The sequence below is a fragment of the Cygnus olor genome, chromosome 1, assembly GCF_009769625.2.
Source record: "Cygnus olor isolate bCygOlo1 chromosome 1, bCygOlo1.pri.v2, whole genome shotgun sequence".
In the NCBI taxonomy this organism is placed as follows: Eukaryota; Metazoa; Chordata; class Aves; order Anseriformes; family Anatidae; genus Cygnus; species Cygnus olor.
The window spans coordinates 145,286,477-145,408,603 of record NC_049169.1 but is presented as its reverse complement, the minus strand read 5'-3'; the positions used below and the strand labels follow the sequence as shown (position 1 = coordinate 145,408,603).

General features: G+C 39.5%; 4 protein-coding genes across 8 annotated transcripts; 2 read left to right on the top strand and 2 right to left on the bottom strand.

Annotated features, from left to right (window-relative positions):
* Window positions 1–5,252: 5,252 nt before the first annotated feature.
* On the bottom strand, window positions 5,253–29,799 carry DCUN1D2 (defective in cullin neddylation 1 domain containing 2). The gene is made up of 7 exons (XM_040556619.1): window positions 29,675–29,799; window positions 27,532–27,748; window positions 24,580–24,748; window positions 21,989–22,119; window positions 9,348–9,430; window positions 6,724–6,820; window positions 5,253–5,775 (listed from the first exon to the last, which is right to left on the bottom strand). Exons 1-7 carry the CDS (start codon window positions 29,675–29,677, stop codon window positions 5,696–5,698), a joined length of 780 nt encoding a protein of 259 aa, XP_040412553.1. The 5' UTR covers window positions 29,678–29,799; the 3' UTR covers window positions 5,253–5,695.
* A 142-nt stretch (window positions 29,800–29,941) lies between these two features.
* Window positions 29,942–60,646, top strand: TMCO3 (transmembrane and coiled-coil domains 3). Of its 2 annotated transcripts, XM_040556507.1 has the most exons (14): window positions 29,942–30,090; window positions 30,349–30,469; window positions 31,581–32,123; window positions 35,977–36,156; window positions 39,071–39,262; window positions 40,097–40,225; window positions 42,034–42,126; window positions 43,316–43,502; window positions 44,428–44,545; window positions 45,130–45,325; window positions 51,604–51,754; window positions 57,016–57,095; window positions 57,676–57,825; window positions 59,451–60,646. In XM_040556507.1, exons 3-14 carry the CDS (start codon window positions 31,677–31,679, stop codon window positions 59,562–59,564), a joined length of 2,037 nt encoding a protein of 678 aa, XP_040412441.1. In that variant the 5' UTR covers window positions 29,942–30,090; window positions 30,349–30,469; window positions 31,581–31,676; the 3' UTR covers window positions 59,565–60,646. The 2 variants fall into 2 exon arrangements, with proteins under 2 accessions (XP_040412441.1, XP_040412372.1); XM_040556438.1 differs by lacking the exon at window positions 30,349–30,469.
* Window positions 60,647–67,164: 6,518 nt separating this feature from the next.
* On the top strand, window positions 67,165–108,326 carry TFDP1 (transcription factor Dp-1). Of its 4 annotated transcripts, none has more exons than XM_040556348.1 (12): window positions 67,165–67,311; window positions 68,649–68,733; window positions 81,433–81,499; window positions 91,844–91,950; window positions 96,288–96,409; window positions 97,667–97,832; window positions 98,030–98,173; window positions 101,690–101,758; window positions 102,810–102,961; window positions 103,634–103,800; window positions 104,369–104,450; window positions 107,004–108,326. In XM_040556348.1, exons 2-12 carry the CDS (start codon window positions 68,722–68,724, stop codon window positions 107,149–107,151), a joined length of 1,236 nt encoding a protein of 411 aa, XP_040412282.1. In that variant the 5' UTR covers window positions 67,165–67,311; window positions 68,649–68,721; the 3' UTR covers window positions 107,152–108,326. The 4 variants fall into 4 exon arrangements, with proteins under 4 accessions (XP_040412282.1, XP_040412141.1, XP_040412207.1 ...); XM_040556207.1 differs by having other exon boundaries at window positions 67,166–67,311; window positions 98,027–98,173; XM_040556273.1 differs by lacking the exon at window positions 67,165–67,311 and adding an exon at window positions 67,762–67,983.
* A 5,232-nt stretch (window positions 108,327–113,558) lies between these two features.
* On the bottom strand, window positions 113,559–121,042 carry ATP4B (ATPase H+/K+ transporting subunit beta). Its single transcript, XM_040556024.1, has 7 exons — window positions 119,345–121,042; window positions 117,732–117,860; window positions 116,693–116,806; window positions 115,935–116,134; window positions 114,536–114,589; window positions 113,898–113,990; window positions 113,559–113,726 (listed from the first exon to the last, which is right to left on the bottom strand). Exons 1-7 carry the CDS (start codon window positions 119,454–119,456, stop codon window positions 113,565–113,567), a joined length of 864 nt encoding a protein of 287 aa, XP_040411958.1. The 5' UTR covers window positions 119,457–121,042; the 3' UTR covers window positions 113,559–113,564.
* Window positions 121,043–122,127: the final 1,085 nt, after the last annotated feature.

Genomic DNA, 122,127 nt, shown 5'->3' with positions numbered 1-122,127 from the left:
AAAAAACCCCACACATCAGAAGTGTGGTAGCTTCCAATCTGACGTCTCATTTACAGGTCTGTGCATCCTGGTGTGGCCCCCCTTTGGTACTCCCACAGAATATTGTGATTTCTGGGAAGCTGAACTTGCAAACCGAGGATAGGAGAAACCACCTGCTGAGGCACTGCAAAGAGCTACAGGGGCCTTATCAGATGAAAGGTTCCTTTCTGGAAATGGGCAAAGCTATTTTTAGTTTTCCATTTATCTCTTCCTCTTATATGTAGCTGGCAGTTGTACTGCCCCTTTGCCTCCCATGGACTTTACCCTCTTGCATGCACACTCAACTGCTTCTAACACAGCCCAAATTAGGAATAAGGTCTTTGGCTATTAGAAATAAGGCTAGAATCAAAACCCAGAGAAAAATTCAGAGACGTTCTAGCTTTCCAACACCACTAAACAGAACACGCAACAAAGAATTAAGCATTTGTTTAATTTGTAAATTGCATATTATCTCCTTTTCATGTGTTAACTTCCAAACGCTGTGAACTTTCTCGACAGAGGTAAGTTAGGCACACTGATATCTACTCCCCCTGCCAAAAACAAACAAACAAAAATAAATAATACAATTATTTGTGAAATATTATACTTGCATGTAAGCAGCCAAAATACAGAAACTCCATTAAGATGGATAAGTATTCACTTATCCTACAGACTCACTGTAGGGGAAAAAAATAGTAGAGCTGGCAAAAAATGTTTGGTATGTTTTAAATTAGATAAAAATGCAGCTTTGGTGTCCTCTCACCAATATTCATAGGACTGCTTTCAGATGGGGAGAGTACAGAAAAAAAGGCACGGGAAGGCAGTGCAGAGCAAAGCCTTCACGTTGGTGGCAATGTGCGGTTGTTTCAGCTCAACTGCGCTGGAAATCATATGTGAAACATTAAAGCCTGCATTCAGCTTATGGGGAACTTGGCTCCAGCGGATACCTCCTCTACCCGCTGGGATGTGAATCAGTTCTTTCTACCTCTCAGGAGAGGGTTCTCGACCTACGCAGGCACCGCTGTCTTTTACGAAGCATTGGGCTGGTCAATGGAGCATGAGCTGAGGTGGCTGTCACCACAAGCCCTTCATCGTTTTAAGGCAAAGACTACACCACAGGTACTTGTCCCATGAGTCTGCCAGCCAAACAAACACAGCAGGGAAAAGCTCTGGATTCCAAGTTCACCCATCCCAGGGAAGCAGACCTGTGCCCTAAGTATGGCTGATACCAGACAGGGCTTCTCAGCAGTTCTGCCTCCTGCTCCTGCTCCTCGTTAGCCTCGAACCCATTCGCTAGCCCTTGTCAGACTTCCGTCAGAGCTGCAACTTTGCAACCACTGAAGTGAAGGGTTTCACTCTGGCACCAGGATCATTTCTTTAGGAATGATGCTAATTATAGAACACGTGCATTGAGATCCAGGAAAAAAAACAGACTGGCTTTCCTTAATTGCTTAATAGTTGGGGGTGACTCATTTTTATACCACTTCACACCACTGCCTGGAGAGAAAAATATTCCTTTAATGCTGCAGCACGGACTTCATTCTTCTTCACCCTCTTGACAGAAAGCCTGCCATCACACAATGTCTGAAATATGGGATTTTGTGCATGTGGGTGGAGAGGCGGCTGCAGTCACAGCCCCTTCTGCCAGCAGTTCATAAGAAAAAAGCCCTGTTTAAGAGGTGCCATTCCCACCTAATTCTACCCGGCACACTGTATATAATGCAAAGGTCAGAAAACATGCTTTGGTGAGTATTTTCTAAAAAAAAAAAAAAAAAAAAAAAAAAAAAAAAAAAAAAAGACCTCATGGTTGCAAAACACGACTCTTTTTCAGCAGGGCTGTGCCTCTCGATGTGCCAGGTGCTGGGCTGGCGTCAGCTGGCGGAAGCTACGGGTGCTGATGCTTGAAAGGTATCGAAGGCATCGTGCCACGGTTTGAGTATCTGCGTCAGCAGTTTTTGCTGTTACAGGAGAAGGAAGACAGACTCGTACGATACCAAAGCAGCCAGCGGCTGGTGAAACCTTCGGCTCACCTGTTTGCAGGACGGAGACCAGTAGTCCCTCTGCTCTGCTCACCCGCTGGGATACTCGTGCTCGGTAGGGAAGGCAACCACCAGGACAGCCACTCCAGCGTAGCGCAGTGTCACAGAGAGGGCTGTTTGCTTTGTCTTCCTTCAACCTTTCAGATGAGAATTAAGGGCAGTTGAACACATACATCTGAGGGTCTTCGCACAGACTTTCTGAACATGCTGCTTCTCCTACAGAGCTCAGTGTATAGGACTGCACAAGACTTTCCCTGCAGGTACAACTCTCATTGCCTGTACAAACTACTGACGCACACTGGAGCTGCTTAAAAGCTTAAAGGTGGCACAGATGAACAAAACAGACATTTGTTTTAAGTATAACTGCTGAAAATCATGAGTTGCATCCTTGCACTCTTCTGGTTGATGGAATAATAATGCACGAATCCAGTAAATTAACTGGAAACAAACAAACAAAATCCCCCCCCAGTCTTTGCAAGGCTTCCAAAGCAGAAAGCTGATAAAACCATACAGACATCTCACATGACTGACTTCAATCCTTTATGTTCCAAGTCCCTTTATTCCTTTTTCCATTGCCACAAAATTCACACACGTACAGCTTACTCAGCAGCAAATCCCTCAGGTGCATCGCATGAGTGGATGCCTGCGGGTCTGCTCTTCTTGGCATGACATACATGATAAATTACATTTAAATTTAGAATTGGCAAGTACAAATCCTATGGCTCAGTTTCAAATGCTCCAGGAAGAAAACCCAAAAAATTTGGCAACAGCTTTAAAAAATACATACAGTTTATCTAGGAACTAATACTGTATGCAGTGAACAACTTCAAGATTTCTGTACCATTTATGATTATAAATTAATCAGCCTAGGTGTTACCACTATAGGAGCTAAAAAGCAAAGTCAGAGTACCCTGTAAAGGGGAACAGCAGACAGTGGCAAATACTGGAAATCATAAGGAAAACATCATTCGAAAGCTGATCATTTGCATTTACTTTTATGATCGTTCAAGCTTGAAGCTGTCAATCCATATTTATGGGAATGTAAAATGCACAGGTGGTTTCAAGCGAGTAGGAGACTGGGAAGAGTGAAAGAAAAAAAAAATCTACTACACTGGCTGATAGGGAGCAACTCCTACCTGGAGAGTATTTTGCCCAGTCTTCCTCTGAGGGAAGGTGTTTTCCACAAAGGACCTCACAGGAATGAAGCTTAAGAGAGGCAAACAATTGTGCGTACGTAAGAACTAAATACTCTAAGCACCTGCTTCCTCAGATTAACAAACCAAAAAACCTCAAGCCACATACTTTATGCTCCACTTATCTCAAAAGATAAAAGCATCGTTAGGTTGATTTGAAGCTCTCAGCGCGTACAAATGTTTCGCAAGCTCCGGTACTATGAGACTATTTGGTTACATCATATACCAATGATTTAAACTATTTCTGCTCAGTTATATTATACCTATATAGTTTTAAAAGATAATTGTGTCAGTAGCAAGCATTTCACTGCTTTTGGCTAGACAGAGGCAGTTGATGCCATGGGGCGTTACACCCTTATTCTCCAAAGCCTACAGAACAGAAATGACTTGTTTTCAGTAGAACAAGTAGATAGATCAACTGCATTAAAAGAGCATACTACTGCTTTTATATCTCAGATGACTTCTGTAGAATCTGTGGAATACTGGAGTTACATAAGCAAATGCCATCCTAAAAAGGACATAGTCAGAAAGTAGTAATTGGGGTCAGCATTACACCCTAACTTCCTATACAAGAGAGAAGCACCTGAAGACTGAGACACTGACATCTAGCGGCTGTCGTGCAAGATCTGACATTTACAAACACTGCTTGGGGTAGAGACTAACAATAAAGCAGTAACTGGGCATTTCTAACTTGCTTGCTCTATTCCTATACGTAGAAAATTTGCTGATTTGTTCAAATTTGTCCTAACCCTGCTTTCTAAACATCATACACACCTGAAATTTTCTCAAGTAGAAGAACGTGAGCTTTGTGTGCAGCATGTACATTTGCTCTTGTAGGCTGCGCTGACATAAATGAAACCTGAATGCTTATATGAAAATCTTAGATTTTTTAAAAGAGTATTTTAAGTATATTTTAAGTATTTACACCCTCACAACTGTGAAACAAAATATGCCATCATGCAATACTTAAGTTACCTGATGTGAGCCAAATAGATACAAGTTATATAACTCAATGCACTACCTTCTCAAAAAATTCTTGCATCTAAGCAGCTCTGATTACAGCATATGTACTAATCATAGTTGTATTTACTATTTAGCTACTCTTTAACAAAGAGTTATTAGTTTATAGAGGCTATGACAAACTCATTTTGATGAGGTAGTGTTTAGAAGAGCCCTGTGTGAAAGGGTGTTGAATAGTTTCTGGTAAAAAAAAAAAAAAGTTATGCTTCAGCATTGGAAGACACTGTTGGGGAAAAAGGAGACTGACCTCTGTACTCTTCATAATAGATAGCTGGTGAGAGGGGAGAAAAATAACTGAACAAATTTGGATTTGGTGAAAACTGACTCAATTCCACTACTCTTGAGCAATATTGCATTAATTTACTCTTTTTTTTTTTCCCCTTAAGTATTACTGAATATACAAAATATCCAGAGGCTAACATTGTTAATGGGAAGTTTCCTTTACATGAAGTTTCCTTTCCTCTGTTTTCAAAGTGGAAGCCAACTGTTGAAGTCTTTGGGCTCATTCACGTTTACTTTCTGTGAGGCTTGTCAGGAACTGCACTCGTAACTTGTTGCATCTTGCTAGAACTGAAGGTGTCTTTCAGGCTAGAAATAAAAGTTATATTCTACCAATCCACTGTATAAAATAAAGGAAATACATAACTGAAGACTAACAGAATTGATAACCAAACGAATTATAAAAGTATCTTTGGTTGGTTAAGGTCTATTTTAAAATGATTAATAAAAAAAAGCTGGAGATGCAACATAGCACAGAGCAGCAACCCCTTCCTCAGCAATGCTATTGCAACATGTCCTTCAAGAATTCAGTAATGAGGAAGTTAATCTCATTGGGAGAAAAACAAAAGGCTGGGTATGCTCAATCTATCTATCTAAAGCTTAAAAACAAATTCAAAATTATGGCAACAAGTCAAAAAACTACATGAGGACAGATTCATAGAGCTGGCTTTTATAAAAATACAACGTACTACATAAGTTTTACTTAGGGATTTAATTTATATACCACAAATACTGCTTTTCATATAAGTACAGTATAATACAGTTTTATTTATTTAACTGCTGGTGTTCACTTTGGATCATGAACTCAATGGCATGCTGTGCTGTCAAAACTTTAATAAAATGGCCTCTAGTTAAACTTCTCCAAAGTATAAAATCATGCAAAATCTACATCCTATATGATACAACCAGTACAATAATTGAAGCCAATAGCCTACAAACAGCCTGGACTATCTTCTGGAGTTTGTTCATGAAATGTCCACGAGTCAGCCATCATTTTCTTCAGACAGAACGGAGGAATTTCTGCGTTGTCTCCGGAATCTCATCACGACCACCGAAACCAGCAACAATGTGCACAGTTATCAGCCAACAAGTCTTCGTTATCTAATGCAGTTCAGACTGTGCATTTAGTCCACATCAAGTCTCGGGTTAGGAAGTTTTACGCTTTCCTCCTGTGACTACAGGTCGTGCATATTCCACAAAATCATCTATAAGAACAGGCCACGCTCCTAAAGAGAAGTCAAGCAGTTCAGAAATTAATGTATCATTATTAGCAGTAAGTTGGTGCAGTCTCTAAATAAAAAGGATCAGAAGGTCACTGACTTTTCTGGCCTGGATTAGCTTTAGAATCATAAAATCATTAAGGTTGGAAGAGCCCTCTAAGATCACCTGGTCCAACCACCCCCCTACCACCAATGTCACCCACTGAACCATGTCCCTAAGCACCACGTCCAACCTCTCCTTGAACACCCCCAGGGACGGTGACTCCACCACCTCCCTGGGCAACCCGTCCCAGTGCCTGACTGCTCTTTCTGAGAAGAAATGGCTCCTCATTTCTGACCTGAAACATGCATGACATGAAAAACACTAGAAAAAAGCTCCTAAATAGTAAAAAGAAACATTGCATCTCTTCTTGCAGCAACAGTTTTTAGTACAAGCAAAACGTATTTAAAGCGTAATGCATGCTACAAAGTTTATAAACATTAGTTGATAGAAAAATCATGTCATTTCTATTAGTCATTCATAACCCAGTAAATATTTCTGTACACAGCCATTCCAAAGTAGGATTTGTAAGATTAGTGACGGTGTACGTTTCTTTTAGGTTAATTTAAAAAAAAAGCTTATGTAGGCATTCTTGCAAGTGGAAAAAAATGTTTAGCCTTGCATTTAGCAGCACTTTTGGTACAAAAACACAGTTCTACTGTGACTCTTGTAGCATAACAGGTTCAAATAGCATGGGCTGTATCACTGTGTGACAGTATCTTTAATTCCATCTACATGTTACGACAAACTTCTTATCATTAGTTTTGGCAACAAGTATGTTACCCTAAATTTGCAGCTAAACCTCTACATGTAAGAAATTGAAACACAAGGCTTCAGCATGTCCTGATGTTCATTTATAGTAGTATTTCAGTTCTGCTGTACCAACTTTTGAAGATAATTCAAGTACTGCTTACCTTCTTCATCGTAGTTGGACATATCATCTGCAATCATATTTCCAAAATCTAACAGAAGATTCCAAGTATCTTTTGGAATTGATCTTTTATGATGTTCCTGCAGAGGAAGAAAAATGGTACTGTTTAATACAAACTATTTTCAAATTCCATGGTAGTATGGCAGTACTTTATTTTGACATATACAGAAGCAGATATTTTACATTATTTATTTTTAAAAGTTGAATGCTTCCAAAGAAAACTATAAAATAAACTACTACTAAAGGATGCAAAAAAATGGAAGTTTCTGATATTTCGTTTGTTCTACTTTTTGCTTTTAGGGTATGTGTTCCTAACTCGCTACGGTAAAGAATAAAACAAATGTACTTTTATACTTCTACATGATGGATCTTAGTGTCCAACTGTTTCAACTCGAGCCCTTTTTACCCACCCTTACACAGTTTGTTTCAACCCGCTGGTTATATTTGCACCCGTTTTCCTCTTCTCACTCCCAGACTACCTTCTGGATCCAACATCTCAGCCTCTCAAACTATTCTCTCCTTCACCATTGTGTAACATCTGCATTTGCTCCACTTGTTTTCTCCAGTCTCCTTTTCCCCACTTCCTCCTATTCTCCCATATGACCTCCTACTCTGATTTCAGGTATGCTCCTTTTGCCTCATTCACACGGAACAGTTTCCAGCCCGGCCAGTTTGAACAGCACCCCAAAAGGTTTCAGTACTAGTTGGCATTCTTTCAGCTTTTATTCAGCCCTCCCATTGTCATTTCTCCCTCTCAACCCTGTTCATTGCTGTAAGTTCTTGCTCCTCTCCCCTGTACTGGCCCTAACTCGGTCAGCAGGGTCAAGGATCTGGTCATAGCCTGCCACCTTCTCTTCACTTCCATCCCTCCACACCACATGGTCCTGCAGAACAACCCAAACCAGCCCTGGCACTCATCTTACCCCTTGGGAAGCCAACTGATTAACCTGGAGGAAAACACTCAGCTTTTGCTGGATCTGTCTTCTGCCAGCTTACCAAGCAGAAACAGTTCATAAAAGACGGTCAATAAAGCACCGCAGCTGCCGTAAAGGAAATCAGCAGAAATATACATGGGGAAACACAACTTGAAGCAGTTTTGAGCTGTAGGACTAGGTCAGACTACCTAGAGCTCACCTCATCTGTTGATACTGCTATAGTACTTGAAGACAACAGAGGTGACTAATCAGGAATTCAGTGTCAGTCCTGATGCCTAGATCTGGTTTTCAGCAAGAAGTTGTAATTGCATGTAAAGAATTAGTGTGTTTCTTTTTGTTGTTGTTGTTTGGTGTGTGTGTGTGCGTGTGTTTAAGCATTAACACTCTGAAATATTGAGAGGAACAAACTGCATTTCTAAAAACCTGGAACTTGATCAAAATGAGGTTGACATCCACCACAACAACTAACGCACTCTTACTCAAGAGAAATACCACATTTTTTGCAGCCAAGATACAACAAGCAAATATTCTGGAAAAGGTTCCAGAAAAAGAAAAACAAGAACACACCCTAAAGAGTCCTAGCTTGCTGTTTTCTTAGGTTGAATTTTTTTCATGTAAACATTTTTTCTAATGTTTAGGTTCTAATGTTTAGGTTCAGGTTAAATACTTGTAGAAAAATAAGACACTATACCATATCTTCTAGACTACTGCTTGAAGCAGAGACCTGTAGAACAGTTTGTTGTAACAAACTTGATCACAGCCTAGTAGGATGTTGTATTTTGATGTTTTAAGTGTTAAGTGAATTAAGGCAGTTAAAATCTGAAATGTTTTCACAAATTCTCTTGACGAAACTGGTACACACAGTCAGTGAATAAAATAAATATACTGTCCAAAAACTTCAGAAAAAGAAAATATTCTAAAAGCATACACTTAAAAATATATAAATATAGAAAAGACTTATTCTCCTAAACTACAAAGTTAAATTGAAAACTAAAGATGAATTATACATTATATACATTTTTTTTTGGATAGCATATAGAAATGCAAATGTAGGAATATGGATGAATCAATTGGCTCTTTAATAAGAATATTTTGTGATTTCTAAAGTTTAATTTATGCATCTTTACTCCACTGCCCACAGAATTGCACTGGTAACACAAAACTATCAAGATAAGTTCACAACTATTATCTAAAAAATGAGTCAGAATAATTACTTGGACAAAAACTTTCACTAAAAAGTCATCTCGCAGGTTAAGTCAGTCATAACAGAATTGACTTTTTAAAAAGACACAATTTATGCATTAATACCACCAAAGGCAGAGCATGGTAAAATACATGGCTCACAACAATCACAGCTGTCTTGAGAATAAAGACAACATAGGTTCAATCTACAATTATGGCTTCAGTTCATGCAGAAGCTTTCTTAAAGTGGGTAAAGTGGGACTGTGCAAGCAGAACGCACTATTGTTTTGCTACATCTGTTTGCTTTCTCCTCAATTAGAAAACTATACAAAGATGATTTAATTTGGCTTGATTTAAGACTACCTTATATCAGTCTTCAAAAAAATTAAAGGGAAGTATTCATAGGTCCTGTCTTTTTCTTTATTGTAAGCACAGCATCATAGAAGTCAGACTACTGTGGACTAAGATGGGAAAGAAAGTACGTACTTACCAACAAGAATTTATTCCAAAGATCTAGAAACTTAAATCTTCCTGACAAGACTAAATTCCAATATGCAATTGCCATTTCTAGATCTGCAAGAGACAAAGCAAAACATTTAATATCACAGCATATTATATGCAATAAAACTGTTATGGTTAAACAATTAAGGCTACATCCAGTATATTAAGATACAAATTTATTACATTCTTTTGAAATTCTTACAGTCGTTACCAAGAACTGCTCTCTGTAGTAACCCAAGAGGCAGAAGACAAGCAGTAATGGTAAAAATTGCATATTGAACGTTACAGCCATAAAGATTAAAGTCTCTTTGTCACCACCCAACAGTGCAGGATTAAAGTCACTCAGTCTAGAAACAAAACACAATAGTCATCAATAACCCTGCCACAAACTTAAAGAACACACCCATAAAAAGAAGGCAAATATTAATAGAAACCCAAACATTCAAGTCTGCAGGTGCCAACTACTGTTTATTTACCACATTTTAGACACACCTGACTTGAAAGGGAATTTAAGGACAAGAGGGAATAAAAAAAGAATTGTCTGTGTGTAATTCTACAACACCCCTTACAGCAATATAATCTTCTCATAAGTGATTGTAGAAGAAAAACCCCTACACCCAGAACTGAAAATGTAAGACCAAGAAAGCAGATCTTATTCCACACCACGACGAGTGATCTAGGAACAAAGTTCAGCTCATGCATGCCAAGAGGAGGATGCAGCACTGCCACAAATTCAAGCAGAACAGTAACAACAGTATTAGATACAGCACTAGGGTAGAAATAAAATTTTCTTGAAGGTCTGTTTCATCTCAGCAATCCACAATAGCTAACCACTTCTGTCCCTGGTCCCACCCATAACACCACTAAATACAGTGGTGCATGCACACTGCTGTGCACCAGCAAAATAAAGGCACATCCTTTCTTAAACCACAAAAGGATTTAGTTTTTGCTTTCACTGTAGGTTAAGCACAAACCAAATATGAAACTTAACAGAAAGGGTTATCATAGAAGACGAGGAGGAAGGCTGACCTACCTACAAGAGAGGGGTGTGGTGCTTGGAACTGCGCATATCCTATTACAAACCTAAAGCCACTGCGCCACCTGAAATCATGTTTCTCAACACATCCAGTTCCCTAGAGTCTGTATGACGGAGGGCTGGGGCCCAAAGTTAAGCACAGCAGTTAAGATGATGCGGACAATTGCTGTACATCTAATACCCAGCTATATGGAGCCAGTGTTTCAGGTGTTTGTTCTCGTATGATCGGAGCACAAAATTTTATGTCCTAATAAACTTTCTTCAGGCCTACCAAAGTCAGATGTCTTTGCCAATGTGCTCACTTTCCACAGAAAATGCTATTTAATAGTCTTTACTTGCTGCTTAGGTATGCAAATTAATTATTCATATCTGTTATCCCAAATGAAAAGCAAAAGAAGTGGGAAGGGAGAAACTCGCATAATCTTAAGGGTTTCTAAACTTCACCGTGAAGCGACTGGCTTTGATCCCATTCACTCAGGTTTCATTATGAAGCCTCAACTTTTCCAAGCTGATCTTGTAAGCATTGGCAAGCATTAAGCAAAACTCACTTTGATGAAAAACAGTTTTACAGCACAAGAGTTTTTATATTTCAGATGAAATACTCCTTGGAAAATGGAAGAAGGTACAGGCAGGGAAGCGAAGATGGTTAGAGGTACTGCAAAAACGTTGAAAAGGAAAGAAGATGCAACACTTCTTTGGTTTATTTGGGTATTTGCAGCATCATATTTAGCAGTATGTTAAAATAAACCTGATTGCTGCAACATTATATTCAACACAATGTAAATAAAATACTATTTTAATTAATCTGACACCTGTGGAATACTTTACACCTGTGTGCCAACTGGTTCTCCTGCAGAGATGCAGGAGTTGGTTGTTGTGACTTACAGTAACAGCACATCCTTGTCGGGATGGGGACTTGTACCGCATGCACAGTAAGGTAAAGGCTGAGATTGAGGCAAACCCAACTAAATTCAAACTATGCCAGCTTTGAAAGGCTTTGAAAAAAGCATATCTGTCCTACTCCTCCTTTGTTGTTCAGCATAATTAACTGAAGGCCACACATAATTAAAAGAGAAGGAAGCCTTGATCCTAGATAAAATTAGCTCAGGGGAAGATACGAAAAATAAATTTAACAAAAGAAAAGTAGATCTTCCTTATCTGGTTCATAGCAATCACACAAACCCATGAACCGATACAAAGAAGAGATATTGGAACAAATGGACTAGATGGGACTATCACTCTTGGTAACGGTGCTAGTTTATGCAATCTTAACAGTATTTGGGGAAACCGGGCCTTTAGGTGTGCCATGCTGTCAAGGGATATGGCTACAAACGGTTTTGTTTGATGACATTTCTCTATCGAGATTGAAAACCTGAGTCCTGGAGGACAGAAAACTGGATTCTTCTGCTGTCGAGGGAGGGCTTAGTCTCACAGAGTTGCAGTTCTTCATTAGGCTGCTGATAGCAGTATCAATAAACTGTAATGCTGTGGAGTGCAGCTGCTACAATGAGCACAGCATTAAAAGACTAAAACAAAAACATCAAAAGAAAGAAAAAAGCCTTCACAGGATCACAGGATGGCTGAGGTTGGCAGATGCCTCTGGAGGCCACCTGGTCCAACGCCTGCTCCAGCAGGGCCACCCAGAGCCACTTGCCCAGGCCCATGTCTGGGTGGCTTTCAAATGCCTCCAGGGAGGGAGGGAGGCTGCCCAACACCTCTGGCCTCATGCGCTGAGTTCTGCATCCCTGCAGAAAGATGCTTTGGCAAGGCACAGATTTCTTATGCACTATTAGGAACATCCATCTCAATGCTGCACAGTTACAAAAGCATCAATTACAAATAAAATAATTATAAAAAGTATGCTGATTTTGTACCAAAAAATATGCTTCCCATGTTATATACTAACGATGCAAATTTTAGAAATGGAAAGGTAAAGACAGATGCACAAACCTCTGGAAACTAATGTCTAAGCAAGGACCAATTCGTGTACATGTTGCATGTCACGCAGACCTTTAGTACTAAAGAGTTTGCATACACTGAAACAAAGCTTCATTATCGAGATGTTTGGCTTTCTGGATACCTAGTCTAGGTACACAATACAGCATCTCTATAGCTTTCTGTAGTGAAACCCTGAGAACTAATTGAATCACCTACAAGTGATATCAGTTATTTAAAATTATCAAAGCTAAAATTATTAAAAATATCAAAAAAAATCAAAGTAAAACTAGAATTCAAGAAGAAGGAAAAGGATAGTAAGGTAATACTTTAATTATTTCAAACGTTATTTTGCTGTAATAGTGGTTATTACAGTAAACATGCTTTAGTACATTTTAGTGTTTTATCTTTAATTCGAAATGTTAGGAACTCCTTTTATTTATACTGTTTTTACACTATTTAAAAGATTTACATTTATTTTCACAGTCAGAAATAAACGATCTTGCAAGCAGCATGATCTATTCTGAAACAATAAAACACATCCTAAATTTGTTAAGAAGATGAAAACCTCAGCCTTTTCTACCCTCATTGAACAGAAAGCTTAAAAAGTGGAAATAAATTAGCACAATTAATACAGGAGAAATAGGCTACCAGCTAAATAGCTTGTATCTACCTTCAAGGTTAGATTGAATGCTTATTTTGTTAATAAAAATTTCAGAAATTAAAGATAGAAATTAAATGAAGTTACTTGTGCCTTTGCTATGATTTTGGACACGGGGAATGAAGTCACTGCACACAAGTAATCAAGGAAGCGAGAAAACTGATAAATCAACAGACAGCAAGGAACTGACTGGAGAGGAGGATTTACGAGGAACATGAAATTAAGTTCATTTAGACCTGCTGCGCCAAAACAGCTCTCTGGGACTGCAGCACTCACTTGTCATCCTCTGCCAAGCAGAGCTTTCCAGCTCTCTCAGATTGCCCTACCAACAGAGCTGTTTATGCAGTCATGTTTGATGCTGTCAGAATACTAAATCTAATTAATTTAAATTACTGACATAACTCCAGAGAAAAAAAAAAAACAGTATTACATTAGTCTCCCAAGTACATATTAAGATCTTTAAGTTATTTATAAGAATACTTCAGTATTTGTCACTGTTGCCCTTAAAATCCATAGTTAGCATGCTGACTAGGTTCTGCACATTATGATAGTAGAGTGTAGCATCTTTTAGAGCTTGGAAATAAATCATTTATCTTGATTTCCTCTCTTGAGATTAACTGATTGTACTGGTATTGCTGCCTTCTTCCTCTGCTGACGTTTAACCTTCTTATCAACACTGTAAAGCTTTGCTAAATTACACAAGTCATCCCTATGAAAGAGGTTGAGCAGCTTGTTAAAAGCCTCAGTGCTCACTCAGAGTACTCTCTCAAACTACAAGGGTAGGATTTTTTACACCAGGAAGTATCAGGCAGTGCTTCCCAGTCCACCTACAGCCACAAAACAAAAAATTAGCAAAGAATGTAACAAAGCTTGTAGTAGGAAAGAGTTACTTTTATTAGATCAGTTAATAAAGAATTAAAAAAAAAAATGAAATGAAAATGTCTTTGTTTGAGGCTCTCTCTCCTCAGTGCATTAACTGAACCTTACTTTACAGATTCGAAAACAAAAGTAGCCAGCAAACTATTGTACCCAAAACAGCATAAAAATTTAATCTGGACAGGTGCAAGACAAATCTCTTTTATCATTCAATTGACTTATAATAGTATATTTAACCTTTGTAAGAGACGGAACTTCAGATGTTTTCTTTAAAATCCTGTAATCTCCCCTACAGGATGGATCATTGGGTTGATATTCTTTGATCTCTTCCCTCTTGTTCATGCACTGTGGTCACAGGCAAATATCATACTTTTATAAAGCTAAACCAAACTGCATTGTATGAATAATTACTTGGTTTCAATAAAATTCATGGACACAGCGCAGAAACTGGTGCAGATGTGGGAACAGTGGAAACCGGTGTGAGTCTAAAGAATTGGACTATCACACTACCCTCACCAAAAGACATCAAAGGAATACTTGCAAGATTCAGTGAGTTACTTGACTCCTTGTTTCCTCATCTCTGAATGATTTTAAGAGTCTTCTTAGGCCTCCACATTACTAAGGATATGGACACAAAAATTAGTTTCTTTCCTAATCAGAACATTTTTTTTCTACATACAAATAAAATCTACAAAGCAAAATAGCAAGAAAATACTATTAGGACTCAACCTGCAAACCCTTCATCAATTTGTCAAATGTTTAAAGCAAAATATCCCTTATCTGCAATTAGTAGCCCCCCCTAGAAGGAATAGACAAGGGGAAAAATAGAGAAGGGGTACAAAGTGAACGCTGGAAGTGGCTCGACTCAGGATCCAACTGAGTTGTCTCTGTTCATCCCTGCAAAGCCGTAAGCAAGGAGCTTCCCAGTGCTCTACGTTAGCGGACACAATTCACAGTGTCAGAATTACATCTCTGTGGTGGACAGGGAAGCGTGGTGAATCACAGGATGCAGATTTCAGAAGAGCTCTGCAGGAATCAGTCAGGCTCTGACTGCTTATTAACTATCTCACTGATAGCAGGCTGATTTCATGCAGAACCTTTCATGCTCGTTATCTCGAGCATCAGCTGCACAAAAGCAAATAAACTGCTCCTGACTGTGAGCTTGGCTTAGAAGGAGGTAATCTAAATATCAGTTTGAGCGCAGGATAATAAACCTGATTAAAGATTTTAAGACTGTCTACATCTCTCCAAATCTCCCCATGCACAGTTCAAATAAGCTACAACAGATGACTTAAAGTGGACTGGGTATACATTTCCTAAGCAAGAGCCAAACATGACTAAGAGTTAACATGAGTAAAAGAGTTAAGGCATTACTAGAACTGGTAGTTATGCCACACCTTTGCTGCTGCTATTGGCATCTTTTTATCAGAGCGCCCTGTCTTATACTAAACTTATATTAAATTAGTGGCATTTTCAGAATGCAAAAAAAAAAAAAGGAATAAAAATAAAACAAGGACCAATAAAACTTAGACAGACCAAGGCTATTCAAACACCTGAAATACGGTATTCACAGACCTCTTCCAAAGTAAACATGAAATTCATTTAATTCCCTCAATTTCTTCATCTGCCCACTCCTGTAAGTACCCTACAAATGGATCAATCTTCATTGAAAGTGGAGGAAATCCTCTTAACTAGTAAGAAAAAAAATTATAACCTTGCCTGTTGTCTAAGTGTCTGTTCAAAGAATCTCAAACTTCAGATACCGCTACGATGAAAGCTAAAGATGATGTTGCTTCAATTAAAAAGAGCATGTTATACTCATCTGCTCATAGAAGATGCAACCTCCTTGAAGTCCACATACCGGATGCAAAGATAGTCATTCTTCGGGTCTTGAGGTAACATTTGATTCAAGTCTGAATGCCCTCCTCATGTATCATGTCTTGCTTGATCCCAGGAAACTGGCAGAGAGAAGGAAGCACAACCTTTTGAGCCAGTAAGTAGGCGAAGGGACCACAAAGGAGCGACGAAGGACCAAATCTGCTTTTTGTCTCCATGTTGAAAGGAAGTCGAAGACCATGAAGGAACGCATTAAGTTCCTCCACTGTGCTGAAACAAACTGTAGTAAAAGTCCTGAGCATGAGGAATCTCTTGAACACATCTTGTTGGGGCTCAAAGGGAGATCCATTAAGAGACTCACAATAAGTAACGGGTTTAAAAACAAAACAAAAAAAGTCAGAAAGATAGGGCTAAGGCCTTATTTTGAGCTTGAACAGTGTCCTTAAAAATCTCAACTGCTCTACACACAACATGACTGAAGATCCGTAATACTGTCTTTACTACAGTTACCAAGCAAGAGCCAGAATGCAAAATTTCACTCAGACTGCAGTAGAAAAAGCTGAACTTTGGGAGTAGAAGGTGAGATAAACCTCTCCAAATCTGCACCATGCAAAACTTAAGAGTTATTGTAACATATATACTAGCAAGACCATGAGAAAACAGATAAACAGGCAAAACTAGTTATTCATAATAATCCTGTGTGTGAGTTTCCTGGCAAATTGGACCTTAATAAACTGCACTTTTTATATTATCTCAAAGATATGAACAAAGCACTCGGATGCAGCTTAATATATCCAAATATTATGTCTGCCAGGTCCAATATTCAGCCATCGAGATGGCATTGCTGCACGAAACCTTGTTATCTTTCTTCCTGAGTTCTATCTACCACTCAGAGGGCAGTAGCCTTAACAGTCATAAACATCCATCTTTCTCTCAGACAACAATCAAATCTATTCAGGTGTATCAGAGACTTGACAGCTGGGTCCTAAGCAACATTAATCAGAACATGTTTTTCTGTTTAAAGGAAATCATGGTAGACCTCATGCAATATGCTTTTGTTTCCTGTATTTCACTACTTATACAAGCTATCACCTAGGGGTACTAGTACTACTTTTCACTTCTTTTTTAAAGAGTATATGCCTGACTGAAGCAAACTACTTGACAATATTAAGTGAATAAAAATAAATGGAATATTCAAGTTAGATGAGACTATGGAGAGAAAGAAAAATTCCCTAGTATCACCAGGTGAGCCGTGGAAAAGAGACTCCTATAAAAGGCAGTCCTGTTGCTAGGAATTAATATTGATGTACTGAACAATTTGCCTAGTTTGGGGCCTGACAGAATCGATGCAACTGAATGTACTGGAGAGGATTCTTCACATCTAATTATGTAAAGGCAGAATTTCTTGCACTACTTCTGAGTGGAACTATAGAAGAAGAAATTAAAGAAGCAGCTGAAGACAGGCTGTTCTAAAAATGAATAAAACAAACAATACTGCAACAAAAAAACAGAATCACTTTCCTACAGTGAAATCCATTGTACCACAAAGATGACCATGTCAGATATCAAAATTCTTCTTTTTCATCACCAAAATAACTTCTGGGTCTTTCCACTCCCACCCTTACAAATGTCAGCTGGTATAATGAAAGATACTATAGCTCTTGCTGATATCTCCTAAAAGAGAAATGTTTGGGACCTATGTATTTACTTTTTCTCCAAGATATGCTCAGGTAAAAAGCTTCACTGAAAACTGACAGCAACCCCAGAAAGAAATAGAAATTCAGTCTAAAAGCACTGATGGTTAAAGTGAAGCTAGATGTGATCAAATTCAGAGCACACTGAAGCAGCCTCAAACTGCTACCTACCATATCTGAGACTCCAAGGAGGTTCTAGGAGATCACACAAATTTATTTTCAGTAGTTCTCTGCCAAACTGGGAGAACATGACTTGTCCGTAGGAGTCAGTCCTGTATCTAACACTGTCCAACACTTCAGTAACTCAGATGATACAACAAAGGAAACCTTCGTTAAACCTGCAACTTATACAAAGCCTGGGAAAAGTGTAGCATGCTAGAAGACAGGATTAGAATTCAAAGTTATCTGTACAAATTGAAAAAAAGCTCTTGAAAGTAAATGGGGAAGATTTCACTAAGGAGGAATGCAAAGTAATACAGCTAGTAGGAATAATCAACTACAGAAACAGAAGACTGGAATCAACTGGGTGCATTGCAGTTCTGAAGAAACCCAGTAATGTAATAGATCACAAACTGCTGACATTATCAGTGTTGAAATATAAGCAAACTTAATACTGAGATGTAAAACAAGGAGCAAAGTACCTAAGGCAAATGAAAAGTCTAACTTATTTGGGTACTACAAGACAGGAGAAAGTTAGATCAATTAGATTGCAATGGAAAAAATACATGATCAGAGGGTTGAAAGATATAATTTATTCAAGTAGTTGGCTTTACTCAATCTAGAGACCAAGGGAAGACATTTACCTGCCAAATATGTAAGAAGTTGTTACTAACTGTGACATTTTTCTACATACTCACTCTGGATGTGTAAGTATTGAACTTCAGAACTCATGAACATAGATTTAATTTGTACACTAGAAAACAATATAAAATAGTAACCATAAGCGTGAGCAAGCATTGACACAGATGTACAAGACCTGTTGTCAGAAATTTAAGAACTTATTAAACGAAGGCAGCAGCTTCCAAACTTTTTCAGCCAGAGGACTACAGCTAACAGATCTAAAATCTTGCAGATAACTACTGAAACCAAGAAGGCAAGGTGGTATACATTGCTAGCACACCACTGAATGCTTGGGTAGAAGAACATCTGTGAGGAACTGTTTTGGTAGCACTTGATCCTATCTGGCACAAAGGAATGCACTAAGCAATTGTTTCTCTACCTTTTAAACTGAAAGGCTGCCAGGCATATTGAAAATGAACCCGTGATTCATTGTATTTCCTGATGTTCTTCGGTGGAGATGGGGAAAAAAATAAAGTATTAACTGCTGCTTATTGTTTCTTAAAACAAAAGCAATAGTTTTTTTTTTTTTTTTTTCCACATAGAAATTCGTCTGGCGAGCTCTCATCTCATTTTTTGTTTCTGTTAAAAAATGTGATAGCACTTAGCCCAGAGGATCCTACCATTTTAATTACATCATCTTTTACATGTTATGCTATTAATAATCTGCTACAAATATGAATTTTGTGTTTGTCAATGACACAATGTCAAACCTGTTTAGTTTTCAAATATGAGTGTTCATAGGTCATGTGTACTCCTGAGAATCAAATAATACTCTTGTAGCATACAGATCACTGTCCTAAGCAATGAGTGCAACAGCTATGAGACTCGGTGATTTAAGGTCCCAGTGTAGTTAAAGAAAAAGAAAGTGCTGGATACTTTAAGCCTCCAAAAAAATAAAATCACATTAAAATATTTTGTAACTGACAGGCAGGAAATAATTCCTTTTGTCATTTTAATTTCGTTATTCACTTTTATCTCTACTTTCTATAAGCTTACTGACCTCTTAGTCTTCAAGTCATAATTCAAATGTGAGTGTCTGTAGGCAAACACTATTACTGTAGCATGTCATCAGAAAAAAAAAATTAAGGCGGGCAGCTAGGACAGTTGCTTGGGAGCATCCTATATTTACACAGGATTGCACATCATCTAACACGCATGTGAGGAGGAAGAAGAGATCTAGATCTACACTGTAAAAGGACCTAGGCGAGGTTTATACCAGCTCATTTAGTGACAAATCAAGTTGTGCATTCTGTTTAACTGCCTGCACTGAATTCATAAAAGCATCGTGAGCCAAGGCTCCAAAGTCAGTAAGAGAGAAACACACTTTGTACGAGTGAGATATGTTCCTGCACCTCCTTGACAGCAGTCACTGGGACACAACTACCACACAACCCCATGCAGCTGTGGAGAGAGGAAGGGAAGATGAACAGATAGAAGAAAATACATTGAATATATAGAGAAGATGATGTAAAATAAGAAAGGACCTCATCCTGTATGAGGGGTAGCTGAAGAGACTACCATTCTCAACCCATAGAAATGCTCTTGTAAGATAACTGTCTGAAATTCTTTTACTTAGTTTCTTGTCTTTATTTTTTTTTGTGTTTGTTTTTGTTTTTCCCCCAAAGAACAGGAATAACCCTTAGAACAATCAGAGCAGAAAACAGTATGTAGTAAACACCAACCAGTATTTTTTTTTCTTCTTTCTCTCCGCTCCACTGAACACAATGGCGTTCCTTGAAAAGAGTCCAACTGCAAACCTATGCAGCGTTAATTTTTCTTTGGCTAAGCTATCACTGACCTCAAGCACTGAAAAAATACCGTATCAGTCAATATGCTTGCTCAGCACCCTTTTCTACTCAACCTATTGTGGCCCAAGTTCACACCAGAGAGAAGTATGTATCTCTGCTGAAATAGGTAGAACCTGATTAGATTTATTTAATATCTAGAATAACCTTAACAACCCCAAAAGTAGTCTGACCAAAATGTCCTCAAAATACTGTGAACTAAGCACTACTTGAAATTAAGGAACAGTAAGTATTGGCAGAATTATTAAAATTCCTCAAACCTGAAATCAGCAATGGTTCCAATCAACTCTTTCTATAGCATATTTTACACTTGGCTTTCTTTCTGCTCTGCTTAGTTCATCCCGCTAACACTTCAACTTTTAGTGCAAGAAGGCACTTTGGCATTTTATTGCTGAAAAGTACCATTCTTACAAAACAGTGAAGACAGACATAAATGAAAGGGCTTCTATACCAAATAAGCAGAAGTAATGGAACACAACTAAGTTTCCTTTTTCCTCCTCATGTCAAATAAACAGTACATTCAGTTCCATAATCTGGGTTGGGCTGCCTTCCCTCCCCCTCTCTCTTTGTACAGACTTAGGTGAAAAGCTTTTGAGTCCCATTTCCCAAGTACATGAGTTTCAAGTTGGAAGTGAGCCAATTAAAACAGGAAACCATTTGTAATATTTCTGTAGGTATCCCATAAATTCCAACCTCAGCTGTAACCAACCTACTTTTTTTCCCTGCAGTCTGATAGAGCTATGCTTTTTAATGCAGCAGCAAGAAAATGAACAACTAGTTGATGAACTTGAACTCCAACCACCTCCACAGAACCTCTACAGGTCTATTTCATTTGTGTCTAGAAAGGTGGCATGTGACGCAAGGAAGACATATGTAATAGAAGAAGAAATTGCTGCAAAAGATAAAGAAAATGGGACACTGACTAAAAACTGTCCACAGTTTAAAAAAAGACATTGGAAAACACAAGAGATTATTACTCCACGTAATTCCCAAGAAAGAATGAGGTACAGACACTACTGCTTGAGAAGGCCTAAATTAATATTCTGCTTCTCCTTCCCACTTCTTTGAACAATTTTTGAGAAAGAATATTTGTAAACATGCTTGCCAAGCAATGTAGACACGCAATTAAAGTGACTAGGCTTAAAACAAAAAAACAAACAACCCACATACTTCTTAACCATTGCACAAGCGTACAGTGATGATGACATGATGCTGTTCTACACACAAGACAGAGTCTTTTGGAAGTGGACATATATTTGAAATTTTATCTTACAATTTTTCCCATCTATTCCCAAACTACAGGTATTTTTCATTTGAATATAAAAATGGGATTTTTGATTTGAGAATAAAATATTGGAATTTAACTAACATGTCCTTTTCACTCCAGCAATACAAGACATGGACTGGGACAATCTCAAACTTTAGAGACAATAACAATGTAATACTTCATAAATCATATGCCTATTTCTGCTCACTAGCTTTGAACCAAATCCATATTATTTATTTTAGAAACTTTACATAAAAACTGTGGGCGAAAGCTAAAAATTCTTGAAAGGACAATATCTTTTGCCCAGAGTTTTCTCCCTCTTTTCAAGCTGATATGGAGATTTTGTTTCAGCTTTATTCTGAACAAAACAAACACAAGGAGCTCATTAGCTAAGTCTTTATTTAAAAAAAAAAAAAAAAATGATGTCAGGGGTCTAAGAACTGCAGGAGCTTCCTTTGACAAGAAGAGAGATAATGTCAAAGCTAGCAGAAAACCCTTTTAAATTACCTGTACCAAGGGGACATTAAAGAAGAGATTAATTGACAGAAGAGGGGAAAGAGGAAAAGTCAGGAAAAAATAATCAATAATGAATTTACTATGCACTTGCCAATGAGACAACTATGTTATTGGAAGCATTTGGAATTGAGTTCACTGTCTGTAGATTTTTTTTTTCTACTTACCTAAACCTTTTTGTCCAGGGTTTTTAGCAAAGTTGAAAGTAAATTGATAAAAATCTTTGAACTTCGTTGGATCCTTCAGTTCTTGTTCCAGTCGCGGCAATAGAGCTTTTAGTTTTTCTGTGGTGTCACACCTGTTGCAAGAGAGATTACATTATATATAATTAAGGGATTTTTTTAGTTTCAGAGCAAAATAAAACAGTAGTTAAGATAAAAACAGTGTCTCTTAAGATAGAATTTTAAAAAATATGACAATCCTTTACTAAACATTTTTAGGTAGAACAATACATACAAGCCTTTATAATCCTTCCCTTTCATAGCTGTTGTAATATAAGCTTTTTGTTTTAATCTAATTACACTTTATTTATTCCCTGTTCTACATAAATGAAGAACTGTGTGCTATGTTTACAGCTAATCTCAATGTTAGAGGATTTTCCAACAAAATGAACTATTTGCAAACATCTGCTTGTCACCACTGTACATCTACAGATAAAACCTGGGAAAAAAAATGAGCCTTTGACAACACTTTGAAGGCTGACAAACTGTTTAACAGCTTGGCACAGGTAAGCTAAGATGGAATCAAATTACTGAGATTCTAGCAGAAACACGTCCCTTACCACAACTGAAGTATTTCCTGTGAAAGTGTATGACCCGACAAGATGCAATTTTAAAAGAAAAAGGGTTTTCCCTACATCAAGGAATCAAATGCATATTCAAGATTTACAGGATATTACCAATACTCTGAACTGCACCTTGAAACTCAAAGAGACGGAAACCGGTTTCAAAAAATCTTGCCGATAAAATTTCTCAGTACCTAAATGATTGCATTTATTTTAAAGCTTCAATAACGATTTTATTAAAGAATGGATGGCTATAGAAAAATCCATACAATGCAGATGTCGTTCTAGATGCCTTGCATGTTACAGATTTAAAAAAAAACAAAACAAAAAAACCTCTGTCTCCGACAGTACCTGGTAGAGGAAAGATGAGGAATTTTGCCAAGTTTTCAACTGAGAGCTTCAGTTTCCTGGGGACATGATCTACCTAACAATAGAACACTTAACATGCCTTCCTTCTGCTTCCCATTCACACCCTGAAAGTGCTATGTGGACTAAGCCTCAAGGAATGTCTTTTCATTCAAATCTTAACCTGTGTTCAATGCTAACAGAACACAGACGTTGCACATCCTGTATGTAACAAAAAGCATTCCAAGTTATCAATAAGCAGCATACCAGTGGCAAGCAGGTATAACCAGATTATGCTTCCAAGAACTCTAAAATGCACAAAGAGGTAAAATTCACAGACCTCTGTGAGACGTACCTTGGAATGTCATGAGGATATATGATCAACATGACAATAAAGTTACAAAACAATATCCAAGCCAGAAACCACAGGAGGATTACCAAAATCTTTTTATTTTTATTTTTAAATCAGTTATATCAAATAATGCTGGCAGCCTTCAATATAACAGCATGACTGCTCGAGTGTTCTCTATGGCTAGACAGTCGTAATTATTCAGAACCTATCCAAAAGCCAGGTTGAAAGGAACAAAATAAAGCAGTGGAGTTCAGATGATGTTAAAAGATCTTTTTATCATTTTCTGAATATCCTTACCTAAAAAGTAAAGCTTAGACACAAGTCAATAACTGATGAGGTCAGTAACAACAGACTGCTAGGACCCCTGCTCAAGAAACTACTACATTTGCTATAAGTTGCCCTACTGTAGAAAGGTATTAATAAAGTGTCATTCTAAACCAAAGTTTATTTAACAACAAAAAGTATGCGCAATAAACTGTAATTCCCCGCTTACCTAATGCGATCTGTTAAAAAAATACATGTATATATAAGGGTCAAAATGATACACCTAAGTAATACTATACTTCTTCTACAGAATTATACATAAAATATTAATTTATGGTGATAAATGCTAAACTGGTGATTTTATTGCTAAACAGGAGCAACAAGTTTTAACCTCGGTCTACTCTCCAGAACAGTTCAATAATTCAGGAAGGAAAAAAAAAATCTTTTATCAGTTATGTCAGAGTCGGAGCAAGTAACTTTTTCTACCACTAATATTCTCATTTTTATTTCCATTCCTTAGAGATATTCTATACAAATTAAGTATCTAGCATAGAAGGCAATAAAAGAAAACTGCATTTTGTAAAACTGGTAAAAAGGAAGAGTTCCATTTGGTGGTGATAAGATAACGAACTAAAAGTTCTTTTCTGCTGTCCTATTTCTTCTCAATGCTGACAATTTTTTTGAAACTTCTCCAGTGATGTTCATCTGTTAACAGCACAGGGTCCAACAAAACCGTAACACAATCATACATGTATTTATGTAAGTTACATGAAAAGATCAGCATATCTTGCTGTACTGTTAGGAATTATTTTGCTTCTACCTTACCGAGGCTGTTAATGTTTTGCAGTAAAGCACCAGTTTACAGAAGACTGGACACTACAGGCCTTGAGCACCTGTTAAGCTTGGCACCATCATTACCAGCTTTTCAAAGCTTCACACTTGATTTAATTATAAATATTTTAATCAGAAATTGAGCACATTACATTTTGAACCATGAAGAAACTGATACTCACCCCAGCTCTGTCATGCCATCTACAAATTCCTTTTTACTAAATTCACACTGAGTAGCTGCCCTGAACTTCCATGCTACAACCAGAACACTGATACTGGCAGGATCCAGGCTTAAATCATCACAGAACTGCTGAATCCCATCAATGCCAATTTTATTTTCATCTTGTGGGTCTGCAATTCAAAACACAAAGAGAAGAATTATAATTATTCATAAGAATATTTACCAAAAGTCATCAGCACAGCTGTGATATGCTGCATATCACAGGTCTTCAGTTTTACACAAGCTTCACTTGAAATCTACTTATTCGGTAGGTAGATCAAGTATTCTGCAAACTTCCCTAAGAATTGGCTTGCAACTTTTTCCTGAATTTATCAGCTAACTTTAACAAAGCAGTTTTGTCTTCTCTCCACAATGCTCCATGCAAGATCCAAATTTACAGGAAGAAATGCCTGACTGAATCGACAAAGCAGCAAGGCTGATAAGTACATCCAACTGCACAATATATTTATTGGTTAGCATATAGCTAACTTAAAAAAAAACAAATTAAAACTTACCAAACAACGCCAGAGATTTTTTCCTGATAGTGGCAGATGAGAATTCACTACAAGTGTACACTGAAATATTGTTGGTTTTTAATTGTAAGCCTGGAAAATCACCACAGCATTGCTCAAACGATGCCTCAGCACACCAGTGGCTTTTGATAAACAATACAACTTAGAAAATGTTATGTTTCAGTAGTAGTAAGGACCTTTTTAAGATCAGCGCCACACTTCGTAACTACCTGAATGTCAGGGTTGGTAACAATGCTGTAACTGTAACAGAATTCTATCTCTTTAAAAAAAAACACTAAAAATTACACCTTTAGTTCTCAAGACTTTACTCGAGGTATCCCTCGAGTAAACGTAAAAAATTAAACCCTTAAACTGGTAAGATTTTCAACTACACTACTTTTTAAGTCCTTATTCTATGACTGATCAAAAATCCGGTTTAAGAAACATTTTTTTTGTTTTGTTAACATAAGATACCTTTCTCTTTTCCAGACACAGCTACAGTGGCAAACATACTAAAAAGGGAAAGTTAATTTAGCAAAGATTGATACCCATTACACAAAGAATTATTATGGACTTTTGAGCAGGAATAACAAGTAACAATTCTACTACGTGGCAGATCTAGTTCTGTGACAAGGTGCCTTTTTTGTATAATTTGGGAATAATTGAAGATATGAAGGCAAAAAGTGTGTGTTTTAAAATCAATGGAAACATTTTCATGGACTTCAACAAGGACATCCTTATCATGCTGCATGTCATCCAGGTGACTGGGAACAAAAATGAATTTGTTTTTTTGATAAAGCTGCTGGATAAACAGATACGACAACTACCACCAAGAAGGCACAGCAAACGGAAGACCTCTCATCTCAGATTTCAAATATAGTGCAATGTATGTAGTAATTCTATAAACCCTAGTGAACACAGGAATCCCATCTTGTTGAGAGGCCATGTGAAGTTTAAGCTACATCTAAGCACCTTTCCCTAGGTGCTTAATCAATTCTGCTTTCTCTCAAATCTTGCGAAAGTTTTGTTAAGTTTACAGTTTTACTGGGATTTGCAGTAGAACTGCAAAGGTGTGCTGCTAACCAAAACACGGACATATAACTGAACAGACTTTTCTTTCACAAAAATAAATAAGAAATGAATTCGTGAATTTATATATTCTTGGCAGCATTTGTGAATTGGTATTTTTTGACCCAACAATCTCTAAGACTGACATGCACAGATCAAGCAAAGGACTGAGAGAAAGAGATACAGACACATTAAAAACAAAGAGTGGTTCATTAATCCAACTTGTTCCACCTTCTCAGAGGAAATGCTACAGTTTTGCTGATTCTTTGTCTCTCCCACAATTCATTACCACCTTATAACAAAATATTGAAGAGCGTCTATATTTAAAATAGAGCGTGTGATTTGAAAAGTAGAAAAAAGTGGAAATACTACTGTAAGAACAGGACGAAGTATATATGAAGCACGCTGTATGCTACAATTAGAAAAGTATGTAAAATCATAGCTGATTAACTTTGAAGAGTCCATTTTTTAAAACACAAGGTTTACGGATCTCAGCAGCGGCTGGTAATGATGCTTCTAGCGCACTCTGCATTAACAAGTAAAGAATGCGTGCGTTCACATCAGATGTCCGCATTTCAGAAAGCCCTGTTACCTTGATCACGTACATTCTTATATACGTTCTTACATGACTATCTATTCCTTTTATTTTTCCTATCTTTTTAACAATGCTCCAAAATCAAATGAAACAACCCTGCCTTTAATCTGTTTCCCTGTGGTTTTCCCTCCAAGCCTCTCTGAACACAGGCATCATTTTTGCTGTCACAAGCAAGCATAGAGAATAAATTAAGGATGGAGTTTCAAGACTACTTTTTGAGTTTTCTCATTTTACTGCTTAGTCAGGCTTCTAGCCGTAATGTTACCTGATATGCTTTTGATTTCAATGTATAGAAATACTACCATCTTTGAACTAAATTAACTCCCCCAAATATTTGTACGGGAATCACGTGTATTATTATTTTGCCACACGAAGTGTATCACGGATATATTTAATAGCAGCTACCAGCAATAAAGCCAGTTCCATGATAAGCTCTACTCTCCTTTCTACCACATGTAGCTGAGATTTTCTTCACAAAAGGTTTAGTTTTCTGTTGTGAATTTATTTTAAACTCTACAGGAATATCTAAGGAAGCTGTGTATCAGAACACTAAGAACATTTAAGACCTTTCTCATTCTTACCTCACTACCACATAGAGAGTAAGAAGCACAAGTTAGCAATCTTTCCTTAAAACACCTTATGAATGGCAGAGGGAAGAATAGGAATATCACCCCAAAAGAAATTTTAAAAAACATACAAAACCCAACCCAGAGCAAGAAAAAAAAAAAACAAGCCTTACCTTTGTATCGATTATACAATTGTTCTAATTTCTTCTTGTCTACTGAATTTTTCATGGATTCTTTGTAGTACAAGTCTGGGTTCTGGAAGTAGTTGTCTGTTGCCACTTCTAGTTTCCACTCATTCTGCATTAAGCAGTATATAGCAGTCCTTTCCCCGGCCTGGGTAAAGGCCATAAACTGCCGGACCTTGTCCTTCTGTGACGATTTAAGCTTATGCTTTGGGATGCAAAAGAAGCAGGAAAGCCAATGAAGCTAATCCAGAAGTTTGTTTCAGCATTCTACTACTACTGCCTATATTTAAAAGGGTTTAGTTTTCTCGTTGATGATAACTTTCACTTCAGAATTACAGGAAGACAAAGCCTTGTTCTTCTGCAGTTAAAAAGACAGCATTTTCTTCTGAAAATCGAAACAACAGCATCTATATGTACATTTTTAGCAAAAAAATATTCCGATAGTAATAGAGTTATATGCTGCTCTACTGCTCACATACGCAAGAGTCTTTTCTGTTCTGCTCTGTAACATCAGCAAACACAAGTTTCATCATATAACAACACGGCTATATCCTGAAAATATGACTATTGGTCACATAAACAAGAAATCACACAGGCCTGATGCACAGATTCTCAGATCCTGTATAAGTCCTTTGGGAATGGAGAAAGTGAGAAATCTGCTTAAAGGTTTTCCTAACGCTAATGCAAAGTTTAATCATTTTAAGCGATCAACTGAAAGTCAGAAACATTTCTCACATTTTTATGTTAGGAACTATTAACTTGTGCCATCAGAAGATATAAGACCAAAAGAAAATGAAGCAGACACCCCAGGGGTTTGCTGAATGCTGCAATGAGTCTATAAAGTTTCTGTAAACATGATCTAAAACTTCAATTTTCTCTGGAAAAAGCTATTCGCACTATTAGCACATTAATCAGCAAAGCGGCCTGTTGTAGTGGCACCGAGGAACCACTAAGGGGTCCCCCTTAATGACAGCTAATTGCAGCAGCCACCTCTCCACAACACCCCCAAGTTTATGGGAATAAAAACAAGAGGTGGGAGAAGGGATTTTCTAGGGAGCAGACTTGCTGTCGACATCGGTCAACGCGATTCTGCTGGAAGAAGGAGCTAGCTTAAATCCGTCTCTGTTTTTTATCATGTTTTGACACCACCTGATTTTGTTAAGCCACGCTTAGCGTAGTTGTTGGACCGGGACATGTTATCTGAGAAATTTGTCTAAAGCTGCTTACTACTGCCTAAAGCACCGGGTGTAGCAGAGAACACCAGCTCAGGGGTGTCCTAAATATCAGTGGGATGGAGGCTGCTGCTGGCTGGGAGAGCAGCAAGCCGCGAGCGCGGGGCCATCCCTGGGTTTCCTCCTTATCTCTCGGACGCACACGGAGCCTACAGACGGGCTTGGGACAAGCAACGCATGGCACAAACAAGATAGGGACTGCGGTCTTTTCCTATTTTATACAAGCAGAAAAACGCAAAGCTTCTTTTCGCGTAAGAAGAGCCCCCCCCCCCCCCCCCCCGCAAACCAACAACAGCAGCGTGTTTTGGGATGAAACCCCTCAATAACCCCTCACTTCTGACGAAGGTCCAGACACCGGAGCCCCCCCTCACTAACCCCTCATCTACCCAAACCCCTGAGCCAGGGGGCACCCAGCAGGGGTCGGGGGGGGGGGACCCCAAAAGAGCCATGACCCCCACACCTGAGGGGCCGGGGGGGACGGACAGGGGGACGGACAGAGGGACAGACGGGGGGACGGACACGGAGGGGGGGGGTTGCGCGTCCGCCCGCAGCCCAAAAAAGGGCAAGGTACGCGGCTGCCGGCTCCGTGCCCGCCCCGGGTCACCTTCCCCGCTGCCTGCCGGCGGCACCGGGGGGACACCGGAGGGACACCGGGGAAGGTGGGGGGCGGGGGTGGGGGGGGGGGGGTGTCCCCGCATGCCCCCCGCCGTGCCCCGGAGCGGGGCTCGGGACGCGGTGCCAGGACGGGAGGAGGTACGGGGGGAACGGGGCGGGGAATTGGGGACCGCTGCGCTTAACGGGGCGGCCAGCCGGGGGCTGCCCGGGGTCCCCCCCGCCTCCGACCCGTCCCCGCTCCCCGCTTCTCGCCGTGCCCCCCCCCACCCCGCCCCGCCGCCTACCATGTTACCAGCTGCGCTTCGCCCAACTTCACCGCCCGCCGCCGCCTCCCGCGCAGGCGCCGAGCAGCGGCGCCGCCTACCGCCGGCCGGCCGGGCAGCGGGATCGCCCCGCCGCCTTCCTCCTCCTCCTCCTCCTCCTCCTCCTCCTCCTCCTCCTCCTCCTCCCGCGCCGCGGCTTAGGCCGCGGCCGGGCGGCGGACTACATCTCCCGGCGTGCTCCGCGCCGCGCCGCCCGCCGAAAGGAGCGGCCCCGCCGCCGCGCCGCTATAGATACCCCGGACTACATCTCCCATGAGGCAGCGCGCTTAAAGGAGCCGCAGCGGCCAAGCGAGGCTGGCGGTGCCCGGGGGCCTTGCCCCGCTGCCACCGCGCCGGGTGCGGAGCCCGGCTCCGGGAGGGCGGCTGGGCGCTGTGCGGTAAGCGGGTAGCGCCGGTCGGGGGGCGAGAGGAAGCACCTCCCTAAAACACCGCTCCGGCTTCCGCCGGGGGATGGGGATCGCTGCTTTCCAGCTCCTAAAAACGGCAAAAGCGCAGGGATTTTACCCAAGTTGTGAAATATTTCCACTTTATTTATCGCAGTCAGCGGCGTGGGCGCGCTCCTGCCCCTCGTTTATTCCCCCATTTCTTAATTTTAAATGTTGTAGTTCCTATATTCTTATACCTTTATTCTGCAGCCAACTGCTGGCACCGAAATCCACGGGCTCGGGTTTCATTCATTGCAAGGAAACCAACAAGCCCACCTCCACCCACCCCCACGGGTGGGGATCAGGGATTTTTGGCACCCCAAAAGCCCAGGTAGGGCACCCCAAAAGCCGTGCTTGACATCGTCCCGACAGCTTCGCACCCCTCCCTGCCACTGCTGCTGCCTTACGGGCACAGCGGGTCCTCTGCCAGGGGCCGCCTCCAGGCAGCTGCACCCATCTTGTGGTAACCCCAGGCTGGGGCTGAAGGGCGAGATTTGGGCTGACACACGCTCCTTCGGCGATATACCGAAATGTCGTGTGGGTTGTGTGTCTTTAGGATGCTGTGCTCCGGTATAAGTGGGCGTTTTATTGCGTGTAGCCTCGGGGGGGGTAGGTTTGTGTCAAGGAAATGGACCTGGTTTTGCACAGAGATTTTGAAGTAGCTTCTGGGTAAGGAACTCACGAACGATACCGATTTTGCTTTTAATACAAGTCTATTTTATAATATAAGCCTATTTTAAAATCACAAGGATCAATGATTAGCATTCAAACTAAGTGCCTCCGGGCCACGCAGCCTTTCACATCAAGGTCTCTGATCCAAACTGGTAGCGCGAAGTCCAGCAAGTTTTGCTCCTGTTTTTTCCCTGCAGATATGTTTCTCTCACAAGTATGATGTAATCTCTTTCAGTTAAGGTTCTTTTTGTTAAGTTTTGTATAAATCACAGAATCATCTAGGTTGCAAGAGACCTCCAAGATCACCTAGTCCAACCTCTGACCTAACACTAACAATTCTGAGACTGTATACATAACAAGTGAATATGATACAATTTCTCAGGATAGGTTTCAGAAACTACAAGGGGTTACCGATATAAAGGAAGAATGCCTTCTGGTGCTAGGTTGAAATACAACCTATGGCCTCACAGCATGATATTTTAATAGCTTTTCTCTCCTCTAAGAAGCAGCACAAATGACTGCCACGTGATATGACTAAGCCTTCCGGTTGATGTTCTTTAAACAAGGTCATCTCTAGAAAACAGAGGGAATAAAACCTGTCAATAACTTTGGGCTGTTGCTGGTTTTGATAACTATTGACCGAAAGAGACCATTCATGTTCTGTTAAAGACTGTAGCGTAGAATGCAGCCTTCAGTTTGTTTTATAATTTATTTGATCCAATGGCTCCACATTATCATGTTTGATACCTGATAGTACTACTGTCTTGCAGCACGGTGTATGCACTGGAGATGCAGAAACCATGTAGCAGAAAGCCTTGAGCGGCTGTGGATGATCAGCTTCTCCCAACAGCAGTAAAAAGTGAAGAATGAAGGTGACTGGATTTACTCCCCTATGGACGTTGATTTCGCTGCTTTGTGGCCACTTGGCGAATGCTGCAGAACATGAAGATGTAGTAAAGCATGCAATAAAGCTGCACCGTGGGAAAGGAGCTGTTATTACCCAGCGAAAGCAATGGGTGTTGGAGAGCTGCAGAAAACTGTCCGGCCTTCTTCGCCAGAAGAACGTTGTTCTCAACAAACTGAAAAATGCCATAAGAGCAGTTGAGAAGGATGCGGGGCTGTCAGATGAAGAGAAACTTTTTCAGGTGCATACCTTCGAAATTTTCCAAAAGGAGCTAAATGAGAGTGAAAACTCCGTCTTTCAAGCAATCCATGGCCTCCAGAGAGCTCTACAGGGGGATTATAAAGACGTTGTAAATATGAAAGAAAGCAGTAGGCAGAGACTGGAAGCCTTGAGAGAAGCTGCAATTAAGGTTAGTTCCTTCTCCCTTTTGTTCCTCCCCCCACTGTGTTTGTTACTAGCATGTTATTTTAATTTTATTATGATACTGTTTCAATCTGTTCTAATGAAAAAAGTGGATCTCCATAAAACTTGGAGTCTTAAAGTGGATTTTGAATAAAGTTGTGAGTATATGATTCTGGAATAAAGCTTAAAACTTAGTGGCAGCCAATAGACCAAAACAAAGCCAAGCATACTCACACGTCAAATATGTCAGACGAGAAGGAAGACAAGAAGTGAGTCAGTGCACTTAGCAGAGTTGCACTGTGTGCATGACTGGGATTATGAGAGTGGAAATAAGGCAACAAATTGGCAAAATACTAAATGTTTTTTTCCACTTCAGAAGAGAATTGCTCAACGAAAACCTGCAAATCAGGCAGAACAACTTCTTTACTTCCTGTACTCGTATAGATGTGTGTAAAATGGGTGTGCAGAGTATTGATGACTGGATTTTTTGATCTCGGTAGAGTATTCCCAGCCTGCGAAGTGCAGGTTTGAAAAATAACATCTCCAGGAAAGAGCTGGCTCAGGTAACTTTGCTGAGAAAACCACAGATGAGTAACAGGAGAGCACAAGTACTTTGGGGAAAGTTCGGGTTCCCATGTTGGTGCATAGCTGTTGGGGCTTGCACAGTCTGGCCCCAAACTTTGTAGTGCTCAGAGTGTCTACTGAAAGCCTACAAATGAGAGAAAATGTTGCTGAGCTCACTCAGTAGTTAAATTGTTCATTGCCTAGCCTCTACCCCTTAACCACTGAAGAAAATCATTGAGAATGTTCTTTGTTTTCTTCAGGAAGAGGCTTTCCTTGTGAAAGGGAGGAAAGGAAAAAAAGGTAATTGGTCTATAGTGAGCGGAGAGGGGAGAATCTAGAAAGTGCGTCTGCATGAGAGACGGGCAGACCTTAGCAGGTGATGATGGCAAGAGACTGCTGTGTGCCAGAAACGTGTGCAGCGAATGGTTGGGAAGAAAGGCTGATGGCAGTAGAAGGTAGGATGCAGGCTTGGGAGACTGGAGTGGTCCGTGCAGTGAAAAGAAAGGCTGGATTATCACAGCTTAGCTTCTGCAGGGGTGGGTTGTGTAGGCTATGAAGGTGCGTGATTGTCTAAACAGTATTTGTTGTTCTAACCTTATAAGTTGCTTTATACTGTGAAATAAAGGAGGAGATGATGGGAAAATGAGTGCCAAAGATGAATATTACATGGAATAAATTTCCTTGGACTTGTTCTCGCTTCAAAAGACATGCACTAGGTCTGGTTTTGTTCCAGTTTGGTTTTATTGTCATGATTATTTTCTTGGTGCACTCGTAAGACATCCTTTCCATTTTCTAAATAATGGTTTAATGGAAAATAAAAAATACTGTAGAGGATGCTGGACTTACTCATTCACTTTATTTCTGTTGAGTTCAAGTATTTGAAAGTCTTCAGTATCAGAATGTGTGTGTGTGTGATGCATTTCAAGCTGGTTGTGCTGCTGGGGAAAAGTAGAACAGTTGTTCACGGAGGAGAAATATTGAAGACAGCTTCTGTCTTCCTTCGCTTGAGGAACTGGATGGAGTTCCTAGACGAAGCAACAAAATCTTGTCCAGTTTACCTGCTTCAGATTTCTTGGGTGGAATTCAGATTTCCCTGATGGAAAAGATAAGTCTCAAGCACTGTAAAGAATTGAATTTATTTTCTTCATCCTGTATTAAACAGTAGGAACAGCAATGCTGCATGCTTAACTAGTCTTGCCTTCCTTTTGCTCACATTTCTAGGCATTCAAGTCTCCTGCTTAGTACAGAATCTTTATCCATATTACCTTGCTTAAAACGTTGCTTAGTACGTACTTTGTGATCAGATGTCTCCAATCCCAGCCTGAGTTGCAGAACAGAGCTTGCACTGTGATGCGCTTTTGCCTAACACGTAGCAGGCTGCTGTGGCAAGCAAGTAAGCTTGTCCTGCTCATGGGCACTGTTCTTGGTCCCACTGTACTGCCGTGGCACTGGGCAAAACAGGGCTGCCACTTGGTAGTGTACATGCTTCATCTTCATTAAAGGAACTTGCAACTAAAGACAGGTTGTTTCAGAGCTGTTCTTTTAAATTTAGAGTTTGTCCCAGCTGGCAGGAAGGACTGATCAGCTCCCTTTCACCCCAAACCTCTTTCTGTTTTGAGGGGAGAGACCAAACCTCATTAACTCCATCCTGAGCTGTAAGCTGTTGACTGAGGAGAGAGCCTGCAGCTCTCCCTGGGTGCGGTTTTTACATCTCTGAGACAACGTCTGCAAGCAGAGAACAACAGATAGGAAATGTTTTCCTTTCCTTGAGGCTGTACAAGAGTGGCTGCGACTCCTTCCTATGTGTTGCATAAGAAGCGAAGCAGTTGACATCAGTCCAAACACACTAATAGCTACATTTTTTCCCAACTCAAGTTATTTTAGGAGCTGGGTAATCTTCAGCATGCCAGTGTAACTATGGTAATCCCAAACACCAGTAGTCAAGAGCCAGCAATTCTGTGGTTTTGTCACAACCTGGAGTATTCATCTGACTGTCGGAATTTAAAAAAAAAAAAAAAAAAAAAAAAAAACTCCAGGCTAAACACAGTTGCAGGCTGTTCTGAACATGCTGTTGTCTTGGCATCAAGGAATCCATTGAGATACATGCATGTTCTTGCAGGTTTTAAGCGGAAAAATGTCCATCCACAAATGTGTGTGGAGAAGGAGACCCTCGTTATTCCAACATTGGTGTTTAGGACCAGTTTAGGTGCCCAGGCTGTCTAAGATACTTGAGTGGGGTAGGCAGACAAAGCCCAAAACTGGAGGGAAATAGATCCGCATCTATCTGATCTCTACCTGGGTATGGCAGAGCATCTAAAATACACATCGAAACCTGTGTTTTCAGGCAATTCAGTCTGATCTAGAGGTTGCTTGTATTTTTTGCCCAGACTGTTTCTTGTTTCCCTTGGTAATAATATTGGCTCTCTTGAAAACCAGATGTATGGGCTATCTGAGCCAAACCCTCACGGTATCCTGAACCTCCCTGAAAGGAAGAAGCCTGCTATCCCATCTCCCCTTGTTCATTCATGATTGTCCTCACTCAGTTAGTGCATCTTCAGGGGAATGAAGGCATGTAAGCTGAAGCATCTTATATTTATCCCCCTCAAAAAATGCTGGGAAAGTTAACTTCATCCCAGCCAGGCTCAGTACATGATGGAAAACGCTTCCTGGGAAGCAGAAACAGGAACCTCAGCTAACTGCTGAGGTGTTTAACTGCTCATCTGTGCTCTTACCTTGCTTTTTTTATTATTTTTTGTAGCTATTTTCAAAAGGCACAATAACTGTGGAAATGATAAAACAGGCTTCTTCCCATGTTGGTAAATCTGTTTGTAAAAATTGTTTATAAAATTCAGATTCATTGTGTTTACGTTTCAATTCGTTTGATGCTTGTAGCTGGTAAAGCAATGCTTTCAAGTTTATTACGCTTCCCTGCTAAAACATTGAGATTTAAGTTTTATTTGGCTTTGAGATGTTTCCTAGAATTCCTCAAAGTAATTCCTCTCTTATTTTCTGTAACCTTGAGGCAGCTCTACTGTTTAATAGCTTAGAAAAGGGAATCAGTGTTTTGTTGTTTGTTTTGTTGTTTGTTTATTTTGCTTTGTTGTTTTCCTTTCCCCCTTCCTCCAATCGAGATTGGCACAGGAGAAAACAGTCTTCAAACACCAATACAATATCTATATTGCTTTTGCAATTCCCCTTGTAAGATGCTTTGCATCAAAAGAAGCCTACATTTATGTTAAATGTTTTGCTGCTCAAAGGCCCAGCCAGCACTTTATCTGTGTTGTAAAACTCAACAGGAAGAAATGGAATATGTTGAACTCCTAGCAGCAGAAAAGCATCAGGTTGAAGCCCTTAAGAACATGCAGCATCAAAACAAAAGCCTGTCAATGCTTGATGAAATTCTTGAAGACGTCAGGAAGGCAGCTGACAGATTGGAGGAAGAAATAGAAGAGCATGCCTTTGATGACAACAAATCTGTAAGTGATGTTTTGGACTGTCTTTTCATTCATGTGTATTTATTTTTAAGTTGATATTTGCATTGTATGAGTGTTTCTCTTGTATTAGATAGTTTTTAAGATTTTAGTGACAACTATAGAAAAAAAAACACCCTTTGGTTCGACATGTGTTTTTGTTTCCCTTTCAAGAGGAGAATGTAACTAGCAGTAAAATAGTTGCTTTTTAGGAATGAGCAAACAGGGATCATTATTTTCTTTGCTAATGATTTCTCTGCTTTAGTTTGAAAGTGCTCCCTGCGGCTACCACTTTCAGTGATAAGTGTATTCCATCTCACTGATACAGCTCGTGAGAGTTACGACATATCCGTGATGGTGGTTTTTAGACTTTGCAGGACTCCGTGACTGTGGTATTTAGACTTTGCAGGATATGGAGTTAAGTATAGTCTCCAGTTTTATTTTTCTCTTTCATTTTGTTGAGAAAGCTATAGGAGAACAAGAATCCTTGCAGTTAGTTTTCACAATCTGGGAAAAGATGTATTTTTCAAGGTAAGGACTTGAAATGTGTTTGTGGTGTTGCATTCTTCAGCTTCCCACATTCTCTGCTTTTAACACCATTTGCATTGCTCATTGTTTCTGTGTTGCAGGATGGACATACCCTCAGGTAAGGCTGTGTGTATTTGGAGCTGGGAATACATCAGATTATCCCAGCGTCCCATTGCACTTTTCTCAGAAGCTGACTCTCTGAGCTGATCCTCTTTATAAGCATGGATTGAAATTTTTATTTGGCTTCTGCTCTTGAAAGGTTTTTGTTGATTTGCAGCTCGACTTCCAAGGCAAGCATAGTCCATGAATTCTGCTGAGGAGGAAAAACTCTGTAGGAAAGGGCCAGGCCATTTTTGTAATTGTACTCGCTTGAGAGAAAGTGAAAGTAGCTTTTTGCCTACACCAGACAGGTACAATTACACCTGGTGGTAATCCTACCTAGCAGCACCAGCGGAGGGTAGGGAAGATCTTGCTGGGGTGCCCTCTTCTGTTATACTGGGGTATAACGGCACATTTTAAAGGAATGTGCAATACCTGTTCATTGGCAAAAAATACCCAATGCGTCCTTCTTGTCCAATGTATCTCTTTTGTTTTTCTTATATCTCGATTCATGAAACAAAAGGAATAATGAAATGCAAACTAGAGGACTATTTGCATCTCTATCTTTGTGAGGAATATCTAGAATATTTTCTCTTAAGCTGGAATGCGGAAACAAAGAAGTTCTAATAGAATCATCAGTAATCTGATAAGGATGCAAAGGCCTTTATTAAAGATATAATCAAATAGAGAAATGTAATGGAGAAAAATAAAAAAATAGAATATGAGCTAACCTACGTAATGAGAAAACAGTTGTGTTTTTTCAGGATTTTATTTCTTAAAACAACAATCCCTGAAAGGGTGTTTTATATAACAGTGCACAAATATTGTTGTCTTCTATTATGTCCTCAGATGCTTAGTATTTTTTAAAAGCACCTCTGAACCTGTGCTATCTACTCTCACTCTCTGAGCATAGTCTGTCTTTTGTCAGTTCCCTTTTCTTTAGTAAAAGTAAAAATGCACCATATTATCCACACAATACATGACTTCTAAATATATTACACAGAAAAAATATTTTTTTCATAATAGTCTGAATCTTAATCTTCTCTCTATTCCTAATACCGTTTCTGAAACAGACTGCATCACTTTTATATGATTTTTGATACATTTTTGATTTTGATACAGAGAGGTTTGATTAGATTCCAGATACACAAGCTACCAAGTACAAAGGAACATATAGCAAACTCTATATGAATTTAGAATTCCAGATCTTCAAAGTAGATGCCTCAGTGCTGATGTATTTCGTAAGGTAATTCTGTTTACTGTATGTTATCACTGATGTCATAACTTTAAATTCCCAAGAAAATACTAGAGCAGATGTTGGCTTATTAGCATTTTTGTTTTTAGGCAAAGTACTGCACCGAACAGTGAAATAATTCCTACATGAAAATCAGTGTAAAGTGTATTTTAATTCACAAAGCCAGCATTCAACAGTATGCTCTAAGCTCTGTTTTGGTTTTCCTTGTAGTAGCAACAAGGGCATCAGGAGTGAAGATGACAGAAAAACAGTAGGATTGGGAACCTATTGTGTATTCTGATTAGAAACAGTTCTTGTTTGCTGACTGTAGGGAAGCTTTTCTTCTTTGTTCTGATGCTGTGAGAATAGTTTGCATGTACATGGCGCGCAGCTGCTCTTGCTTTTTCTCATCAGCTGAAAACATGAAAATGTGGTTTGGTCTCCTAGACTTGGCAATGGAGACTTCATTCTGGAATGCAAAATAGTCTGGTAAGTGGGGAGCTCAGGGAAACGAAGGCAGAATAGATATAAAAAGGCAGGTTGCAGGCAAAAAGTGAGTAAAACAGCTTTCATAATGTATAAAAGGAAAATGGTTGTCAGTCTCTCATTCGGACACCTAAAAAAGCTGATGTTTGAATTAGTTATATCATACTTACAAATAATTCTGCAAACTTCAGAATTTGTTTCAGATTCCTGAATTGGAATTTTGCAACTTTGAAACCCTGTCCTTATTATTTTTTAGTTGAACAATGTGGCTGAAGAGGCATTATTCCGCTAGCAAGTAGGTCTGGAAAACCCCTCATTGTTTGAAATGAAAAGTAAATTATAGTGTTTTCAGTTACGGACATCAAGTTTTAATAAAGAGGCTGAAGAGATTTCTCTAAGAAGGAACTAGTATTTTTAGTCATTGTCTGGAGCAACTGGTGGAGCAACTGGATGCTGGAGCAACTTCAAGAACAGCTAATAGTCTTTTCCTTTTTACTATATGCTTCCTAGACATGCAAGTGTCTTTTGTTTGTTTGCTTTTCTTAATTGTTGTTTTCCTTCTTTTCCTTACAGGTAAGAGGTGTTAACTTTGAAGCGGTTTTAAGGGTGGAAGAAGACGAAGCCAACTCTAAAAGAAATGCTTCAAAAAGAGAAGTGGAGGATGACTTGGGTCTAAGTATGCTTATTGATTCCCAGAACAATCAGTATATCCTTACCAAGCCCAGAGATTCAACCATTCCTCGTGCTGATCATCATTTCATAAAGGTAATCCTTTTAGAGACACTCTAGCCATTTGTTTTGATCAGACTTAGTCCCACCAGTTTGCATGCTGGAACTGCTTGATGGGGTTGAATACAGTTTCAGTGTTTTTCCCTCTAAAGCTACCCTAGCATTCATGATTTTCCCTTCTACTGGTGATCCAGCCAGTGTGTTCCTAATCCTAACATAGTCTTCACAAGACTGATTGTGATACCATATGGATACTCTCTATTTGTATTTGCTGTGACTTGTTGCACCTTTGGGGCAGCATTCTTCCTGCCTGGCTGCACAGGGTTGAAGCAAGCTACTGCTGTACCTCGTAAGCCACTTGCATATTATCACTAGAGATAATTTATGTATTTATGCCTTTTGGTAGGGAAATGGAAGCTGAAAAATGCATGGACAGTTTTTATTATATTTGTGCTTCATGAAAAATAACAGGATTGGGAAACTTTTTTAAAACAAAATGGATCTGTTTCACCATCATGTTCTTTTCACCATTTTATGTAAAGTGTCAGTCCCCCACCACCACTCCAGAAGCCCCCAGGAAACTGTATAATTCCTGTTATGTATTTAAAATATTTAATAAGTTAATGAAAAGTCCCCAAGGCACTAATTATTTAAGGTTAGTACCTCGAGTGTTTCATCTACAAAACTGGAGTGCTTATACCTATGACAGTGTGTTCAGGTTAGTTTACTGAAGCTGTGTTTTGTTTTCACAGGCAGTATTCTGCATTTAATTTTACAGTGCCATTTTTCTTTTGAAGGATCATCGTCTTTAATTTCACCACAAAGTTGCGTATCCTTTATGTTAATATACTTTTAAATCTTACATGTTAGGATATTGTGACAATAGGAATGTTGTCTTTGCCATGTGGCTGGCTGTGCACAACAATAGGATTGCCAACCATGTTTGGGTATATCATCTGTGGCGTACTCTTAGGACCATCAGGATTAAATAGCATCAAGGTAAGTGTGCAAGCTGCTTCTTGACTGATATAATTTATTGAGGTGTTTAACAGTAGCTTAAAAAATGGTATATCCAGCTGCAAACATATTAAAAAATAAAATAAAATCCCCAAGCATGGACCTTTTTTTGTTTTCTCCTATGTAATGAAGATATAAAAGAATTGTTGAAAGTGAAAGCTAAAGGCTTATTTTATTTGGTTTATTTTTTTATTTTGTTTTGTTTTATTTTGTTTTTGTTTGTTTGTTTTAGTTTTGCCTCTTTGCTTTTAATCATAAAGCATTACATTTGGGAGCCAAGTTATTTAAGTGATATCAAATATTCAGAAACTTGCAAGAAGTCAGCGTTAACGTGTAAGAAGTGTTTAAAACAAGTAGATTCCTGAGTAGCATAGCTTGGCTTCCTAGAGAGTTATTTTGCATCTCTGTAGCTCTTTCATCCCTCCTAGTAACCCTGGTTCTTTTCCCTGCCTGCATTCCTGAATTCGCTTGAAGCCTTTTAGCTCCGTCACGTGTAGCCGGATTACTAGCTCAGTGAGAACCAGTGGGCTGTGTTTGGCCAGAAGCTGCACATTTTGATTAGTGTTCTGGTGTGCATTAACAGATTGTTTGGCCAGCAGGCAAAACAGAGCAAGTGTTAAGGTTGGATGTTAAAGTCAGGTTAAGTTATATGTGTCTATTATGTTGATAGCCACATAACTGCGTGGAAATTGCTACCTTTGCAACCTCTGCTCTGACGTGGGCTTTTGTTGAAACTGATTATTGTGCTCAAAAGTAAAGGGAGTAGAAATTGTAGGATTTTTCTCAGTCTCGTATCAGAAAGGAAGGTCAAAAAAATACACTTTCAAAATTGTATTTTTCTGAAACTGAGATTAAATAATATCCTTTGTGTAGTACATAACTGATGGGTTGAGAAGGTCTGGAACGCTTGCCCACTTAAGATTATGAAACAAGTTTGTATGGCTGGCATTAGAAAGATTCAACAGTGAATTTTCAGAGACTTATGCTGAGGAAGATAATGTGATCAGAACAGAGATGAGGGAGATTTCTTTAGGAGGGTTTCCTTCTGAGCTGCCTATTTCTTATGGAGCTGTGATTAAGCAGTACTCCTCTGGATACTGTTATTATTGACTGGGTCTCTTGTGTGTATTCTCTTTGTTCTGCATTTCATAAAAACATGGAATGTAGGAAGAGTGTTGGAGGCAGGCAGATTCTGATCTTGGGGAAAGATAGTTTCCATCTCCGCTTCTCTGTGATTGATGGTAGAGCCTGTCCTCTTTTGCTCTGGACTATAAATGCATAGAAAAAAAGTGTTTTCCCTGTTCTGAGAAGGAACCACTTTTCTTGCTGTTGCATCCTTCTCTCTGAGGAAGAAGGGCAGGCAATTATATTTGTCTGAGAGATGGATTCATGGAGTGTATAGGATGGAGAGTAGAACAGCAGCTACAGTACATTGGAATAATTGTACCAGTAGACCCACAAAGTAACTAGCCAGAAGTAACTTCTGGAACAGAAGCCTTGGGGGTTTAATAGCTTATGTATGAAGCAACATATTTAATCTCAACAAGCAAGCAAGCTTTCCTAGCTCAAAGCATCTGTGCTTTTTGGGTGACCAGCCCTACCCAACCTAACTATCTAGTAATAGCTAGGTGGTGTTCTGAATCCTAAAGGTGCTGAGGGAACTCCTGATGTCATATGACCAGAGAGTGAACTACCTATGGAAACATAAACTATTTATTTTGTGAGTATACTTACATTTTGCTTTATGAGTAGACTGATATGCACTAACATTTATTTTATCTTTTTAAAAGTCTATTGTACAGGTGGAGACATTGGGAGAGTTTGGTGTATTCTTCACTCTATTTCTAGTTGGTCTGGAATTTTCTCCTGAAAGATTAAGAAAGGTATTTCTGTATAATACTTCTATATTGCAGAAGTTAATTGCTAATGTTCAAGTTACCAGTTCTATTTCAGATTTTTACACGTTCTCTGTAATATACTATTGTAACATTGTACAATTTTGAAAGGACAAATATGGCATTTTTGTCTTTAACTCTCTAGAAAGAATAGAATGCATTATTTATTCAGTATCTGCAACAAACTTTGCTATTCCTCTTCATTTTAGTAAAACAGTTTGATTGCTAGAAAAATCTCACACAATTTATGGCAATCCATCTCTGCTTTATTTTAACATGCAGTAACATGCAGTTGCTGTTATGGAGTGTCCAGTGATGTTTGCCAGTCCTGTAATAAAAAAAAAAAATCAGTTTGTTAAGTACTGCATACTGAATTGATGATACATGCTGTACTGGCTAATAAACTGATTCTGCAAGTATGTTAGCACAATCTGGAATAATTCATGCTGTGGCCATCGGGATTCAGCAAAAAGGTACAAGTTTCTTTTGGTCTTAATTAAAAAAAAAGAGTCTCATAAAACCAGCTAGAATTTTAATAGTGGAAAATACTGCTGCAAAATATGTGAAGATCTATTTAAAGAGTTTCATTGTATGATTTGTTCCTAAACTGATGGTTGTGAGTTCATCAGACTATAAAAGCTTTATCTGAAATGTGTTAAAGTTTATGAGCATTCAGCCACTGTGCTATTTTTAGTCCACCTAAAGTCAAAGATAAAAGTCAGTAAGTCAGAGGTTTCTAAATCTTAGCATGCAAACTGTTACTGGTGTGCAAGCAAATTCACAATCGTGTGTTGGACTAGTATGGAGTGGGCTGCTGGTATTTATGATGGTCTTAACTGTGCCTTTTTTTTTTTCCCTTGGAGTCATACCAAATAACTGGTCTTCCATTTGATTTTAATGTAGTTCAACCCATAGTGGACCTTTGACCCTTAACTTGTTGGTCTGTGAGCTATGGGAATTTACATAATGAGCTTTCATGAGCTAATAAGTGTTCTGGCACAGAATATTACCTACTAGGCATAATATCTTTAGAGTTTCAGGATGTGTATGATGAGAGCTGTTTATGTCGGTGGCCCAGCACTGCAGCCCCTAATCATGCACCTTTAATTGCTTATTTGCACTGAAAAAACATTGTCATGTATCAGACTTTATTACAAGAACTTGCTTTCTTCCCAAGGTATGGAAAATATCTTTGCAAGGACCCTGCTACATGACCGTTCTGATGATTGCCTTTGGTTTGTTATGGGGACACTTGCTCCAAATCAGACCGACACAAAGCGTCTTCATTTCCACTTGTTTGTCTTTATCTAGTACACCATTGGTGTCAAGATTTCTTGCAGGTACTGTTCGAGGAGATAAAGAAGGTAAGTAAGATTTAAATGTTTGATGTATTAAATCAATGTATGACTTAAATATTTATGCACCTACAATGAAATTTCATTGAAATGGACTTTGTAATATTGCAAGAGAAACAAAAGACATTGTTCAGCTTGCAAGGGATCATCTTCTTTTCACACTGGCCAGTGTTATGTATATTCTTGTTATGAAGTGTACCTGCTGTTTATGTAGCCAGTACTCTTTGAAGAATGACAGCGTGGCCCAATCAATACTCTGCATGAAAAGATTTAACTTTGCTGGAGCTCTGGAATTCTTGTGCTATTTCAGAGGTTACTAGGTTAGACCGTTAGTACCAGTCTGTCAGTGGAGCAGAAAGGTTGACTTAAGTAATTTACATCCTTTTCCTGCAAACTAAGACCAGCTCAGGTAGTCTTTCAAAGACAGCAGCTCTTCAAATAAATACTTTCAAGTGCCAGGTTACTAACTTCTCCAAAGGCTCCTAAATGTTTCCACTCAAACATTTTGCCAACCTGTTCTTCCCCTTAAACCTCTCATACATACTGCATTAAGGTGTTTTTGTTTCCCCTCTCTCTAGAATATGCATACTGCAATGCATAAATTCAAAGTCTATGTTTTACGTATGTTGGCTCTTGTTAACTTAGATTCGCCTGTTATTTTGAAGACTAAGTTTCAGTAAAGAAGTTTCAGTAAATGTGTGACTGGTGCTTAACTGCAAAGCAAAGTCAAGCTTTATATGAGTATTTATATTATTAACATATATATTGATTTAGCTACTGGGGAGGTGGAGAGAAACAAAACAAAACCAGAATACTTTGACCTCACCCTATGGAGAGCCATACATAGCTTCCATTTGATTAAGACATTTCTAGATTTCTGCAAGCATTCATAGATTCTGATAAATGTTTCCATGACTGCTTTGTTGGTGTACAGGAGATATTGACTACAGCAGCGTACTACTTGGCATGTTGGTGATGCAGGATGTGCAGCTTGGTTTATTTATAGCTGTTATGCCTACACTTATTCAAGCAGGAGTGAGCACATACTCCAGGTAAAAAAAAATAAATAAAGTTCATCTCTTCCCCTCCCCATTCCAATTTAGTATACAGATCGCAAATATGAATACAAGGGCACTACCTTTAATGTCAGCTCCTTGAAAAATAGGGCTTTGTTCTCCAAGTTCTCCTTACTATTTGTATTTGTCATGTTGTACGAGGATATTCTTTCTGCTCTAGCTACCTTAGTCCTGTCCACTCTTAAACTAAAATTTGTAGTGAAAAATTCAGTGTTGTTGAAAATAAGTGAATTTCTTCAGACTTAACTTTATTCCCTTTACTTACTAAGACATTTTTGTCAAAGGCTGAGGGATAGAATTATTGATTCTGATGGTTTACTATGAAGATTAATCAACAAAAATCTTTTTGAACCAGCATGAAAGTAAATTCTGTGCTATAAAAGAGATTGACAGGCATTCAACAAATTTAGTATTCATGTTCTTTGCTAGTGTATTGAAATAACTTACTGTAGCTACCCAACTTCAAACATCTGTGGAATTAGATCTTTTCACTTAAGGGGAACTCGTTTAGAGGCAAGAGAGCAGTTGAAAGAAATGTTCTGTTTGTTCTTCTCTTCCAGCATTTTCAAGGAAATACTGAGAATACTGATACTGATCGGCCAAATTCTCTTTTCTCTGGCTGCTGTTTTTCTTATATGTCTTGTTATAAAGACTTACCTCATAGGACCATATTATCGCAAGTTGCATACAGAAAGCAAAGGGAATAAAGAAATCCTCATTCTAGGAATATCTGCATTCATCTTCCTTATGCTAACGGTAATCTTTTAAATTAATAAAACTTTTTGATATGTGTTGTAGAGTATACTGCGTCGGTACCACAAAAGCCATCACACTTACTGTTATTGCATATCCACATAGCTCTGTAGTTAATTATTTAGTTTTAAAATGTTTTAAAACCCAGATGAACAGATGATTCATGCATCACAGTACAGATGAGTAGTAGCAGACATATCTTGAATGTAAATAGATTGAACTTCTGTGGGTAACTTTATACAGCCACTCTAAGGATCATGATAGCAGTTTTAATTTTGGAATACTTCATGCATTTCAAAATAATTTAGGATGGGTTTTGAGATACTGATAATGTCTGACTGCCACTTGCTGACTGGTTTCTTTTCAATGGCAAATTCTGGACAGTTTTTATTATAAAATTAGCTGCTTTTTTTTCTGTGGGAGATAAACAGCTGGAGATGAAGTTGAGAAAGCAGGGAAATGCCCTAAGGTTCCTTTGCCTAAACTAAAATGTATAGGATTCCTATGCATAAAGTGTGATATACTAGAAAACAGAATAGAACTTCAGGAGTCATGCCACAGTTCTTGAGGATATGAACCACGTTCATAGGTTTTGATATCTTTTCTGGGTTTGCTTTGTTTGGCTCTCAATCTTCCTTCCATTGGTTTCTATCTCACGTTTCATACCTCTGAGAAACTATTCAGTTGGAGAACAGACTGTGATGGCTATTGGTAATGTTGTGGGTTCGAAACTCTGTTATCCTGGTTATGCAGATTTTTGTGTCCTCTTTAAGAAATTCTGAGAAAAATTGTCAAAAAAAACTTCCTGTGTGTGCAACCTTTTTTGCTAGGTGTGTTTGCTTAATTATTATGGGGTCTTCTTCAGGAAAAAGGTCAAGAAAGAAGTCAGTGAATTAATTGATTTCTGTTCTGTAGGCTAAAAATACCATCCCTCTAAAGAGCTATTAATATTCCAAACACTGGTGCTATTTAATAAGAAAAGAAACAAAATTATTTTCTTCTTTTTACTTTCAAAGAGGCAGACATAACATTTGTACAAAAACTTGAATAAAAACAAAACCCCATGTAAGTCATGTTAGATACTGTGGTATACCACAGTCTTACTTTCATGAAAGAATGGCCTGCACGGACTGATTTGATTGAATTGGGCATATTGTGCCCAAATCCACATCAAATGTAACAGGAGTTTGTGTACATGACTTCACATAATGTGCAAAATACAAACCTAGGGGAGAATATGTTTGAGTGGATTGGATGCATAACACAAAAATGGAATGCTTGTTCAGCATGGGAAGCGTTTGTAAAGAAGCAGATATTTTGTGTACTTTTAAGTGAAAGTAGCTTTCCTTTTTAAATTTGATAAGTAATGTATCAAAAGGAACAGTACAAAAGATGCTACACGTAACTTTGGTAAACCAGTTCAGACGCTTTATGCTCACTGACACAGATACATTTATTATAGTAATACTGCAAGCTGTGGCTTGAGCACAAAGACTTAAAAATAAATATAATAACAATTAAAAAAATGGTGGTATAGCAACCTGGAAGGGGGGGTTGGTAATCAAATTTGAAAAAGTTGCATGAATTTGGAAAGGGTAAACTACGGTTTTTGGGTGCCAGGTAGGAAAACAGTTAAACTGACATAGTGCCTGCAAAGATCTTTATTGTTTGAAAAGCAAGCCTAAATGTTGACAGAATGTGTACAATTATCTGCACACGTGGAATTTTCCATGCTTGTATAATTCTAAATAGCTTTTAAGTTTTTAAAGGGAGGGATAAGAGAGTGAGAAAGATTTTAGTAGCCTTTACCAAAAATAACTCTGCAGCTTCATTTAGAAAAATTGAGGGATGTTTTTAAAGAAAATATTTTAATTCTCTGTCTAGCGTGTGAATTACTTTGCAGGCCACATCCTTTCCAATGCATGACAGAGCAGGTAGGAATGATACTGCGTTTCTATTTCATGCACAGTTACTTGCTTTGTGCTTCTGTACTGACTAGATTGCTGGGCTCCACCAAAGTTTATCATGTATTAGGGTTCAAGTGTAACACTAGCACATGTACTGAACACACACATATAAACTTATTTATTATTTTATTTATTTCCTGTGCTTGAAAATCTCCTATGACTATGACAAGAATTGCAGTTTCTCTACCAACAAGGGCAAATTCTGTGCCTCAGTGTGGGAAAGCAAGAGGGAATATAGGGCAAAAGAGGTTCTTGCACTGCAGTGTAAGTGATTTCAGTGTAAGGGTTATCTTGTCAGCTGAGGAACTTTCTGTATGGAAATGACTTTTGAACTTTGTCTTGAGCATTTCTGATCTGCTTGGCTCACTTGGATAACATTGCAGCTCATTGAATCTGAAACTGGATCTTAAATATGTCTCTGATTTATAACCTAGGAGTAAAAGAGATGTAACAAATCTAAAATATAAGCTATTTTACGAAGTTTTGGAGATGTTTCTTTTTGCTTCCCTATATTCTGAGAAGTAGCTGAAATTCTCTTTTTTCCTCAACGAGTTGGGCAGACTGGGGGGTCAGGGAGTTGTCAAGTGCCAATCCTACGCAAGTCTAGCTGAATTTTGACATGCAGTTGTACATCTTTAAATCTTGTTACCTGATCATCAGTAACAAAGGTTCAGTAGATAACTATTAAACCTTAAACTGATTTTCAAGCTTTGATTTATGCAGACACTGTTCTTTGTGGATTTTTTTTTTTTTTAAGACTGGGAAACTGTTTTTCTCAATTACAACATAAAAAGTGAATCCAGCTTCTGGTTTTAAATATGACCATTGAGGGCAGATAGCCAAAATGGTGCTTTTTAAGTTAAGACACTTACTGTAGTGGCTGAAGAATGTGTCATATGTCAGCCAGAGTGTTGATGAGTGCAGCGTTGCCTTTTCATATACTGTATATATAGAAATATTACAAGAACATTTGTCTTAAACACTCCACTGATAATGAATTGCTATATTAGACATTTGCAGGACAACAGTGGTCAATTTTGTCACGTTAGCACTGAGTTGTGGAAATTTGACAAGCAATTGAAAAAAACAAGACCTGACAAGGAGGACAGCAGTTACATGTTCATAGGACTGCGTATACACATGGAGGAGATGTGGCTTCCAGTTTGACTGCTCTGATCTCTGATGATAGCAGCAAGAGGAGGGAAATTGCCAGTTATCTTTACATCAAAAAGATGGAAAGAAAATATAGTTATGTCATTGCAGCATTTCCTATAAGAAAATGTACATACTTTTCCCTGCAGTCAACTAGGAAAGTCATTCCTGGTTTGCTGGAGTACTTCTCAGTGGCTCATAACCTGCTTTTGAACTCTCTTCTGTCAATTAAAGGGAGAAGATTAAGGAAGAACTGTAATCTCATATTCAAATTAATTATTTCATAAAATACAGTTGAGATGGAGTTTTCAAAGGCTCTCTAAAAATTATTTCAGTTCCCATTAATGCTTTGCTTCTTTAAAATGCAAGCTTAGCATCCACGTCTTTACTCTTGGGCAGGTTTAAGTTATTAATGCCCCAAATACTAATACCTTTATTTCAGTCAGGGATTTCTTTAGTCTTACTGGCTCACCCTATTCATTAAGCTTCTATGATGATTAAAAAGTAGCAATAAGATGGACGTTACTAGTGAATATAGGCAAAACGACTGCTGAGCAAATGGTTGAAATTCAACAGGAACATGGTATAGCAGTAATGTTTCTCTCTTTATTTATTGCTACGGTAGAACACCTGAACATAAAAATCCTATATTCTAGTGAGTGCAAAACGATCCTCTCTGAATTAAGAGTAAAATGCAACCTTTGAAAGCAAATGAAAACTAAATTGTACGGGGGGAAAAAAGGTGCAAATTAAGAAAAGTTTTCATTTAGTTTTGACTGGCAAAGCTTACTGTAATGTAGGAGTCAAGAAAAGGACAGAACATGGCACAGGGAACAGTAGTCGTTAGAGCCCTGCTCAATAAAGGAAAACATTAAAAATGGTGCAAGCAGAGAGGGAATGCTAAATGCAAAATACATTCTGAGTTTTGCCTATATAATACATTTTGTTGAGAAGCCCTTCCTGCCAGTAAAACACACATTCTTCATTGTATCTATCTGCACACATTATTTATGATAACCCCTGAAGCTACAGATTAATTTGAGGAAATGTGTCTGCTTATTGATAATATTGGACAACCAGAAACCAGGATGGGAACAGTAAAAGCAGTCTTGGTATAAATCTGAAGAACAGACTGGAGGAAGTTGAGTGAGGTTAAGAAAATACCCTAGTTTTGGGGTTTTTCCTTGCCCTCTCATCATCCACTTCTCTTTTTTTCTGTGTAATGATTATATATATATATGTGTGTGTATATATATATATATATATATATATATATATATATATGTAGTAGACCTGAGGTTGTGAAGTACCTAGAGAACAGACAAATGGCAAAATTTGCATTTGTATCTACCAGGTCCTTGAACTCATACTTAACTTGCTCTAGAGTAAAGACATAGATCTCGGGTTTTATGCTGTGGGAGCAAACTTAAACAGACATAGATTTTACTCTAGTTGTGTTTTATGCCTTCTGAACAAGCATGTAGTATATTTATTTCACACTTATAATGTTCCTTACTTGACTAGTGATTCTGATAACAGCACAATATCATACAATTCCAATACAAGAGCTGGTAAATCCCTTCTTAAATGGTAACTTAACCGTGTGCATATGAATGCTTAAAATATTAGGTATAAATGTTTTGACCTGAAGCTCTGTTATAGCAGATAACACTTAACTGTGGGTGGTTTATATCTGAATAGTAGAAATAATTCCAACTTTATTTGAAGAGGCTGTGTTGGATCATGGTCATACTCCAGAGCTTGTGACTTCCCAAAATGTTTCCTATGTTTCTCTTCCTTTTTTTTTTTCACCCCTGGTGATTTTAAATCCTTCATATACATTTCCTTCTTCCCTCTTGCAATTTCAGATTGTTAGGAAAAGCACTGCACATCTTTGAGACTGAACTGAAATTCCTTTTGTTTTAAGATAGGAGTATATCCAAAGTGGCATATTTTTCACAGTCGCTGGCATGGATTATTTTGTTGGTTTTGCCAGATTAGCAACTATTTGCACAGGTTGACAGACCCAATTTGTTTTCTTAAATATCTTGCAATAAATTAAGGACTATCATCACAAATGGAATTATGTGATGATCATTCAGACATTAATAGTTAAATATGCAAAAGACTGGGGTTTAGTTTTAGGCAGCATTTTATACATTGCTTGGAGACTTGTTTATCATGTCTTTCCTTCTCCTCCATTAATTTCAAGTCACTTGAGTTTTAGCATCATACCTTAGTGTAACACCATTAAAGACATGATCAATGTCGTCCATAAATGCACCGTGGTGTATTGTTACTTAACTAAATTAGTATGGAAATAAGTCTTCAGTTAAAATGTCCTATTAATATTAATAGCATTGTCCTTTCTAAGTGAGGTGACCGTCTGCAGCAGTATCGTTTTAAAGGCATTTTATTTATACCTATGAGAAGTGCTGCTTGCTTTTCTCATGTTACAAGCATTGCCTTAAGCAATTTCTTATTTTGTAGTTCAGTCTCTTTTACATGTTTCATCTCTCCCTTCTAGCACCATGTTCAAATAATAAAAAAAGAATAAAGAGCAGTCTGATTTTTTTCAAGTAGATGCTTCATTCCAGCAGTTTACTTCACATGCTTAAATCCATCCCAACTCAGTAAAACACACAAGCACATTTAGGTCTTATTTACAGTAATAAAATGTAAATTATGTCTGGGACTGTTTTTGCTAAATTGAGACTATTCTCCCAAATTATAAGCTTTGATTTTTTTTTCCCCTTGTTTGACGGTTGGGAAACATGAAGTTGCTATGGCTTATTTTCACAGCCTTGGTGTATAATGCAAGCCTGTCTCTCAAGCTGTTAGTCTCTCTCATTTTGGTGAAATCAAATGCTATCCATAACAGTGACACAAAGCATTGCAATGTAGATTAAGAAATTTGTTTTTGTGGGGAAGGAAGTAACATCATGGAGGGGAAACATCATGGTTTTGTGAGTCTCTTGTACAAACATAATACTGCAGAAAACTGAAATAAGCTAAATTATATTTAATGTTGAGTTTGTGTAAGGTTATATTAATTTATTACATCCAGTGCAATGTATAGCTCTGTAATTTCTATGTGAAATGGTAAAGAAGGTCACTCTGGGCAAGAGAACGGTAATAGATTTTCCTGTTATTCCTCGACAGATCACAGAGCTGCTGGATGTCTCGATGGAGCTGGGATGCTTCTTAGCTGGAGCTCTGATCTCTTCTCAGGGTCATATGGTCACTGAGGAGATTATGTCCTGTATTGAACCAATACGAGACTTTCTTGCCATCATTTTCTTTGCATCCATAGGTAATTTCCGACAAACCTTACTAAAAACAGTGCTAACCTACCAATGTAGGGGAGTAAAAATAAATAAATCAACTGGTGTCTACAAACTGAGGGGAGATAGATTTTATGTTTTTTCAATACTAAAATGTTAACTGATGACAACATTGTTTTGACTTTGCTAAAGTTTTAAATGCAACATTAATGTTCATAAGGAATTTCCACGTTGTACTCTCAATTTTTGTTTTAATGGCAGGTTTTTGTTCTCAATTCTGAATTTGTCTGTGCTATTTAAAGCACATAACTAAAAATTTTAAGGGAAGAAGGGGCTTATATTTGGTTTTTAGAAAATGTTCTTCTGTCTTTGCAGTGGATATACTTGTAATTTATACCAAAAAATTATTACCAATTTGAGTCAGTGAATAGAGTAAATTTCAGGTCCTTGTGGCTCGGTTTTCTCTGTAAGCAGAATATGGTAATGGAAGCAGAGCCTTTTTATAGCATCTTGGTTCCTTAGTTAGGAAGATGTAATCTGTGTGTGCTCAATGCAGGAAGAATTGAACAAGAAATATCTCAGACTACCCGCTGACTGAAATGCAATATTGATGCGTAAGGCCAGGGGAGAAACTCATTAAGGTTGTTATCCAGAGCATGCTAATTCCAAGAATATTTATATAAATCGGTTGCTATCTTCATTTTGAAGTGTTAGATTCCTTAGCTGCCCATATGCCTTCTCTGAAGAAAACTGAAACACATTTCTGCAGTGCTTAGGTACACTGAATGAGGAGACAGGCCAAGTGAAAGCACTTGCCTTGGGGGGGTGACTTAACCAAAGAGTGAATGTAAATACATCATTTGGAGAAGTTAGTCGCTCTTTTGTTCGTCCTAAATGTCTACTTGTGTTCTCACTACAAAAATCATTCTGGTTCTTGAAAGCTGAGCTGAACAATACTTGTTCACATACTGTCTGTGACAGTAGTCATGCCCTTAGCTCGACCTGTGTAATACTGCTGCTCTTAACTTTACGCATGGATGCATTTGTGGGAATAATACACCTGTGCAGTTAGACATTAACAGCTGTACTTTGAGTAACTCTCCGTCTGTACATTCATTTACACCTCTGTGTGTTGCTTCAAATTTTCTTCCAGTTTTCTGGCTCTCTTCGTGTTATCTGTTGAGGTCAGAAAGTTCCTGTTACTCTCTGTCCTCACTAATATTTTTTGAGGGAACGTCTGGACCAGTCTCTTCTTAGAGCCACATTTGGAGAACTTTGAGTACCTGCTACTCAGATCCTTCCCTTTCCACCTCTGCCTCATTTGATTTTTCTTTTGATTGCTTTTCAGGAAGATGGGAGGAATCTTTGCGTAGCCTGTTTATTTTTTAAGGCTCCAATATCCTGGGTTTTCTCAGACTACAAGATGTGTGGAATTTGGGCATCAGCAACCCTATCTGCCACTGGTGAGGAGGCATCTTGCTTCTAGTGAGTGACTAGGTCGTGTGTCCTCAGTGTGCTGTACAGACGTACTCACTTGCAAGGCTCCATGTTTCTCTTCTGGGTAAATCTTGTGGCCAGCATTGGGGCCTTAAATGCAAGATGCTGAAAAACTTCATCTTCTTCCTCTGAAGAGAGGTGATGCTGACAGTGTTAGCGGTACCACTGTCCAGAACAAACATACGGTGTTTCTCCGAGCCTCTAACATTTCTGTTGAATTTGAGAGAATTCAAAGGAAGATCCCAAGACTGGAATTCATTAGGTGACATTCATCACCTTCTCCTCATCCATCCAGCCCTACTGCTTTGTTGTCCTGCATGGGACAGAATGAAACCTGGATGTTTCAAGCTCTCAGAACTGACGTTAGACTGGAGGTAGCTTTCTCCTTTTTTTCACAAAAATGGAGGCGAATGTTGTTTTTTCCATTCTGCTATTGTTATCTTTTTGATCTAGCCAGGGCTCTTAGGTCCATTAAGATACAGCATCCCAGTACATCACTATAGTTATTTTTCTGATTGACTGTCCCATCTTGAGGATGTGTCAGAAATATTCCTACTGGCTGAGATTTGACCACCAGAGTTTTGTTTTCTTTCATCACGTCTGCTGTCAAGGATCTCTAAGATTCCTCTTATTGATGCTGGATTTTGCAGGACATGATGATGACTGTAGTTGGATCTTCGCGCGCTGTTTAGCAGCCATGTAGCAGGCGGGCAGAATCTGTGTAATCTGTTTAAAATAAATGCAATTTTTCTGTTAAGGAAAAAGTACGTATAAAAAGTGTGTAAAATCTTGCTTGTAATCACCCATAGGAGAACACATAGCAACTTATATGAGTGAACTGTGGTTTTGGGCTTGATGTTGGTGTAAGGTCACCTTCAAAGCGATGCTCCATTCCAGAACAGTGCTTAGAGTTGAAGTCCCATGGATTGTACTCAGCTCTGTGAAAACCTACCTAGCTGGTACCCTACCTACTAGTGACCAGCCGACATGCCGCACACTACCAGATGATGGTGCTGAAGTTTTTGAGTTACTTGACTGAAGTGTTTCTGCTGTCTTAGAACAAGTCTGTGTTGATTCCTGAGCCTAGTCGCAGAGTCTGATTAAATCCATTGAAATAAGTCATGCTCCTGCTGTCTGTGAGGTGAATGTCTGGTGGAGTTTGTGCTGTCAGGAAGGCTTCGTGTGCTGTGTTGCAATCTGATGTGACCTGTGGCTCTACCCTAAGGTTTTGTTGAGAGCTAGGGTAAAGGTTTGTAACAACCATAAACCCACTATGGTGGGCTCTATTTTGCCCAAAATGTGTGTGCCTGCAGGGCTGTGTATTTGTTTCCTCAGAGCTGTGTATGCAACAGGTTTAGGCTTGCTTTACCTTACAGACACTTGTCACCTAATAGACACCTCCAAAGGGTTAGCGTAGAAGTCTGTGGTAGTTTGTGCCTCAGCTCTTTTGAATATGGTAATAATCTCCACATCAGCAAGCAGTCCAAATGAACTTCAGACTGCCTGTCTGCTCCAGAACTGAAAACGTTGATGCACCAATAGTGAGGAGAGCCCTAGGCTATACTTACAGCCTCCCTTTGAAGTCTACAGTTCCAGATATGCTGGTTGGCCCTCTTGTCAGACACGACGACGTTGTTACAGGCTGTATTTCTCTAGCTGCTTTTCATGTACCTCTCTGAGACCAGCCTAGAGGTGAACAAGCAATGTGCGCATGATAAACATTAAAAAGAGAGAAGCTACTTGCCCATCCATGTGCACGCACATTTAGATTTCTTTTTTTTGGTGTGGTGTTCATCTCCTGTTCTGCCATCTCTTTCCTTACTCTGATAATCTTTTGCATTTGTGTTTCTGCAGTTGGAAGGACATTAAGAAGTAAAACAAGGTGTGTGCATGGGTAGTACTTGTATACAACTCTCTGAGCTTACAGTATTTGAAGTACATTTTCATCCACAAAGGAACGTGCACATGGACAAAACATCTTGAAGTTGCTCTAAGTAAATTCTCCTGTGCATTTAAGAAGACAACTCTTGGTTCTCTACAGTTCTTTAGGCTCTGCAGTGCTACAGGGCAGGGAAAATTCGTGGAAACTGGTCTTGCATTAGAATAAGAAGTTAGAGCATTGATTTACTGGCCTCGTGCTTCAGAAAGCTGAACTCTTGCCCTTCAACAAAAACAGTTAGGTTGGAGAATTGCCAACTATTATGGATTTTTCAGGAACATCTCCACTAGTTTGGTTTCTCTTTTAAGAGATTTTGTGAAAAAGGAATGGACTTCCAAAGATGCTTGCCTGCATAAGTCCCTCATATCCTAGGAGAAAAAAATGGACTTAGCTGTGAGTAAGATTCCTTCTCAGTGACACCAGGACTTCAACAAATATTTGTTTTTCTTGTCTGTTTAATAGTAGCCGGATTTAGTTTTAAGCTTCTGTGTTCTTGACAGTTCATTATCTTGCTTCATGTAATAACCAAATAATTTCGCTGATACTACAGCAAGATTTGACCTTTTACTGATTATACAGATAAGATTAATGAAAATATGTGTGTGGTAACTCGGAATAAAATTCAAGTGTCTCAATATGAGACATAAGGTTCTCGAGCAAGGCCACCTTGATATATTCCTTTTTCAAAAAACAAACAAACAAAAAACCACAAAACCCAAGACCAACAGAAAACAACCCTAAATCATAGAAATGTGGCTTTATATAATCCTTTAGTTGGGGTAGACCATACTCAGGGGTTTATGGCTTTTCCCAATTCCAGTCCAAGTGAGTTTTCTTGTTCAGGTGACTTTCAGTGATTGCATGTGAGGGTCACGGGATCACAACAATTACGTTTTTTGTTGCACTTGTAATTTATGTGTAACGTGTTCCATCCTCAGTAATAGTCCATTACCATTTCATACAAGAATGGCTAGCAAAGTGTATCTTGCAGTCACTGTGCAGAACAATGGAATTATTTTCCAGCAGCATTTTTATAGCTTTAATGAAAGAAGTGTGTTTCAGTTCAGGTTCTGGACTGTTGACTGGTGTGGAAGAGACAAAATATAAACAAAAGTGCTAATGCATCTGTCAATTTAACTCAATTTGGAATATTGTTGGAGATAACCCCCTCCAAAAATGTGTAGGTTTGGCAGGAAATACTTAAGTGATTAAGTAGGTAGTGTTGGTAGGTGTATTAGGGATTTTTGTTTGTTTGTTTTTGAAAATATAGTCTTGCACTTAAATCTATTATGAACTCTGAAAATTATCATAATAAAATATTAGCATTGAACTTTGAAATATTTCTTTCCAGGGATTTCTAGAATAACAAATTGAGTATTGCTATTAAATAGAACTTAGTTGCACTCAGTAAATTAAAAATATATCAAAGCAGTGGCAAAAAAAAAAATCTTAAAAAAAAAAGTCAAAACTGAATCATTGTAAATGCGTCTTGTGAGACATTACTGTCTGGTGGATTTCTTTCAGCAATGAACTGTATATGCTCTAAATACGTTAGAAATGGAACAAACCACAGTATAGCGCATACCTTTAAGGAAAAAAAAAATTCACTAATAACCCTAGTTCTTGTAAACGAAATGTAACTCCATGCTTCTTTATAGATGCAATAAAATCTGAATAGTTTAAAATACAAATATATTATTTCATCATTTGGAAACATTACATGTTTTCATTGTCTGTTCCAATAAATACAAAATTTTTATATTCAGCCTTTGCTTACATGTGAGTATGAATGCTTGGCTAAAGTTGTTCATTTTAAAAGATGTACTAAGATAATACCAATGTTTTTCCTCCTAGGACTTCATGTTTTCCCCACATTTGTCATATATGAACTCACAGTCTTACTCTTCCTTACATTGTCTGTGGTCATAATGAAGGTATTATTATTTATTTTTTTTAAATCTTTTAACAGTGTGAATAATCTTAGTGCTGCATGCCGTAATGAAAATTGTACAAAAACTGAACATCCGGTAAAAAATATGATAAATCTGATAAACATCTGAGAAGTAATACATCTTTACTGCAATTGGGGGAATCTGATAGAATACAGTTTGATTCAACATTCTTAGGCTATATACACACAAATACATATATTTTTATGTTTAAAAGATAAAAATAAATATACAGGGATAAAAATCAAATATACAGGGTTTTTATTTAATGTTAAAAGTCTGTTACACATGGAGAAATGTCTATTTGCTTAACTCAGGACTTGTAACAGTTATCAAATGCTTTATTTTAGTAAATATGCTACTTTGTACTGTGCTGTGTACTTTTTGCCTCTTTTGACATTAACATAGAAGACATTTAGAAGTCTGCTAGTTTATTTTTATGTCCAGCATTGTTGTATTTGATACTATGTATCTTACAGTGATAGTACTATTTTATTTTATTTAAAAACAAACATAAAAGCCAACAATGTAACAACAACCCCCCAAAAACCCCTGCTTTTTAAAGTTTGTCTTGGCAGTGCTTGTCCTTTCCCTGATTCTTCCAAAGACCAGCCAGTATATCAAATGGATTGTCTCAGCAGGACTGGCACAAGTCAGTGAATTCTCTTTTGTTCTTGGAAGTAGAGCACGCAGAGCAGGGATCATATCTCGGGAGGTAAGCTATTTTATAGTTATTAATTTTGGGTTTTGCACCTTAAAAACTTACTGGGATTTTATATTGCAGTGTATGTGAAATACAGGCCTATTTTGTGTAATCTCTAGACTGTTAACAAATAATCAGCCCGTACAAATAGAAACTTGTATGTCCTTGACAGGGTTCTTAGTTCAATTTTTTCTTTATTGAACTTTTTTTACATGTTGGACTTTAATATTGTAGATTGCACGTTTTAATTTTAAAATTGTATAGTTATAAATGTTTTGCCTTAACTGTTCCCCCTTAACAACTTCTTTATTAACTGAGCAGTGAATTGTAGATAGCACCCAAGTGTCTAAGAGTGAGAAGCCTTTGCTTTTAAAATCTTGATACAGCTATAGAAAGAGGTAATTGAGAGTGTAGGAACAGACTAAGGAAATATTAGTAAATCAGAAGTAGAGGGCAGGTATGGTGAAGTGCAAGTTGCCTTAATATACAATCAAACAAGTGAGCAAACAAACTTGTGGTCTTTACCTGCAAAGATTGTTAATTTTAAATCCACTGCAGAAGAAACAAGCTTTTTCAGTAGTCGTGAAAAAATACCCTAGGAAGGAAACCTTAAACTTAGTTTTATATTCAAGCTACGAGAACACTATTTTCTCAAGATGAATTCTGTTTTGCAAACTTCAGTAAATTATGGCTACAGAGATGTAACAACTGACCTCACTTTCTAAAGCTAAGTGCTTTCTCCTCTGCATCTCTGCTCACAAAAATACTCTGCTGGCTCTTTGAACTGTCCATTGTGGGAGCACTGGGCTGTATAATGCTGGAACCAATTCCAAATAAAGCTAGTGTGGAAAATCTACACAATGCTGTTCACTTGCGTATGTAGAGGTGAATCATTTTCCTGCTTACTCCTGCATATAATTAGGAGTTACAAATACTGTATGTTTGTACAGAGTTTCAAGATACCCATACGTGATCACAGAATCAGTTTAGCGGCCCACCCAGAGTGCTTGCAGGCCCGCAGGCTTTCAATTTTCCTGGGTCAGTGTTCATGTCATTTTCTACTGTACAGGTTTGCGTAGCTCTGAATTCCAAATGTCACTCTTCTGTTTGAGACCTCAAAACTACTTCTCACTGCCATTTTAAAAGACTCTTCCATAACATGTAACAAAGATCTCATTTCAGAAGATGTGCAGTGTGACTTAGAGGGATTCTTGATAGTTAAAAAACTATAGTGTATATATTAGTAATACACTTTGCCATTGTATCTTTGAACCAGAATAGTTTATGTTTTTTAATAAAGCGGTATTTGGCCTTTGACTTTTTAGCACACCTTAAGCTTTTGAAATTGACCTCTCAGCTATAGATGTAAATAACTGTTATTCTATAAGCTCATTATGGTTTGGTTTTTGTTGTTTTTTTTTTGCAAGTGAATGTTCAAACCAGGTAAACAGATAATTACATGATTTGTGCATGCATTTGTTTGCCTTTGTAACAATAAGCATACTTGGATAGACAGGTGAAGTCTCAGCCTGAAAATATTATTATTGAGAAAAGTCTGATCTCATCAAATTTAAATCATTTCTTAGTTTACCATGTAACTGTGGAGAGAAGTAATGGCTGTTATTTCCAATTTTCAGGTCTATCTTCTTATTCTGAGTGTGACTACTCTAAGCCTTTTACTTGCCCCTGCCCTGTGGAGAGCTGCTATTATGAAGTGTGTTCCAAGACCCGAAAGACGCTCAAGTACTTGATAAGACTTGCACATGTACAAGAATACATCTTGCAAAGAATATATTCATTGTTCGTAGTATCTCTATGCACTTGGAAAACAAGAGGTTTTGAGTAGTCCTCTTAACATGCACTTGGTTATAAGCCTTACACTGACCTTAAAACAAAACAAAATTCAACTTTAAAAAAAGAGTGATCTGATTTGAATTGCACATCTCTTACAAAACTGGCTTTCTCTGACGGATTAGAATCTACCAGAGTATTTGTTCCTGATCTGTTCAATTATACAGAGTATAAATTATTTTTTTAACTATAGCATCATGCAAACTGTGTTGATTATTTCTTGCCTGAATGTGCCTTTTAATTTTCATCCTCCTTTTCTTACTGTTGGTTCTTCACCAGGTTTTGTTTAAAAAAAAAAAAAAAAAGTATATTATGGTGCCTATGGTATCTTCTTCTACTATATGACTTGAGTCATTTTCACACTTAAGAGCTTAGTATACTGGTATAAAATTAATCACAAAACACATTTCTGATGGTGAGTAAAAGTGTAGTCCTTTACACAAAGAAGTTTAACTGTTAGTATCAAGCTGTTTTAAGCAAATACATACCCCAAATAATGCAGCCGATATTGTATGAGATTTTATTCCAAATTACAGCATATAATGTATTTTCTTATAGTGGTAACTTTTATTTGTGTTAGTTCTTGTATTTATTTACATACTGGACTAAAAGGTGATGGTAAGAAAGGGCATAGGTTATATTTGATGACTGACAATTATCACCCATTCTTGTTGCTAACTGCTGTTATAGTAATTGCTTACAGTTTCTTGTTTTAAATCAAAAATAAAATTAGTAGATCTGGGAAGTCTAATTTCAAGCAGATATAAAAAAATCTTTTTTTTATCTCTGGAGGTTGGGTGTTACTGATAATACTCTTCATTTGAAGTTTTTTCAAGCAAATTAATTTGCACAAAACTAGAAATGGCAGATTGAATGTGTATTTGGAACTCCACAACTTCATACTTTGCATTTACATTGTATAAATTGTTAGTCTCCTTAAAATACCATGATATTAAAAAAAATATATGTTTTGAATGTGATCTTAAATGTAAGTGCTTTGTTCTTTAAAACATTACGCGTAACAGGATAAGCCTTGTAAGACTATTTCTTAAGCATCATAGAGAAAGATTATTCATAGACTGTAGTCTACTCTGACAATTTCAAAGTCATGTCGAGTTTTATCTGTTTAAAACAATGCTATTAAAAAAGATATATTAACACTTTAGGCCGGTATTATACTGTCACATGAAATAACTTTGATACCCGCCAAATAGCTAGACAAATACATGTTACATGGGTTTAAATTGCCAATTAAAATGAAAGTTGTCCTCCAAGTAGCGAAACTAGCAAAGCTTTGGATGGATTTGTGTGCTTTATACTTCTTTCCTCTATCATATCATATATATCAGCAAGGCTTTTGGCACTGTCTCCCATAACATCCTCATAGACAAGCTCAGGCATTGCAGCCTAGATGAGTGGATGGGGAAGTGGATTGGCAATTTGCTGGACGACAGGGCTCAGAGTTGTGCTTAGTGGTGCAGAATCTAGTTGGAGGCCTGTAGCTAGCGGTGTCAGTACTGGGTCAGTGTTGTTCAATTTACTCCTCAACAACCTGGATGAAGGAACTGAGTGCACCCTCAGCAAGTTTGCTGATGACACAAAGCTGGGAGGAGTGGCTGATACCCCAGAGGGCTGTGCTGCCATTCAGATGGATCTCGACAGGCTGGAGGGATGGGCTGAGAGGAACCTCATCAAGTTCAACAAAGGCAAGTGCAGGGTTGTGCACCTAGGGAGGAATAACCCCAAGCACCAGTGGAGACTGGGGGCTGGCCTGCTGGAGTGCAGCTCTGCAGAGAGGGGCCTGGGAGTCCTGGCAGGCAGCAGGCTGACCATGAGCCAGCAATGGGCCCTTGTGGCCAAGAAGGTCAACAGTGTCCTAGGGTGCATTAGGAAAAGTGTTGCCAGCAGGTGAAGGGAGGTGATCCTCCTCCTCTACTCAGCCCTGGTGAGGCCACACCTGGAGTACTGTGTCCAGCTCTGGGATCCCCAGTACAAGAGGGACGTAGAAGTACTGGAACCAGTTCAGAGGAGGTCTACAATGATGAGTAGGGGACTGGAGCACCTGTTGTATGAGGACAGGCTCAGAGAACAGGGCCCGTTTAGCCTGAAAAAGTGAAGGCTGAGGGAAGTCCTCATTAATGTTTATCAATATCTGAGGGGAGGGTGTCAAGAGGATGGAGGCAGTCTCTTTTCAGTTGTGCCCAGCAAGAGGACGAGAGGCAACGGGCACAAACTGAAGCACAGGAGGTTCTGCCTCAATATGAGGGGGCACTTCTTTACTGTGAGGGTGACAGAGCACTGGGACAGGTTGCCCAGAGAGGTTGTGGAGTCTCCTTCTCTGAAGATATTTAAAATCCACCTGGATGCCATCCTGTGCAATGGTGATTGCACAGGATGATCCCGTGTGATGATGCACAGGATGAACCTAGGTGATCCTGTTCAGCAGGGGGGTTGGAATAGAGGATCTTCAGAGGTCCCTTCCAACCTCGGCCATTCTGTGATCATAGTAGCCTCAGCTTCCTCCTGTGTTTTCTCTGACATCTGCTGGGTTTGTCAAAATGCAGCTTGGACTAGTTTAGACCATGTACTTACTGTTGGGCTGGTTGGCCACTGCCACTTATCACATTTGAGTTCTTGCTGATTGGATGTGGGGCTTTATCTCCAGGCACAGATTTCTTCATAGAAACTTACAGGGCATGCATGGCAATTCCACCTCTCCTGTAACGGTTTCCAAAGTTATTGAGGAGCAGTGACAAATACAGAGGCAAAAGCTGCCCTATAAATCTATAAAAGAGTTTGATTATAAAATGAGTATCAGAAAAGAAATTTGAAACTGCTTTCTTGGTTTATTTCAATAACTGGTATTCAAAATATAGAAGTAATTCAAAAGCTTTATGATAGAGTTTAAGTCTACCATCTCAAACTTGTGTTTCAGGTACCCCACTAAAATAATTTAAACTTTGTTTCTTAAGAACCAGGGAGAGAAATCTTACTCTGTCCACTGATCTAGTCCACAATTTCTCCCTGAAATACGAGGTTCTCTACTAAATGCCCCATGTTAGTTTTGAAAGATGCTTAACTCACACATAGTATACTACCTATGTTTCAGGGAAAAAATAAAATTGACCATGACAGAGGCCTCTATCTGGTTTCCATTATGTCTCTGTCAGTAAGCCCTCAGAACTATCATACAAAGTATTACAGCTGTGATGAGTAAACCTTATGTCTAAATAAACTGTTGTGGCTAGTGTACTTCTCTGGAAAATTCCTGTGAGGACAGAAGGAAAAAAAGATGGTTTACGTCTCTTAAGAAATATATAAAATACATATTTTCCCTGATTACCTTTTAAAGGATTTAAGTGAAAAGTCCTTTTGGCACCATGTCCAAGATGGAGAGCAAGTATCTAGCTACCCTATGGGCAGCTTCATCTCTGCCATCTCTTTGCTGAATAATTTTTGATTCAGACATGACTTGGCTAGCCTTTCTAAGGACTGGGGAAAGAGAAATAGGAGCTTCATCTGAGTTCAGTATCCTGTGTCACTTTGTTGACACAGCCTTGAATTGCCTGACTGGATAATAAATGCAAGTCTAAATTACTAATCTTAATAGACACAAGTTGGTTTACAACCAGATAGTTGAGGATGTCCTGTAGAAAGCTGCAGGTATGTTTAGATATTGTAAATGTTTCCTGAAATACAATACATGCTCCATGCGTAATTCCATGTCAAAATTGGGTAGTCCCATGACACAATCTTAGGATAGAAACAAAGGCTTTATTCCTGAACGATTGTCATGCCTGTATATAAAATGGGGAGAATATTTCAAAATTGGCATGCATTAGATATAGCAGCAGCTTTTCAGGAATTTACTGCTTGTAATCTGGAATACTCTCTTTCTGTGTCAAGGAGATAAAAATAAAGCAGAGATCCAGAACCCTTGAAAGGAACATCTGCTGGTTTGTTGAAGATTTGTTAAAGAACAGGTGGTCTTGTCTGGAATTTTTTATTTCAGCTTGTTGGATAGAGGGTCTATCTCATTCTCTTAACCAATGATCAGCATCATTTGAACACAAAAAAAGCTGATGTGAAGCAGAAACTTCATTAATGATGAGAGGACATTTACGTGGTGAAGCTGAGCTTAAGAGAATGGAAAGAATGGAAAGGAAAGATAACAACTCGTTCAGCATACCTTTTTTTTTTTGGTGGTGGTTTTGTTGTTTTTTGTTTTGGAGGCGAGTGTAACTGGTTGCTTGTTTTGTGTGTCTTTCTCTGAGGACTGCAGTTCTTGCATGCTAGCCCTTAATTGCTAGTTTTGTTCATTGTTGTCTATGAGGGAGAAGGAATCAAAACCATTTACAAACTGGTAGTGTTGACCATCGTTGTACCTTGTGATTCATTTCCCTGTTTCCAGTGTTAGATCGGTATATAGTGACCCTAAACTACCCTACGTAGGGCTCATCCCATAGAAAGCTGGCTGTGCTTGTTTCTCAGTAGGAAGGTGTCTTTCTGTGGGAGCTACGAGGTAGCTTCTTGCAATTGACACTGACATCGCCCTAGGGTAGCTCAAAGAATGCTGTTTTAGGTGCCTAGAACTTTTTTGAAAGTTTTAAGAACTCATATTTCCTGTAATCCCCAAAGATGAGAAGAAAACTTCACGGTACCTTATAGTTTTGTAGTTGGACGTCCTTTGCTTTTTGGGCAGAGAGGCATGCGAGGGTGCCTCGCTTGAGAGATTAGTACTGTATGATGATGCTTGATGGAGGGTGTGGGAAACCTAGTATGGCCTTGCTGCCTGTTGGAGTGAACCCAAAACAATCTAACCACAAAAGCTCTCCTGGGTTTTGTCTAGGGAAGGAATCTACTTTTGCTCTGTAAGCATTCCTGGCGGTGCTCCAGCACATGGGCAACACGGAGCATGGAAGAAACGGGACTGGTGAGTGACAGGAGGTAAGCCATGCTAGAAGTGCTAGTAGTTTGGCTGGAAATGGCAATTGCATGTAAACAGCAGCCGGTACCAGGCATCCACTGGTAAGCTGATCTGACGATGAAGGAGGCAACAATACCCCTGAAAGGAGAAAGAGGAGCAGCAAGATGTCCTCAGGGCTGGGAAACGTGTGGTCCACCCTGCCCTGAGGGAAAGGAGAGGCAGAAGAGAGCATCCACCAGCTTCAGGTAGTAGCCTAGGAGGTGTGCTTCTTTGGTCCTCCCACCATCTCTATTGAGTAATTACCACTGCCAGGTGGGAGAACCTTCTTGACAGTAAGGACAGTGAGCTACCATGAGAGACTACTGAACCCTGCTGCTGGAGATAAAGGACAAACTGGACAATCTGAATGGCCTAGGGACAGCTAGGGACAAAACTTAGGTCAGAGAATGGCAAAACTTTAAAGGTTACAATGCCAAGCTGTATTTTTATTTCCTAAAATAGAGCAGAAATTTGAGAATTAGGAGATACTGCCTCCCAATGAGGCCAAATGTTGACATGCTTATCAGCTGGTGTGGGGTGTCTGTTTAAGAAGGGAGCTCTCGCAGGTCCCTATCTGAAAATGGCGTGGCTGCCAGTTCCAGAGCATGTAGGTCAAAATGCATCCATGTGCACGTACTCTGGCGTGTCACAGGTGTCTGATTATCGACTAGATGATCCGAAACACTTTTTTCTCATCTCTCTGTCTGCTGCACAGTTGCACCAAACTGACACTGTTTGAAGTTGTGATCTGTTCTCCTTTTCAAGCACACTTAAAATGAGGAGACAGGCCACAGAAAAAAAAAAAAAAAGAAAAAAAAAAAAAAAAAAAAAAAAACCTGCAAACAGTCTTTCACCACTACAAACACAAAGGAAGTCCTAAAGCTCCAAAAAGCCTTAGAGAGACCAAGAGAAGAGGAATGCTTAGAGAGCAGAGAAATGCTGAAGATTTTTTCCACTGGTGCAACACAGCGAGATTACAGGACAAGTGTAAATAGAGGAATTTGAGTAATTGAATAAGGTGGTCTTCAATCACTGTTTCTTTACCAACTGGGGTCAAAAAAGACTTGATTCTTGTGTTTGCAGAGCTGTGAAGTTTGCAGAAGCAGTGGTATGAGGTTCGCATTCTGTCCTTTGTTATTGCTCCTTTGTTCTAAAAGGCTAGTATTGTTTTCTTAGTCCCTACAAATCACAGTCATTAATGAATTATTTTCTCATCTTTCTATTTGTAAGAAGATTCTGTCCATTTTCCTCTGCACTAGAGAGGCTACAAGTCTTCAACCTGAGAGTTTTCAAAACTGATAGTAGTCTCAGAGGTAAAACATAACACATTGGAGGAAAGGTCTTATAACTTTGCACTGACATTTAACTACCTTTCTAAAAACAGTTGTTTTTTTTTGTAGTCCTTTCTTTGCCCTGAGACAGACATACCCCACAGTCTGTTGAAGGTGCCATCCTGCAACCTGCAGGAGCCTCTGGGATACTGGAACAAATTTTCTCAAAAAAAAATTAATATAAAAAAGGGAGGTTGCAGGCAGAGACTTGAGATATAGAAACAGTTCAAGTACACAGGCTCAGTGTGTATATATATAGCTTGGAGGGTGGACAGCATCAATAGGAGGAGATGCTGCCTTTTGGGAAGCATTTTTTCTGCAGCTACCATAAGGTGCTTAATATTACTTGTGTGGGAAGGTGTGGGGAGCTGGGGGTCAGCCTCTTCTCACAGGTAACCAGTGATAGGACTAGAGGGAATGGCCTCAAGTTGCACTGGGGAGGTTCAGGTTGGAAATGAGGAGCCATTTCTTCTCAGAAAGAGCAGTCAGGCACTGGGACAGGTTGCCCAGGGAGGTGGTGGAGTCACCGTCCCTGGGGGTGTTCAAGGAAAGGTTGGGCCTGGTGCTTAGGGACATGGTTCAGTGGGTGACATTGGTGGTAGGGGGGTGGTTGGACCAGGTGATCGAGCTGGGGTAGTTGAGGGAGCAGGGCACTGACGGAGGGGCTGGCCGGGCTGTGGTACCCGAGGCAGACATGTAGTGAGGAGATGCTGTGCCTGAGACGCCCCGAGGAGAGGGTGGATAGTGATTACGTGACACATCTCCCTCAAAAAGAAGTAAATTAAGGCAGAAAGGCATCCAAACGCGAATCTCCAGTCATGAACCCCATCTCTCCCCGTGACCGGGGCTGGATGCTTCTGGTGTTTGCACAGCGGCTGCCCGGGCACTGATCCTGACCGGCCTCCCCCAGGCGCCATCAGCTCTGGGTCAGGGACGAGCCTCGTGTGTCCACCCCCCCCGCCCCCCCACCATTACGGCAGCCCCCGGGCCGCCGCCGCTTTTCCCGCCCTCCGCGCGCGCCGCCGCCCACGTGCCACCGCCAGCAGCAGCAGCAGCAGCAGCGGCGGCGGCGGCGGCAGTGCATGCAGTGCATGCAGCGCACGCAGCGCCTGCAGCGCCCCAGCAGCGCTCCCCTCTCGCGCCGCCGCTTCCCGCGCGGCGCGGCGCGGCGCGGGGCGGGGCGGGGCGGCGGGGAAAGGCGCGAAAAGCGGCGCGCATGCTCGCTGCCCTCCCTCGTGCCCGCGGAGGGAGGGGCGGGCGGCCCGGAGCGCTCCGCGTGTGCCCGTGCAAGGCACGCTACACCCCCGTGACGTCAGCGCGCAGCGTCACGCCGGTGGGACGCACAAAAGTGTAAGTTTCAATCCCCCCCCCCCCTTCAACCGTCACCGCCGGGGCCGTTGGGCTAACGGACGATAATAATACGAATAATAAAAATAATTTTAAAAAAGGGAAAAACGGCGGCGGGGAGGGGGAGGGGGGGTTATTAACGCCCCCCCCCTCCCCTCCCAACCGTCGGTGGGGCCGCGCAGGTGTGCGAGGGCCGCGGGCGAGCCCACGCTTGTGTGAGGGGAGGGGGGGCACAGAGCCGTGACGGGGCCGTCACAGCCCGCACCGAGACCCCCCCCCCCCCCCCAACGCCCCCCTCACCCCGCACAGCCCCGGGGAGGGGGGGACGGCCCCCGGTGAGGTCCCCGCGGCAGCCGTTGGGGCGGTTGCGACCGTTGAGCGCGCGCCCGTGCCGTGTCGCCCCCCCCCACCCCGTCAGGGAGCGTTGGTGCCGGCTCCCTCCGCCCCTGCCCCCTCCCGCCGGGGCCCGCGCGCGCCGCCGCCGCCGCCGCACATGTGCAGTGGGGAGCGTCCGCTGCAGCGCGGCGGGTGCTGGGGTGCTGCTGCTGCTGGTGCTGCTGCTGCTAGTGGTCGTGGTGGTGGTGGTGGTGGTGGTGGTGCCGGTGCCGCTCCGGGTCCCTGGCTGGGGGCGGCGGCGGGGGATGGAGCCGGCGCTCTCCGCCTTCGGCCGTTCAGGTGGGTAAAGGGAGGATGGGGAGAGCCGGGGGGGGTGCCCTCGCACGGTGTCCCCCCCCCATCGGTGCCCCCCAGGCGATGCGGGCGGCCCCTGGCTGCCGTAGGGGGGGGGGGGGAGGAGGAGGAGAAGGGAGGCGCGGGGCGCAGGGCTAAGCCCGGGTGGTGAGGCCCTGGGCGGGGGGCGCGGAGGGGGAGGGAGGGAAGGAGGGAAAGGGGGGGGCGGTCTGCCCGAGGCGCTGCCAGTCTCTGCCGCCCGCTGCGAGGAGGAAGAGGAGGAGGAGGAGGTTGCGGTGGGGGGGGTGCTGAAGGCCCCCCAGGGGGAGCCGTGTCCCCCCCCACCCCCCCCCCTCCCCGAGGCCTGCTTGCGCCCGCTGCCGCGAACGGGGGTGGGGAGGAGGCGGCCGAGGGAGCGCTGCCCCCGCTGGGATCGGCCGGGGGAAGGGCGCCCCGCCAGGGCGACTCCCAAAGGCAGCGCGCCCCACGTGTCAGATCGGCCCGGGGGGCATAGGGGCCGGCCGGCGGTGGCACAAAACTTTCTCCTCCTCAAAACGCTTCTTTATTACCGAAGCAGAACGTGTTTGGGGGTAGGCACTAATTGAAATGGGGAAAAAACTTTTCCCTCCTCTTGTTTTTTAGAGCTGATGTTGGCTTTTCTTGCTTTCTAGAAAATAGCATCATTGTCTCTGTGTCCTGCAGCCATCAAGATTTTAAGAGGATTGATTTCTAGTCTTTGGTAACATGGCAAAAGATGTAAGTATATTTATAGCACGTCACATGTAGCAGCATAGCGAATAGCATGTTTTTGCTTTTGTTTTTATTAACAGAAGCAAAACAGGTCATGCTTTATAATAGCTGACATCAGTGAATATGCGAAACTTACTTTCTGTGCATTGCACATCAAGCCTATGCACATCTATGTTTCCCTCTAGATGTAACAACATAAAACCAGCTTCAGATCTGCAGCTATTTTCTCAGAGTAATGTTAAGAATTTGCTATCCCCATAAAAGCACTTGGGTCATTGGCATTAGGTATATTCATGTTGAACACTAAAACAAGTTGGGGTTCAGAATACCCCAGAATATTCTGTGTGGGTGTTGGGGTTGTCATTGACCACTGTTCTATTGTTACTTGTTGACAAAAGTCACAACATGAGTGTCGCTGCTGGCTAGCATTGCCTTTCTACTGCTCAGTGGGACATCATATATTCAGGGCAGGGAAGTCTCCACGCGTGTTCACCATTTCTTCTCCATCTACCAAAAGATGCCAATTAGTGTCAGTAAGAACAGGCTTTGGGGACTTTTCATCATTGACATTCATTACCACTCACTTCAAGATTAGCGGCTTTGATTCTGTGGCCTACCTCCCGAACCATGCTTGATCTTTACCCATTCCAGTATTTTTTTTAAAACTGTTTAAACAGGTTCTGCATTTAAGGTGTAGTTTGTTAATACCTAAGACAACTGGGCTTTCACATTTCCCTATCGAAAAAGAGACAAGGTACTATTCCATATTCAAATTAGAATATATCTCCACTTAGTTTAAAAACAAAAACAAAAGCAAACAAGCTGAAATTCTTAAACAGCAGGGCGTGATCTGTTGTGAAGTGTTGTAGCTTTCACGGAGTGAGAATTAGCATGAAATAGTGATTGTTTTAAAACATTAATCTTGTAGAGAATTTTCATAGTTCAGAGGCAACTGAAAAATATCTTAGTTTGCAAAAACGCAACCAGAAATACGTAGTCACTCAAAGCTTGCTTGTAAAAGATAAGGGTGGCCAAGTGTGGTACAGATAGCAGAGTTCAGGGAATGAAAGGCCACATGAGCGGGAAGAAAGTGAAAGAGGAGTGGTGGAACAGGAGATGAAATTGCAGCAGTTCAAAGTAATGGGTACATTTGTTTAATACTGCCATTTGGAGGAGAGATCAGCTACGTGAAGAAGTACCGGCACCTGGAAATACAGATGAAGGTCCTAGAAAGTCTGTGGGAGTGTAATGAGAGTAAGACATTTAAGGAAGAACCTCGTTTTTGAAAGATCTAGCTTATCCTACAAAGGAGAATGGTTAAGGGACGAATAACATATGTGGTAATAAACTTCAGAAATGGAAGAAGATGCTAGAGATGGGAACAAAAAGCTGTTTTCAATGTCTTCTAAGAGTAGAACTTGAGCTGCATATGGAAAAGTGATAATCTAGGTCAGGTTGTAGGTAAAACTTTAAGTGTTCTTGAGCGCTGGAACAGGATAGGTAGAGAGTATGAAACCTTGAAGGATTGTCTAACCTGTTCTTAAAAACCTCTGCACATATATATAATCCTGCCTCAGGGAAGAAAGATGAACTGTTTACCTTGTTGTGGATTATTGCATGCCCACCATTACACGATGTCTAAAATGTATAATGAATGCTGGGAAATTTTAAATTTCCAGTCTGATGATGGGCTGCCTTAGGTTTCATTTAATGCCAGAAAATAAAGGTACTAATTGGTATATATATATATTTTTGGTCTTTAGAAGGGAAAAGAACAATCATTCTCTCCTTTTTTTTTTTTGTCCCAAGTCCCAGTTCTTTCCCTAGTGAAACAGTGGAATTAATCGTGATAGAGAAAGTACTACTAAATATCTGGATAGTAAGTCTATAAGACCTGCTCCACTGTAAATTTAAACGTTTTGACCTGGAAATACTGCTGTGATTAACGGCCTGTGGTTCTGCTGTGTCACCTATCGAGTGCAGTCGCTGACTGTAAGATGCCGTGGCGAAGAAGATGGCACAGTTGATGAATGCCCCCACCCCTTCCTTCCTTTTTTTGTCATCAGGGCTGAAATGGCTAAACTGTGGTAAGGACGGGTTGTGCTGCTCGTACCCAAAGTCTGGTCTTCAGGTGGCATTTACGTGGCCAAACGCGCCTTGGTGTGCGGCAGCCAGCGGGCGCAGGCTCAGGGTGCGTGCCATGCTCGCTCTGTGCTGCTGGGTCCTGTGCCTGCTCTGGGGCCTGGTGAAACAGGCAGCCCCGCCAAAGAGGAAGGTGTGGAGCCAGGGCTCCACTAGATAACGCGCCTCTACTTAACCCCTCCTCCCACCTGCTACAGGAAAAGAAGGGTTTCTTTTCCTTCGGTTGCTCGCTTCCAGCTTTTCTGCTGAAGCCTCTTTATAAAAGCTGCCGCTTGAGATAGCTGTTTGAAAAGTTATGTGCCTGTAAAAGATGGCAGGCTGAGACTTCATTGGAGAATTGAACAAAAGGGGAGCTCGATGGAGAATACTGGCAAACCCAAGAAAATGGTTTTTAAAAGGATTAAGTAATTACAAAAGTACTGATCAGGTAAGCTGGCAAGATAATGCTTACTAGATATTTGACCAAAGTCTAAATTCTGTTAAATATTACTTTAAAACGTATCCCTCTTATGCTCTTCAGAGTGTACAATAAAGAGAAAATAAGCAACGAAGCATTGATTTCTGGCAAAATACTTTGATTTCCTCTGCCAGGGTCAGGAATCTATTTGGGGGGGAAGGGAAAGCACATTAATTAAGAGTCTGTAGGTTGAGCTTAAGAGCATAATTGAGACTAATCTTATAGCTGGATACAGTGACAGATAATAACATAAATAGAGAAATACCAGCTTGTGAGCGTTGAAGTACTTGTGGGTATGCCAAATCTTATTTTTTGGAGAACTGTTACGTAAAGGGTAGGAGATCTAGAAAGCAGCCAATGTGGAAGGAAAAAGAAGGAGCAAACTCATTTTCCAATGGGGTCTGGTAATAGCAATAAGCGTAGCCGTTTTTGGTTTTACGTGAGCAGAACCAGGCAGACTGGCCATGGAATACCACATTCAGTTTAGAAGAGGTTAGTTACTAGAAAGACTTGACTTTTTTTCAATACAATTTAAAGAAACAGTGGGGAAAAAAACATGCATGGATGAGGGAATACTGGTTGCAGTGTCTTAAGAACATGTGCACCATGGAAGCAGGATTGTTCCTCTGCTTGTCAGAGGCAGAATGACCGCTTGTGTTCAGCTGAGGTCAGTAGAGTTGGGCACAGTTTGACAGGTACACTTGCACCGTGTACATCTTTGAGAGCAGTGGACAACAGCGTATGGGAAGTTTCTTGGTCTGAGACAGAGGTAGTCGTTGTGTGCAGAGCATCTCCAGAAACTCCAGCTTAGCCACATCCTTTCTGGATAATCAGTGTCGTTCTCTGATTCTTTGTGGAGTCTCCTGTAAACTCTTCCACTGCTTTTACAGATGTGGCACCTTGCAGGCAGGAGCTGGAGGAGCCAAATGAAAATACCAAGGTCCTGAGCTGACTTGTGCTGCTCACGGGATTCACGGCTTTGGTGGGGGGTGGAGTTCCCTGAGTGAAATGGGGACCTGTCCATCCACGGCATGCTTAAAGCCAGGCAGGATGCAGCGTCAATAGAAGGAGCTGGAATTACTGTAGAAAGTGAGTAAATTTGGTAGCTTAATTTTTTGTCTTCCAGCTCCCAGCGTGACTGTTTTTGTGTTCGGTCATATATTAGAATCACCTGAAAATTCGGATGATGTACTTTCTAGTATCAGTTGGTTAGTATACCCTCCACCACTCAATTAACAGCTTCTGTACTGCAGCTGGAGATCCAACTTGTGGTATGACCCTGGTTCTCCTTCTGTTTACCTCTTTTGCAAGTGAACTGTGTTGAGGCCCCATCAAGCAGCCACGAAGAGAAGCTTGTGGTTCTTTTCCTTACAACCCGTTACACAATGGAAGAGAAGAAGCAGGAGTCACTTTCAGGCACTGGAGCTATTAGGAAGGATAGTCCAATACACGGTGTTACAGCCAGGTGGGAATGAAAACAGGGCTAGACAAAAGGAATGAGTAGGGTTCCTTCTGAAGTTGAAAACTGCATGCATTGAAATACATTAATTACATAAATAAATACTCTATATGTAGTGGCAGGTGCTTATGATTGTTTCTGTTATTCACCTTAATTGTATTGACTGTTTCCAGTCATAACAAAGAATTAAAAAACGTTAACGAGGAATGTACAGTTGAAAACTAATTTGGTGTTTCACAATCTTTTTGAAGTGACATGCCAGCGGTACCCTTCAGAACTTCTCACAGGTTGAAATATCTTTCTCGAGAGCTGTTCATCTGGAAGGCTCACAAATTTTACTGTTCCATAGGTTGCATACAGTGGCAATGGTTTGGGGACCACTGGTTCTAAAATCATTTTTTTTAAAGTTTGTTTTGTTCTACTGCCATCTTTTTCTTTAATTCCTTTCTAAGGGATTTTTCTCTTAATCTCTAGTTTGCATAAAGCATACTGTCTGTCTTCAGTGTTCAATGGTGCCTTTATTAATGTCTTTGAATACCAGATACAGCCCATGTATCTAACTTTGCAAAGGAAACCCCGTGCACATGTGTAAATCCCAAAGACACAGTGGAGGAGGTTCTGCTGGCACAAAGTTCAGCACCTTGTCTAGCATCACTGTTTCAGAGCTCTAGAGATACAGGGATTACGGTGGATGGCTTATTTTAATTGGGTATCCAGAATACATTTGGGTATGTGATTTCATCTAATGAATTTATTTTACGGTATTACTTAAATATTCTTTAAGCAAAAGAGATATAAAACAAAAAACAAAAGGCAAAACCAGAAACCAGCAAACTATAATTTCTTAGAGCAGCCTTACTTGATAAGTCAATGGGTGTGCTAAATCTGGGGAAAGATCTGTAGGTCTTTGCTTCTCTACCGGTAATTTTGCAGGAACATCCTAAAAGTTGAACTTTTGGTTGCTTTCATGTGGAGCTTGTACATCACGCTTTTGAGCAAGTCTGCATGGTAAGAGAAGGTTACATTTGGGATAGATTTATAAAAAGATCCTAGTGGAATTAGGAAATAGATTGAGGATCTTTTTTACATGATGCGCTCTGAATATCTAGAAAGTATTGAAAACCTTTCAAAACATTTTGCAGATTTCCTTTTTGAAATATCAGCATGTGTTTCTCCTTTTATGTTTATTTTTGGTTATATACTGGGAATTGCAGTGAGACAGCTTAGATAAATTAAACCTTGAGTGGATCTCAAGTGGTTTGTGCACCTTTTTTGGTACTGTTGTGGTTCAGTGACTTCTCGGTACCTTCATTTATTTCTATTTGACTTTGGTCAGTTCTGACACGTACAGAAGTTGGTAAACTGAAGATGAAGTAATATGAAATCAGGTCTTATAAAAAAAAAAAGCATCTCAGTCTGGGATTTCATATGCTGTTAGAATGTTTTAAAATAGGCCTTGCTGAAGAACACCGAAGGAAAATGATCTTTCAGCCTTCCTTTCTGCATTGTAACTGCACAATAAGAGTATCTCTTGCTTTCCTTGTTAGTTTGTATTTATTAAACAGAAAATAGCAACTCTGAAGCTACCTATCACCTCGATATATTATTTGCGGAAATAAATTATTTTACTATAGCCTTTAATTGTTTAGCTTCTTTATTAATTGTATGTGTAGTTAATAGTAGTGGCTTTCTATTTTTATTTATTTGTAGCATTATTGAATAAATACACTGTGTGCTGACATCTTCACAAGCTAAACAAAAATGCCAGCTTTTAAGAGTTAAGTTACACTAGGGACTAGTGTTTGTATTTGCTTGCTTGGATATCACTTAATGGAGACTTATTGTGGATAATTGAAATTGGGAAGGAAAAGTGGGCCGATCTTTGCTGAACATTCTCAAAGTTTTTCTCAGTGAACGAACAACTTGATCTTAAAGGTTGACAGTGGTCTGTGTCCCCCAGAAGCCTGCTACCTACTTGTCTAGTTGAACTACAGTTGCTAAGCCTCCCTGTATCGCAGTAGTGGCTACACAGACTTAGGAGGAAATAATGTGGGCTGCTGTAGCCTTTTAATACACTGACAGGGAACTTGGTGAGGCAAATGGCTTTGGAACGAGTCTTGCTTAATGTGACTTGTTGAATTCTGCTGTGTTCAGATGCTATTGAACAAACTACTGTGAAAGATTTGGTTTGGTTGGAATACCAGAAGTCTATTAAGGTCAAATCTAGAATGGCACTGGGAGCTAGCTGCGGCAATGGCGGCAGCTGCTACCTCTTTGTGTATGATACCGTGGACAGGAGGACACAACTTGGGATTTTCTTTGCTGATCAGTTTGTGGTGGAAATGGCAAACCATGGCTTTGGTCATACCCTAGGAATCCTGTACTCAGTATTACTTCTTACAGCTTTGCAGTTAGTTCTGGGGCTCCAGCTTTAACATACGCACGAATTGTATCACTTGGGCAATTCGTTATCGTAAGAAACAATCCAGTATAATAATTTTAACTCCTTTAGTATATTTGATCTGTGTGGCTACTTAGACTGGACCGCTATTTGACTCTCTTCAGAATGAATGAATTCATTTAATCCTTGCTGAATTCTAGGCATGTTACTCTGTTTAGAAAAACAGCCAAAAAAAAGCTAATGGTCCTGACATACTCCACAACTGAGACTCCCTCAGGTGTCATTCTGTCTGTGGTCAGGGTTCAGCGTGTGTGTAGTACCAGTGGGGCATGTATTCAGAGCAGAGATTGACACTGCTTAACTAAGCTACTAACCTGTTTAATTTTTATTAATCTTCACGGTTTTCTGTGTGATCCAGGTCTTTCAATGTATAGCATTTTGACTATGCCTTGCATAGGTTAAGGTGCTAATAATTCAGTTTACTCTTTGGGAAGCTTAGTTCTACGGTATAGGTCATTGCCAAGTAGTTAACAAGCACATTTATCTTCCTGGTGCTGCTGTGAGCTGAGGATGTGGTATGATAACTGTCGCTGATGAAGGCTGCTCAGAGGCAGTGAAGTAACACATCTGAGAATTTTGCAGGATCAGACTCCCGTAGCCTGACTTTAAAAGTTCTTTTGTGTTACTTTGTACATTGAGGCATAGTTCTCACTTCATTTGCAAAATGAAATTCAAATGTTTTAAATTTAAGAACCTTCTTTCCTTTCCTGCAGTCCTCTACTGTATTTCTTGATTGTCTTTTAATTTCTGTGGAAAAAAAAATGAATTGGCTGTCCCATAAAACTAGGCTCCTGAACTGATATGATGATTCATTCCCATAGCATGCTTGCTCTGGTCCCTGAATGAGATGAGAGTCCGATGGGAAAAACAGCGTATAATCATCTTGTTACGAGTAACATCTGCATGTGGGTAGGGGGGAGAGAAAAAGTGAAGTCGTTTAAGCAGCATTATTCCTGATTATAAGTTTTCTCCATCTCGTAGCCGTGCTAATTTTCCACTCTGAGTGTGTGTTGCTTCCTGATAATAAAATAAGGCGACCTCCCCCCCTACATTGTCATCAAAGTGGCGCAGAGTAAAATTGCATGGCATGGGGCCTTTCCATTTATTGCCTGCTCTTAAACAGGCAGATCCCAGGGACTGTCATTCTGTGGTGGTCATCTAGGTGCAGTTTGTGCCAGAGGCGTGTGTTTTTACTACTTGACTTTGCAAATGCCTGCAGACAGCAGAGGCGTCCTCCTCATGAGTTTGACAAGCTCTGGGAGGAAATGTACTCTAATGGGAATGCTTTTCCTTTCCAATTTCTCCATTCCCTAGTTTTGTCTTTACCGCAATGCTGAGTGCCAGCTTATTTACCCTTTCAGTCATAGCTTAATTTGGAATAGGAAGGCGAAAATACCTTCCCAATTCCCATGTTGTTCCTTTCTCTGCATGGGATCCAAACTCCTGGTCCTGTTAAAACTCTCTTTTAGGTTCTCATGAGTTGTGTTTCCTGTACTTCTTCAGAGACTCCCAGTTTCTCTAACCTCTACACCTCATCTGTCATCTTCCATTTGATTTTCTAGCTCATTTTCTGTTTCTTCCCCCACCAGTGCCAATGTTGTCTGTTTGTTTCTCTGTCCCATTCTGACTCCTGTTCTTTAACCAATGTTGTGTATTTTGACCTAATTCTAATGTTTTGTTGTCACACCCAGTCCTGTGCCTCATTCTAGGGGTCTTAATCTGCAGTTAGCAACTTAAAACTTTCTGAGAAATACCTTTTGGCAAATGCTTGTTTCGGTTTATCTCAACTTTTTTTTTCCCCCTCTTCTTTCAGTTTTCTCACAGAGCATACTTAAAAACACAAAGAATGCTTAAAATTGGGCTCACTTACTTAGGAGCAAGATAGAAAAGGTATTTCTGTGGCACAAAAGCAGCTTTCTGTTCCCTGTATTTGCTTATCTCGGTGTGGTGGGGGTGACCTTCCTCTCAGGTTAAGCCTGACAGACATAGGACATGTACTTGTTCAGTCTCATTTGATTCAAGCTTCTATACCCGGTCATGCTTTTATAGGTTCCCTGTCCTTCTGTCTGTGTTCTGCTTGACACTTTTCTGTAGTTTAAAGATGTAGTGAATAATTTTATGCAAGTTTTTTATAAAGAAATAGAGTTGCAAGTCTGGAAAGCTGGGGAAGAAATGTTGTTTTCATTGTAAGGGTGTTCAGTTTCTAGTGCATAACTTCAGAGATCACAAATATTAGCTAGTTAGTAAGATACTGAACTCTCAAAAGTCTCTGCAGTTCTAGGAAATTTTGTTTCAGGTTTACTTTCGTCCCAGCAAAAAGTTCATTTCCCAATTGACTGACTTCCAGTTTTTCAACTTTTACTTAGAAACAAAACAAAAATAGAATTCCCATTCCATTCGCCTGCTGGTGGCCAAACCTAACTTGGTGATATGTTTAGCTCGTCACTTGTTCAGAACTTCTAAGGAAAAGAAAACAATGTGATATGATAGATCCTAGGTGGTAGCTGAGGTCTCTATTCAAACTTAGCATCCACAGTTAAAATTAGCAGCTTTACTGATTTATCCAGTGGTCTTTAACCTTCCACCTGTGTTCTCCACCAAGGAGGAGATGAAAGTTTTTGCTCAGAACTCAAGTCATTACAGATAAATGCTATGTGGAGCACCAAAAGCTATTTTTATTACGTTATTGTTCATTTTGTTGAAATGTGAAAAGCAGAAAGAGTAATATACCTGTTACCCGTTTCAGAAAGTAAAGGTTTCTTTGTGTAGCTTACAGAAGGATACACAGCCAACATCTCTTTGAAGAGGAAAGCAACTCCAAATTGTGAAGTTGCAGACGATTAATAAAGCCTTCGGAATCAAATGTTAAGATCATGATATCATTTCAAGCAGCCCTGACGTTATCATTGAAGGAAGTTATGCATCTTGAAGCTGAGAATCATGGGAAGAAGAAAATGGAGGAAAAAAAATGTTATCAGGTGGAAAACAAAATCAAAATACCTTGATACAAGTACCTTGATAAGGCCTGAAAACTAAGTGTATTTTCCCATCAGCAAAGGCTTAAACACTGCTTGGCAGAAGGTTACTTTTTTATTGGAGAAGACAAACAAATACTCAAATACTTCTTTTGCTCATTGTGAATTCATGACTGTGATATACATAAGGGGAGCTGTGGTCACATTTCCCTCTGAGTTCTATTTTCTTGCTTTCTTTAGAGCACTGCTCTGTGCTAGATAGGTTATGGAGGAGTAATCATGGATTCTCTTCCAAAATAACCCACCTTGAAAAATAGTGGAAATTTCTGTGGGTTATGCACTGAGAGATTTTTGCCTAGCAGTTCTATTTTAGAGCAAAGATACTGGATCTTGGTATGGGATGGAAGTTTTGCTTTTCAGTTCTGTATCTCCAAAAGCTAGTGACTTTGAAGAGACTTAAATAGTGATAAATTTTGCTAATCAAGAATCAAATGATATAATCAGAATCATGAAATGCATACTGAGCCTAGAGTAGCAGGATTTCACTAGAAATGAAATCAACTTTCATTATGGATATTAGCAGCTGGGGGTGCTATTCATTACGGGATTTGACAGTGTTCTTTCCAAGCAGTTTTCTTGGAGCCTTTCCTAGGCACACACTTAGGAGTCGAACGTTTCCAGCCATGTAGCTGCCAGAACTGAACCTTCAGCAAGATGCTGGTGTGCAAGGTGGAGGAGCCGTAACTGCTGCAGTCCTCATCAGTTTGCTGGTGGCTCTTCAGTGATTGCTGTTCTCTGGTTTTTCCCAAATTGTGTTCTATTGTTGATTGAAATGCAGTGTTTTTCCCAAATGTTTCCCAGTTTGTCAGTGACTTGCATAATTTCAGTCACACAAGCATGGTCCCCAGGGTATGTGGCACTAACCTGACCCTGTGTAATGCTAGATTGCATTTCTAGAGTTGAACATGGGTTTTGGTAGTTTTTCATGGTATATCTTAATTATGTAGAAGGAAACATGAAGCTTATTTGATGATTTGATACTACAGTGTGTTGGTTGGCTAAGGATAAAATGAATTAATAGAAATGGTTATATTGGAGATCATTCTCGTTTAGAGAAAAAAAGGGGGGACTGAAGAATAATTGATTACCCAATTACCTAATTTGCTAATTATTGAAATACCTATTTCAGCAGTGACTTGCTTTTAGTACTTGAATTTGCTGAATAAGCTCACCACTTAAACATTGGGACTATCACTATAACTGACATGCAAGTTCAATGCAAGTTTGCTTTTGCATATTAAACTGATGAATGGATTTAATAATTCAAAAGCTTTAAATTCATCTGCTTCTATCATGAGAGACATTACAGATCAAACCAGCCGTTTTCTGGGTGTTCTGCTAATCACAAACTCAATGTAATGAGTTTTTGTATCGTTTTATATTTTTATGTTGTCTTTCCATTCTCATTGGTATGTTTTGGATTCTCATGGACAAGAGAAATGGCAGGAGTCCTAGGACTACAAACCTGTTCTTTCTGCTGTTGAATAGAAACTGAAGGATTGCGTTTTAGAAATGTGATGACAACGAGGCTGCACTTCCTGTGTGGTTTAACACGCTGGTTGTGAAACAGAGGTGGAATTGGGAGTATAATGTAACACCCTAAAATTTGGCTTCATCTTCAATGCTCCAGTGTTCTAGAAGGTCCTATTGCCTATGTTGGTCCTATAGAATCTATAGAGCGCGTTTCTAGTGACATCTTTGCACGTGGTGTGATTTCAGGTGGATTAGTACCATCTTTCTTTGACGGAGCAGCTTGTGGCTTGCTTGATGTCAGCTCTGGTGCCTGGGAATAGGGCAGCAGAACTGCCTTTGAATCCCTGCTGTGGGCAAGGTGGAGAACAGGCAGTGTTTGTATAATAGAAAGTTGTTGCTGTTTCATTAAAACCAGGCTATTTCATTATTTTGGGGGGGGGGGGGGGGGGGGGGGGGGGAGGGGAGGGAAGGTTATGAGAAAGGAGGACAAATGCTACAGGCTCTTCATTTTATCCATCACTTCCATTACCTCCTCATTTAAGTTTCCTCTGTGTCACCAGGTCCTCATCTCTGCCATGCTATTACAGGCCACTGCTCTTTATGCTTCCCTTCAAAAAATTTCTCCTCTTCTCACTTCCCAGCCTGTCCCCAGTGCTCTGTCTTTTTTCACTTTCTTCCTTTCATTGAGGAGAGAAGATTGTAGAAAGTTTCCCGTTTTGTAAAGTTGCATTTTAAGGATTCATTGCTGTCATACACCTGGATAGTAACAGCACCACAGCATCCTCTAGTGGCTCGCTTGGTTTGCTGAACTTCTGGCAAATTGCAAGCAGGACTCTTCAGGTAGGCTTTTATGGGGAAACCTTTGCTACTGACAGCAGACCACATAGTTGTCTCTTGAAGATATGCAGTAGCCTGAAAGTACAGGCTATGCACAAAATACAGCTAGGGACTTTTCACCCTCTGAACACCACTTGCTAAACTCTGGTAAGTACAAATGTTGACTTTCTTGCTGTTCTTTCTAAATGGATACAGTCTGTTTGTCCTGTGTTCATTATTCTTTCAGGGCTGTTTTGTCTGGAGATAATAAGGAATTGTGGTTTCATGTGTTTTCTATCCAGTGTTATCTTTTAAATTTCCACTATGAGCTTTCTCAAAGGATGATGATTACTTGATACACTTGTATGTAATCCTTCATTTAAGAGCTCTGCAGTCTGATCCTTAGAAAAGAAAAAAGTGAAAAGCTCAAGGTGTTTCTTTTTAATGCCATTTTCCTGGTTAAAATGTCTTAAGGTGCTCTTAACCACCTACGTTGTCTTTGCTATAATGTTGTTAACAGGGTAAAAGTTCCTACATAGCAAAAGGTGTAGTCACAGATGGCAGTGGTTCTAATTAGGGGGGTGTTCAGCTGTCTCTTAAGACAGTGCATATATGCTGTTAGGGCACAAAATAGCAAGGTAGGTGTAAACCGATTTTTTGCTTGCTTTTTAAGAATATGTATTTATAAAAATCAACAGATTTTTAAAGTTGGGAAATACTGTGCCACAAACAGTGCAGTTAGTTCCTCACAAATCTGCCACTGAGTAGTGGCAGCAGAGTCTTCTGGTGTGATTGCTTCCATCTTTAACAATAAAAGGCTATCAGTGTTTGTACATGTAATAAAAGTTACTTTCTTTAATAGGCTGGACTAATTGAAGCCAATGGAGAGCTTAAGGTGTTTATAGACCAAAACCTAAGTCCTGGAAAAGGTAAGAACACAATTTTAGTAAGACTTGTTTCTTGATTTTTAGTTGTTATGCTTATTACTGGTTTTAAACTACTTTCTTAGCATAGCTTTGTAAAGCTTTTCTCAAGTTATGTCTGATGTACTCAGCAAACAAACCATAGATCTTGTTATGGTTTATAATTGTCTATAAACCGAGTACAAAGTTCAGTTGTGGTTTTACTGTCATTCCATATGTGGTCTTCTCGTTAGTATAGCTATGTTTAAGTATAAAGGCCACGATGGCCTAAAACAGCTTTTGGGGCAGTATGTCCTAGCAATGGAAAAAAACGCAGGGGTGTAACAGTTTAAAATGGGCTATGACAGTTTTTATGGTAGCGCATCCATTAGTACCTATCTGAAATAGTATTTTGAACAGAACTGTTTTGGACTTGCTGATAGTGGCTGTGCTTGTATGATAGTGTAATGTAATCAAGCAATTTTATAAAATGTGGGCTACAACACTTCAATTTGATACGTAAGCTCAAAAAACTAAGAGTATCTAAATGTTTGGAGAGTTGTGCGTGCTGTATGTTACAATTAGTATAACGGGGGGGAAAAAACAGAAGCATGCTAAGTTCCAGCACCTGCAGTTCTAGACAGTTAAATAGAATCTTTTCTAAATTGATTATGCTAAGTATCAAAATCAGATTTTTCTTCCCTGTATTCTTATGGGAAGGCTGTGTCCATAGTGAGACTCTGAACTATTTTCTGACTTCCAGTTAAATATATTTTTGCCAGTTTATGCATTTTGCTGGTGGCAGTGTTATTTTTTCAGCTTAAGTTTTCTCCAGTGCGATTGTGTTCTTTATTAAGAACAATTTTATGTCCTAAGTCTTTAGTTTGACAAGCCATCTAGCCGTTGTTTTCTAGATTTCACATCAGATGGGCTGTTTGTCCATATGGTCAGTCTTTGAGCCTGTTTTAGTGCTTTTTATCAACCTTCCTGAACACAAGTATCCAAAATTGTGTATATGATTCCAAGTGAAGTAAGTGTTGGTCATGCTTTCACGGAGGTGTCAGTTTTTTCTGTGCAACTTCGTGTTTGTGGTCACATTCATCTAAGGGTAGATTTTGGTGGGATGGCCATTTTCCTTTGTTGCTTCCAAATGCTGCTAAGTCTGGTTTACTCCTGTGTGACAGATGGCATGCTTTGGTAAGTTGTACTAAGTAGGGAGAAATGTATTAGGTTTGACTCGCTTCTTCTTGTCTGATGTTCTCATAAACCTTAGTGTTGACAAGTCCATTGACTTCATGCATTGTTGGATTACCCCCGTCCTCTCAGATTAATCTGTAGTCTAGTTCAGGGGAATTTACGTCTAGTCTTCTATGTCCTATTCCTGCATATGTACTGTTCCTGCAAACCCATATCACTTCTTTTCACAACTCACAGAACTTCTTCTAATTTGTCAGTGCTGATTTAACTAACAACTTCTGTTTTTAAAGCATGATCTGACTTCATTTATGAGGAGAAAATAGTTTAAAAATCACCTCACAACGTTGTTTTGCATAAAGCATGTGATTTTGAGTAAATTGTCATGGAGATAAAACACCATTCTAGAAAATGCTTCAAAGATGTCTTTCTTGCTTTAAATGCATCTTTAGTGTGCAATAAGAGGTATCAGTGGAAATGAGCTGGAAGCTTGTGTATTCAGAAGTAGCTGGGTGTAAATTCACTTACGTTAATGGAATGTATTTCCATTAATGGAGTGCAGCACCTCATTTAGCCCCCTAAAAAACAGCATGCCATCAAGTGGCTCAAGCAAGGTGCAAGTTTTCCTTTGTATTAGGATGATGCTATTAGCTCTGCTCACTTGAAGATTCTCTCTCCACTTCTGTTCCTTCTCCGCTGAGAATTTATTCTGGAAGGCAAGTTCTCAAAGCTGAATCTTGGAAAAGAGTGATACATCAATTACATCAACTTGATATGAGGCCATATTGATTCCCAGATCTCATGAAAGTTTCAGAAAATGTACCATTTAGTTTTTTCTTCTTGATACAAATGTATTTGTAATAAATTTCTCTAGTATTCAAGTATTTGTCAATCTGTCAGTGAAGAAGTATTGATAATGCAGGTTTCCAGTACATTTGGCTCCAGGGAGGTTCTGATGGAAAGATCTACGTTCTCCTGGAAGTCCTGTTGTTTTTTGTGTTTTTTTTTTTGAGAGGAGGTGAGGTATGAAATTGCATCTTAGTGCAACTTTCCTTTTATGTGCCAGGTCTGCTGAGTTTGTAGCCTGGTAGGGTTAAAGTGGCACAATTCCATGGGTTTGGCGTAGAGTGTTTGGTTTGGCACAAGGTTTTGGTGTACTCGGTAACCAGGAAGGTGGTTTTCTGGTGTAACCCTCTCCAGGAGAGAAGCAGCAACGTAATGTGCAGAGAGTGTCTGAGAAGGGAAGAAGAGATGATGTAAACATGTTTGTTTTGGGAAATCCTGAACGCCAGGTGCTTTAAAAGTGCAGCTTTGCAAGAGTCTGCTAATGATTTGACACACAGCAAAAGGTAGTGGTGATGTCCTTTCGCTGATAAGCTAATAAAGCTATATGGTTTTATATCTGCTGTTTGCCCTGTGCTGTCGTACTGTCAGCTTGTGACATTGTGGAGGAATGATAAATCCCATTGGACCCAGCTGCAAGTTTCCATGGCTCATACCAAAGTACCCAATTGCATTTTTCTCCATGAGGCCTCAGTTGCTAAGAACACCACAGAGGGCCTGTTCCATCGCTTGTTACCCTGTACTTGGGAATGGGATTTGCATAAGCTGTTCATAATTTCAGGGTTTATCGAGATTAATTTGTAACCAGAAACAATGTTCATGAAAATTTAAAACATCAAGTGAAGAAATAGTGTGATTTATAGCTCTATCCCTCCTTCTGGCAGTAATAAAAAGGAGAAATTCCTTTATCCAAGACAGAATTAAAAGAGCAGTTTAATCATGGAGTAAGTTTCCAAAGCGACTCGATTGTAATTGCTTGCTTCTTGCAGGCAAGATATGAGGCAAGGGTAATCTCATCTGGATACTTAACTTGTTATTTTAGTTTATTTCCATTCTGGGATTATTACTGTTGCCATATTTTTTAATCTAGTTTTGTTAATTACTGGATTTGTTTTGTAATATGAACCCAGCTAATTGTTCAAACCTGAAATGCTCAAATTCACCCTGTATGTTGACTTCAACTGATAATTATAATCAGAATTCATTTTGAGGGTTAGAAGATAATGTATGTGTTAGAGGAATGGAAAAAACTTTTAATAGGAACTGAACCAGTAAAGCTTCCTCACAAGTCTGTGTCTTCTAAAAAAAATAATTGCTGATAAACTTTATAGACTTAGAAAATTTGCTTTTCCATGAGGTTGCATTTTGAAGAAAAGTACTGCATTCTGGTCCTTGTTGTTACAGTCAGATTAGAGTTGGTATTTAAGTAGGGCACTGTTCAGTTCTAATCCTGCCCCATACTTGAGAGGATATTTGGTGAAAGAAAATACCTGGTTGAGTGGAAGGGAAAAGAGAGCCAACGGTATTTAGTGTTGTATTGAAATTAAAAGCTCTTAGGTTAACTTCAAAATTAATCAAAAAGAGAACTTGGATCATCTATCATGCCAGTAGGTGGCATTATTGGTATGCAACCAGAAGATACTTGTAAAGATGTCTTCCTTTTGTCTCCTACGCCTTAAAATAAGATTTCACATTATATAGGCGTAAAGAACTTGAGTTTTGTTCTCATTTCAGATTTGGTAATTGAACAAAATTAAAGTAGTCAAATATGTAAATTTTTGAGGTGTATTTAAACTCTTTTATTTCAACACTGCCTAGAACATTGTCTTGTGCTTTTAATTTAAATGACTAGAAGCTTTCGCAATGTTATGTTGTTGTATCTATATAGAGGGATCAAGCTCTCCCTGGTTTTTGACAATGTTTGGAGTCGTTCCTCTGGAATGAAAGCAGACATCTATTTCAGAGCCTGTGATTCACCCTTCAGCAAACATATGCCTGAACATCGGTTATGAAATGCCAGGGCATTACAGCAGCCCAGACAATTCCGAACGATTGTTATCGTCTAAAGTCAAAGTCGGGAAATAAAACTGTTGCTGCCAATAGGAATGATATCTTAAAAAGTCTAGAAAGACTCGTAAAGTCTAAGAGTAGACCACAGTTTATCTGAACAGACTTGGAAAGACTGGTTTGTAGTATGTGGAGTGAAGTATTATTAGTCATATCTAAGGATGGCAAGAATTAGCTAAAAGTCTTAAGTCGATGTAAGAAATTACTTAAGCACTCAGTAATACTGTGGTATTACATCAGGGGAGATTGATGTCTTTGTAAAAGTATTTGAGGCTGCTGTGTAAGCATGTTGTCTTAACATGATGGTGCAATTTGCTCAATAAGCAAAGATATTCTTACTTGGCTTAGCACACAACTGGAGAACGGTCATCTGTGTGTTGTCAAAGCTTACGGGAGGCTGATAGGCTCAGAAGTGGTTCAATGCTAATTTTCAAAAAAATATGTAATTAATCATAATGTGTCTATGGTGTTTGTGAGAGAGAAGTTACAAACTGCAGCTTCCCAGGAATGGGGACTGAGGAATCAGCTCCCAGGATCTAATTGTCACCTCTGTCATCTCCCCCAGATCTTCTAAGTACGCTCTTTGCACATATTCTGAACAGATTGTGTAGTTGATTACTAGTTTGCTTTTTAAGCTTTTTTTGTTTATTCTAAGCTGATGGTTTGGTGGACAGGTTTGAAGCTGGAATTAGCTTTGTATTTGCTTTACCAAATAGTGACAGTAAGGAATTCTGTTAGCTGTTGATGTAGAACTTTTTTTTTTTCCTCCTGTTTCTTTTCTAACAAAAAAGAAAAAAAAATCCGCAAACAGAAGATGCCCAAACTGTTTCTACAACATTTTCCAAATAACTCTCATAGCTTTCATGTAATCCTATATCAATCATTTGCATCTTTAGTAGTGTTTCTCTGGCTATGTATGAATTCTATTCCTATTTATTTTTAATTCCAAACATAAGGAATGTTCCAAATGACACTCGGTCTTCTCAGAAGTGGTAGTCACAATGGGATCTTGTGTCAGTTACGCTTCCTGAAATCATCTGGTTCATGGAAAGTCTCACGGGTCTTTTTTGCTCTCTTCAACTCATATTCTCTTAGTTGTGAGTTTTATCAGGTTATTGATAGTAGTGTTGTCTTTTCAAAAGCATAAGTCATGTGTGACGTGTATTGAGGATGGTTTAATAATGCTGCTGCCTTCAAGTTGCATAGATGTCCTTAAGCTAGATTCAACTGCTCTGTTAAAACCATCAGTTTTAAAGAGAATTGAAACAAGAGTTTGTAGAGTTTGTAAGAGCAGTTAAAAGCAGTTGTACTGCAAAATGTCATCTGCAAGGTTAATTTGCTTTAGACCTTTCTTAAAATAACTCTTTGCTCAACTCCTAACCTTCAATCATGTAGAGTATTTACTTACAAACGGGTCTGCTGAACAGAGTTTGAGACTGTTGTAGGAAATGGTAGGAATTACTTTGAATCCAGACAAACCACTCTCTTCTTACTCCATGCCTTCTTTTTTCGGCCTGGGATAATTCAGTTTCAGAATTCCGTCACATACAATATTGCTTCTACTGACAAGACTTTACTTTGTTAGAAGTTTTATCCTTCATTATCAGGAAACAGGCTTGTTTTTTCAGTTGATTTCTGTTGTTGCGTCACTCCTATTGTGCGCTCTTTCTCAGGTAAAGAAGACATAAAGACTGATTGCATCAGCAAATGGTATGGTGCCTAGATTGAGTGGGATTTCTGTTCCCGAGGTGAGGAGTGCTTCAGCCCAAACACTTTGACACAAAACACCACATTGAGAGTCGCTACTGTTACATGAACTGGAGCAGTCAGTGCTCAGAGAGATCTATTGCCTTGTCTGCAGAGGGCACTCTTTTATCTTACATGTACTGTCTCTTTTTCTGTGACATCTCAAATTATTTAAAGTGTTCATAATTATACGTATCACCACTCTGCTAAAATTCTGCGGGAGATTCTTTATTCTTGGTAAAATTCTTGGGTTTGTTCTCATATACTGGTAAGGGCATATGAAAGAGTTCAAGAGTTCTACCCTGATTGAACTCAGTAACCAAAGCAGACTATTTAACACATTTTCTGTATGCAGAAGACGCTTACCTGTCTACAAAGACTTCCAGGTGAATATTTTATTTTTTTTGTTAAAGTGTGCTACTGCTTTTGCTGTTCAAGTTTTATATGACATTGCTCTTTGATCCCATCTCTGTCTTTATCTTCTGTTTGGAGACATTCTGGAGCTTTACAGTAAAGAAGTTCTACTTTCATTGTGGCTTACTGATTGGTAAGCTGCTAAGAGTTTTCTTCTGAGCCGGCAATACTTGGGAGGCTGAGAATTCAGGTAGTAGTATTGTCCTTCAGTGTGTGTGTGTGTATATATATATATTGTGCTTTAGCTGGCCTTTTACCATGTTTTTTGAAGTCTTTAGTTCTTTAGAAGAAAAAAATGCAAGGAACTAGCTGTATTAATATGTTTGTTTTGAAAAGGAAGAAGAGTTGGTGCCAGGAAACTGTTTGCAAACTTGCGGTTTTAATTTTTACATGCTGCAGTGCACACTGTATCTTGGCAATAAAGTACAAGATTATCTGGATGGCAGTGATTGCTGTAAGAGTAACAGTAATTAACAAATGATTAGTAAAATTCCTTTGAGAAACTGAGCTGTCAGTCGCTTGCAAAGCTAAGTTAATAACATTATTTCTGCTTGTATACTTAAAAACAGTTTTCACTCCACACACACACTGAAATCAGAGTATTATGAGCCTTTGGAAAAAAAAATGCAGCTAGATGCTAGAACAACTTCTGCAAGTCAGGTAAATGAGAAAGTAGGATGCATGAAGCAGAGACAAATTGAAAAAATCGTTTAAAAAAACTCATTTTTTTCCTTTAATTGAGCAGTTTTGCTTTCCTGTTTAATATGCTCTCTTTTATGGGTAGACTTTGCTTAGAACAGAGGTGTGTTGCTGTTCTTCCAGTTCCGTTTGCATTTCCTTGCCAATCAGTTTGTGCGTACAGACAGTCGTACCTTGCTGTTTCTGTATAGAGACGGGTTGGTTCAGTGGCATGTATTAATGCTGGCACAGTGCCACAGAAGATGTTAATGTAATTAAAAACTTTAAAGAAGCATAACGTATACCTTCCCTTTCATGCAGATGATGTAGTTGCAAGATAACTATTTGTATTCCTAGAATTATATGAATAATATAAGGAGGCTGGAGGCCATCTAATCTAGCCTTAGATCAAAACAGGGGGAACTTCAAAGCACAGAGCCTTGAGTAGTTGAAATTTTTATATATCTCCAGGGAACTTCCTAGGCAACCTGTTCCTGTGCTTTGCCATTTTCATTGTGATTTTTTCCCCTTGTATTTAGCTGGAATTTGCTGTGTGCAGCAACTTGAGACTTGCCTCTCTTCCTTCTGCTGTGTCATCTCTGTAGCTCCCCATTTGCTATTTGAAGGCAGTGATCAGATGCCACAGACAGACCTCTTGTCCTGTCTTAATCTGTCCTACGGGATGAACACACCAAGCTCCCTCAGCTTCTCCTTGTACATCATAAGCTCCAGTACCCTGACTGTTGGCAGCTTTCTGCTGGACTCTCCTGTTTGTGAATCCTCTTGCACTGTGGCCCCAAAGTTGAACAGGGTGATCCAGATACAGCTTAGAGTTCAGGCACAGAAGAGACTAATCACTTCTTTTGACCCTGGTGATCTCTTCTAAATGCAGCCCAGTGTGCTGTTAAGCCTTCATTAGCACAGAGGTACCCTTTGGACTCAATTCAGCCTCCTGTCCACCAGGACCCCCTTGGGTCCATTTCCGCAGAGCTAACCACTTGACTTCTCACGTCTGCTGTTGTGTGGAGTTGTACTGGACTGTTACAAGTGCATTTGTATTTGTCTTTGCTGACTGCTTAAACGGAAACAACGTGATAGCATAAAGAATTGCTTTGGTTTTGAACACATCAGAAGAGTGCAGTCTGTGTGTGTGTCTGTAGAGTTGACAGATGATGAAGATGCTTCGGGAGCATCTCATGGCAAGACTGTTCTTTATGAAGTTATTTCACTGTAGCAGAAGTACTTCTGGCATGCTGGCTTGGAATAATCTTGTCACGTGCAAGTAATATCCTACCAGGATAGGAAGGGACATACCTTGCACTGATTCTTGGTGGGCTTGAACTGCAGATGAGGAAGTCGGCGTTCTGTTCAGGAGATCAGCTGAGAGCGTAACAGAGAAGAGAATTAGTAGGCATGGATAAATGTGATACTGGGCAGGAGTTAACATGTTTTTTTCTAGAAGGAGGGGAAAAGGGAAGTTAGGAAGTTACGTCTTTTCAAAGTCAAGCTTTGAAAGAATCAACAAATGTATGGATAAGGGATATCTAATCAGTGTGATGTCCTTGGATTTCTTGAAAGCAACAGCAAAAAAACATTATCAAGGTCCTTAATTGGCCTGTTAAAGAAATTAAGGTGTCAGAGAATGGGACAGTTGTCTCATGGATTAATAATTGATGAAAACTAAACCAGATAAAATGAGGACCCCTAGTGAGCTCTTGACACTCCGGAAAGTTATTAAAGTCATTGTAGGCTATATTACGAAAACATGAAGTCAGTGTCTGCTGGGGAACAAGCAAATTACATTTTCAAAATTATTTAGGAAGGAATGGGGAGTAAAATAATTGTTATACAATAACGTATGTCATTCATTTGTCATGAATAATGTGTCTGTCCCATTCGAAAATAAATCTCAAATGGTAGGAGACCTAGAAAGTGTACAGGCAACAAGAACCATCAAAGGTAAGGAAAAGGCTCTGTAAAATGAGAGATCAAATAGATAAGGGGGCTTAACTTGGGGGAGCAGTTGCAGCTCTTAAGCTAGAAGTGGAATCTTCAGTTTGTTTTCCTGTTTTTCAAGCAATGAGAAGGTTTGTTTTTTTTAAAAAAAAAAAAGGCACACTGATGAGTAGCTGAGCAAAGATACACAAACAGTACTAGTCAAAGTAGTTTATTCTGGTTTACTGCATTCTGCAAAGAGGAAGGCCAAAAAAAAAAAAAAAAAGCAGCAATAGTGATGGCTCTACATGAAGGAAGAGGAAGGCGTAACAGCCTTCCTTATGTGACAGGCTAGATACCTGCTGACTCTGAAGGAGCATCCAAAAGTTGGAAGAATGATGGGCTACAGCATCCTATGCTTGTGTGGGGCTCAGAATAACTCTTGAGTGAAGCTGTCAGTTTGTCATGGTATAGTAATGGCAGCTAGGAAATACAGGCCTTTCGGAAAGGAGGGACTTAAGTCTCCAACTTTCTGTTGACTACCTGCACGTGTAAGAGGGATGGAGGGCATCAAGGACTGGTTAGGGACCTTCCTGATGCAACTATTGCAACAATTATTTTCTCTGCATTGGATAAAGGGAAGAAGAAGAGGAATGAGAATTCTGCCATCCCCTTCTGACAGGGAAAGAGCTGTCAAACCTCTCACCTTATTTGCCCCATGATTCTTTTTCAGTCCTTGTTGCTTATTTATTTATTTAAAGACTGGTATGGAGCATTAAGTCACTACGGATACCTGGCGTAGAATTTTTGTAGTTGAACTTTTGTCTTATGTGGCTTAAGGCTTAACCATCAACAGTGACTATGGATGGCTTGTGAACAGGAAAAGAGCAGCTTTCCCTGCAGGGTTGGTCTACTGTGTTGTGTGTGTTTTGCTCAAGTGCTGGTTTCTTGTGTGCTTCAGTTCTTTAATTCCCTTCAGCTGGAAGAGGGTACCTAACAGAAAGGGGAAGGTTGGGAATATTCTCTTGGAAAAGCCTGTGCTAACCAAATATAATCTCTTGTAGACCAGCATGCCTCAGAAGAGTCTGTTGTATGCTGGGGAATTGGACGTAGTTTTGGGGTGGCGTGGGAAAAGGTTTCAACAGCCACAAAGGAAAGAGGGTAGATGAGGAGGGTAATACGCCTTCTATCAGATACCAGTTAGCTCTGCTACTGTGCTTTGAGAGAAAAATTGGAGTATGAGGAGTTAAAACATGCTCATACTAGATCGCTGAGCTGTAAGGTCACACAGGAGGAAGCTTAAGACAACATACTAAAAATCTTTTAAGAATCATCTTTTTTTCTTCAGATGCATAAATGCTACATTTATGTTGGCTCTCTGTGGAGCTCAGAGCTAATTTCTGTTAATATCCATTGGTAATATTTCTGAAACTGCAGTTGCTAAAATAATACAATGTGGCTGACCTGAAGATTTGTGCTTGTATTTGTTTTTAGGAGTTGTTTCTCTATTGGCTGTACATCCCTCTACAGTAAATACACTCGGAAAGCAGCTCCTGCCAAAAACATTTGGACAGTCTAATGTCAACATTACACAACAAGTGGTAAGGAGACTTTGCATTTTTTTTATTATTGATTACACATACTGTAAATCTGAGCTGTAGGTTGATATTCAGCATCACTTGTCATGTGCAGATTGTCTAAATGTTTCTAATTTTAATGGACTTACTACATTAGAACAAATGTGCTTTTGCAGAAAGAAATGCAAAGATGACTGTCAAATCAACATACCTGAATATTCAGGTGGCTTTATCTTTCATTAATGTTGCCACTTCTAATCAGTGGCTCTTCCGGATTCTGTAATAGAGACATGTAAATTTAATTCCATTAACACATTTTTACTGAGATTGAAGTCAGATGGAACAAAATTGAAAGCAATACTACATTTTTTAATGCTAATGCTGATTTTAGATATCCTTTTGCCTAAATGCTTGCTTTTGCTCTGTGTGAGGTATGTGAAATTAGAGGACTCAAAGAATCTAATAATGCTGTCGATAATACATAGGTTGTGAGAAGTCATTTCTATATTGATCAAAATTAAGATCAACTGAGAGTTGGTCTCAATTCATCTTCTGGAAAGCTACTGTAAGGTATAAACATCTGGAATTTAATTTCTTATATTTGGGTTTCTTCTTGATACAAGTTTACAATCTCCCTTGCCCAACTCTAAGCTCTAGGGAGTGTTTGATAACTGAGGTTGCCTGAATCTATAAACTGTGTCACTTTAACTGCACAGATGTTGTGGAAAGTCCACTCCCTCTGCAATTAGCAGTCTATCTGTATAATTGCTCTATCTGTATAATTGCTTATTGACTATACTTCGAAACTGTGACCATGCTCAGATAGCTGCTCAGGTACAGCTGTCAGTTTGAAGAGAGCCTGGGGGTGGGGAGGATGACACAACAAACCAAGCAAACCAAACCTCTACATCCACCAGTGTTCTTAATTGAATTGCAGTAGTGCAACTTGAACTATGTTCAACTCTTGAGCTTCACATAATTTGAGGAGTCCCATCTGAGACAGACTGAAGATAGTTAAGTAGTGAAGCGTCAGTATAATTGCAGATTATTTGTGCTGTATTACCAGTGGTTTTGGTGAACTAACTCCCTCCAGCAATTACTTGAAAGTTAAGGTGCATTAAAATTAGTTTAACTGAAGTTGTCTCTTTAGTAGGAGAAAGTTTTAATCCAAACAAGGAAATAGAGTTGTAATGACATGTAGGATATCTCTTCCAGGTTTTATTGCTAGGCTGTGTACATAGTAGATTTTAATGTTGAAAGTGAAAGGTAACTTACAAAACCCTTTTCTCAAAGTACGAAAGCCATGGTTTAATAATTAAATGACAAATTGTCTGATGCCTTTTTAAACTTTGAACAATAAGTAAACAAATGTATACAAATCTGTATATCTGTGTGTGTATGTTTACACATACAAATCACATATTTATATTGACAAATGCTCATCTGTATTATAATGATTAATTTTGCATGGTAAGATTATTAAAAATTTTGATTCTGAAAGAACCACTCTTGATATCATAGTCTTTGGTAGTATGATGACTGTGTGAAATTCACATTCTCAGTAATAAGTTCTTTATCGCTTTGCTAAAATATTCAGAATAAGGCGACGACAAATTTCGATGAAATAAGGGTCCCATATCAGAGCATATTTGTATAGGCTATTATTACCAATACAAAATTAAATGCTTGGTTGTATGTCACTAAAGAAGAGGTGGAGTTGTTTATGTATATATATAGAGAAACCCTGGATAAATTTCTTCTGGCTTTATGATTTAGAAGGACAGCAAGAATTTTCTGTCAGTGAGCCAAATGTTCTTGAGGATCACAGTTGTTGAGTTGGCTTGTGACCCTGTTCAACTTTCTAACCCTTGACTGGTAAAACCAGTTTTTTAATACTTAAGCACTTAATTTTCTGTGCTTGTGTTCTTTGTTCAGTTAGTCTGATTTCTTTTTCTTAGCAGGAAAACGTACATGGGGACAGTGTTCAGTACAGTGAAGTGGTTAGTGTAGACTCTTGCTGTTCACTGTTCTTTCCCATGGTCTTGATCTTACTGGTTCTTAAGGAGCCGGATTGTAATCTCGTTCTCCCTGTAAATCAGGAAACTTTAGAGAACAGCAGACATTTCTTTTTCTGCTTCTTCATTCTTTGCCTCTCCTCTCCCTGTTTTCCTTAAAACTAGATTTTATAATTACATCCATAAGCTTTTGTTTTAGGATGTTCCCAGTGACTTGATACTGCCTAACTCTTTCAATGTTTTTTTCATTTGAAGTCGTGGTTGTTTATGAACTTGTGAGTAAAAGTTAGGGACATCAACATTTCTTTTAAGGAGCCAATAACACCAAGTAATTCTTCAGCAGAATCTGAAACTCTAGGCTGTAGGGTCTTCTGTAACATCAATACATGCTGCTTCAGATTTGGTAAGACGTTTGGTATAGACAGCTGCTTTGTTAAGGAGTTTTCCTTCACTTGCTTACAATGTAGAGAGGCTCACCAGTTCTTTCTGAAGTTCTGGAGTATTTCTGCCATTTGTGTCCTTCAAATACTGAAAGAAATTGGACGTGTTTGGAAACAATCTAATGCAGTTACTGGTAGATGATACAGATTTTGGATTAAAAACATACAAATTCTAAGCCTACGTGGCAGTCCTTGTCTTTAAGAGGTTATATAGATGCATCTTTCAGAAAAACAAGAAAATCACCACTCTTTTTTCCTGTTTATAACCACAAGAATAATTAGACTTAAAGTGGCTACTAAAAAACAAACATCCCTGCTACGTTGAAGAAGTTCATTTTTGTCTGTAAGTTTTATTTCCATTCCATAGAAAAATAGCAGTCTTTAACATGTGATTGTTTGCTATATGAAGACTTTTGAACATGTAAGAGAAATTATTAGAATTTTTTAAGGGTAACTCTTGTATTTCTAAGTTTCTCTGTCTGAGATACGTATCGTTTGCATAACATGTAAGCTTAAATCTGAGACATTCTTTATGTAAAAGTTGAGCTTTTTAAAGATATAACATGAAAGCATATGATTCTGTCTAGTTTGTAGAGTTCTGTGAGTTAGATGGGGAATGCCGAGCAGGTTTTGTATTTACTAAACAGACTTCACTTTTCCATTCTAGAAATGAGTGTGGGTTTATCTCCATCCATTTACTTCTTTGTACTGCTGAATGTTTAACGACACTACTGAGCACAGTAGATTTCCAGTGTTTGCTGTTGCCAAATGGTTTGTTTTTCTCTGAGTTTTATAACTCCACTCCCTCCCTCTGTATGGGTTTGGCTACCCATCTTTATGCACTGTGTTACGTGTTAGGCACCAAGGTGATGGTGGGCTTGTTTGTGGAAATGGGAAGCAAGGGAGTAGGGTGGGACCCTCTAATTTTAGCCTCTGCAAGAAAAATGTCATCTCTACCAGTCCTCTCTAACTGTATCCTAAGGAATAAAAACTGGCTAAGAGCTTTCCTCTCTTCTCTCTATTGTCTGTGTTACCTGAACAGCACGCTGGCTGTCCTCATGGCATTCTGAAATGTTGGTGAACCAGACCTTTTTTTCATGTGATCAGTGAAAGTGAAAAGGTTGTGGACAGAATTGCTGGTGGGTGGCTACAGGAATTGTGGTCATCTCAGGGCAAAAAACAAAGCAGTGGGATCAGATATCTTGAATGTGCCTGGAGATGTTTATTCCAACTCTTCTTAAAAACATGCTGTGAAAAATGGCCCAACACGAGAGGTTAAAACAGCTAAGGGTTTTGGTCTGTAGTTGGCAGAGAACTGCCAGTAGCAAAATTGATGGTGTTTTTTTTCCCCAGGGAGAAAGCTGGTTCACATACACCCAGCGCCTGTTCTGTATCCCCCACCCTCATTCTGTTTTCCACAATGAGCAGTTTTGGTTATGAATAGTAGTAGGGGAGATTGGTTGGCTTTATGTAAGAATTGGAAACATTTTAAGTGGATGGTTTCATTTCGACTTCTAAGTTTTTCTACTTTATTCTTGCAAAGGCTAAATTATTGAAGCTAGTTTGGGGAATAAACTTTAAATTTTGTTGGTGAGGCAGACTGTAGCTAAAGGAAAATGTAATGCTTTTGTGTAAAACCAAAATCTGCGCTAAGTGAGAAGGTTAGCATGAAAAGCTTGTTTAGGAAGGATGAAACATAAATGATTATTACTTAGGGAGTGCTCTAACTATGTAATACATGTCTGAAGATTTTTATGCTAATGTGTGTAAGTTGAAAATGTCTAATAGAAGTGGGTAGAAACAAAGTATTATTCATGCTTGGATAATACATCACTTGAATATTGCAGCATTTGAATATCTTGGAATACTTATGTTTATTTTCCAAATGATTTTATCTTTACTGTAGGTTATCAGTACACCTCAGAGACCTTCAGCGCCAAATACTATCCTGGTAGGAAGCCCACATACACCTAATACACATTTTGTATCACAGAACCAGACGGCAGATTCTTCGCCATGGTCTGCTGGGTGAGCTAAATAAAAGTTGCAAAGGATTAATAAATTGCTTGAAACTTCTGTTTTAAATGTTCGCTGTGATAGTGTATGCGCTGTTGAGGTGAGCTGTGTGAGAAGGACAGTCTACTTACCTTTCAACTAAGAGCACTTCAACATTAAAGTATACTATATTAAAAAGTAGGCATAGTCATACAGGAATGAATATCTGCTCATTTGTCATACAAGCAGGTAGAATATTTTCTGTAAAGACTGACAGATTTTCTCATGTTACTTGGATTTAGAGAATTCAGCTCCTAAAAGGACACAGGAATTCACCTGATTTGATTCACGTTTTAATTTGGCATTTCTATTTTGCTGGGTTATTTCCAAGACAAGACAGTATACTTCTGAAGTATATCCTGAAGAATCGTTTTAAATAAGAATGAAGCCTTTACTGCAGATAAATTTTAGATACAATGAATGTGGTGTTCTGATGTCTTTTGTCGTGCAAGTTTGTTTTTAAGGGTCTCTTGTTAACTGTAGTTGTTTTAAGACAGAAATTATCATCAGTGTCCTGTTACACATAGGTAGGTTTTCTACTTTGGAATTATGATGCATTTGAGAAAACGAGAGGTTCTATTTTTGATACTAATTCTGTTGACACTTAGATTTCTCTTCAAGTTACGCAGAACTTCTTATTTAAAAGACATGCAGAAAAAATCATTATACTTCATTCATCTATAGTAACTTTGAAGCTTTTGTAATAGCTTTGTAGAATCATAGCGTGGTTTGGGTTGGAAGGACCCTAAAGTCCATCTGGTTCCAACCCCCTGCCATGGGCAGGGACACCTCCCACCAGCCCAGGCTGCCCAAAGCCCCATCCAGCCTGGCCTTGAACACCTCCAGGGATGGGGCATCCACAGCTTCTCTGGGAAACCTGGGTCCAGTGCCTCACCACCCTCTGCATTGTGTATATATAAAGATAATATATAAAGCATAAAGATAAATATATATATGTGTGTGTGTATATATATATTATATTTATATAATATATAAATATTATATATAATTTTTATATATATATATATATAAAAAGCATAAAGATGGTAGAATTGTTGCCATAAACTTTAGCAGGGGTGGGGGAAGAGGAATAATAGGAAGAAAATGTTGGAAAGGGGTGAGGAGCAGATCGAAAGGGAAGACTTGCTTTTCACTGTAGTGTGCCTGTATTTGAAAAAGCAATGTTAAGTATTCCAAAGTTCAAATCTTAAATTACGTGTGTATATTTAGGAAGCGGAACAAAAAAGGAGAGAAGAATGGCAAAGGTTTACGTCATTTCTCTATGAAGGTTTGTGAGAAGGTACAAAGAAAAGGAACCACTTCATATAATGAGGTGGCAGACGAGTTGGTTGCGGAGTTCAGTACCACTGATAATCACATTTCACCAAATGAATCAGTAAGTATATGGGAGGACAAGTATATGTGAACTCAATGGGGGAAGATAAATTTCTTTAGAGATTTCCATTTCTTTTCCTCCTGCTAAATGAAACAGTTCAGATACTACCCAAGTTTACCCATTTACTGTAATATATTTTATTTTCAAATGTTTTTGTCACAGGTATGTTTTTGATTAATGCACTATGTCTACAGCAGGCTTATGACCAGAAGAATATTAGACGACGTGTCTATGATGCCTTAAATGTCCTTATGGCCATGAACATTATCTCTAAGGAGAAGAAGGAAATCAAATGGATCGGTCTACCTACTAACTCGGCTCAGGAATGTCAGAATTTAGAGGTATTTGTATAGGAAATTCACAATGGCTTTGTGTTTGAATAAAAGTTCACTTGAATATGTTTTTATCCTGCATGTGATCTTCTGAGATAGCAAGATAGAATAGTTGGATCTCTTTTGATACTTTTTTTTCCCATTTGTATTTACAGAACACACATCTAACCAGATTGCTTGAATAATTTTTTGAAGTAATTCTTCTATGTCAGGAACAACTCTGCCACACAACACTTAAAATATACGTGAAGTGGTTCTGACTGGAAGTTAATCAAAGTGAATAACTAGTGTACATTTCCACTGCAGTAGTGGTGGTCAAAGCTGAGGCCAATTGTTTTCTTCAGATACCACACAAATAGATTTGCAGTGATAGGTGTTACATGTCAATCAGTATATGCACACAGCACTCCTTTGTTGCTATAGGTCATTTTTTGTTTCTGATACTTGTCTTACGTAAACATGTCAAAATCTTTTACTACGAGCCTGGGGAGAGAAGCAAAATGTTTAATACTCAGAGGCATTTCTAAGTTCTGGGAGAATTTTTCCATTTCATTTATAAGTATTCTGAGTCCTACACTTGCAGGATAATAAACTTACTGAGGTTTACAGAGGTCAATTTACTTTATCAGAAGAGAATGAGGTTTTTGTATTTGTTCTTAGTAAATGTTAAGTTCCCTTCAGTAGAACTTAAAGGCAGTATAGAAGCAGACAAGTTGAGAAAAGTATTTTGGAACCTATCTAAAAAGGCCTAATTCTGTGAACATTTTTGTTTGATACTGGTAACTGTTTTTTCGGTTGCCAATGTAATTGCTATCTTAGATGAAGAAAATATAACAGATCTAATCAATCAGAGTTTCATTTAAGTAAGGTACTTAAATTAAAATTATTAGGGTGAGAGAGTGACAATCAGGGCATAAAAACTAGGGTGAAGTGATTTGAAGATGTCTGTTCTGTGTGCTGAATAGGAAATCAGTTGTCTGGAAGGATTTTTAAGCTGATCTTTTTGAATCTGTCTCATAAAGTGTGACATTGCCAGTAATATTGGAGCAACGAAAAGAGATGCATGGCTTGTTCTGCTGAATTTAATGCCATGACTGATAATGTCTTAAAGAAGGGTGGGATAATATCAGTACTGACGGAAGAAGCAGCTTAGAATGTTCAGTGAAATTTCATGCATTTAAGATATGTAGAATGCTAATTTCTGATATCGAAGTGAGAACTTGTTAATTGCAAGTCACAAGAGGAGAAAGGGGTTCTGCTAACCATGGAATAATTGAGCCACAAGTGTAATGTATCTTTGGAAATGGCAAAAGTTATAATTTGTGTTGAGCTTGCTCAAGGAATTTGCAAGATTCCTCCCTTCCCCCATTATTACTTCATGAGTGTCCTAGCTCCAATTTTTCTGCAAGGTCCATCAACATTTAAATTGTTAGTGACATTATCTGGAAAGTTTCGTGATAAGTTGTGTTGTTTTTTTTTTAAGAAGCTTATGGAGGCTAATATTTAATTTGTGAAATTGTCAAGCATCATAAACTTTTTTTGACTATTCCAATTGAAAATGCTTAGGCTCACCCCGTAAACTGTTTAAAAATTAAACAAAATAGTTCATAAGGTAACAAATGAGCTTGGGGGATTCCCCGTTAAGCATTTAGTATTTTAAGTATTGTATTTAAAACATGTATTTTTAAATTCGTATTTTCTGTGTAAATTAGAGTATCAGAAATAGTAAAATACATCCTGATAATGCGAAGAGGGTTGTGGGGGGGCAGTTAATAAGGTCTGTATCTTGAATTAATATAGAAAGCAGTGTAGTTTACACGTATGTGATAGGAAAATACCTCAGGTCATTTGTGGTAAGTCTCTCTTTTTGCAAGGAGGCAGTTATTTCTAATACTAAATTAAAAGCACTGGACTTAAAAGCACTGGACTCTTGCCTTTGCAGTTTTTTCAACAGTGTACACTTGTAATTTCTTCATCAAAAGTGGGCACAAAACTGTATTCTGTGTGTGAATTTTAACTCCAGTCATTTTGCCTTTAGTGCATATTATATGGACATAACAACAAAAGTGTATCTTCAGATGAGCGGTCTGTCTATCCTAGTGTCTTGCTGGACAGTAGCAGTAACCTAGGAAGGAGTATACGATTAGAGAAAGGAATTAATGATGCTTTCTCCTGTAACTGGTGGCTCAGGCACAACTTGAGACAGATATATGTATACATCCTTCTATTTAATAGTCTTCAATTTTGTACAAAGTTTGCCTTTAACGTTGAATCTTTTATGGCAGTGAGATTTTCAGCTGCGTTAGGAGTTCCGTATGAAATACTTTTGTTTGTTTTTAAAGTATACTCTATTTAGTTGATATCCTCTGGTGGTTTTTTTGGATTGGAAGTGATGGTGACCCAGTCATGCACTTTCTCCACGTTACTCGTGGTTTATAGTTATCACCCGCATTCTCCCACCTTATTTCGTTCTCCTTTCTAAAAAGTCTTAACTTACTCATTATTTCCTTGTATGGAATCTGTTCCATACTATTAATTATCCTGATTGTTCTTTTATGTGGCCTTTTTGAAATAGGAACACAAGACCTACAGAATTCAAGATACAGAACTTCAGGGTTTGTACGCTGATGTAGTGATAACTTGTGTTGTGTTCTCTGTTCCTTGCCTAATAATTAACTTTTTTGACCATGTACTGAGCTGATGTTTTTGTAGATAATGTAGTTCAAGATCTCTTTACTGAGTGGCAATATGTAATTCAGAGCTCGTCACTTTTTCTAAAATTTGCATGAATAGGATTATGGTTTCTCACACATACCACATTATATTTACCAACATTAATTTTTGATGGTTTAATCACTCAGTGCTACAAAGGCACTTCCTATGTACTTTGTGATGAGCTCTCTTCTTTTTACTGTACTAGATAGCCCAACATTGTAAGCAAGTTCTGTCACCTTGCTGTTCATTCCCTTATTCTGATCCTTTATAACTTGAGTAATAGTCTGTAAAAGAAATCCTTTTGAGAATCTGTTGGTGACTTCCTCCACTGAGAAAGCTGTTTATTTTGTACTGTATTGTCCCCAGTCTTCTGTATTATTATCTAGTATGCGTTTAATACTGTGGGGACATAACCTTTGATTCTGTAACAGCTTCATTTCTTTAAGCATCTTTAATCTCTCTTCTCCAATACCTCCAATATCAGTAGAGGATATCAAGTGGATCCACCTGGTCCACATGCTCTTTGTCTCCTTCAGAGAATCTGAATAATTCTTTGAGGCATAACTTCTGTTTGCAAAGAAATTTTTACACTCACTAATATATTCTACTTTATTCCTCGATGTCCTAATTCTGCTTTGTTACAGTTTCCATCAGTAGTACTGATGTGAGACTTGGTGGATCTCTGAATCATCAGCAGAACCTTAATGACTGACATACTTCATGCCTTCAGTTCTCTGGTATTTAAGCGATTTAAGGGGAGAAAATGCTGTTTAAAACCAACAAACTAACCAGTTCTCTTTCTGTCTTAAGGTGGAGAAACAGAGAAGACTTGAAAGAATAAAGCAAAAACAGTCTCAACTACAAGAACTCATTCTACAGGTACAGTCAAGGTACTCTTGTCTATAGGGCAAGGTAACTTAAATGTGTATTCCTGTTTTATCTCAGTGAGGGATGGGAGACACCTGAGAAGACTGTCTTGCCTTTCTTGAACTTTGCTGCCCATGTTGTATAGGTGGCTTAGTTGTTCTGGAACAGTTGCTGAATTGTAACTGAACTCCTTTCCAGATTTCACCTAGTAGATTGTGGGAAGCAGCAGTCTATTCTCTAAGTCACTGTACTGGTGGTTCACCGAAGTATCCCTTAGTAATTCCATTACATATGCAGTAAGGATGAGAATCTCAGGAAGAGCTTGCAGAAAGAAAAGACAGCTGTGGAACAGCAATCTCTACAGCTCTGATACTTATCAGCCTCTGTTTGCTTTGGATTTTGTTTTTAATTCCTGTTCATTTCATCTGATTCCGTGACCAGAAAAGTACTTCGTTTGGTGACTTGCTGTAAGGTTTTAATATAACTTGAGTTTTAATAGTTGAGTAATTTTAGTTCTTAAGTTTGCTAATCTTTAAAATATGAACTTTCCATTCTGAAAAATTGTTGGTAAGAAATATAAGAGTAAAGTCACTGATCTTAGTTCAATGATTCAGAAACCTAATATCAAGATGTTCACATCCCAAACTGTAGCCTTTTTTTAGCATACCATTTCAGCAAAAATACCGTATTAATCATTCAACTATTATTGTGGAGTACAGTAGCTAGCAGGAAATACTAAACAGAGTGGAAGTAGGATGCTGTATGAAACTTGCTTTTTCTAGTCGTTATCTCCTCTCTGTCAAGGATCTGCTGAAGGATCTGTCCTGATGTAGTTCTTAGAAGATACTTCTTTTTTTCCCCTCAATTAATTTATATCGTTTTGCATTTTTAATACTCTAATTTTTGTCTATTGTTGCATCTTAAAATTCAGGAATGTGATGAACATTCTCTGTTCGTTTCTGCATTTACATGCTACAACCGTTGTTGGTATTCATTGAGGGATTTTTAGGTTAACCAGATGTTGAAGGTTTAATTCACTCCCATATCACTCTTGCTTTTGTAGCAAATTGCCTTCAAGAACCTCGTTCAGCGAAATCGTCAGGCAGAACAACAGGCAAATCGGCCGCCACCTTCCAATTCTGTCATCCATTTGCCATTCATCATTGTGAACACCAGCAAGAAAACAGTGATTGACTGCAGTATTTCAAATGACAAGTGAGTAAACAAAGTTTTCTTTCTGGCTTTTGGTACACCTATGAGTTTTATGTCTGTGTTAAAGAGTTCATCTACAATTGTTAAAATTGAAGTATGAATAAACATACATCTACCTTTTGTAGACTGAGAACTTGCAATTTAGATGAGTTAAGCATAATGTTGAATAGAAACAGAGCTTCGTAAAGCTGTGAAACTTCGTAAAGCTATGGAAGTATGAACTGTCTAGAAATCTTAAAAGTGTATTAAGTTAGCTCTGCTGAATTTTTAGGTAATACTTTACCAAGTAGTGTAAACTTGCCATTAACACGATGAAATACAGCCAGCAGACTTGAAAATGGATTTTGCTTTTAGAACTGCTGTTCTCTGGTTTTGGTTCAAAAACCTAGGCTTTTCATCTGTTAATTAAAAGCTGAAAGTAGCAATCATTTCTGCTTGTACTATTAGCTTACGAGAAAAGGTTAAAAAAAAATGACACAGTAGACAGCTTTTGCCAGCAAAAAGAGAGGAATGGGATTAGAGAAATATTGATCAAATGTGCAAAATACTTTAAGTATTTAACTAGAACTTTTAATATCTGTATCTGTTAAACCTAAAATGCATGTGTAATTTTAATTTTAGTTAAGTTTAAGTGACTGGAAAGATGGAGTTAATTGAGATGTTTTCCCCCTACAGGTTTGAGTATCTATTTAATTTTGACAATACTTTTGAAATTCATGATGATATAGAAGTACTAAAACGAATGGGGATGGCCTGTGGGCTAGAATCTGGAAGCTGTTCAGCAGAGGACCTAAAAATTGCAAGGAGTTTGGTTCCCAAAGCTTTGGAACCATATGTGACAGGTTAGTTACTCTGAGTTCGTTTGTTTTCCTTCTTAACATGGAAATCGAGGAAAAAACATGAGATCATTTAAGATCAGTTAATTTCCACTGGTTTGTGGTGTAGATTTATAAGTTTTCAAATGTGTGCTTTTTAGTGTATGTTAGGGAACAAATAACATAGAGATCCTTAGAGAAGGGGCTGTTGCTGTTCAGAGAACTACAGTTTGCATTGTCCCATGCCAGTAGATGTTTTCAGTGTGTAATTTTTTTTATGAGGACATTACTTATAGTTGATTTGTCTGAAAAGGGAAAAGGTATTAAGTGCAAACATGGTCATGGCTTCGTTTTACAATGTTTTATCATTTTTGCTCTATAATTATACTGAAGACTTCTCTGTTGCTCACTTCAAAATGTATAATTTATTTTGAATTTTTGCAGTCACTAGCTTTTTAATTATGAAATTTTGGGTATAGGGCATTAATATGCTGGTTTGGTTGTAAGACTTATTTTCTGGACTCTAAGAAGATTAAGCATTTTCACTGAATAAGAAGAGTTGAAATATTGTTGAAATACTTGTTTGTTTTTACAGAAATGGCTCAGGGATCAATCAGCAGTGTATATGTCACATCTTCATCAGGTTCTGCATCAAATGGCACAAGATTTTCAGCCAGGTGAGTTGGAATTATCAATTAGTTTTGAAAATCAGTAAGCATGAAATAAAATTAATTACAAATGAAATACTTTGAAACTAGCTATATTTTGATTAAATGTGGTGTGGATGTGTGTTTGAGTTTATCCTCAGACATGGTTTTAACTCGACCAGAGGTGCTTCTTCCCAGTGTCATTAAAGAAATCTTTCTCAAGGTTTTGGAAAACAAATTGATCAGACTGCTGTTAATCTTGAAGGTGGTATTTTTGTTTAGTTCTGAGTTTGTGACAAGAAGAGAGATACTTGTCTAAAGACATAATCTGGTCAAGATTCTCACTTGGTCATTGGTGTCTAGTGTAAAACTGAACCCTGGTCTTTGGACTTCAAACAGCATCAGATGCTGGTAGAACAATAAGCCATGACTTTGTTTAACTTTGTGTGAGCACGTGCCATTTCAGTTAAGCATTTCATGCTTAACTAATATTTTTTCTCTTTCTGTATTAAGACACTTTTTCCTTATGTAGTCACTACTGACTACCGTTTTGTTATAGCATTAATTAAAAAAGATTCCCTTGTGTGAGCTTTGAGTTTTAAAATGACTGAAATGTTAATGAAATGTTTAACATTGTTAACAAATACTGGAATGAAGCAAGTTGATTAGCTGAGCAAATCATCTGCAAAAGTGTTTTTCTGCAAATTTTTTGTTTTATTGTGTTTGGAAACTTAGCTTTGTTTGAAATGTCAATTGCATTTGTCATAAGTGTCACGCAACTAATCCAGTCTGGGCAATTCAGAATGAGAAGGAAAAGGTAAGTTCTAGATTATGTAGGCTTTTTCCATAACAGTGACTTAGGTGTCAGGGTCACTGTCTCTGTCTATGCCTCATCAATTATTTGGGAAATTGCTATATTGAAATTCTTAAGGAAGTCCTAGTTTGGGGGATATTCCTTAAGCCATTTGTATTAACAGGCAAAACTCTTATATCCTCATCAGTATAAGGTTTTCTTCTGTTTCTCTGAAGGTGTGATCTTCTGGCAGCTTTTTCTCACCTGTTTGCCTTCCCTCAGAGTTGGAAGAAGGTCCTTCTAAAGAAACAGTATCTAGCTTTGAAAGTGTAATTGCATTAGCCATTTAAACATTATATTTGGGAAAAAAATGCAACATTTTGTATATGATGAGGTTATTTTTTTCTCTGTATTCTAGAAAGTCAGGAAATAAGGGAAACATTTAAGCTCAGGGATACACAGGACTACCAGCAGTGGGGAGGGCAGCTTATACAGCTGCCCAAAAGAGCATGAGGAGAACATAGCCTAACATAGCCTGTTCTATGCTAAGGAAATGAAGCTCAGTGAGAATTGTGACAAAATACGTTTAGAAAAGCAGAAGAGAGAAGGTACTGTCTTCTTTAGAGAAGTACTTCAAAAACTGGGGTGCTTGTTATTCCGCCAGTAGTGGAAAGAGAGGAGGTGGGGTGTGCTTGGTTAATCATGGTTAGCTAGTTTGCCACCAATTTCAGATCAAATAAAACAAAACAAAGCACAGGATTAATTTATTCAAGATTAAAGAATAGGAATATAATTTTACTGAAAGTACTTTGAATTTGTGTAAAGATAGACTTCCAAACCTTTGAGTTAGTTCAACACAACAAGACTGCGCATGACTGATTATATGTGTTAACTGGATTAAAAAAAATGACTAGCAAATGTATTTTTGAAAAAATGATGAGTATCTGTCAAGTTAGAAATGCTATTTCAGTGATTTTCAGGAAAAAGGTTTTTCACTAATTTTAACTAAGAATGTGAAACTTGATAGTAAAAAGACCAGCAAAACAGCAAATGATGGAGGCAGAAATGTACTGACTACTAAAAATAAAAGTCTTCTGGATACAGTTAATTCTTCTAGGAACAAGAAATGTCAGACCGTATCTACAGTATGTATTACGGGGTCTGGGGGGGAGAACGTATTTAAGTAAGAAAGTGAGTGCTCTCTAAATCTACTTGCTGTTCTAAGGGCAAATTTTCAGTTCAGGAATACTCTTAGAGGATAAAAATTCAGGATGCTAAAGAGTTTTTCTTAAAACTAGAAAAGCACAGTGAGAATAAAAGAATTTCCAGTTTGAAAATACAGCATGGTAGTTGGCCATATAACAACAAAGAATTAACCAGGAGAAACTACGGAGTCTTTACTTTCCAAATCAAGACTAGTGCTTTTGGAAGATGTGATTCACTTGTGATGCAAGTGTCTGGTGCTACATAAAAATGTTCTGGGCCTTAGATAGCTGTTTACTCTTAAAAGTAAATATACCTTGAATGAAATTTGAAAAACGTGCTTGTAAAGCACTTGTGAAAGGATTCCATTGTTATATTAAAACCCATGGGACAAACATAGTAAGAAGCATTTCAAAATTATTTCAACTGTTAGCGCTTTTGAGAAGCAACTTAAACGTATGTTAAAGACAATTTACAAAGAAGCAGTGGCAGATCTGTTACAGGAATGGAGCAGATACATAATAGTTAAAAACACAGCAAACTAGGAAAAATCGTTAAACAATGCCAATGTTTTTTTCTTTTTCCAGTGACTTTTCCAATGGTGGAGATGGGATGTTGGCTACAAGTTCCAATGGATCTCAGTACAGTGGCTCCAGAGTTGAAACACCAGTTTCTTACGTAGGGGATGACGATGATGACGACGACGATTTTAATGAAAACGATGATGACGACTGATGCCCTTTGCTTGTAGACTATTTTTTGTTAAAATTCAGCAAGCTTCAGGAATAAATTGTTCTAGGGAGAGAAGTCTCAAATTACTTTGCCCCGTCCCCCAAGGAAAATGTTGGTAAGCAGTTCTGAGTTTAGAAATTGCACCTCTGATAAGCAAACAAGGATTGTTTTATGTAGGATATTTTTAAATGTGGTGTGGATGTGTGTTTTTGATACCAGTGTGTTAATGCAGAGCCTTTATTTACTCGTTTTAGGGGGTTTTGGTTTATTTTAATTTTTTTTTTTTTTACTTGAAGGAAAATGGATTTTGCCCCAAATGTTCTTGCTAAGTTTGCTAAAGAAATTGTAGACACATCATTGAGAAATAAAATGCTGTCCTTCTGTGGAAAATGAATACACTGAATGGCAATTTATTTGGAGTGTATTTTGATTATACCACTTTTTGAGGGATAGTGAGCTAATGTAGTAGTGTTTTTTTGTTAACCATGCAGTGTCCAAAGAACCAAACAAGAAAGATACGTCCTACTTTTTTACATGTTAAATTCCAGAAATGTTGTTGTGAACTTGTTTTCCCTTAAATTATATCTAACATTATGATTCCATCAAGTTTATATGCTTGTCACTGTATGTTGGGACATGAATTACAGAGTTTTTGGCAAATGTTTACTGCCAGTTGGTGCAGCTATATAAAATGTCTTGAAGGTTTGGAATGATTTATTGCTTATGGTAAAATTTGCCTGATTTCTTACAGGCAGACTTTGGAAACTTTTTATTATATAGTTGTTTACATACTTATAAGTCTATCATATAAAGACATGTACTGAAACAAATGTTTGTATTTGTTTCATAAGCATCTTCCTGTAATCTATTATAAAGTTGAAATTAAATATAGAGAATGTTTTAAGTTTTTTAACTCAAAATTTGTCAATCATTTTTAATAGTTCATTTTTATAAAAGGAATTTCAGGGCAGGTGGTAGTCTTTTTAAATCTATTCACAAACAATTAACTGCACAAATACTGTCAGCTGCCTATTCTAAGACAGTAGTCTTTTTATTGAAACACAAATAAACTTTTCTGTAATATTTTATGGAATATAAAGAGACTATAATTGTTTGACTTGTTTAACCTTGGCACTGTTAGTTTTTATTAATAAAACGCGCATGGGCATTTTTAACAAGCTCTGTGGTTTTTCTAATTTTAGGGTAATTTTAGAACATTTCACTTCCTCTCGCCACAAGACCTAGAATTAACTGTCTCAGGATACTGCATCTGCGCTACATAGGGCCCTGCCTTTTTGCTTTAGTTTAGCAATTTGTCCTTTTAGGTCTTGATATCTTATGATGCAAAGAGCAATATTATGCACTGTGTACTCTCTTCTTTCATGTCTCCTTACTTCAGTCCTGTTGCTCCTCAGAATGTCAGGCCAGGCTTCATACTCTAATCCAGCTGTTCTATTTAAAACCCCAAGCTTCCTGTCCTAACTTTTCATCCCATATTCCTCAGTCCTCGCTTTCTGTTGTACATTCCCATGTCCTCAAAACAGGTCTTCACATACTTTCCATATACCTTTCTGGTACTTCAGTCTCTGCTCTCACCTGAAAGCACAGGTTACTGAAATGTCTCAGTTGCTCTCTCAGGCCACTGCCATAGTAAGGCTTAGATGCTTCCACAAGGGAGCCGCCACAGAGACATGTTAGGGTAACAACTGCTCTGTCTGTGGTAAAGGCTCCTCCATGTGTTTAAATTAAACCATGGGTCAAATATGAAGAATGTTACGGTTTTTCTCTCTGAGGGATTATGTCCTGATGCATATTCTGCAGTAATAGGATGTGGGCACGTACTACAGAGCAGTTGATAGTGCAGTGAACGCTTTCTAATTGTATCAAGCCCTGTAGTAATATGAGTGAACCAAGAAAATTACTTAATTTTACAGGTCTGGAAAAAACTTTTTAGGGGAAGGCAAATTGAATGCTTTGCTTCCAACTAAAGATACGTCATTCTTTGCACTGCTGATGCTAGAAGCCATGTTCTTGTAGCAGGTGGGTCAGCTGCTTCAAATTCTCTTTGCCACTGAATAGCGATTTTCATCTGCAGAGCCCAACAATAGTTATCAAGGACCTTCTGTCCTAGTCCTAGGGGATTGTTACAGTTTTTCCTAATATTCTAAGTCTCCAATGTATGATTCAAGATTTACTTCAAAAGAGGGAGACAGTACTGTATGGGGATGTTGGTGGGTGAGTAAGGAAAACTGAAAACATCTAACTATATATATGTTTTTTTTTGTCAGTAGAATAGACCTTACATGGACTTTGTCAGGGTGGGAGTGGAAATGCAGCAAAACTTGCATTTCAAAAGATGCTACTTTCCTTGCTTTGGGTTGCTAATTAATCTCCGAAATGGGGTTTGAGAGTTTAAAACAAGCAGTATTGCAGTGGCTTGGGGGCATGGATCTGTATTACCTCTGTTTCAGGAGTGCCTTCTAAAGGCAACAATCAGGAACTAGGGAGAGTATTCACTTTTTAATTACTTGCTAGGTTTCAGACAGTTACCTGGTCTTAGTGTTTCCATCTAGACCTAAGCAGGAGCTTAGTGAGGATGGTGAAGTAACGGAACAGGTTGCTCAGAGAGGTGCTGACTCCCACCCTTAGGGTTTTCAAAGGTGGGACAGGATAAAAGCACGAAGCAAGGTAAACTCTGACCTTACCGCTGAGTAGGAATTGCACCTCAGGAGGCGTCTAGTCCCTTCCAGCCTGAGTTACCATATGAGAGTGTTAGAAAAAAGGGAGTGTTAGAAAAAAATGTTAGAAAATCCCATACATCAGTCTCGTGAGCGGTCCCACACATGGCTGATGTGGCTTGCCTGCATACTGAAGACTCAGTAAAAAAAACAAATGGAAGCTCAGCTGATCTTCAGAAGCCATTAGAAGTTACCAAGCTCCTATGATGAAAAAGGTAGTTAGCTGGGTAGGTGGAAGTGAAGACTGCCTGCCTTACGATGAGACTTCCAAGCAGAAATACAGGTGAAGCTAAGAGCAAGCTGGAGGAGGACAATAGACATGCACAGGTGTTTCCTTCTTCCAACAGTTGTTTCCACTGGTAGCTCACCTGGCCATGCCTGCCTCTTGCTACAGGTTGGAGAAAGTATGACAACACCAATGAGCAAAACATTAGCCAGAGAAAATCAAGATTGTTGATTACATATTTGCTGTAATAAAGGCAGAATGCGCAGAAATCCCTTGTCAGGCATGCCCCATCCCTGGAGGTGTTCAAGGCCAGGCTGGATGGGGCTTTGGGCAGCCTGGTCTGGTGGGAGGTGTCCCTGCCCATGGCAGGGGGTTGGAACTGGGTGGTCTTTAAGGTCCCTTCCAACCCAAACCTTTCTGTGTAGTAGAGAATAAAGAACAGAGACTGGTGTTAATGCCAATGGTGCTTCCTTCCCTATGCCTTTTCCCCCCAACGGATCCCATCTCTGTTGCACAGCCGATAGGAAACGGGACTGGCAGTCTGTCACTGACAGCCATCCTCTGGTGTCACCACTGCTTGCCCCTCTCGCTGCACCACGAACACAAACTAACTGCCTTCGCTCCCAGGGTCTCTCGTTGATCAACATCCAGTTAAACTCAGGAATCTTTTTTTTGTTTTTTAACGTGTATTTAGTTCTGAAATCCACTGCTTTGGTGTCTAATCAAAGAAAGACTCGTGTAGCCTGACGTTTTTTTTTTTCCCATTTGTATTGGTTACAAGTATCGATAATGAAGTATCTCTAATGTTGTAGCTGAATGCAGGTGTATATATGTGTATATGCACTGATGTGTGCATAGGTACGTATTTCAAGGAATTAGAGACTTGCAATGGGAGTGCTTAAAAGACTGATAAATGGGGCCAGTTTTAAACTTCAAAACTACGAAATTCATTAACAACACACTTTGTGCTAATGGTTAGTTCTTGTTTGTAATTAATCATAATTGCTACTTCCATAAAGCTGTTAGCCTATGACAACGGGATGCTAAGTTAGCTGTGGCTGTGCAGCAGTTGCTGTTGTACAGCTGGCGTTGGCAGCTGAGGTCCTTTCTATCCTCCAAGGTGAAGGTGATCAGAGAGCTCCTTCCCCAGAGCACCCAGAACCAGGCAGACCGTCTGTCTGTCTGTCTGCATCTTTCCCCAGTCCCTGTTGGTGCTTACCGCACCTGCAGAAAGCGGGGTTTCAGCTGCCCCCTGCTCCTCAGTGTGCTTTTGGTTCTGCCGGTCACCCCTCGTGTGCCTGGGGCAGGACGTCCGGCCCATTTTCCTTCCTGTCCTCATTTTGGTCTCGTTGATTCTGTCACTTGGATGTCTCCAGAGCACAACTGTGCGAGTTTTTCTTTGCTGCTTTGATGGCTACATTGCTCGCTACATGCAATGTTTGCACATTCTCTTAGGCTGTGCTATCACAGAATTACAAAATACCTGCATGCTGTTGGTTCTGCTGGTTATTTTTAACCCTAATGGTTATCATGCTTATATTTGGGTTCTAGGAAAGGTAATGTTAATTATAGCCAGATCAATTCACAGGTGTTCACTTCAACTACGCCAGCCACAAACCTTGCTCTGCGTTGTTATTGCCTGTAATTCCCGTAAAGAAAGAATCCTGTCAGATGACCATAAGTTAAATCCAACTTCAGGGTGAAAATCATTGTTCTTAAAGAACCAGACATGGAGGACCTGCATACAGTTTTTGACTGTAGAATGCATCGTCTTCCATTCAACACGGGGACAGGCTTGTCTCCTCCTTACGTTTGTCCCATCAAAGGCCTTTCTGTAAGGTTGTAGATGTAATTCTGAAGCTGTGGCTGTGCAGATACCTGGTCAGTGGGAAATCTGTTCTGCATCTTCCTGTTCTGTGCTGTAGTGCTAACTAAAATGTGAGCTTCTAATACTGCATCGCCTGACTCCAACATGCAGGTTGTAGAACCTAAATCAAATACGGTCAAGCAGAGAATCTGCCTACGCTAGAGACAGCGGGGGAACAGTTCTCCGTGATCTTGGTAATATTTAAACGTTTTGCTTACAGACAACCTCGAATTACTTTTGAGCATGAATGACTATTTTGGTTATCAAAAATATTTTATTGTTTCATAGTTCTCTGTATTATTTTGGAAGGATGTGCAGGAGGAAGAGACCTGTGTTCCAACAAGGATGTAAAACTGGTTTTCATACAGTTTCTTAAAAGAGAGGCAAGGTCCCAATGTAAAAATTGAAACATGGAAGGACGGGGAGAAATTCCTATATGAGGGTGCATTTTCTTATTGTTTCTGAAATGCAGAATGGTCATATTTTTAAAGCATAGGCTCAAATACCTCTTCTGGTTTTGAATTGGAGATATTCCCCTTCAACCGGATTCCTTCTGCGACCTGGGTGTCCGAATGTCACTGTTGTAATGGTGAGGTTTACCTTTTCATCTTTCTAACATGCCCAGGCCATGTCGGATTTCTTTTTTTCTGTATAATGTTTGTTCTTTGGCTGAAGCCATCTGGACTTCTTCTAAGATAAATAAGATAAATATACTCTACAGACACAGCAATCCTGTGTCTTTGTATTGTTTGTTCAGGCTAGACTTCTCAAGTTTTAGATTCATTTAAAGATTTAATTTTAACATTTTCATTTTTCCAGATTATTCCAGGTAACCCAGCAAGCCCTATAAAGCTATTCTACTGGGAGGGTTGGAGAGGGGAAGCAAACAAAACCAGCAGCCCCTAATAGCTAAATGAACACAGTTCTCCTGGATGTAACTGAGTGTTACAGTCTTACCGAGCATTTTTATTGTTGGACAAAAATTACAAGTGGTAGGTACAATAAAAGCTGTAGCCTAGAGGCCAGTTTCAAGTTCACTTCTGCAGCCGTTGATTTGTCAATAAAAAATTCTGGCTTGGCTAACTAGTACAAAAAAGCAATGTATGGGGATACAGATAATTTTGCTACCCCTTTATAATTTAAACATCCTATACAAGACAGATGAGAATTGTATCACCTTGTGCTATTTCATACTATTTTTCTAACTATCCTAGTTATTTCTACAATATTTAGTATTGTACGTCAATTATTTATTACGGTTTGAAAAGTAAATGAAAATGGCATTTTGATCCTGTACTTATTTTCTTTGAAGACACATCTCGGTTTAGAGGAAACTTGTTTTGTACAAGTATTTGCACGGAGGCACAAGCAAGTTATTTACATGCAGGGTGATTCCTGTCTCCTTCACACACGGAGAGTGGTATCTTGATTTTTAGTTATATGGGTTGCCTTTCAGTAGAAAATGTCTATTTTCACTGCAATTTGAGTCAATTTATCTGGAAATCATAGAAAATAAATACGAGTGAATGTGGTAACAGGTAAGTCACTCTTCACAGATGTCTTTCAGAAGTGTCTCTGCTGCTGCTTAGTCTTCTATTTTCAATTTAAATTCCACTTTTCCTTCGTACGGATCATGAACGTTATCAAAGGTAATCCCAGCTCCAATGATTTTGCACACTATTTTGAGTTCTACGTTCCTTGTAATGTTGAGGAATTTCACAGCTACCAAAGGATTGCTGTAAGTAGGCTAGGAGAAAAATAAAAAAATGGGTACTTTAATTCTACATTATTGATTTCAAAATAAACTCTTGAAATTAACCTTCTTTCCAGTTCACGTAAGATCACAGAAATGATCAGACAGACATTTCATCTTATACACAGATGAAGAAAATGCAAGCTGATGTAAATGAGCACCCACCTGTGCCTTTTTTCCATAGTAAGGGAAGTAGTGCAGGTTGAAGGTGCCGTTCACTGGGTAGTAGTCCACCTCCAGCGGGCGAGACTCATCGCCCTGTTAAAGCAAGAGAGGAGATTTGTTGGCCAGCCCTGTGCGAATGTTTTATTGCTGTTAAAAGCTGCATAGTGCGTATTAAAACTCGAGTTCAGCAGTCTGTTTAGTGCCAATTTTATTTTTCAAATAAAAGTGGAAATCTCCTGCCGTTACTATTGCCAAGAGAAACAGCCAAGTGTTCTTTTGTAGCAGTTGTGAACTCAATGAATTAGGATCTGCTGAAATTTGCAGAAAGCCTGGAGAAGTTCCTCTGATTCATAAGCTTCACTACTGGGAGAGGAAAACAAATAACAAATGTTTTTGTGTTTTTCCTGCAGCATGGAAAAACAATTTTAGATGATTTAAAAGAAAACTTTTTTTTCCCTTTTTTTTGGTTCTTAGGATGCCTGCTGGTGCCAGAAATTGCCCAGAACTAAGAACATTCCTACTGTACTTTGCCAGAATGACCCAATTTTCCAGAGGTGCAGGGTGACCTTTCTGTCACAGCTTGCTCTCAGACCTGCAGTGCTTGAAACCTTTGAGCCCAGACCTCATGCACTTACTACGTATGTGCAGTCCACTCTCGGTGCAGTGCCGTTACCGGGGTAAAACTTGATAATCTGAAACAGAAAGCATGCGTTTGGTCATCTTGGAATTTGTTTCCAGAGACAAAGATGAACAAATGATTCACTGAGCTTCAGATGCTGCTTAATATGCTTCTGCATAAGGCACTGACAAACTGATCAGCTCGTCTTAGGTACCCCGGGCGGGGGGGGAGGGGGGGAAACTTCTTGGGTTGACATTTAGGAGTCAGGACTGTGCATCCCGGGCTTGTCAGTGCTCTAACCCACCCAGGGTGGGTAGTGCTGCACCTCCTGGCACATCCAGCTCATCGCCTGCATGCAAGGGTTGCTCTTTCCGATGCCCAGGCAGACAGGTGTCCCTTAAAGCAGGTAGCTGCGTGAAAATTACAAAGGAGCTGTGCTTGTCATTCTCTCTCTTACTAGGAGGCCTTGGCTTGAGCAGAAACTCTCAAGTCCGTTTGATCCTGTGAAAATAGTAGGGTCATGCCCTGTGGCAGCACGGGCAAAAGGAAGTAAAGTCCCTCGAGCACTGCAAACATGCCTTTCCGCTGCCCTGGCTGGCATGCAGCAAGCAAAAACTTTCCTTGGGGAAAGTTTGCTTGTTCCCCTGCAAAAATCAGGTGTGTGGTTCTCCTCTCACAGTTGGGTCTCGCAGAGATTCTTGAAAATGTTCATCACCCAAGTCTAGTGTGTGAACCAAAGCAGAATGAAGTGGTTTTGTCCATCAGGAGCTGATGGAGAATATGAGCTCCTCATTTTGTTCTGAAATTGAATTAGAATGCTCAGTGTCTTTCCTGGAAAAATTAAATGCTTATGCCCTTTTCTATGACCTGGAAAAAAATAAACAAATGAAAGATTCACTTTCTCCTCCCCCATAAAATAAGTTGTTGGTGGTTTTTGCTGATACCCATATCCACCTGTTTTGAATTTTGTCTTTTACAAGTTCTGCTAAAGATTTTCCTTGCAGGTTGGAGAAATAAGGTGTGCAAGAAGCACATCTCTGAAATCACTTTATTTACGGCTCCATCTTCGCACTTTAACTGAAGCCACAGGATCTGTGTATTGCAGGAGAGAACCTTTTACGTAGCAGTTTGTCAGATGGTAGCACTACGGAGATGCTAACAAAACAAACCCCAAAGCTTTAGAGACCTTCCTCAGAGATTGCCCTCTGTTACTTTTCTAGGGGTGGTGGGGAAGTCTTGCTATTTCTGTAGCAACTCTGTGGGTGTCTCAGGAAAAGCACGGTCATTTGCCTGTCCTGTACAAAGCAGAGGCTAGCTCCTGGGGCAGCAGGCTATAGAGCAGCTCCCCAGATGAGAATCATGAGGCCTGGTGGCTCCCGACTAATTATTTCTTCTCTGCAGTCAGAGGCTGTACTTACCCTGTTCATTTTTATAATAAAGCAAGGTTTTCCTTCTGGGAATCCAAAAGTAGGATCTGCGATGCCAGAGCAGTTCTGAAGCATATCTGATGTAAATTTGCAGGACAGCTTTGTGTTATTTGGGCCATCAAAGGTGTCCTGGATGAAGTACTTGTCACCTGTGCAGTTGATGTTCAGATGCTGAGCAGCAGGGGTATATGCTAGATTCGTGAAAGAAAGAAACATTCCTCTCTGAAGCTTCTGATATAGAAGTTACACATCCCAATATCAGGCTGCAGCTTCTGCAGGGAGACTATGTCGAGGGAAATTGGGATTAGATGGAAAGCAGAGAGTTTAAATTGATTTTGTTGTTGTTTTGTTGTTAGAATACCCATGGGGAAAAAAAAAGATCAAACTGAGTTAAGGATGACAATTGGTGTTGATAGCTCCATATAAAGGCAATTTCAAATACAATTTTTCTCAATACATGTATGAGAAACACAGAAATAAGAAGTTAAGGCTCACAGGGAATATAAATGTATTAAGATACGAGCAGGTAAATGGAACGCCTGACCTGTTTCGACTATACTCTTTGATGACAATATGTACTGGCCCCACCGGACCTACTGTGGCACTTTCATACTTGTAGTCACAGACATAATTAGATTCATTTAAATTAGACTGGTTCTGAAAATTGGAATTGGCATTGAGATGTGATAAGGGCGATATGACAGCACGTTTCTTCAGCATGATGCAGGAAACCTCATCATTTCTTTTACCTGTCAGAAAGGTTTGAAGGGTCGTCACCAGTCGCTCCCAGGTTTTGTTTTCAGATGTGTTGTAGTAGATTTGTAGTCCTCTGTCCCCGTAGACATCCGGGCGTAACGTTACACCTTCGTAAGGGAAGGCAAAGCAGCAGAGAGGTGACAGGCACCCATTAGTTTGCTTAAATTGACAACAGCCTTCGTGCTGCGTAAAGACTTGTGACTGCGAGCGTTTGTGATGCCCAGGCTGTGCTAGAGGGGGGTTACCTGGGATTTCCCCAGGAGTTCTTAAAAATAACATTTACACTAACCTCATCAGGTTAAAGAAACGGGCCGTATTGCTGGCTGAGGAACAGCTCTTGGAAAAGCCACACTTAGTGCACAGGAATTATTTTGCCAGCAAACGTCAAACTTACAGAATATTGAGGAAGAAGGCTTCAAAATACAATAACAGGCAGGCAATAATTTTTAGGGCTATATCTTCAAAATTATGGTTTTTTTTTTTTTTTTTTGTAAAGACGAGTAACTGGGGGGGGGGGGGGGGGGGGTAAAGCTTTAGTACCAGGCTCTGATGATCTGCTACTCCTGTCGTCCCTCTATCACTAAGCTCTGCATCTATTCCTAACCCCATGTCTCTGCCTTATTTTTGCTTACCTGGCCGCTGGCCCAGCACACCCCACAAGGCAAGGCTTCCCGTTCTCCCTCCCAGGGACTTTCCACGCAGGTGGCAAGCACAGAAATACCCACGCCAGGCCCCTCGCCCCGGCCCCCCCTATCTCTCAGGACACCCCCAGACCCTCCCAGTGCCTGGGGCTGGAGCAGAAGCCAGGTTTCCCCCAGGGCCGAGCCCTGCCCCGAGGGCTTCTCCACTTGCAGGTGACTGCGCTGTGCTCAGGCACTGGTGGTCTCAACGGTGTGGCGTGCATAAAGGAACTAAATGCACTGATTTATTATTATTATTATTATTTTAATATATATATATATATTTTTAATTGGTAAAGTGTTTTCAGGATGAGGTTAAGTTTTGCAGGGATGGTTTGGGCAGCTGCTGTACCTGGGGACTTCAGTTGGTCTTGATAGTCCGGCTCGTAGGGGTTCACCGTTCTCATTAAGGAATATATGGAGAGCGCGAACAGCCCGGTCATCACCACGTAGAAGGCCAGGTAGTACAGGCTGATCCACACTGGGGAAAAAAGGAGGTGAAAATCTCATTTTAGAGCCAGGCAGAGCAGCGATCCCTCCGTGGCTGAGCCCATCGCAGCGGCGGCAGCAGCAGTTGCCTTCCCATCCTCGGCCCCGAGGATATTTTCCCTGCGAAGGGATGGGAGTTTTGGATGTTTTTCTGCACACTCAGAAGAATATCCTCCCAGGAAAACCTGGCACTGCATCTGTTCAGCTCTACAAGAAAGCAAGCGAAGGGTCCTTGAGCTGACGCCGTGAACACAGCAGCTGATGGTGTCACATCGACAGGGAAGGACCGGCTTTTGAGGCAGTTGGCACCTAGCTCAGGTTGTTTAAAGCTTAAAGGACGGTGTGGCTTCTTGAAGATGACCACTGTAGACCATTCAGCTGCTTATGACACACAGACTAACCAAAAGAGCCAATGTATTTCATCAACAAAAACAAGCTGCTGCTTGTATTGTTTGGATCAGGGAGTTCAGCATTTCAGGTGTGCTGATTTTAGACCTGTATTGCCTCTGACATCCGAAACCACCTTCAGCAAAATGCACCATCTTCCATTTCATTACGGCGTGAGATTTAGAATAATGCTCTGTTTCTGTATCTGTGTGCGTAATGTATACACAAATGGGAAAGGTTCACATTTTGGTCCGATTTTTGTTTTTAAGGATGGCCCATAAGCTGCACTCACAAGTTTCCCACCAGAAAAAAAAACCTTCTGGAAGCTCGCAGCTACCCTTAGGGTCTGTGGGAAGAGCAGGGACCCTCTTTAAAGTGTTCAGAGCTGCACTTCTCAGAGCATAGCTCATAAAACACGTTGTTGTTGCGGACACAAGTTTGGCTATGGAGAGGGAGACTCAGCTGAAATATGCATTAGCCTGCTATGATAACAGGAGATTTACTAAACAGACAATAATTTAGAAAGGAGATTCAGAAAAGCAAAACGTGTTTCCAGAGAACCGGACAAAAAACGTTTTCTCACAGTTCCCTAGCTAGGTCTGGAGAAGAAGAGCACCAGTGCAGGCATCTGCGGTACGCTGCTGCCATGGCGTTAGCGCCATCCAGCCCGATGTCTGCAGTCCTGAGCAACGCAAACCCACCAAGGAGCAAAATTCTCCATACAGCAGAAGCCCCTGGAGTCAGCAATGGCAGAATCGTATTATAAATGTAACCCTTGGCTAGTAATGGTAGCTGTTAACATGTTAGATGTTGTCCCTACCAAACATTTGGGACACGATTGCTTAAAATACTTAACATATATTTGCAGGATCAATTACTTGGATCAGTATTTTGATCTAACTGACCCAACTTAGAGGGCCACTCTAAAAATGGATCAGAAGCATATATGAGAACTGATGTTTCCAACAATTAGGAAAAAAATCTACCCATCACCACATTATATCCCTTTCATCAGAACAACACTCCCTCCCCCTTCAAGGTTTCTGAGGATACCGAAGGAAGAGGAGACCCTTGTGTATGGAAACGTACCCCAGTTTATCAAGGTCCTTCCCATGAACAGCTTCGTTTCGGGATTCCAGACAAAACGACGGAAGTTTTCCATCCGTTCACTGCAGGTCTTCTTTTCGTTTAAAGTTGCCATTTTGTCACCAAATTTCCCCCAAACACGTCCTCCTCAGAAACTGAGAAATACAAGGGGTGCCCAAACAGTTGCCCAAGGGAACTACTTTGGTTTTTATACCTTCTTCTCTGCTGAAGGTCAATGAGATTGCTTCCTATACCAATGAAAGCCCCTACCCACGATTATCAACCCGCAGCAGATACAGTTCTTTATAAGCAGTGCTGATAACGACTGGGCGGCCAGGCTGGCGAAGGAAAGTTGGCTCCTATCAAATGCCCTTCTACTTTCTCTCGGCCACCTCAGTAGATCGGCAGAATTACGCATTTTGCAGAGTGCCTTTAGGGCTTGAGATATACTCGGTGTGATAGCGGTTATCTAAGCAGATAAAGCAAAGGAGAAATTGTTTCTCTCTGGTTTTACTTCTTTTTTTTTCTTCTTCTTCTTTTTTTTTTTTTTCCAACTGACCTGCAGATACCCAATGCAATTCTCCCACTACAACCCATAGCATTCTGCTCAGAGATATGGGATTGCAGTGGGGTGACTTGGGCAAAACTGACTGTTTCCCGTAGTGTTTGCCACATTTCAGAGCTGGGGAATCGAAGATAACACTTTTTATGCGATCTCTGATGATGCCGACTCCAATTCAGAGGGTATCCTCACCTCCTGTACTGACTACCCCGACTCTTTCTCAGCACATACTGAAAATCGGAGAGCTGATGGCTTCCTCCATGCCCCTGGTGCAAGGTGAGCTGCAGCCAGCGTTTGCTGTCCACCAGGAGAAACAAATCAGTGAGGAGCCGGGCTTTGCAGCATGGAAGGTGCCTTGGGAAAGAGGTGGCGTCAATAAATCTGCGTGCTTGCAGAAAAAAACATAAGGTGGAGCAAGGCTTGTGCTTTAGAAATCCCTTCCAGTCATGCTGCTGTTCTTGCTTCTTGTTGGAAGTCATTCACTCGTGCCATTGCTCTCTTCTTGGACCCCGGTAATGTCAATCCCCAAAATTGCCGTTTAATTCAACAGGGGCAGGACTTCATCCCTTTTAACTAGGTGTATCGGCACGCCCTGCCTTTCGCTCACTTCACTGGACGTGGTGTGGTGGCAAAATCTTTAAAATGGGAACATGTGAAAAGCTTAACTGGTAGGCTTTTGGTTATTTGGATGTTGAGACAGCTGTAGGTGATCCTCTCAGATGGAGTAATATGGCAGAGGGGGTTGTCAGCTAAATAGGGCTGAGTTTCTGAGAATAGATACAAATTTAGTGTGCTTTTCTGCCTCAGATCAGGCAGCATGATTGTTTAGTGTAATAGCCACTGATTTGGGGTGATTTTTCTTGTTTTCAGATGACAAAATAGGAACCAGGCCAAGTAAAACAGAACTAAGATCTACAGACATTTGTCCAGCTTGTATTCCCCATAGAAAGGGGAAGGTGAGCAAAAAGGTGCTTCAAGTCATCACACCATGAGCTGGCCAATATTTAGGACAAACATGCTAAAATAAGACAGGGAGATTGGGCAGTGGCCTGAAAACGATGCAAATCAAGCACTTACACTGAGGTTAAAAGGATCGTCAAGGTTCCTACAAACCAGTTTTGGAAATGCTAACAAAGATGTGAAGGTCCTGGAGGTAAAGCAGGCAGGAAAACAGCAGGTCTTCAGCATGATTTCAGCGTTTCTGTGTGGAGCAGTAGACATCCTGGTGAATCCTACAGAGGGGAGTCACTAGATGTGGAGTTAATTTTAGGAAAAAGAAAAAAAAAAAAGAAGGAAAAGTAAATTTTGACACTGCTTGCAGAAAGTTGATGATTCAACAGTACAAAGCTTAATGATGTAACTAAAGCTAATCAACTTAATAATTCATAATGAATTGGCATCCCAAATCATGTTCTAAAGGAAACGTTGCTGTCGCTGTGCTCACGCTCTGCCGGGTGATGTGGAGGCCAGCAGGGCTTCTGCTGGGATGGCAGAGCTGAAGCCAAAGCGTGCCTACATTTGGGAGGCTGTGTCCTGCCGCCTGGAAAGCTGCCAGTAAGCCCTGTGAAACCGAGGCCAAGGGTTTCACGTGGTCGTCCTCTCTCTTGTGGAAACCCAAAACTCCTCTGAGCTCGGCACCGTTGTGCACAGGTCTGGCTGTACGGCCTGAAGGAGGCTGTGGGACCAGGGAGGCAGAGCCGCCTGCGGGAGGGCAAGAAAGGGCCTTGGGATGCCAAGGCAATCGTGTGCTGCAAGGACACAAAGTGACCTAAGTGGGTGACAGATTAAAGTTCCTTATTTCTAAGCTGGAGTTAGAAAAGTTCATTGAAAATTGCAAATGAAAACGTGCAAAGTTAACAGCAGCATCTACAATAACAGGTAAGGATAAATGGGAAAATTATTACAGATGGAAATCTGCTCTGACTGGCAGCGCCCAAAATGCAAATTACATAAATGCGTTAACCACATTAATACAACAGCATAAATAAAATCACTATAATTGAATTATATCCTTATTTTGTAACGAGCTAGACACCTCATTTTAACTTATGCACAAATTAAATACATACATATATTAAAACCAATCAATTACAAAGCACATTTACATTAAAAAACAGAAGGAAAACAAAGGGTGAAAGCCATACGGCAGTGGGTGGTCACATAGAGAGGGCTTCGCTCTTCAGTATTTGAAATCGTCAGTGGAAATGTCAGTGAAAATGAAGGA

What these genes read in the sequence shown, in the direction of transcription:
- TFDP1 (XM_040556207.1), top strand. An exon ending in AAACCTAAGTCCTGGAAAAG is followed by an intron (nt 81,500 to 91,843) that starts GTAAGAACACAA and finishes ATTTGTTTTTAG; the next exon opens with GAGTTGTTTCTCTATTGGCT. An exon ending in TACAAGAACTCATTCTACAG is followed by an intron (nt 101,759 to 102,809) that starts GTACAGTCAAGG and finishes TTGCTTTTGTAG; the next exon opens with CAAATTGCCTTCAAGAACCT.
- TMCO3 (XM_040556438.1), top strand. Translation starts at nt 31,677, where the DNA reads ATGAAGGTGACTGGATTTACTCCCCTATGGACGTTGATTTCGCTGCTT. An exon ending in TGTTCGAGGAGATAAAGAAG is followed by an intron (nt 43,503 to 44,427) that starts GTAAGTAAGATT and finishes GTTGGTGTACAG; the next exon opens with GAGATATTGACTACAGCAGC. An exon ending in TGTCTGTGGTCATAATGAAG is followed by an intron (nt 57,096 to 57,675) that starts GTATTATTATTT and finishes TGCTTTTTAAAG; the next exon opens with TTTGTCTTGGCAGTGCTTGT.
- DCUN1D2 (XM_040556619.1), bottom strand. An exon ending in CCCTGGACAAAAAGGTTTAG is followed by an intron (nt 9,431 to 21,988) that starts GTAAGTAGAAAA and finishes TGTCTCTTGCAG; the next exon opens with ATCTAGAAATGGCAATTGCA. An exon ending in GTCCAACTACGATGAAGAAG is followed by an intron (nt 5,776 to 6,723) that starts GTAAGCAGTACT and finishes ACTTCTCTTTAG; the next exon opens with GAGCGTGGCCTGTTCTTATA.
- ATP4B (XM_040556024.1), bottom strand. Translation starts at nt 119,456, where the DNA reads ATGGCAACTTTAAACGAAAAGAAGACCTGCAGTGAACGGATGGAAAAC. An exon ending in AAGGACCTTGATAAACTGGG is followed by an intron (nt 117,861 to 119,344) that starts GTACGTTTCCAT and finishes TTTTTTCCCCAG; the next exon opens with TGTGGATCAGCCTGTACTAC. An exon ending in TTATTATAAAAATGAACAGG is followed by an intron (nt 114,590 to 115,934) that starts GTAAGTACAGCC and finishes TTTCTGTTTCAG; the next exon opens with ATTATCAAGTTTTACCCCGG.